Here is a 144,179-nt window from a genome sequence, read left to right as displayed (position 1 = left end):
TTTTTCTTTTTCGTCCTCGACGTCGACATGGAGGCGGAGAGGGGACGAAACCCGCGCCATTCGATGCAGGATACTCTCCTGCGGCCGACGGCACCGGTCGCAGCTGCCCGGAGCCGACGGCTCGGGAGGAGATAGACAATCCAGCAACGCCGGAATAAAACAGGAAATACATAAGGCCGCGACAACAACAACAACTTCGAGTATTATAGTATAGGATGTTACAGTTACACTCGTTTCGTAAACTGAATAGCGAGTTAACGTTAACACGGTTACAGTGCGTCAGCTCACGATGGACAGTGGAGTTAAACTTGTATTCAGCCATTTTAAGTACCACTCTTGACTTAGCTTTCGTTCATTGCTGTTCTGTCACTGTCATTTTGGTTTTATTTTGAGGAAAAAATATTACGAAAAGATGAAAAGAAAGATTGTTTGAAGCTGGAAGCAACGAAGAATTTACTGACAAAAAATAACACATGTGGGACTTGGCTCAGTTATCGTCCGTGTGAACTCGAAAACGAGTAGTGAAAGCAAGCATACAGAGAATCTCAAAAGAATTTCTAATAATGCCAGCAGGGCCATTAATCCTAAAAATACGGAAGATTCTACTCTAGAATGCAAAATTTACCTTTTGTCAGCGAGAGTCGTAATCACCTCCGTCATATTCAGATCTGAGCAGTCGATGCTGGATTGTACGCAATGCAGACATAACACGGGAAATTTCATGCGAACGATACGCAACCTCGGACAGAACGGCGCGAAACGAGAAGGTAAGCAAGACATGGGAACGATCTGTCTGAGTTACGCGCGTGCGAACACACGTAACGAAGACCGATTGTCGATTCTGTCCACCGTTCGTGCGTCCCACCAAGCGGAGCGTACCCACTGAACGCACGTAACATACTGGACAGAATTAGAAACGGAAGCTGAAGCTAGATAACTAAATGTTCTGAAAAGACAGCTATGCTTTTGGCGCGAAACCGAAAGCAGATGTCTAACTTCAGGGTAGTGTCGGCGTTTCCGTGTTAAATCGAACGACTCTGGAGTGTCTCAACCAGCAGTTACGTACGTTCGCGGCGTGGACAGAAAATTGAATTTGGTAACTTTGAATACGGATATTAAATATTTGATTTAATCTTCTGTTGAACTAGTGAAACCTAACTTGAAACTGTGGTCAGCAAAGTGTATGTAACACAAAATAACTGCACTCTGACACCTGGAAACCAAACGAAATTGAGGCCGAACGTACGTAACTGAAGTAGGACAGAACGCCGACCTTTTTGGTCCAGCTTGCTTTCCACTCTCTCAAAACTCGTGTAATCGTTCAGGGCGAACACGAAAATGATTTCTCGGTGCATTGACGATAAATTTTGAATTATAATCCATCCAGGGTGCGTATCTTCTAAGAAAATTTATTTTATACAAGTTACAATTTATGTCAATTTTTATTTCAAATTTGCACATTATCAACAATATTAAATAAAAACAAACAAACCAGCAGATCACAAAAAAATGACAAAAAGACTCAACGAGGTTGAATATTTTATTTCACCTTGCCACATTCATTCACGAAATAAACAAAAAAAGAAAATTAAAACAAATATATTCAAATGAAATTGCTCTATGTCTAGAGTGCATAAAACTACCCATTTACCGTGGAATTGCCCACATGTATGTGTAGGTCTGTTGTATCACAAAACATCCTACCATTTAAAATTGTTGCAATAAAGCCTAAAATATAGGGAGATATGGTTTTCTCATTAAACCGTAACTGAAGATGGTTTAGTCTGGAAACATTTCTATCATAACTATTGTTCACATTTTGTGTATTTAACAATACTTAACATCGATTATACAGATTCAGATTTTTACAGTGGTTGTTTCTATCCGTAACTCACATTTTAGAACTATTTTAAAGCACTAATGCTGGGTTTTTGTTTCTTCTGCAAATGGTGAATTATGCCTTTAAACATGCAGTAGATTTGCAATTTCAGTGTGTTGAATTTTGTTGTTATTGTTTGCTAATAGGTTGTGAAAAATGAAGCATGACAACTCAAAGATGGGAAAATGTTTCATCCTGATGAGAAGAAAATTCCATCTTCATATTTTAGGCACATATCTTCCAAAGACTGTGGCATTGTATTTCCTGTTTCCTTTTCATTTCAAGCTGCCCTGCTCATCATACAGCACTCTTAGTATCATTAAAAAGAAAAAAGCCTCAAGAACAACAGAAGAAACCAAATGCAAATCTCTTTCCCTCCCATTAAATATTTAGAATTTCCTTCCTGTTTTGTTAACACTTCAGCCTTTCTTTCTTGTTTTGTTTGCTTTTTAAAGTAAAACCACGTCTGGAGGATAGTTCTGACAGATAATAGGGATGTGCACGAGTATCTCCTTTTTTTATCTCAGCATAGAGTGTTTCCACCTACCCTTGATCTTTTTTTCCCTCTCTCTTTCTCTTCTCTTCTTCCGGTATCAAAGAGGGTTTCAGATTACAAAAGTTTTCATCCTGTAATCATGTTTCTTAAGACCTTTTTTAAACCATGTTTAATGGTAATAATCCATTAAAACCCCCTGAAGAGAGTCTCCAACTGATTGCAAACCACAAATTACATTTTTCTTTTTTTTTCAAACAGCTGTACCACAAATGATATGGCTCATCAATCACATGTCCAACTCTCGGTATATGTTTATTATATATATGAGAGTTTAAAATATACAAAGTTGCAAGGCCATGGCAGAAGAGAATTAGAATTGAAGCTAAGCTCCACCTTCCCAATCATATTTTAGAGAGCTTTACTCTCAGAGTTCAACATGGACGTGGCCAAAATTGTTGGCTTAACATGATATGAGAAACATACTGTAAAACAAGGAATGTTCGTGTGCATTTTAGTTTTGCGAGAACCGAGTTTCGCAAAATTAAGATGCATGCTAAAGATCTTGTCTACACTACATGCATTGAATGTAAGAGGTAACTCACAAAACTTTCATGCTGCAAAGAAGGCTGTCGGCTCCCATGCGCGAAAATTTCGTGCCGTGAAAATATTGTGTTTTACAGTAGTTGGGAAAAATGTGATTCAGCACTCCTTTCAGACTTGATGTACAGCTGAATGATGGCACGATCCTTGATGCTAATCATATTTACAAACAATATATCTTTTCTTTAAAAAAAGGTTTGAAGCCCCCCCCCCCCCCCCCCCCCCCCCACCTTGGAGTGTAAATGTGGCGACAATCTCCAGGTCTTTCTTAACACCGGACAATTCTATGCTACAGTAGTGATTCGATCTGATACAACTGGTTAGGGTTTAAGAAAATGCAGCTCATTTATTTCTGTTTAGAGTAAGAAACAATCCCCCCCCCCCCTCATAACATTTCACCTGTAGTGCTGACAGGTAAGACAGTGATATTGCAGTCTTCTCTGAATTTGCAACAAATGTGAGAAGTTTGGTTCCGTAATTTTTTTTTTCATCTGTCCCTTTGAGAGGCAGAATCTTCTCTCCTCCGGGTTCAGTACTTATATCCCCATCACAAGTGGGAGCAGTGTTTGTTGCCTCATTACCAATCAGTGTTCGTGATATGCTGTTTATCCCATTCTGTGCCAGTCAGTGTTTGTGATAACCTGTTTAAAGGGTGTGTACAGTTCTGGTTGAGGTGAGGATTTAGCTTTTAACGTTTTGAGAGATAATCAGAAACTTCTCTATGAGATGTCAAAGAGCATGCAATTCTAAGGGGTATCAAAAGTTTGTTTGATGAAAATCGGTTATGAAATGGTTGAGATATCCGAAAACAAGGTGAAGCAAAGAGATTCTAGTAAAAGGCGTGGCCTGTCGCCTTTTATTATTATCACTTTTTGGGATATCTCAGCCATTTGAAAACCAATTTTCATCAAGTAAATGTTGAATCCTTCTTAAAATTACATGCTCTTTCATATTTCATAAGAGGTTTCTCATTTTCTCACTTAGGAATGTTCAAAACATGAATCCCCACCTCAACCAGTACTGTACAGTCCCTTTAACCCATTCTATGCCAATGACTCAAATATGCATGCATTTCACACACAAACCTGTGGACATGCTATTAAAGGGGCATAGTCCAGGTAGTGTAGAGGGCGCTGTTGATGATACTGCCGATCACCGTTAGCATTGATACGAAGATTACCGAAGTTGAGCTGTCATCAAGAGTAAAGTGTGTAGGTGTTGCTAAGTAACGTTGCCTTCGTTGTCTTCTCTGCGCATCGCGCAGTCTGTAGTAATGCCAGGGTGCGTGCATATGTGCTTCTTGTTATGACATCACAAAAGAAGTTTGCTAAAGCTGTCTTCCCCCTCAGCCGAATCATGAGCCGAATTGTGATCGGACCATTGACTACAGTGAATCGGACTTCTTCGGACTCGGAGAAGTGGGCCAAAGCGTAAGCGCCAAAGAGGAGTCGATAGCTTAGGTCTCTATAGGAAACTTGCGCCGTGCGCCCACGTACACATTGGACTAAAACACCGGGACCATGCACCTTTAATGTTGCATGCAGAGGGTTAACAGTTGAAGGAATATGGAAAGCCATCCAGTAAAAATTCCTTTGTAGCCAGTCATTCTTATTAGCTTGTATGTAAAGCAGAAACTTGACCGCTCCTCCTTCCATACTGAAAAACATTCCGCAGCCCCTGGTGACGGTTTGAAAATGAATGTTTTTCTGCATTTGGTCTGATTTTCATCTGCCCCAGTGGAGATGCGAATTTGCTCCAATATTTCTTGGTGCTTGCAAGCGGGTGATGCAGTAGTACAAGATGGCCTTTCAATTGATACGTTTAGATAGAAAATATAAACAAAGGGAGCAGTTATTGAAAGACCTACAACAGCTTAGTAATACCATGTGTTTATATATAAGTTGTTGAAGCTGTCCCAGGCATAAGAGGGCATCCACAACCGTAGTGTATGTACAGTGTATGTAGTTATGAATTGCTGTCTTTGAGAACTAAATGCAACATATGATGGGTAATTTGATGAGCAAGCTGCAGATGGATTAGATGTAATACTCATTACCCCCATAAGGATGATTCAGTAAGGTGTAACAAATCTCAAGTTAATACCAGCTATTTGTAATACTCTGTTTCAGATGCAACTTTCCTCTTCTTTTTGTGGAGGGTGGGGCATGTTGTCAGAACGAAAATGGATATTGGTCAATAGCTCCTATAATGCTCTTTGATAGTATCACGAGGAATTGGTTGATCGATTGGTTGATTGATTGATTGATTGATGGATTGATTGATTGATTGATTGACTTATTAATTGATTGATTAGTGGAAAAGGAGACATATATAAATGTCACTGTGAAGGCCAAACGCCACATTGGGACATCTAAAATCGACAAATAAAACATCACAATAATTTTTATGAAATGCAAAGTAGATGACTACTTCTCTGATTAGAATAGAATTTAATGCAAATTGGCAACACTTTGATACCTTGTCATGATTCTTGTGTAAACTTTGTACGAATCCGCCATCCATGTTCAGATTCTTGCACAGTTTTGCACCTGCATATGTGCCCTTTTCGTAGATCATTTGTTTGTGTTATTTGAATTACATCACATGATATTCTTTTTAGTAATTGGATTGTTCCGGTCATACTCCTGTTGTTCAAAGACCATCATGCTTTTTGACTCTATAGTTGTGTGCAGGGAGAGCTGATAAGAGGAGTGCATCAGCACAAAGGCCCAATTTGGAGATCAGTCAATGTGATCATCATTTATAAAACAGATAAGCCCAACAAGTGCACCCACTCCTGCTGAATAATTCATTTAGTGACTTCGACCAATGGAATTGCACAATTTGCCCATCGGCCATCAGCTTGACATGCATTATGCATGAGCTTTTCCAAAAGCTCTCTGCTAGTATCGATTGTGTTGCTTGTGCTGTAGTGACCAAATGATGGTAGATAACCTTTGTAATTTAAAAGGTATTGAAGAGAAATTTGGAGCGATCTGTAAAGGCTGTGACGGGGTTTGCTCCTCTTCCTGAGGACTTGAAACTGTCTTGCGTGACAACCCCGGACAGGTGCTCGCTTCTCTTGCAATTTAATACTACAGTGCCTTGAACTAAGGCTACTATCATACCAGCGTCCTTTGTACCTCTAAACTGGGCTGCACAGAAATATGAACTTTATGCTTTCTAAAGAGAGAGAGAGAGAGAGAAAGGGAGACAGACATAAAAGGAGGTGAGAGATTTTCATGGGGACATCAGTTCTTTATTCAACATTCTTTAGCCCAACATGGCTTGGCATACATACACCTTCAATTGGACAAAGAGTGTGGTTGCAATAATTTGATCGAAATTGATGTCTTCTAATGTCTTGTCCATCTACCACATGAGCTTATTGAGCTATTGACTATTAAATTCCAATGTTCCATGTGCTACCCTTGCTAGATTTGAACTCTGCATCAATGTATGATTTCAGAATAGTACAACAATAACAACAACAGCAAAGCTTTTGTAAGTATTATTCTTACATTTTTTGAAATGCTCACTATTCTGTCATCACAAATGTTGCAGGGTTCACATGTAAAGAGGGTAGCAAATGGATTCATCTAAGACTGGAGGATTCATTAACTTTAGAGCGGATTTTTGTTAATTTTCCAACGATTTTCACAGAGCGTTTCACCCACCCTTGTGTGCATTCCCTGCATCCACTCATATGTGGTTGGAGAAACTTCCCCTTTAAAATAACGTGGACAAGTTGTGACACGCTTCCTTGGATTGCAGTTCACACGTGCATTGTCATATTCATAGCTGAATCTGTTGCACCACACCGGTATTTTTTCCGCCACATTTGTATTTTTGGGTTAAGATGACAAAGCACTGCAAACGTACAACCTCCCCCACCCCCCCATAATATTTCCTGGAAGATTTGTAATGTAATTGGTTATAGCGATGTGCAGCGTCCTTTCCAACAAGTTGTAGATGTTATTGTTAATACAAAATTTCATACTTGAAAATCCGTCCTTTCCAAGAGGTGTAATGAGGAAGAATTTGTTGTTGTTGTTTTTTAAGGTGATAATATTGCTTTTGGTGTTGACATTCTGTAACCCTTCTGAATGTGTTACAAAATATCAAGTACGGTATAGATAGACAAGAGTGGTTTTGGGGCAGTGAAAAGGGGCAGTTGTGATGTATTGTCCTCGTGAATTTAATACAAAATATCAACTATTGATGGACTGGATTGTTTATGGGGCTCTGAAAAGGGGCAATAGTACCATATTGTCCTCTACATACTTTCAAGTCCAAATGAGATGCCAAAAATAGAATTATACAAATAGTGGTCAGGTTGTTAGTTTCTCTTGTCAAGCAATATCCTGTTCAAAGGGATCATTTGGTTTTATTTTTTAGTCCATCATAAAGGTGTGATATGGATCCTGATAAAATGATTGTCTGAGAGCTATCACGGGACTGACCAGTCTTTTATTTTCACTTTTCACCGGCCGCTTGTATACTATATCTGGTTTGAACGACTACTCATCTGAGCTCAGCCTGCATTGCCCATGTGTTACAAATGCATCGCAATTCTTTGGACGTGTGGTTTGGTTAGCTTGGACGTTTGAGCTGATGCTGGCCTGGGAATCTTGCGAAAATGGCTGCCTCTGAATTTGAATCGCGCCTCCATTTCTCGAAACAAATAATGCATATTACATCATCTCAGACATTTTGAAATTATCCACCCTCTGAAATTTTGGACAGTCCCAAACTCTCTTGGCTTCACCTCATGTTTCTGACTGTTCCAAAGTTACTATGAGGTAGCTAATTCTGATTAATGCCTTGTGTGATGTGCATTCTTCATATTGTATTGCCCTCATGACTGATATAACATGGTATCATCACCTCACAAACGTACTTTGCACTATTAAGAACAAGGAAATATGTGTAGCAGCGAAGGCTACCAGGGTAGGAGCCATGTGTAAACTGTGTCTTAAGCAGTGTACAACTCATGAAACATTTGAGGGTTGTCAAGTAGCCATTGGCCTTTGCCTTTTGTGAAGTATGAGGCACAATTAATTTGACTGGAAATAGCTCCAAAAACACTGTGAAGTGGTATGATCTGGGACCACTTGTGGGTCACAGCTACTAGTAATCTTCAAATGTTGCCCTGTGTACAGGACCCGAGACACATGCTATTGTGCGAGCCGTTTTTAGGGTCAGGAAAAAGAAGAAAACAACAAGAAAGAGAGATGCGACTTCCAGCGTCGACTTTACACCACGCTTTGGAGATTTTCCAAGTCAAACAAGGCACATGGTTCATATTTGTACTTTCCAACAATTTTCCTTTCAAGAGGAAGAGAAAGACAGACCGAGAGAAAGAGAGATAGAGAGAGAAGGAAAGAGAGATGCTTCTATAAAGGAAGGAAGTCAGGATAGTGGAGTACAAAGATCAAAAGTCACAGTCATTATCAGCCGCCGAATGAACAATAGTTATCCTCTCACACCAACCATTCCCCCCCCCCCCTCTTTCCAAAGATATCCAGACGTACCTGGTGCTCTCCAGAAAGAAGGAAAAAAAAAATCAGATATCAGTGACCAAGATTCTGAAGAGGTACTATGGCAGGAATATGATCTCCAGTGCACTCTGTTTCAACTAATAGAGTATGCTCACATTTTAAAATGCAAACAATATGCCCATGCACACACAAGAATTGTAAGTTTTTGAATCGGCATGCAAAAATGGATTTTATTCGCTTCGTTTCAAGCCATTTAGATAAAGAGATCATTTGGCTGCAAGCAAACATTCTATCCCCCTGTTCAGACACAAGCCAGCTTATACCAAAACTCGATCAAGAAACGACGTTTAAAGAATCATCGTATAGCCGACAAGTCCGTTCAGATGCTAATTTCGACCATTCCTGAAAACGTCGTATAGATGTGCAGTTTCTCATTGCGCATGTTGTTATGGTCATGAGTGACAGGTATAAGGTCACCTTTCATGCGCGCTCCCATTAAGCCCCGCCCAGTTACCATTCTATGGTCGCCATACCTTCAGACGCACAGTGGACACGATGGAATGCTGATTCGTTATCGAGTTCTAGTTCGAAACGATGCTCTGACCGTCGTTTCGCTATACATCATTTCCTTATACATCGTTTCGTTAGTCAGCATTCAGACGTATAAAATCATTGTATTGCTATACCGTTCTAGTATAAATTTTGTTGCGTCTGAACACCCTGTATATCTCGAACCTGTGCATGCCTAAACAGTGACCACAACATGGCCTCGGTCACTCTTACCTGGGCTTAGTATGACAAGTTTTGACTCAATGCAGAAATGTAGTCGAAAATGTTAGATGTCTCTATTTTTAGAGCAATCTAATTATTGGTAAGATAACAAAAAAGGCAGGAATGATTTTAAAAAAGTTTACTCAGTGTCAAGTAGAGTGAGTTGTGATAGAGTCGGAAAAAATGACACTCAGACCCTTTTTACTCTTTAAGTCTCAGACATCAATATGATCAAGCATGCCCCCAGGCTGCCTGGTTTGGAGTGGGGAACTCCTCGGCTCCACACACTGTGTGATTGATACGTGCCAATATTTACGAATGTTGATCAGTGAGAACATTATAACATGTTCTCTGTATTGTACACATTGTTTTGCAAGTGCTCCCGGTGTATTGTGAGATCTATATTTTCCTTTGATTTTCTGCCCCTTTTAGACGTATACGCACAATGTATGGGTCAAGTATCCCCACTATAGTAATGCAGTAGACAATGAAAATTGTATGGTGTTCATGAATACTCAGAAAGTCTACCTTAATGTTTACATTATAATCTCATCTAAATTGCATTTGTGGTTGTGACCAATATGATACTATGTAAAAGCAGGATATTTTCATGGCATGAATTTTCGTGAATATGGAGGCGACGGCCTTTTTCGTGGCATGAAATTTTTGCAGATTGCCACTGGTTTTATAGTAGTCTTAACATATAGAAGAAATCATTAAACTTTTACATTTATGGAACATTGCCATTGTATATATTCAATTTTAATGTAACGTCTACCAGTTTTTGTTTGCTTTTTCTCTCGCTCAAAGTTGACTAGGATTTTGGAGCGGGATTGCACTTTGAAGCGAGCAGAACATGCATGAAGCATGCAAACACTTGTTGCATTGTCTAGTATCTCACTCCGCATGTTTGCGGGAACTCACGAGTGACCCTAATTGATCAAGCAGTTGAATGTGCATCATTTGCTCAAGTCATAAAATGCATTAAATGCCTTCTCCGCCAGGTTAAACATCATTATCGTTGCATCTGTTATGCTTACAACAGCAGCAACAGATGAAATCTAAAACTTGTTTAATATTGCTTCGTTCTGGTTCGTGTGATCAAAATACTTTATAAATGATAAATAATTTGTCGACCAGAAGTTCCTTTAGTCTACACTCATGACTATTTTAGAAAAGAATAGTTGCTAGGTTGGGTTTTTTTTTTTTTTTTTGGGGGGGGGGGGGGGTGGAGGCTAAGAGTTGAAGAAAAACTACAATACAAATACAAATACCATTTCACACTTACACACATACACACACATGAGTGGCTTTTCTATAAATGCAACTCAAAAAATCAGTGCTCTTCATATAAGCATGTTCACATTCAAATGATATCACTATTGTCATAACCATGTTTTTGTTTTTGTTTTTTCTATACAATGGGTGAGGCAAATGTGATTTGTCGGTAGATCTCCTTTAGACATGCAGGGTGTACTTCCTCTGCAAAAGTCAGATGAGTGTTGGAATCATACGTGAATAGGATGCAATTCCGGATGTTTTCTTGACTTCCACCACATCATTCAGGGCACGTTCACAAGTTTCAGAGCAAGCAACAGCTAAACACCGATGGGCCATTTATTAATTTTTTTTTTTTCATTTTGTCACCAAAATAAAGCAGCAGCAGCAACAACAAATAGCATTGGCAATGAAGGAATTGAAAATTGGAAGTGTACTTTCGATATCAAACCACAGAGATTGTGCCATTGAAATGTGAACCATTGACATCATCCTTTCCTCACCTGTGATGCATGTGTTCTCATGCTCAGGAAATGTGGGACCAGACCTCTAGCTGTGGCTTAAAAGGGGAATTCCAGACCAGTTAAAAGTTAGTCTAAAAAGAAAGAGTAAATTTTTCTATGAACGCACAATGACAATTTCATCAAAATCGAATGGAAATGAAGGAAGTTATGAAATTGTGAATTTGTGCTAATTTTTACAAAACACTTCTTGAACCTGTAGTCAGTATGAATATGCAAATAGTGAATTGATGAGTCATGCATACCCTTACAACTTGTTATACAGCTTCTACTTAAAATTTTGAATGTTCTATTTTTTTTATTTAAATGCAGTAATATGCCCCAGTCTCAAATCCTGATATATCTGACTTATCACTACTTTGAAGTTATTCAACCAGGAATAACATTATGTTTTACACTTTTATAGCAGGAAAAAAAGAATTTTCATCATTGTGTACATGATCAGTGGAAAATTGTGAAGCGTTGACATTGTCAGCTCACTTATTTACATATTCATATCATATTTTTAAGAACTGTTTTGAAAAATTAGCAAGTCTTTAAAATTTCATAACTTCCTTACTTTTGATTCGAATACTAGTGTGTTTGTCATAATTTACTCTCTCTTTTCAGACTAACTTTTAACTGGCCTGGACTTCCCCTTTATTTAGACTATCATGGACAAAAGTGCAAAGATCTAGAACGCAGTCCTTTGGGATTCTTGATCCAGCGTATACTTCAATCCTAAACGCAGAGTTCAAACACTTCCTTTTCGGCTCTTTGGTGGAACTAAAGAAGCATCAGGGTATATGTATCATTTATGCGGAAAACCACTTCATTTTATATGGAGGAGGAAGGTTAGCTTTAAGTGGTGATATTTGAAAGGAACAATGACCATGGGATTGATTAGAAAGAAAGTGAAAGAATTTCCTTTGAGTTTGAATAGTGCTAGGGTGAAATCCTTCCTGCAAAATCGCTGTCTTTGGTGTTATTGTCGTCCCTCTGTATGTATAACAGGAACTTCCAATTTTTATGTAAGCAAAATGTCGGGTCTTTCCCACCCGATATTGATATTCTGCTGTTAACTTGTACTCAAAATGATTAATGAAAATTTGACAATTCATTCTGTCTTGCAAGTCCTTTGTATCAGATTCAAACTGGTAAGCATCTTCAGAGACTTTGTGAGAGCCATAAATTCGCTCGTGGGCCGAGTGTCCTTTAACTTGTGTCTTCCCCTCCTCACGTTCTTCTATTGAAGCTCCATTTCTTGAGACTTGATTTTGCTCACGTCGGAGCCTGCACCTTTTTGCAGAGTACTTTGTGGTCTGTCGTGTCGTTGCTGTTGCTGTTATTTTTTCCTTTGTCTCTCTCTCTCTCTCTCTCTCTCCCTATCTCCCTTTTGGTTTCGTTCTTGCCTTCCATTTTTTTTTTCCTTGTCGTTGGAAACATGCGGGTCCACTTCCATCCCACTCCCCCTTCTAAACGGGACTCGGGGAGGTAAAGAGCGTGCAATTGCACTTGAAGAAACTATTAGAACGGTGGAGTGGAGCACACAGGTACACCACAAGCTCAAACCGTTGCAGCCAGGGAGTGGTACTTCAGACACGAGCATGCACCAGCCTGGAATATCCCTTGCTCATAATGAAGTGTGACGTGCATGATGCTGTCATCTACAAGACCACAACTCTTTTGCTGACCTCGGCATTAAAAAGGGAGGGGGGGAGGGGGTGATGAGGAAACCAAAAGGGGTGATGTTTATCATTTTGAAGGTTCATTCAAATCCAAAAATGAAGTAAGGTTCACTTTTTTTGAAACACACAAATTCTCATATCTAGAGGTTCGTTAATCTGAAAATGAAAAAGGGTTCATTAATCCAAGCATTTGTGGCGTTATTCCAATTCGTTATGCCAAAGGTTTGTGATTCCAAAAATGAAATGAGGTTTGTTCATCCAAAAATCAAAAAAAAAAAAGTTCATTATTTCAAAGTTTTATTAATCCCAACAAAAGAAATGAGGATGCAACGAATTGAAAGACTGTATTTCAACAGCAACAAGCTTGGTAATCTGTGATGATCATTTTCTCCATTTCAAGGATTTTTTTTTTTTTTTTTGAATTATTATCAAGTCTTTCCTGGTAGGAAAGAAGTGAAAAAGTGCATGGTTATTATCATTATTATTTTTTGTTTTTTTGCCTGATGGCCTGCTGGGCACATCCATCTGAAGTCATACCAATTGTTCCTGTTTGTGTGAAACTTTATCTCCCTATTGAAGAAAAAAAAAAACAGCAACAAAGACTTTTGTAAAGTCCATACCGTCTTTTCAGTCGTAAAGATCGACCTGATTACAGAACTGCCTGAGAACTAAAAGAAAAGAAGAGAAAATATAACCAAAAAAAAAGAGAGAGAAAAAGAAAACACAGAAACCCAGAAAAGTCTCGATTTCACTGAGTGGGTGTACGGTCCTCCCACATCAACCCAAATGTTTGTGGTTTCTCTTATGGCTTTTAATACCCAGAAGTAAAATGACAAGCTAGTGGGCATGTTCAAGTGACTGAAAACAAAACTACCACTCTCCCTGTCTGATGATGTCAGAACTGTGCCGGGGTGCCTGGACATCCGCCCTGGCATCAACGCACACACATCCTTTCATAGCAATACTTTCATTTGCGTTTACCTCCTGAGCGATTGTATAAACCTATATGTACATGTATATATAGGCCTATTTGTTGTGGAGTCACCCCTTTTGTGTCTCTTCTCTTCCAAGAATGTTTCATCATGAATGAAAGTTTTAGAGGATCAAGTCACAAGTACGTGCCCAAAATGACATCATTAGCCTTTGTAACGTCGCCTTGACGTCACGATGCAATTCACCATGTCTGCAGATGCGCATGCTTCGATTGCCACCATGAATTTGAGAAACATGCCTTCCGTGGTTGAAGCTATACATGAGGTTATGGAGCAATTGCATCATTCTAAACAGGCCCATGCATGACGTTGGTAGAGATTTCCCAGAAAGTGGTATATTATCTCAGAAATATATATGTAGGCCTATGTGGGTAGACCATACCTTATATTTGAGCTCATAACTCATTAGAAATGGGATATTTTAAGAAGATTGTAGTGCCTTGAAACATATTCCCCGTCAACTTTAATAAAAAAGAAAGTGATTCCGAGACTCAAAGCCAACACTCTTTGAAGTTCGACATGAATCACAAATCTAAGGCACAGAGTGGTAGCAGTTTTGTTTCTACTGGATATGAAATGAACATGGTACAAACATTAAAAAAATGTTTGTACAAAAACAGTTAAATCAGTGACTATGTAAATAACAGGAAGTGATGTTGCCATAGCATTGCAAGTCTCCTTGTGACCTGCAATAAAAACTCTGAATTTCCTTCATTTGGAAATTAAATAAAAAATGATAAAGTATCAAATTGCATAGAATTACTGTAGTGTTGCATTAAAACCTGGCAATGCATACTTTAAGAGAAAAAGGATGGTACATGCTAAGTTGATCTACAACATGGTTTTTATAGTACTTCTGTTTACAAACAGTTGGAGATTAATGAGGTGATAAAATTGTAGTCACCTTTCAATTTGCATATATATGTGGGAGTGAGCAGCAGTTAATGTTTCTAGAAAATGTCAGAAAACAAGAGAAATTCTGAAACTAATTCTACCTGTATGTCTGATTTTGATGCCTCTTCTAATGTACATTTGTTGTTTCAAGTTGATTAGTTCATTCGAAATGTATGTTTCTGAAAGGAATGCAGACAGACTCTAATACTAAATTTATGACTTTAAGAAGAAGCAAATAAATGGCTTATCATGAATCTATTTCTCCTTGAAATAAGCTTGCCACATTTTTTCTTTTACAAACATGCTTGATATTCTTTGAGTAGAGGCAAATTTTATGCCAGAGCTTTGAGAGTGCTTTGGTGTATGCCTTACTAATGCATGTCGCATATCTGTGTAGATCATCAAAATGAAAAATGCAACCATTAAAAACAAACAAACAAATAAACAAACAGAGAAATTCCTTGGTGGTCAAAGAATGAATTGTCAAAAGTCAACGTCCGTCACATTCTTCTCTGCCGAGAGAAGAAAAACTCAAAGATGATGAGGAGAAATCAGAAGTATACGATATCTTTAGGGGATGTCTGCATTCTTAATCCACTTCCTTGAGCGATAGCTATATTAGGGGATGGAGCCTATGAATGTAAATACCACATAAGCCTTTATTGAGATATATATTGTAGTTTTCATCCTTTTCTGGAATATCCTAGATTACGATGCTGTTGGCTGAGCTGCACTGCCTGGGTATTTCATTATTGCAGTGCTTTATCATGAAATCATTCATTTGCCGAATTCAACGCTCCCCTAGGTGTCCCTCTTGAATTCTCTTCACATATTAAAGGTATTATTTATCTTTTGCAAATGAAACAAAAACCCAGCTTCAGCACTTCAAAATAGTTCTAAAATGTGAGTTTAATAGGGATAGAAACAATATAATCAATGTTAACTATTGTTAAATATGCAAAATGTGAGCAATAGTTGTAATAAAATTGTTTCTAGAATAAACCGTCTACAGTAAAGGTTTATTGAGAAAAACAGTGATATCTCCTAAATATTTTAGGCTTTATTGCAAAATTTTTACACAGGATGTTTTGTGATACAACTGTCCTACACATATGTATCAAATGTGATAACTCGAACATTTTTAAAATTACTGCTCCCAATTGTAAACAGTACCTTTAAACTTTAGTATTGCCTCTTCCTCGATGATGGTTGATTTCTTTAATAGAAGCAATGTATTTTTAGATAACCCAAGTTAAAAATTTCTCTCTTGAATTGGCATTTTTATCTAATTTTGTGGAGATGTAATGAACCTAACTATTTCTATGTAATATTTCTCAAACACAAACTATGATGTAGTACAATCCTAGGGGTGCCAATTTGATAACAATATGTTAGTTTCCTTGCAGGTGCACTTTTAGTTGGTGTACTTTTTAGTTATTATTGATTTCTTGCAATGGAGGTACCCCAATTTTTTCAAGAAGTCGTTCCAGTTTTTGGAAACTTTTATGCAAGCAAACTCTAACCCTTGAAAAAAAAAAGAACACCCACCCCCCAAGAAAAAAAAACCAAACAAACAAACAAACAAGCAAACAACAACAACCAGAAAAAAACAGGAAAACTTTATAAGTTCAAATACATAGATTGATAGAAATTTGAATATACATAAAAGAAATAAGATACACAGAAAATGCATTGCAATCTCATGTAAAGAGCATGGTTTCTATTTGTTTAGGATTGTAAATCCTCTCCACCCAGACTAATTCAAATCATGTATTTTAAACTAAACATTAGCAAGGAGAGAAGAACAGCAATTGAAAAAAAAATACAAACACAAACTATTCGTTTCTCCCTTTCCAAATACAAATGCATACTGTAATTTTACATTTATATTTATTGAGAGAATTTTTCATATTATGTTGGTTTTTTTTGGTCAAGAGCCATGTCTCTACAGAGATTTCAACAAAAAAAAAATGTCCTGTGTTTGACAGCAAGACAATCCAATGATTGATGGAAATGTACAATGTACCCGTCTTCTCAACAATCTCACTGATTAATCACAAATTTCAAATAGTCGTTACAGCATACTGGGCCCTATCCTTCCTGTAGGCATCAAAACACACACAAAAAAAAGGGGGGAAGAGAAAAAAGGATGATATCCAATAGACGCAAAAGAGTCAGTCAGATGGTGATCATAAGAGAAAAGTTGTCCAAGCTAGCAAACAGATCTAATGGAGCCGTGAATCACTGCGTTAAGGCAACAATGCAACTATCTACCAATTGTTCAGCCAAGTTTAATCTTCTTGTTTCAGTAATACTTGTGACAAATAAATGAAGCAAACAGAAACAAGACGCAATCTTCTCTAATTTCAGGACAAATGTCCAATATGGATAATTGCAAAGGAGAATGACGGATGAAGTTTTTGTAAAGTTTGCATAGCTGTGAACAAGCTGACTTGTAATAATCATTCAACTTTTGTGTGGATATCTGTGGACATGACACATGTGGAGATGGTACTCCAGGGGTTAAACAGGTCGGGGTCATTGCTCAGAAGGCCCCTGGGATGTACATATTGTATGTGTGTGTGTGTGTGTGTGTGTGTGTGTGTGTGTGTGTGTGTGTGTGCGTGTGTGTGTGTGTGTGCATGTGTATGGGGATGGGGGGAGGGGGAATAGATGGGGATTTTATACATGTGTCAGATGTACCAGCATCTCTATTCCCAGAGTGGAAGTGAAAGAGTGAGACCCCTCCCCCCACCCCACCAAAGGACTGGGATGCCCTCATATAATTTTTAATACATCCCATGACAGGGATTTTGGAACCGTGCCTTCAGGGCGCTATACTCAAGTTGAGATGGAATAACAGCAGCAGCAGCAACAACAACAACAGTATTTATTCCACAAAGATAGAATTGAATCCTGCATAATTTCCCCTTTGCTGCAGATAGCTCAACTTCTCCGCGTGGTACTTAAAGGACAAGTTCACCTTCATAAACATACGGATTGAGAGAATGTAGCAATATTAGTAGAACACATCATTGAAAGTTTGAGGAAAATCAGACAATCCGTTCAAAAGTTATGAATTTTTGAAGTTTTTGTGCAGTACCCGCTGGATGAGAAGACTACTGCAGTGTATGAATAACTTAGATGTCACATGCGTACAACAATATAAGGAAAATATAAAGAGAATTTCACAAAATTCCATCTTTTGAAAAAAGTACACATTCCCCTGACTAGTAACCGATAAATGTTATGGGTAATATTATTCCCCGTGCCTTTAGAAAGAGGCAAGTCAATTGCTCTTTTATTATGCGAAAAAAGTGAAAATATGTTGAATTTTCTTTTATATTTTCTTTATACTGTTGTACGCATATGACTCACAAGCTGTAGTAGTCTCCTCATCCAGCGGTTCCAACACAAAAATTTAAAAAAATCATAACTTTTGCATCGATTGTCCAATTTTCCTCAAACTTTCACTGATGTGTTCTACTAATATTGTTGCATTTTCTCAATCCTTATGTTTATGAAGGTGAACTTGTCCTTTAAGATAGTCTTCACCCTTAAAGGGATCGTACAGTTTTGGTTGACACTTAATTTCAGATTTCTAACATTTTTTTTGGTGAGATAATGAGAAGCCTCTTACGAAATATGAAAGAGCATGTAATTCTATGAGGAATTCAACGTTTATTTGATGAAAATTGGTTTTGAAATGGCTGAGATATCCAAAAAAGAGCGATTCTAATAAAGTGTGGGACCCACACTTTATCACGATCGCTTTGTTTTACTTTGTTTTTGGATGTTTCACTCATTCCAAACCCGATTTTCACCAAATAAACTTTGAATTCCTCTTAAAATGGTATGCTCTGTACTATATCATAAGTGTTTTCTTGGTATCTCGCAAAAATGTAAAGCCCAATTCTCATCTCCACCAATACTGTACTATCCCTTTAACCCATTGAAGAATAACCCCGAGTATACTCGGGGAGGTGTTGATGGGAAATGTGTGTCATAGCAAAATCAGCCCATCCTCAACGGGTTAAAAAAATGATAATAATATCAAGTGTTCTTGGTACAAATCATTTTGTTAGAAACACAGCCGAGATGATACACGATGTATGTGTATTATAAGATAATGGTGATAAACGATAACAATCGTGGCAAGGCAAGAATACAACAGTACCATTTCCCGATGTCATTGGTGAGCAGAATATGAAACTTATCTGAATGGCGTATCCCACAAAACCTGAGCTATGTATGTGTTACATCCTGCTGTATTCCCATGAGAAAGTCGAAAAGGTGATGCATTGTACATCATCTTCTCTCCCATAACTTCTGCACAGTAAAATGTGTGCGACTCCAAGCAAAAAAAAAAAAAAATAGTAAAATGCAATTGTACCTCAGGCAAAATCTGGGGGTCAAAGGTCAAAGTTAATGTCAAATCATGACAATTTCCTGTTTGTTGAATAATCTACAGAAGTTTACTCTGGATACTTAAACAATCATTGTATGTATTTCACTTAATTACATTAATCATTGTGATATTGCGGTACTTTATGATGCACCTTGTACTTGAAATAAATTTGTCTCGTAAATTGTTAGAAACAATATGATTTGTGGAATTTATGCTCTGTATTATGTTTTATTTACAGGTTTGTATGAGGGAAATAAATTAATCGAATCAAATTGAAAGTTTATATAAATATCGTTTATCACCCAAGTGTCAAATTGCACGTAGTCGAAGCAAGGCAGACCATGTGATGTTCGATGTTACAATGACCCCTGCTATAATAAAGCATGGTATAAAACTTTATGGTTACTATTTTGAACTCGAATGCCATCATGTACATCATAGAATTTTGTATGACATAAAGGAATCTTTACAGATCAGATGATATTTTTCAAGTATTTCTATTGTCTTCGCTATCTCTGTGTTTGTGTATGTGCAATTTGTAATGTCCCATATGAATACAATCCAAAACAGCTTCCGAAACACAAAAGGTCAATGTGGAATCTCAACATTGTGTTTGTTTTCGTTGTTTTATTCATGTCAGCATTTTAATGTCAACCTGATGGACACGCTTTTAAACAACAGTATGCACACCCTGGATATTCACAGACACAACAGTACTCACATGATAGACACAACAATTTAGTTGTAAAACGTTCCATTCCATTCGTGTCGGTTCCCTTACCGAAAAGAAATAATGTAATGATGTGTGGAGAGCTTTACATTTTGTCGGTGTATTGGCATTCCAAATGTTCTGTATCATGTTGATATGTTTTTTCTCTGATTCCTTGTGTCTGTCTGACTGCTAGAAAAACCCCAAAGCCCATTTCCCTCCCCCCCCCCCGCATTACCTCACACACACACACACACACACACACTTTGTTGGGTGCCTTTTCTTTAAACGGCGAGATAGCGTTGCATTCATTTGTGAGGCTTCTGAGTGCGATGGCTTGTTTGTGCCTTAAAAAGGGTCGAGGCATTATGGGGGAGGGGCAAGAGAGGGTAGATGAGAGGGAGGGGAGAGAGAATGGGGGGATTAACAGCTTTTCGGTGTTTTCAGAGAAAGACAGCCTCAGGATGTCATGTGCTCACATATTTCAGGGGAAACGGCCATTAGACGCTGCCCGCGGCAGTTGTTTCTTGTTACCCCTGGCAACGGCGGCCCTGTCTTGGGGAGGAAGTCGTCTCTCTCTCGTCAGTCGGAAAAGAAAACGCAGTGAAACTTGGGATGAATCACGGCTCGTGACGTCATGCCTAACCTTCTTTTCGGCGCGGTTCACGTACAAAGTTTAACCCCCCTCTCGTCCCCCCCCCCCCCCCAAGCTCGAGCGAACCGAAAGCGGAAAAAATTAACTTTCGCGGACGGAGGGGCAAACAAAAAGGGAAGTTGTGGCAGATAGCTTTTGCTGTTAACGTGATCGTGGCCCAAAATGGGGTGCTGTCACTCCATTTTGCAGTACCCCCATCCTGTTTTTCTCTATGTGCATTTGTTGGGTTTTTTTTCTCCCTCGTGTGAAGGAATAAACAAGACAACAAAAGCATAAACAGTTACAACGGGGAATCTGTCTGCATGTATTTCTTGGTCGGCAAGTGTACCCCACTCGGGTGCACTAGTTGGTGGGCAAGTTTGACTGGAATGACAGCTTCTATGACAACCATTGCAGCTCCGTCCATGTGCATCATCACAAATTCTTTAGGAACAACAAGTGTTCTTGTGTCACAAAACTCACAAAAACTCACATGCATTCAATTTCTAGTAATTCTGCAAAGTATATTTATGGGGGGGGGGGTTATAAAAATGTGAAATTTGTGTTTCTGGAAGAGTAATGTTCCTGCTGAATCACATCAAGGAATTGTGGCATAATATTGAGTAGGTTGTCCCATTTTTGTGCTGTTTAGCATTGATTCTTTTTCCATATTTTTTCTTGTGAGGTGCATCATAATGCGCATGAAAGCCTTTTTAAACTCATCAACACTACAAGCACTAGCAGTTGTACTTATGTTATGTTCTCGAGAGAAAAGAAAAAAAAAAGGAGAATGTGCATATTTAAAATGAGTATGCCGGTTTTTAGGGCAATCTGATAATCCCTTCATTATGGCTGCTGTGGAGTTTTGAGTGCTTTGTTCTGTTACTCCAAAGACACTTTTCCCCCTCAATTCTAGAGCCGTAGTTTCGTAATCACTATTCTGAATCAGGGACAGTTGATCTTAATTATCTTCAGAAATCTTACCAAAAATGAAAATATCTAGACAAAAAAAAAGAAAGAAAGTAACAAATGCAGTAACAAAGGGGAATCCCATTTTCTTTGCTCCATTTTCCACTAAATAAAGAAAGTGACAACTTTTGGATTGGTTTTCTGATGCATGGTCACATTCCCCTCGAGTTCATCTTCGTAGTTCACCCATGTTCTGATAGGGCATTTTGATAAATTGTACTGGCAATATGCCACATATCAAACCCACAATAACCCCCCTCCAAAAAAAAAAAAAAAAAGAGGGAAAAGTAAAGATAAGAGTGAGTTTCATGGAATAAGTTACTTCCTTTTTCCCTGTAAGTTGAGGTTCATAACCTCTTTTTATCTAAACATAACTGACATCCCTAGAATTATGCCCCTAGAACTTGTTCAGTGTGGTATTAACAAGTCATTGACCATCAAAATCTTGACAAGGTTATGCCTGCACACTTTTGCTTATTCATTCAAACCTGGCCAAATATTTTATCAAGATGGAACACTAATTTCAGAGCACTTAGAAGGAATAAGTAAGAAGACATGATATTGATAGTTACCCCCCCCCCCATAATCTCTCTCCGAATCATTATTCCCGTGGTTGTTCGTTATTTTGATGACACCAGCTGGAGATTGAGAGGTGTGGGGCTGCTCTCCAGTTCAAGTTTTTACTGATTCAGAATCTCTCTAATGAAACCCCAAAAACTGGGGGAAAAGAAACACACTAACAAACAACAGAGTAATCATTTTGACAGTATTTGATAGGATTGAACTGTTGTGGGTTAGCAATACATTGTACCAAAGTCTGTAGTAGTCTCGTACACCCTGTCACTCTCTGCCTCAGCTCCATTAATCGGTTGACTGTGCTCTATACACTCAGTATGAACATGGTACCAGTTTTGTTGTTTGTTTGTTGTGGCTGTTTTCGGCAGATTAATCATTGACTGGACAGAGTTATAATGTATTATTCTAATTGTCATTTTTCCCTCTTTTTTTTCTCCCGTTTCCACTAGGAAGGAGTACCGCCTGAGCTACTAAAAATGCCATAGAGATGGCAGGAGCATATGGAAAGCGTTTGAACTACTACTTGTGAAACCAGTTTCTGCACGGGCCAGAGATTCCCCCCACAAGTGGTGAGTTGGAGCTTTAGTGTTAAACACCTGTTATAGAGTCTGAGGAAACTGCATTGCAGTGGATTGATGCTGCATTTTTAAAAAAGTTTTATTTGATTTGTTTTTGTTCAGGGCTGGTATTTCAAAAGATAGAATAAAAACTTTCACTTGAGTTGTATTTTGGTCATAAACCATTTTGTCATTTTTTACACATTGTGTGTTTTTACAGCATAATCAAAAGTCTCTGAATCGCAAGACTGGCATTTAAATTGGCAGCACATTTTTAAAGAATAAATTAGATTTTTTTTTTTGGGGGGGGGAGGGCAGCGGTGTTTTTTTTAGCAGGTTTGCTATACATTTAAAGGACAAGTCCACCTTCATATACACAAGGATTGAGAGAATGCAGCAATATTAATAGAACACATCAGTGAAAGTTTGAGGAAAATTGGACAATGTGTTCAAAGTTACGAATATTTTAAGTATCTGCGCAGTCACTGCTGGAAGAGAAGACTACTGCAGTGTATGATGTCACATGCGTACAACTATATAAAGAAAATAAAACGAGAATTTCACAAAACTTTACTTTTTGAATAAAGTGCACATTTCTTTGACTTGCTACTGACATATGTTAAGGGTAATATTATTCCCCCTGCCTTCTGAAAGAAAGAAGGCGAGTGTTCTTTTGTTATGCGAGAAAAATGGAAATATGTTGAATTTTCTTTATTCTTTCTTTATATCGTTGTACTCATGTGACATCACAAGCTATAGTAGTCTTTTCATCCAGCCGTGACTGAGCAGAAACTTCAAAAATTCATAACTTTTTAACGGATTGTCTGATTTTGCTCAAACTCTCACTGATGTGTTCTACTAATATTGCTGCATTCACTGAACCAACATGTCTATGAAGGTGAACTTGTCCTTTAATCAGTTCATTTAATCCATTTCCAAGGTACAAAAAAAAAGGCAGTGCTGATGAAGGAAAGCTTTCAGATAAATGTGATCATGTTGAAGTGCTAGCCTACTTGCTACAATCTCTGATTCATGGGATCTGTCAGGCTAGTTTGTCTTTCCCGTTCTACCCAGCCCCACCCCACCCCAAGCTCAAGTGCACTGGACTCAAGTCGCTGGACAAACGTAACGGCAGTGTCACCTCAAGATGCATGATTGATGAATCCCTGCTGCCCCCGTAAGTGTGATTTTTACGAAAACTTGAGACGAAGCAGACAATGGGACGATTCGACGTTTCCCACGCGCAAACCCCGCATAGTCCGAACAGAGCTGTGAAGACTGGGCATCGCTGAAGAGCTTGTAGCAGGTTAAACCGACGAAACTGGTTCACAAGAGGCGTGGAGTACCATCAAACTTGTTACAGTCGCTGGCTCTCGACAGAATTTGGGGGCTGGTGTTCCTGCATGTACCTTGGAAGTGGATATGTAATACTAGCTCCAGTACCACCATATATTCCACCTTGCCTCCTCCATCTCTTCAGCTGAGAGCTACACTTGGTGTTGCCTTACACATGTCAAAATATGCCCACTCTTTTTAACTTTCTTCTTTCTCTTTTCCTAATGTCTGTTCAGGAAAAGATCAAAAGCACGCACAGGAAAGATGGCAGCACTGTGTATATCTAATTTCATCAACACGATATTTGGTTGAGTCATTATATTGTCTTCATCATAACAACAATTATTGGGATCTTAACTTTGATTTTGACCATAACAGTAATGGTAATGTTGACGGTAAAGTGGCAGTGAAGATGATAACCGCAATAATGATGAGAGTAGAATAATGAGACACTATTAGAATGATGAGGATAGTGATGATTGAAATGGTGATATTTTAACCTTTTAGAGTGAAACCACAGTATGTACCACTGCTTTGTGGACTGTGGGCCCTGTTTTATCAAAAGATGAAATTGATTTTAAATTTCCTTACCACACAGGCTGCCATAGACTTACAGTTGAAATCAGCTTTATGATTAATTTTAACTCTTCATAAAACATCTGTTTTTTGTTTTTGTTTTGTGATGAGATGGTTTTAACGTTTCTGATGCCCTGTTCATACTATACAAAAAATGGGGGTTCTAAAGCCTCCTACAGCAGCTTCGAGTAGCTTTTTAGCCTAGTATAAGCGGACAGAATTCAGAAAAGGAGATCAGATCAGGTTCAATCAGGTCAGGTTCTGAAACCACACAGAGGGTGGTATACTGTATAGCCTTGAAGATCCTCGGCTGCAGTATAAACGCTAGGAGGTTAAAGAAGCTGCTGTTTTGCCGACTCGGAAGTTATCACTGAAGGTCATCGCCATGTAACGTAAACAAACCAGCAGTCATGACCAACCGCCGCTATTAAGTAATTACGCTGTGTACTGTACACGTATACACGCACGCACCGGCAGCACTTGATTACCTCGTTTCTGATTGGTCAGTGAGGGTCGGATTCGTCTCCGTTGCTTAGCCCAGGATTATTTTTTCGTTCTGTTTACACTCACTTGCTAGGCACCGCAATTGCGGTGCTAACCCCTGCTATTTTGCAGGGCCAGATAGTACCGTACTATCGGTGGGGCTAGCCCACTTTGGCAAAAACGAGTGTAAACAGAAAGTGGGCTAAGGATAGTCCCGTACCAACGGTGGGGCTAAGGCCCCCCCTTAGCCCCACCGTTGGTCCGGGGCTAAGCAAAAATTTACAAGTGTAAAAAGCCCTTTAGACGCCCGCACAACTTGCGCAGATTTGCAATTATGTAAGAAATCCAAAAGCCTGCGCCGCCGTGTATCTGGAGGGGAGCTTGGTTTCCATGGGAATGGAAACAGTCAGACCTGCTTGTGCGATACCAGCCCAAGCAGTAAACAGACAAGAGACCACTTTTACGAGCGGGCTTTAAAACTTCCATGATGAGACTCTGAAACCCGCTTGCAGTATAAATGGGGTATCAATGGCAAAATCTGGGAGTCGGTAAGGATGAATATTTTAGTAGTAACACAATATCATGATACCCTTTCCCTTGCCATCTGAATTCATGTAACTCTCCCCTGAAGTGGTTTAGTTTGAATGCAGAGATGTACATGTATTCAACATGCAGAGATGTAGTCAATATTACCATGCTTTCAGAGGGTTGTGTTTTCTGTTTTCTGCCTTTTTGCAATTTTACAGTCTTAAAGAGAGAAAAAAAAAAGTCAGCTTCATGAATTTTTTATTGCCAATAAGCTCTCTTTTTTTAAAATGCTATCTAGGTTCTCTGTAAAACAAACCACAGTACCCATTGTAATCAGTGTGTACATTGTACCTGGTCAGTTTGCTTTGAATAGTGATGTTTGTATCGCATCTAGTGTAATCAGCACAGCAGTGTGTATGAAACATTTTCAGCATTAATCATATTTCAAAACTTAATCTTGCTGGATTTTTAGCGAACTATGGAGGTTCAACATAGTTTTGATTTAAGAATGAATATATCCTCCTCGTGTTACACTTCCAGAACACGTTCATAATAACTGATCGACAAATTGCCCTGCAACGATGTAAATAAGCACTGAATTGATAAGTGTTTAGTAGTAGCTATGACAAAAGAAATTGTGGGCGTAAGTACTCGAGCAGGATTTGAACCTACGACCTTGTGATCTCCAGACAGGCATCTTCTCCATGAGACCTCAGAGCTTCCGCCCAACAGCAAGTGCTGGTTTTAATCCTTATAGCATGCATGCAGCAGGTACTGCATAATTATTCAAATTCATGGAAATCTTCTGTTGAGTTGGTTTTCATAATAATTTTTGTCATCTAGATTGAATATTTATCTGCAGCGATTCCTCCCACCAGAAATAATAAAGAAAGGTGTGATTTTTTCCTTTCAAATTTACATGAAGATATTGAGGTCCCATCTAAGACATCTATAAGGTTTTGGGATTTGTTTGTTTGTTTGTTTGTTTGTTTGTTTGTTTGTTTGTTTGTGTGTTTTTTGATAGAAAGAGAAGGTGAAGGGTTAACTAGTTAAGACTCATTCTTTTGTCTGAAAGAAGGCACCTTGGCAAATACGAACAAATTGCTTTGCTTTGTGGATGAAGACCCATTTATGTCTACTTTTTGCAAGTGGCCTTCTCACCTTTCTGTCCATAACAAGTCACCTATATAGAAGAATTTCAACAGGTTGCTTGCCTTCCTCATCCAATACAAGGTGCCTCTAGAGGCACGCTTTGAGAAGTTACTCTTTTGCCTTTTCATCGCAACTAAACAAGGCACCCAAGCAAGTTTCACCTTCTCACCACATGTCCAAGATGGTGGACATCTGTGTCGACGTGCCATTCATTAGAGGGCTCACACCTGTAAATAAAATGGACTGTCCCAGACCCCTTCACAAATTTGTATTTATTTTTTACAAAAACCCCAAAGGGCATGATTTTCAAAAGTGTCCCTTTGAGAGGCTTTATAACCCTTCAATGTTTAATTTCCCATATGATGTAGGGGCAAATATCATCAAAAACACATTTGTGATGTTAAAAAGTCAAATGAGAAATATGACCTCCACTATAGGGCTCACACCCGTAAATACAATGGAATGTCCCAGACCCCTTCACAAATTCGTACCAAAGATACCAAAATAAATGAAGATAAAAATTGATTAAAAATCAATGATGCAGTTTGGCCAAAAACTGAATAGCTGTAGATATTGAGTATGAATTCCTCTACAAACTGGATTTTGGTTGGAAGATGAAAGCTTTTCTGATGGAATTTGAGGGACTATATTTCATTGGGTACGTGTACGGAAAATAGGGGATTTTTTGAGTGACAAGAACTCGTAGTCTGGCTTTGCGGACCCTTGGACAGAATGCGAGCAGAAGAACCCACCCTGAAAATTTGATGGATGAAAGGGTATATCTCACTTATCCAGGTTAGTGAAGCTGAAACACCTCATTTCTCCCAGCTATTTTACAGAATTTTTTGAAATTTGAATTTTAACACACGTCTCTATGGGGAATTATTTACCCGTGTGAGCTTAGAGGGAGGGGAAATAAAAGACTGCAGCCTAGATGTAAGACTAACCCCTCCTGGCATTGGACCCAGGTTTTGATTTCCCTGAAGTATGACAAGCCATCCGTCATTCAGCTGAGAGGTCTGAGGTTTTCCTAGAAACCTCAATAACAGGCATCTCTCTGGTATCACTTGCGTTGTTTATGAGATGATGCGACTGGTCTATGGATTGCTTTCTACTCTGAGTAAGGAATAATGTTGAAGATATGTGCGATGCAATAATGACGAACGATAATAAGAAGTAATTTATTAATAGGTGATGAGGTACTGTGTTTATTCCCTAAAGTACATTAAAGATGATGCTGAAATGATGATAATGTTAAAAGTGATCATGATAATGAGTACAACAAATATTGCTGGTGCCATAATCATCATCGTCATTATTCTTTTAATAGAAAAGTGTTATTAATAGTTTCGTGCTATCATCTTACATCTCCTGGAAAGATAAAACTGATGAAATGCAGTGCCGCAGTTATAAGATGTTTAGAGTGGAAACTCGACAGCCTCAAAAAAAAAAAAAAAAAAAAAGGTAGGATACAAAATGACAGACTTAACCAATGAGAATATCAACAAAGCATATTATGCAATCCTACATTTAATATGTATTAGAGATAGAGATTGCAAAAGAAGCTCTGTGTTGGCTCAGTTTCAGAACTTGTCCAACTGAGCTGGCTGAGCTGTATGATGTTCAAATGCATGAAAAAGCATCCAAGCATGCAAAAGTTTGGGCAGTTATGCTGTTACAAATCATCAAGAAATACACATTTGTACCGTCATATGACCAAATACTACCATGCTTATAAACCATTTTCTGAATGGTTTATTCTAACACTACTGTCCGCGAGAAATGTTGACAATTGTGAGTAACCGCATTCTTTACATTGATTGTAAAGAATAGGGTCACTCGCAAATTTCCTCTTGTTTTAATTGTTAACAATTACTTTCAAACCGTTTGTCATTGTTTGTTTTATATTTGAACACAATATCAGAGACTATGTAGGGCCTTACAGCTCAGTTTGTCCAATTGGGAGCAGTGATTTAAAAAATGTATGAGGTATCCCATTTGATACAAATGTGTAGGTCAGTTGTATCACAAAACATCCTATCACATATAAAGAATTTTGCAGTAAAGCTGCAAATATAAAGGAGATGTCACTATTTTTCTTTGTAAACCATAACTGTAGATGGTTTCTTCTAGAAACAATTTTATTATAACTATTGTTCACATTTTATACGTTAACAATACTTAAAATTGATGATACTGATTTTTAGCATTTTACACTGGTTGTCTCTGTCCCTAACTCACATTTTTAGAAGAATTTTGAAGCACTAAAGCTGGGTTTTTGTTTCGTCTGCAAAGGGTAAATAATGCCTTTAAAGACCCACTAGTGTGGGGATACTGTGAGTGGTAAGACTGGCCGGGCTTGGAGATATCCAAGAAACCCAGTAACAAATAGTATACTTTTTTATCACTGATCTCTGTGTAAGTGCACACACAGCCGAAGAATCTCAACAGGAGACGACTGTTACCAGTGAACATATTCTTTGAGGCATACATTCGCTATTCGTGGTTTTGAGTGTACCCTGGTGGGTGGCATATGAAGTTCAATTGAATCAGGGCACCCATGTTTCCCCATGCCATCAAGTGGCATTCTGTTATTCCAGATATTTTTGTTGTATGGAAACATATCCTTGCTCATCTGAACTATGTATGTTTCAGTCCTAACCAAAATTGTGGAGGAGGACACACGGCAAGCTGTGACGGAAATGATCAGAATTGAAACAAAAAATGTGCGCATTGCCTCGGCGATCCTGTACTTCTTTTCTAATGGGAATCTCTGGCATGATTTCATCCACTCATTGATACTGAGGAATTCACAATCATTTTCTGAGAAGGGGATGCATTTCCAAGGAATGACGTCCAACTACCGTCTTACCAGACCAGCCATGATGTACTTGCGTAGTTTTGAGTTATCGAGTTTCAAGTTGAGTAAAAAGGATATGTGATCTTCCTTCCTTCTGTCTGCATGTGTATCTGTTTGTTTGTCTTTCGGGTTGTCCGTCTCCTTTGCTGTCAGGATTCTTTCTTCTTTTTTTTAAAGACCAATTGACATGAGATTTGATAGAGGAGTTGGACATATATTTTTTGATCAGGATAGACCCCTTAGAATTCATGGTGCCCAAGCAGATTGGTAGAGGGTCATCTTGAGTATCATAGAGATGGATGGGGCAGGATTTTGTAGCCACACCCAAGGGGTGTGGTCGGCGATGCCATACATGCACTTCTTGGTAGGCATCCCACAGACTTTGTGCCACTTGCCAGGGACACGCCCGTGAAATGGACGGGTGTCGATGGACGGGTATCATCATGCAGATGTGGAGCCCTCATGAATTGATAGGGCGTGCAGTTGTTTGAATGTTTGCGGTGATCGCAGTTACCACGGTAGCAAGTGATTAAATACTCCCCTGCTGCCGTGACAACGGGCAATGATTGTGACTTGTCGTCATCGGATGCCTTTCTGACATGGACCACAGGTGTGATCGACTGCTATGAGCTCTTCCAACTCAAATTGCTTCGCACTGAACCTTATGATGACATGCTGTCTGCCGTTCCCTCCCCCCCCCCCCCCCCCCCCCATATCACCGCTATGCTTAAAATAGCATTTCTATAAAAGTAAATGCCAAAGAATGCATAGAAACAAACAAACAGAACAGGATAATATGCGTTAATGTGTGACGAGAAGAGTTAGATGTTATGGAATGTTGTCAGTTTCACATGCTCTCCGAGAACAGTGGTATCTGTCATATATGCAAATCATTAGATGAAATGATAATGTCATGAGCTCTTAAGTCTCACGGTGGCTCGCACACAAATCTTCATTAGATTATTATTTGCGCTCTAGACTTAAGAAGAAACAAAAATAAATGTTGTGTAATGAATTGTTTTGAAGGCATTTTAACCCGTTGAGGACGGACGGATTTTGCTATATAACACACATTTCCCATAGACATCTGCCCGAGTATACTCGGGACTCATTCTGAACGGGTTAATGATTTTGTAATGATGATGCCAAGTGGAGGGGTATACCAGGATCTTCTACAATTGTACTTGCTGAATTGTAGACAAAAAGAATGAATTTATGACCCTTTTGGGTACATATCATTTTACATAGTGCAGTGATGACTTCATTGCACTGTCCAATTTACATTTACACACACCCATCCATAAACACACACACATATATATTATGCATATCATATGCAAATACTTTATGTTGAAAAAAAAAATAAAATGGACTGATTCTTCCATATAAATGATTGTTTTTTTATCTCTTTACACCAGAATCCTAATTATTTTTTCTTCAGGCATCACAAAAATGTCTTGAATTTCGGTTTTGTGTGAATGGACCTTGAGCCTGACAAAGCATACCCAGAATGAGTATACCTTGATTTGAAATTAATACCTCATGACCACAATTTGATGTAACTGATTGTGAGGAATGAGTTCGATATCAGACTTTAAGACTTAATGTGTTTTTACAAACAAGTCATTATGTTAGTTTGAAACTCTCACTGTTTCTGGTTGCGATTTCATGTGACATGATACAAATTCCATGAGCAAATCAGAAATATGTGATACCGCAGATCATGTGACCAAGTTTTAAGATGCCAAGTGCAAAACCAGTTTTCATCCTTTTACGCATACTTCCAACAGGATTTCCTCTATTGAAATTTACAAAACTGTGAAAGATGATCTTTCTTTCGATAGTCATGTGCCTCTGCTCAAATGTAATTTGTTTAAATCAGAAGAAACTTTCACTTTTTCTTTCACAATACTCCCGCTGCTAATCTGTCCCGTGTGGCATGGAAGTGAGACAATTGTGAAGTAAATTAGCAGGGTGTTTTCGGGGGATTTTTTTGTCTCAAAGAATGTGCCTTTGGATCATTTGTGACCCGCTACAACAAAAGGATCCAAAAGTTGAGGGAGGACAGTTTTCTGAAAATGGCATGACATTATTCCCTTACTCTTTGACTGTAATTTCATATATAGCACAACTCATAAAAGTACTCGGTTGCGGAGATATCGATGATTGTATTAGCGCATGTCAGATGGTTGAGGAAATCAGAGTTTCGAGAAAAACGCCTTCAAAGTTTTGCTTCCGACGCTATCATGATCAAGGGAAGGCGAGACAGTTTTCACCGCTTGACAACAGAAGGCATGCTCCTAGCGACCTCTGCGATGTTCATTCAAGCTTAGCGCCAGCGTTCTACACACGACCAATCAGTAATCAGGATGCCACGCACTGACCAATAAGATCACCCCCTCGGTGCTAGGGGTGGAGTCTAGCTCAGGCGCTAAATCCAAATCTTCGGACACGTTTCTGTTACGTTGAAAGTCGGAAAATCATGGCCCAGAAAAATGCTGATTTCTTGCCTTTCCTTCGATCATTTAGCTTCAAAATTTCAGCAGGTGATAGACAGAACATTAGACTACAAAACGATGGCAACAACAGAAATTCGATTCTTTTGACCAATTTTGATGATATGACTTCAAACTCGATTTTCTCGGCTTAGCCATCAGCGACTTTAGGATCCTTTTGTTGTAGCGGGTCACATTTGTGTCACATTTTATTTCATCGTTTTACATATGAAATTGCTTGTGGTATGAATACCACATTCTATGTATCTTCCACTCCGAGTGGGGCCGCCCACAAGAGCCTTTTGTGTGAGCGTTTCCAAAGCGTTGCAGGATTCCTGGATATATTGCAGGTCGTGACAGCCTTTGCAATGCATGGTCTTCGCTCAATATGGCCTCTTTCAAACGATGAATGTACAAGGCGTATGCAGGTGTATACGATGCCTGTATCAAATTATCTGAGCCTTGTAGTGATGCTGTACAGTATGATGTAACAAATCGCGTGGATCAAACTTTAATAGTTTGAAGATTCCAACTTCTGACCTCTCCTATTATTGGGACAGAGGTCTCTCTCTCTGGAGCCGTCCCAAGTTCGAAGTGGTGACTGTACTGTATGTTGCATATGATTGCCAGTGTGTCGTGTTGTCATCCTGCCGAGTTTATGCATTTATAACCAAAAGAAGTGTGAATCCCCCTTTCTTCTCACTAAACAAATTCTATCTATTGTCCAGAAATTTGTCTGAATAAAGGGGGGGGGGGGAGATCGAGTTGTGTTAGTGCACTGTGCAGTGTCAGAGTTCCCAGATGTGTATTTCTTTTGAAATCAAATTTGTGCAGTTCATGCTGGCAAGTCACCTGGAACGAGACTGCCGTGGATCTGTTGGGTTCGTTCATTTGTGTGGCATGATGTGATGCGTGTACCGACAGCAAGCAACAGACCTCATTTTTTTTCTTTCCATCAGTACTTAAATTGACGCCAAGTGACCTTGTAAATACACCCACAATTGTGTCTCACCCCTTCACCTGTGCGCATGAATGATTCTGATCATATAGTGGCGAGATGTGAATAAAAATGGGGAGGGGGGTAGCGATGTAGAACCCTCGACGTACTGGGTTCAGCTCCCATGAATAGCAAAAGTTTTGTCCTCAGAGTTCAAATGTGACTGACTGTCATGCCTGCAAGTGTGCCAGATGGCCGCATCATTTGAAGAAGTCGGAGAAAAAAACAACATCTTGTCTTTGTATTTAGAGCAGCTGTAAGACAATACATTCATGATCAGTTTATGCCCTCTCTGAAGGTAGTATGAAATTACACCTTGTATGCTGTGCAGTTAAACCCATTCATGTCAAATTTTAAAACCCCATAGATATTGTAGCGGACACACTAGGCTTCTGCACGCAATGGGTTAAACTCTAGATCTTAAACTGCACTTTGTTCATATTATGGCAGACGTGTCCACATGATCTCTATTTGAAACGGCGTAGTCGTCCTGACGTCTATTGTCAATGCGTAGGGATGGCATCATGATCATCGCACACCCATTTTAATCATGACACCATTGCCTTTGTATGGGACTATGCATCTCAGTGCCAGTGTCTTCAGCCCTTAATTATGTACATAAGTTTGTAAAGCTATGTCTGAGTTTGTTAGCACTTCAAGGGTTGGAACAGGAAAGGGGGGGGGGGGGGGGGTAATGCCAGAAATGAAAGGTACATCGTACCACTTTTTGGATGTTATACCATCAAAGAGGAATGACCTAAATCAGGTGATGTTTGCCAAAGTAAGGGAAATTTTAAGTGAAATGGGATAACCTATTATAAGGGAAGTTATGACCATTGGAAGGCCACCAAGCTTCTTGTAGATGAACTAGTAAGGGCCCTAAAGGCTTGTAATACGGGCTTGAAAAGTCACAGAGAGAGAGAGAGAAAAAAAAAATGATGATTGCATCATATGAAAGTGCTTTCAAAAGTTTGTCAAATTATGTCATGAACAAAAATCCAATTTGGAGGTGAAATTTCACGCTAGTGCCCTCTTGCCGAGCAGGCGTCAATGTATTCAATTTGTCTCTTCATTGCAGACATTCAAGAAATGTATGTGACAACACTGATCTATTTTGATGTAATCTTACACCAATAAGTACAATAAATTCATCATTTTAATGTTTTTATGCTCTTACAGATTGGTTGCTTATTATAACTGTATCATAATTTGTTCATTTGGTTTTTGATCAGGGCCCATTTCATAAAAAGATGTTAGGATAGCAACTCTTGCTGGAATGGCAACTTTCCATAGCAACAGCCAATCAGGAGGCTGGATTCTTGTCATTACCATGACAATTGCCATTCCAGCAAGAGTCGCTATCATATCATCTTTTTATGAAACAGGACCCTTGTGCACACTTGTAAAGTAGTACTTGTATACAACATGTTTGATGCAGGGCTCACTGTAATGCAGGCCTATGTGGCTCCAAATGGGACTACCCTGCTTTTTAAGGAAACATAATAAATAAACGATTGGATAGTGAATAGATACAATCCTACTGTGCTGACCTTATAATAGAAATTATTATATTTTGGATCAAAAATTTGTCTTCCAGTGATTTGTTAAAAGAGCTTCACGTGATTTTAGGTATTTTGAACTATTTTAGAGTGTTGGTGTGTTTGACACTCCGTGAAGTACTATTTGCAAAATGACGTCACTTTTATGACAACATTTTGCAAATAGTATATACTATTTGCAAAATGATGTCACAATCACCCTTCTTTACAATCAAGTGTACGTGGTCCGTCCACGTCCGGTCCCGAATTCTAGTGTTCAGGTTTGCAGCGGCCATACGAGCGCTTGGATACATGCGACGGGCAACTCTGGCAGTGCCACGGCTGCTACGTTTTTCAATTTCCGGTCTCTCGCACTGTTGCATATTGCAGGCGCTGCGCTGCCGCCGCAGTGCAGCTAAGCCTAACTGCGACCAGCCCCAACACGCAGTGTTGCAGTGTAACTGTGTACACGGAGCGTCCCGGGGTTAGGCTAAGCCTATAATTATTTTCACTTTTTATTCAAATTTTTGATCCAAAATATAAAACAAATATACTTTGCCTAGTTTCGAGTTTCTTGTTAAAACTATGGGCCTCGGTGATTCCAAACTAGTACTATTCACTTCGGGGCTGCGCCCCTTAGTGAATAGTACTAGTTTGGAGTCACCTCTGCCCATAGTTTTAACAAGAAACTCTCAAGGCCAAGTATATTTGTATACTATATTGTGGGTACTCACTGGTGTCAGAAGTGGAAGGAAGTATGATAATTTTGAAGGAAAGCCTGGTGTTTTGATAGAAATAGCTGGGAAATGTAATGTAGCACTTAACAAAATATCTGCAACAGGTACTTGTGTATAGAATTACAAAAGAGCTCAGGTACAGACGAGCAGGTACTTTGTATGTATATGTATATATATGTATTTATATGATATACTTTGGTGAGTCTATTTATTTTTTTATTAATTCTTTTTTTTTTTCACAAATCATGACATGCCTGACAATTTCTGGAGTGGTTGAATTCGCTATCGCGGAGTACAGCAATGGATAAGAAATGTATGTATGCACATCGCATTCCTGTCAGTATGCGAGTTAAGAGTTGTGCATGTTGTAAAATTCTTGAAGAGCACCTGACTTGTGAAATTAGCGAAAACAAAAACTCCTTGAAATATAAGGCATATTTGGTACATCTTCTTGTTTGCATCGGTATATACTGTCTGTGCTGTAAGTCTATCAGTTTTTGATAGAGAACTGAAAAACTAATTGTTGAAGTGCCACGCCACATCGCACTCAAGCTGGCTTTATAGAGGAATCCGACAACAGAGCGCTGTAACTTCATGGCGGCCATAACTGGGGGGCGTCCAAATAAAAACAAAAGCACTTTCAATGGATGAATGTAATGAGCCAGGTGCATTGCTAGACCTGTTTTAATTTTTCTTTCTGTATGTAGGTCCTATTCTCGGTGTTTGTCCATCTGTATATGTATGAGTGGCTGTGTGTGTATACATGTATATGGGTGCTTGTGAGTGTATGTCAACGTTTTCTGTGAAAATGGTTTTGCATTTCATACTTTCACTGCAAAAATCAATCATCAAAGTACTATCCCATAATTGTGAGGTAATTGAATGAGCATGCATTGATCATTAAGAGATGAATCAGTAAATTGAGGAAAAAAAAACACACACACACTCACCAAACACAGACAAAATGCAGATAGACATAAGATTTTCAGGCCAACCCGATAAATTCTTTTTTTTTTTTTTTTTTTTTTTGGCGCCATATGTACTTGTACCTTGAGCATCACCGGTACATGTCAGACATTCACCATTTACAATTACAGCAAAGCCAGCCACCTTCCATAAGCCGTTTATCAATCATTCATAGGGTATACATTTTGATTGGGTTTCTGCCATAATTGCCTCTCGGAGGTATTGTAGATGTTAAAAATTCCCTTTCTCCTCACCAACTCCAGCTATTAACAACAATGTGAAACAAAGCGAATTGGCGAGAAGCAAAGGCTTCTTCCTGTGTCCCCCCCCCCCCCCCCCACTCCACGGAAACTATCCATGCGTCAAACGGCGCACCTCGCAGCCCCCTGCCCTTCCTCGGCAGAATAGGCAAATGCCCGTTTGCAAGGTCACATGTTCCCGTCGCTAATCTGTCTAATTGTCCAGCGTGAGCGAGCCGCACCGCTGAGCAGTACTTGGCGCACGCGGGTCTGGCATGTGCGGGCTTGCTCCGAGAGGACCGGAGCGTTTATACATATATCATGCATTGCGTGGGCCTTTCAAAGAGCAGTTGTCACTCGGCTGCCGCAAACTCCGGCAGCATGTTCTCTTCATCTCCCCCTCCGTCTCATTCAGCTGCTATCCCCATACTCTCTGCCAAGGTTATTACCACATTAATGATTTATTCACCTCTGGGCGGCCATGTTTGAAATTAGACTCGTCAAAATTTACCCCTCCCTACCCCCCCCCCCCCAAAAAAATAAATGTTCAACAATGTCGCGGGGCAAATGTATGTGTTCTCACTGGCAATTTTCCATCCCTTCTGCCAATTGGTGGCTGAAAATTGGGCCATTGCAGCGTGCCTGAATCGTTTCCCTTGTTTCTGTGAATGCAGCCGTGTCATTTTTTTTCACTTTACTTTTTTTTCTTGTTGTTGAGTGTGTGTTATGTGCGCGTGTATTTGATTATTCATGAATGCATTCGAGCCCGTCGCGCCATTGTGCAGGGCAGCGTTGCAGAGGACATGATTTCGCCTTGGCTCGGATACCAAAAGTGCAATGTATGCATGCGTACATCAGTCTAGATAACACCGAGTATACTGCCTAACTTGAGTTTAGAGCAGTACGTCGTTTATCCAATGTGTCTGTATGCCTCATTGACAGTTATTTTATGCATTCGTAGGATTCTTTTCATAATGTTTGATGCCAGCTTGTTTCTGCTCTTCCTTACCCCTTCTTTCTGCTCCAGGAGTGGCCCGACAGCAAGCTTTGTGCATATCGGCCCACCAGTGGAGGCGCCTCTTTGCGACACCGCACTCGAGAGGAGCAGGTCGAAGCGCTTCTGAGGGACGTCAAGCCACGGACAGGTGATCGGAAGACGGGTCGAACCAGGACCAAGGTTTGTGCACCCGTTTTGTTTCCCTACAGCGTGGTTGAACCGATTCGAATTTTACAATTTGTTCACGCATCATTTTGATGACGAAGACTTTGTCCCTGCTCGATTTCCAGTTTTAGGCAACACTGATGAAGTGGAAATTCAGTCCTGTATTCACCAGGTTTTATCTGTGTGAATGCAATCATCTATCCCATTCTGCCTGCATACAGTATATTTTTGAAGTGTGAAGTAACAGTATCTCAATTGTGTGACATAGCCATAATGACTAGAATTTTTTTTTTGAGCGTGCCACAAATGCCACAAAATGTCATGATTTCTCCAAAGCAACCGCATATCAGCAGACCTCCCAACCATTCTGACTTTGGAGGAAAGAATCTGAATTTTGACCATTCCCAGCTTTTCTTTAAGTCAGAGTTTCCTATTTTTCTTAGTAATTTTTGCTACACACTCCAGCAGAAGCTGTTCCTTCTTTCCTACTTTTGAGCCGAATCATTTCTGTTTTTTCAGTCAGGGGGTTGAGAGATCTGTGTCAGGGTTTGTCGTAGTGTAGTTCCGGGGAGTCTGAGGCATTTGATGTTCTGACGGGGTCCACTTCTGTTGGAGATTCCCGAACGCATCAGCGTGTGAGTGCTTCTGAAAAGCTTTTGGTCTCACCCAGAAAGGTAGAACTAGCAGCGGAGAACATCACTCTAAAACTAGTGCCAGTGCGAGTGATATGGAAGCACCAGCGTCGTTGAGAGTGCGAGAATTTGAACCGGGGCAACTTCTCGTTAAACCTTCTGCAGTTTCAATTATGACAATTTTTTTAGGGACAGGCAATTCAAGCAGGGCTTGACATGAGCCTTCAAGTTCCTTTTGGTTTCAGTATTGTATGTATATTGTCGTAGACAGAGTCTTCTGGATCTAAAAGGAAAAAAAAATGCAGACAAGACAAAAACTCATCGTTAAAAGAGACAGTGGCGCCATGCCCAAGTGTCATCAGAGGGTATATGTTTTGTAATCTGTATTGTTTTGAATAGGATTATAACCATTTTTGTTTTCATCGTCGTCATAATGGCAATGGGCAAGGGTAAAATACAAATTGTAGGAGGTAAAGTAGGCGTTCATTATGTACCTTCATAATACCATTCAGGCATACAGTTGCTAAATTGTTATATCATGTACAGTACATGTATATGCCAAATATTTAGGGGATCTATTTTTGTTTTGTGTGTGTGTGTGTGTGTGTGTGTGTGTGTGTGTGTGTGTGTGTGTGTGTGTGTGTGTGTGAGAGAGAGAATCGGGACTTCCTGACAATTTCATGAGATTGTGGTGTACAGTACTGAACAGAGAAATGTATGCATGCATGACACATTAAAGGGGAAGGCTAGTAACTGATCAGTGGGAATCAGTGGAAATGCTGGGAGATGATTGTTCCCATCCTTATGGGATTTATTCAAGAGTTAATTGTATATCTATTGTTGTGTGAAAATGATTTGCTTCAGAATGGTCTCATATTCAAGTAATGTGCAGTTTAATGCTTCCAAGTTAGCGTCCCTGGTCAGTGACGGAGCATTAATCTGCACATTACTTGAATATGAGACCGTTCTGAAGCAAATCATTTTCACACAAGAATAGATATACAATGTACTCTTGAATAAATCCCATAAGGATGGGAACAATCATCTCCCAGCATTTCCACTGATTCCCACTGATCAGTTACTAGCCTTCCCCTTTGATGTTGGGATCAGAGGAAATATTTATGTGTGCTTGTACTTTTACATTCATGAATATCACTCAGCTCACGAAATTTGTGAAAATAAAAGCCTCGCAAAATGTTCAGCATATATACAACTTACACTATCTCTTTATTATTACAAAAGATGTGATAGATATGTACACACAGACCAACGTGTTTTCACCCTCTGCCTACAGTAACTGAGTACATATTTATTTATTTATTTATTTATTTTTTGCTGACAAGGCCATGTGAGACATTAACGTATTGTGATCATTTTGAATATAATTATTATTTGTAGTAGTTGTAATATTATTATTATTGCAAGTAGTATTATCAGTGTTATCATTATCATCATCATCATTATTATCACCATCAGAGACCCCAACTCTCCCGCTTGAGATTTAATTTCTCCTGCCCTGGCTCTGTGTCTCCCGCTTGAAATGATATCTTACTTATTGCCATCGTATGTTTAAAAATAGGCCTTAGATAGTACGAGAGAGCATCTAGAACCCTAGAGCTTCCAGGGCCCTGTACCCCGTGATGTGCGCTTTGCGCACATCAAGTTGGAGTCTCCCGTTTGCTAGGGGTTTCAGGCAGGAGAATCTCCAGATCAGAAGGTGCTTGGGGTTGGAGTCTCTGCACCATTCATCATCGTCATCACCATCATTACCTCCATTAAGGAAGGGGGCCATATTTTTGTTGGTGTTCGTTTGTCTGCTTGCAGAATGACTCAAAAAGTTGTGAATGGATTTCGATGAAACTTACAGGAAAAGTAGATAATGCCACAAGGAACTGATGATTAAATTTTGGTAGTGATCAGAGCATTTTAAAGAATTTTTGAAAGATTTTAAAAAAATGTTTTGACAAATAGGGTCAATGAACTTGGGAGTTCAAGCTGCGTTTACATGAATTTGATGTTTGCATACGCACATTAAAACTTGTGCTCTGCTCGGTTGAGGCGCTGCACAGCTGGAAGCTGTTGATGTACACGAAAGGCTGCTATATTGGGAAGTAGGGTTATTTTTGGCATGCGTGTTTGGGTGGAAATGAGCTGCTTGGCGGAGGGTTGTATTTCCGAGTGCTTTTGTAGTTATTACTGTATTCGTTAGCATTATTATTGCTGCTGTTTCATACCCACTCATATATCTTAGCATTTCTGTGCTATACATGCTCCCAGCAACGCTCTGTGAGATGTGTGGAAATTCACATTCTCAACCAATCAGAATTAGACTTCAAACAGTTTCTCATAACTAGTATTGCGCCACCAAAACTCGGTAAGAGTTATGTGTGTTTTATCTTGCGTCAGAATTTTCCCAGAATCAACTATTGTTTCTGTCTGTGGAAACATTTAAGACTGTTGCACTGGTATATCCCAGCAGTTGGAAATGAGCATCATATCATCAGCTTTTTTTTTTCTTTTTTTTCTTTTGCTGATTGGTTTCTCAGAAGCTTGGTTCACCCGAAATAAAACAGAACAAAGCAGAGCAAACTGTATCTCGCTTTGGTTTGGATTACTAAGAGTCCACGTATGAAGTGCCTAGTGAGAATGTGGGTGGTTTCATGGTGCGTTGGAAATTCCTCGATGGCCTAATAGGAACGAACAAGTGTGCACACCCCCACATCGGTACAGCTGTGTACGTACATCTGCGCCTACTAAGGGAAGCTTGAACGAGAAGCGCGGAAAACACTGAGACGTGATGTCCAGTAGATGGTCACTTCGGCCAGTGGTCCATTTCCAAGTGGACTTAATTGACCCTCCTCTACCTTTTCACATTGTTTGGTAAGTCAGGTTTCGCCAGCTGATGTCTTCATTTGAGTGTGTGAACGATGTTATGAACAACATTCTTTCTGTTGTGCAGTATGAGGCAGGTAAAATATTTTGGGAAAGAAGTTTTTTTACGGGCGAGATCAGACCTTGCTCATGTCAGAATGCTCTACGTGGGTGCACTAGAACAAATTCTGATCTTAGTTTGTTTTTTTCCCCTTCATTATTTGAGGAGCTCACTGTAGGTGGTAAAAATGTAACTGGATAGATAATATCATGCTAAAGTGCATTCATGATAAAAGATAAAGCAGCTCTTCAATGATAAATCAGTGTAATTATGGGATCGAGATCATACTATGTAATTGCAGCATTTCTCTTGATGACCATCATAAGGCAAAGGTTCTGATAGGTTTGACCAAACACAATGTCTTGGTAGGTGAAGTTCAGCCAAGAAGACAACGTGAATGGCAAAATGTTCACCGTCATATACTGGTACCGCAAATTAATCACCCCTAAATGGTTGAAGTACCTTTAAATGCTTATCACAAACCTGTATCTAATGTAATGTGTTCCTTTTTTTTTCTGTTGATTTATTGCTGCTAGTAGACACTTTCTATAATAGATGGAATTGTTTATAAACATTCTGAGACAGCTTTTAAAAAAAGACCTTTTAAAAGAAATCAAACTTTTTAAAAATATTCAATATTTCATCTCTAATTTGAGTGTGTATTTGTGTTAGTGTGTGTGTGTGTGTGTTTGTGTTTGTGTGTTTGTTTGTGTGTTTGTTTGTTTTTATGGTTTTGTGGTCTTTCTATGCTTTTCTAAGATGATATGAAAAGGGAAAGGAGATCCTGGTTTGCAATGTCCCATCACCAGCTTTTTGTGTGTGTGCTAAAATATGTCGTCTTCTCTGTCTCTTTATTTTAAACTGTGAGAGCATACTAGTACAATGACCTCTCAATATAGTTAAACGTTCATGTAGTGTTCCTTAACTTCAAGTTGAGCTATTAACTTCGATGATAAACTCTTGCCCCCTAAATTTTGATGAGCGTCTACACGATGAAGCTAATTATCGATGGGAAATAATCATTGATGATAAGCTCTTGCTTCTTTAAACTAAGAGCAAAATCGGGAGTCCCACTGGATGATTAAACCACAGAACCAGAAGTTTTGCAATGACCCCAAGTTGACCTGGAAGCTATACTGTATTAAAGAGGATGGGGGGTCACAGAGAGGTCAAGCTTACTTTCATGTTAGTTGATTATTGTGTCCATACAATTCTTAACTACAAATGGAGACCCCTCTCCCCACATCTCGTGGATGGAGCGTAAACCCTGAGAAATCTCGTGGTTCTTATCACCGAATGATTGTTAAGTTAGCTAACTTTTAAGTGTTTCTACACAGAACTTTAAATGAGCTTATTATTGAAGTTAGCTCAATTTGAAGTTAAATATAAACATTGTGTGAACATAATTTATATCTCCCCTCCGTTATATCCAATTAAATATCTTGACTAATGCTGGTACCGTTGAATCTTTACAACAACAAAAAAAGAATCATCGTGGAGAGGGAATAAAAAAAGATCCCAAGGGTGATCGAGTCATTACTTTGTTTACATCTTTGTACCATTGTGTTCTTTGACTCGTCTTCTTCTCTCTGACCTTTTTTTTTCTTCCAAGGAGAAACTGCCAGCCAGCAATATTTATATTTTATGTGCAGCTTCATCGGTCCTGCATATGTTTGTTTGTTTTTAAATGAATTAACAAATTTGCAGATTCATATTGTAGCTGTATACATTTCTTAGCAAGAATATACGCTCAATGAATTGAGTATCTGAATACAAAATCACAGCAGATCGAGGCAACACGTGCTTGCCTCTTTCTTGAATCTTCTCTATCATTTCTCCTGTCTATATTTCTCTCCCCCCCCCCCCCCCCCCCATCCCACCCCCATCTCTTTGGTGTGTTGTGGGGCAGTTTAGCTCAGAAATTGTTGGAAGAATGAACTGTTAGATATGTTTAAGGCAAGTTGAAGTAGAAACAGGCTGGTCAATTATTAGAATGTCAAGACCCCAGTAAAATGTCTACAAACTCATCAAATGTACCAGGTTCATCCCGTTTTGGGTCCACAAATGGCTTTGAGCTTTTTCTGATTACTTAATAACAGGCTGCTTAAATGCCTTTCATTGGTCCCTTTGCTGTTTTCCCCTTTCCCCATTTCTTAATTCAGGGAAACTGGAAATATTCTTCTCTTTGAATTTGTTTGTGGAAAAAAAAAGAAGATGAAAGCAAAGGCTGTTTTCCATGTTTGCCAGGATGGCTGATGGCGCAATGCCCTATATACACCTCAAGCTTAGTTTGAAGACTAGTCTATCTTTCTCCGAAACTTTAGGTGAGGAATCTCGAACCCCATGGTATGAGAATTGTACCTCCCAAGGTTCCCCTGCCCCAGATTTAGCCACACATGTACATGTACCATGTATATACCCATGGGATGCTTATTGGTGTCGCGAGTCTCAATTTTCTTTCTCATATAAAGCTTGTCAAGTTTCCTCCGTTGAGACGATCAATACTCACATTTTCATTTTCGTGTGATTTTGTGTGGCCCATGACCTCATGGCTACGATAGTAGTTGGGTGTCAAATCGGTTGCAACAGTTTAGAATTACAACTTAGGCAGTTTTTTTTGGCAGCATGTTTTATGGAAAACTACAAGGCTGCTTGTTATCAATAGACTGGCCATATTTCAGTAGGCCTATATTCTATGTATATATGTATGTGTTCATTATATGGATATATTTTTATAATTTTTATGGAGCTGACAGAGGAAGTAAAGTAAGAGTGAGGAAATGTGCAGGTAGCTTTGTTTCTCTGTAGTCTTGTTCCAAAGAATTACATTGGAGTTATATACAGAAGAGCAATTTGCTATTTGTTCCTTGTAAACAATCTGCCCCCCACCCCCCCCCAAAAAAAAAATGAAATATATGTGTATACATTATTGTAAAGCAAGAAATATTGGGGGCATGAGATTTTTGCGAATTGGAACCAACAGCCTTTTTCGTGGCAAAACATTTTTTGCTAATTGCCACTGGCATCCAGTGCATTATAGTGAAGACAAGAACTTCCGCATGCATTTTGATTTTGGGAATCTTGGCTCTCGCGGAATTAAAATGCACATGAAAATTTCTGGTTTTACAGTATAAGGTGTGGAGATTGCATACCACATATGAAAAGAAGTTTATGAAGAAACAAGAACAATTGCCAAAGTAGGGAATGTTGAGAATTCTGAAATTGGCATTAGCTTTTGATCTCAATATGCACCATTTACGTATGGAATTTTCAGCTGTCAACGTTTAATGGCCTTCATGTGTATAGACTGACAGGAGTGGACTGACCTGTCTTTGGGTGCGTTTATCAACTCTTTTTCTCGGCAGAAACAGGTTTTCCAAACAGCTTTCAAGGAATTTTTACGAGTTGATAAACGCAAAGCTGTTTTGAAAGCCCTTTCCGAAAGCCTTTTCGAAGGCTGCAAATTTGTGGCTTTCCAAACAGGTTTCCTAAACAGGTTTTCAGAAACCTGTTTGTAAAAGCCTTTTGCAGTTGATAAACGCAAAGCTGTTTTGAAATGGCTTTGTAGTATTGTACTGCAGTTATGGAACAATGCATATGACCATATGACCTCTTCTCCTCGGGTCGAATTGCGCAATGCAGCTGTGCAGTGACAGGCCAGTTATCGTGTTCGCGAAAAGTTGATAAACGCAACTATTTTGGAAGCCGTTTCTAAAGGGCTTTGGAAACGGCTTTTGAAAGCCGTTTAAACAGGGGAAAGTTGATAAACGCAGCCTTTAATTGATCGTCTGAAGACGTGCATTAGGCGTGTCTTCATCAGCCCGGAGTTCAAACTAGCGAGATATTTTGCGGTCTGGGAAAATAGCCCAATATGGCGAATGTGCATCTTCATCAGCTCGAAACAGCCCGCTTGGGGAAATTAGCCCGAAATTTGACATATGGGTACTTTGCATCACTCTTATAATAGTTCAAAAGTGGACCTCCCTGTGCAAATCTCCCGTATCACCGTATGTACGATACACAACAGACTGGTATGGACACGTGTTTTAGCGCGCTACAATGTAGTTCACGAATTAGCGCGCTAGTTCACAAACTAGCCCGAGATTTGGGGGGGAGGGAATTTTCCCGATCAAATAGTGCGCTATTTGCGTCTTCACCATACAAATAGCGCACTATTTTGACATCGGGCTAGTTTCGTAACCGCAAAATAGTGCGCTATTTTGAAAGTTTGGGCTGGTGAAGACACGCCTATTGAGATCGAAAGTTTGACACCTATTTCGGATGAAGTACCAATACAGAGGAGCTTCTACTCTAATACAGTACTCTCCACTTAATCAGGTACTCCTTCAACTTACAAACTAAAAAGCAGTTCCAGGTGCGTGTTATATTTACCTGATATTCGGGTAGGCATGCTGGATAAACAGGTAGGAATTTTCCAGATTAACCTGATCTATTTCCATAGTTTCCAGTAGAAAGCCTTTAGAATTTGTGTAAATTTAAGTTTTGAAGAAACTCCATATAGACTCTAACCTTTCTTCAGGCCGTTAATTGAAAACTATTGCATGGTCGCCATGAAACACAGAGGAATGCAGCAGAATTCGTTGCAGCATTTGGCTGCATAAAATTATGTATAATACCGTTATAAGAATCTAGTTTCATATGACAGAGAGGAGCATGCATGTGGCTTGATGAGGACTCGGGGCTGCATGCAGATTGTTTGAAAAATTATGTTGCAGACACTGACTAAGGTTGTTGTGTGACTTGAGATGAACTGTGGCCGAAAGTGGCATATCGTGCTGTGTGTCCGATACAGGAGAGGTATGTGATTAGTATGGGGTATCTGCATTGTGAATGAATTAGCATGCTTTCTAGTTAATCACTTAATAATCAGGCAAGAAATGCTCTGCCAAACACTACCCGGCTAAGCGGAAACTACTGTAACGAGTATCTCTGAGCTGGGGAAAACCAGCAGTGTGAATGGCAACCAGTAAAAGATGGCAATCTCCTTTCCAATGAAGGAAATTTTACTGGTTGAGCATTGTTGTGTCACAATAGGCCCCTGCTCATCTGTGGGAAGTATTAATTGGCTATCATGAAAGTTGTAATGCTTGACCTTTCCATTCGGACTGCAGTGAAAAAACTGCCTTGTTACGGCACATGATGAGTGAAAATGCAAGTTTATGTCACGGCAGTGCATTGCTGTATCTGTACACCCACAGTATAACAACAGCTTTGCAGGCTTGCAACATGTTTCTTTTTTAGCCGCTGAGACTAGGCCAAGCATTGAATTGTAGTGGCATGACTAAAAATCATGAGTTTTTTTTTTTGGGGGGGGGGAGTATGTCCTCGTAGCCAAGTGTCGCAGCAAAAGTGAAGTCAGCAAATATCTTTTCTGTCTCTGATCTATCATGGATGTTGTTGGGGGTGTTTGGCGTACTGGAGATACCTGAGTAGTGCAGTTTTGTGAGGTTTTTATTTTTCGCAAATTTCATGAGTCAAATGCCATTTGCAGATTTAAAAACACACAAAAATATTGACTCCGATCCTGACATGAATGTGATGCGCATGCATGTATTTTACTGTTCAGTACTGTACAGTGGACTCTCGTTATAACGAAGTGCTTGGGACCGGCAGTTTTCTTTCGTTGTATCGAAATTTCGTTATAACCAAACAAATAAACAATAAAGAACACAGAGTTGATAACATTGGGGTCTAAATTCTTTATACTTTGTTGTAACCGGATTTTCGCTATAGCTGTGTTCATTATAACGGGAGTGCACTGTACTCCATGATTGTGAATGGAAGTTTTGCAAAACCATTGGGAAGTTCAGATTCGCAAAAAAAAAAAAAAATGATAATAATAAAAATGAATATACTTGCTAAATATATGGTGTATGCAGTATAGTTGCTGAGCAGCTGTCATCATGTTGAAGTTTCTTTATCCTGCAATTTTCCACTGTCGATATGAACAGCTGTATATTTCATCTTTCTCTTGTGTCTGAAGGCATATTTTGATTGTGACAGTTGTTTTTTTGTTAATGCAAAGTAATTGATACGATTGAAATTGATTAACACTTAGACCTTGCTGTTGTGACAAATTTAAAATTCTCCTGCAAGGATAAAGGACGTCCCTGCGTGGTCATTGATTAAAGGTTCAAGTCCACGGCAGAAGGGATCATGTGGTTTTTGTTTCGTTTTTTTTTTTTTTTCAGACTTGTGCATCCGCATTTATAAAATGAATTAAAAATTAAAATGTTTATATGTGTCCAGTGGTGCAGTAAATATTTTAGAGAACAATGGCCAAAATGAAACTTGTAGCTGCACAGCACCATGAATGAAAGTAACATAAAAACTGAAATTATGTTCAAAGCCTTTTGATAAACACGAGTTTGAAACAATCCTCTAACTTGAGAACAAACAACTTCCTGAAACATACGCAGGATGGGACCTTTGGAACATATCTTCTGTCCAGAAGACAAACCTGTTGCTCACTGTTTGATTGTCTTTTCCTTGTACATGTTTGATTGTCTTTTCCTTGTACAGCATAATGTACCTTGTTGATACCATTTGCCGACTGCTGCGAGTCACCCTGGACGAACTATAAGGGGGTCAGCATCATTCACTAATTTTTCTCATGTGGGTGGGTAGTTGGACCACTTCACCGGGTTAAACACCCTGCTCTTTGGATGAATGAACGAAGTGGGTTCTTTTTCATGTGTGAATTGTGAGTAATTCACACATGGAACCTCCATGTCCTACTATGGGAGGGACAGAGTGTTTTGCCTTTTTTCAGAGTTAGTATGTTTATACACAGCGTTGCTCAGCTAGCTAGACTCGGAGAATCGAATTGGGGTCATTTGGATTTCGGAGGCAGACGTCCACTGAGCCAAATAACCGCCCTGCTGCTGAGTGTGAAGGGGATGGTGGGGGGGGGGGGGGGAGAGGAGGCAAGGGAAGCATCCCACTGGAACCAGGGGCTGTGGGAGCGGTCTGGAAGTGTCATCCAAAGATGGCATAAATCAGAGCTGACAGGAGAATAAACCCTGGCCCATTTTGGGTTACCGAGTAACCAGAGACTCTCTCTCGGGTCTCCGCCACGGCTAATGTGGCACCCTTGTTTCTCGGAATTTAAACAATTCCAGGTTTCATTGGATGAATATCTCCCGCCCTCGCCCGAATTCGAGAATTTAATTCACAGCCCCACCCTCCCTCCCCCCCCCCCACAACTTTCCTCGTCATTTATATGTTCCATCTTGTCTGTTAAGAGTGATGGAAGGATCAAGAAAAAGAGGGGAAGGTCTCAAAGCTCTCCTGAATGATTCCGTAGCTGGCAAAGGCTGAACGTTAAGGCAGAAGTCAAAGCCATAATGTGGTTCATGCAATGTAGACAGACATCTGCATAATGGTGTGCAAGGTGTGTTGAAAAAAGAAAAGAAAAACAGATTGATTGGGGAATAAAGGTAAAACAAGCAAGTGCACCAAGTGGCTGGTCAATATTTCCCTGTATCTATTTCTGATACTTTTAGGAATGGGGCCATTATATTCCTTTACTGTGTACATTTGAAATTTAGCAAAAACTTTGTGGATACGATGTAGAGGATACCACCATCTGAGGGGGTTGTAGTATTAAAGGACAAGTTCACCTTCATAAACATAAGGATTGAGAAAATGTAGCAATATTAGTAGAACACATCATTGAAAGTTTGAGGAAAATCAGACAATCCGTTCAAAAGTTATGAATTTTGTTATGAAGTTTTTGTGCAGTACCCGCTGGATGAGAAGACTACTGCAGTGTATGAATAACTTAGATGTCACATGCGTACAACAATATAAGGAAAATATAAAGAGAATTTCACAAAATTCCATCTTTTGAAAAAAGTACACATTCCCCTGACTCGTTACCGACAAATGTTATGGGTAATATTATTCCCCCTGCCTTTAGAAAGAGGCAAGTCAAGTGCTCTTTTCTATTATGCGAAAAAAAGTGAAAATATGTTGAATTTTCTTTTACATTTTCTTTATACTGTTGTACGCATATGACTCACAAGCTGTAGTAGTCTCCTCATCCAGCGGTTCCAACACAAAAATTTAAAAAATTCATAACTTTTGAAGGGATTGCCTGATTTTCCTCAAACTTTCACTGATGTGTTCTACTAATATTGTTGCATTTTCTCAATCCTTATGTTTATGAAGGTGAACTTGTCCTTTAATTTGATGCATTTGTTAATATTTGCAGGGTATGTGATCGATGAGATGAAAAAAGTACAAGGTTTGCATAGTAAATACTGCATACATGTCTGTTTTTTTTTGCTTGTTTGTTTGTTTCACAGTGTTAGTAATGAGAAAGTTGATCTTGCGACTGATTGACAAATTGCCCTACATCGGCGTAAAGCATGAAATTGAGTGCTGTCATTTACTCTGATGTAGGGCAGTTTCTCAATCAGTTGCAATAATAATGATAATAATAATAATACAGGGTACTTATAATGCGCCAATTCCACATTGCTAACATGCTCAATAAAACAACTTGACACAAGAATTTTAATTAATTTCCATGAAGTTACCTTTTTTTTTAGATACATGTAGTTACGGGGTTTTATAAAACTGTGTGTGGGCTTGAAAAATGGGAAGTCAGGGTATCGTGGAATTGCTTCATTTATCGACTCCCAAGCTTTGGAGTAGCCAGCACTGTGGTTTGTTGCATATCATTAATTCTTGTGGCACCTGGCAGTTCCGAGATGACATTCTGTAAATGATTAGAAAGAAAGCTTGCCAATTCCTGGATTGACAGAATGCTGGCCCAGGCACACCGTAGGCGGTAGGCAGAGTTCTTTGAAAATGGCATTAGAACTATGTATTATATAATCATAGAGTTATGCAATTGCAAGTTGCCTAGAAAGTCCAGAGATGGCAAAGTGGCACCTGCTTGCCTGCACATCATGCAAGTGTGTGTGAACTGACTCTGCCCAGTGGTGTCTCTGGATGATTTCGTTTGTCTTTACGTTTCTTCTCCACGATTGGGCACTTGTTAATTTAGGGTTCACGGTCTCGTTCTGTGCACTACGTGTTTGGCAGCGGATCCAGTTGCTAGGAAACCGTGCAGTGGCGTGGCGAGATGTGCCCGGCGTCAAGTAGTCATCGGAATTACGGCAGAAGACGGGGCATGCAGTCGCATCCAGAGGAGAATCATTGGAGTACTATTTTGTCACATGCGCAAACTCACAATGCGAGGGCGATGAGAGGAGATTCTGGTTGACAACTCAATACGGCTTTTAATCGCTGTCAATGCATATTTGAGCCCAAGCTGTGTCTGCCCAACATCCGATGGTTCCTCAAGCATGAAATTGAGTGCCATCGTGAAATATTAAGCGGCGGACGCCATGTGCTCGAATTTCAGCGTGATGTCACGGGTGAATGCCCACCCTTTCTTTCAGTTGAACCATTACATTTGGATGACATCATGATGCTGCATGCCAAATTAGTGGATTTTTATGACAGGTCTGCTTTTGTAATATCACCCTGTAAATTTGTGTGAAAAGAAAAGAAAACAAAATATACAAAACAGAAAGCCAAATAATTTTCAATGTGCATTTGATAGACCACTGCCATGGTGATATAAACGGCAAGAGCAACAATTGTATGATCTTGGTCCTATGCATTCAAAATCATGTTAGTTCATGGGCATTCACCTTCTAATGGTAAGATGAACTTTTTGCTGTGAAGGTCATTGGTACCTCTGTGGTGTAGAGTTGATTTGTAGATTGATTTTTGAAAGAAATTGATCGATGGAAAATTGTTGAATCCGTGTTACTTTTTCTCCTATTTTCATTGATTATTTGCTCATTATAATATTTTTTTCGAATCCATTTTCATTAATTATCCTGTGCACAGGACAGCAGAAATAGTTCCAGACAAGAGGTCTGTCGTGGAGAGCTCTCTAGAAGTTCCTGGCCTCACCTCTTTTTTACCATGATGGTCAAACCGGTCAAGAAGAGGGCCATACAGGAGTGGAAGCTTACTGAGGCAGAGCAGGTCAGTGGTTCCCCCTCCCCCTTCCCACCCCATGTTGTCCACTCAACTCTGCCCAAGTGACCATCACTGAAGCAAAAGCTCCTCTTGGTCAAAATCCCAGAAGGCAAAATTTCTGTCAAAGTCAAAGTAACTTTTCAGACCATATTAAGTAAATTTGAAACTTGTAACTTTGATTGCATCATGAAAGTTTCATATTGCATGAATTCAAGCATATTCCCCATTCCAATTTGATTCAACCCCAGCAAAGTTGGCTGTGTTTGTATAGTAATTACAGCAACATGTGGACTAAATTTGCAATGATGTATCTCATTGATAAAGTGCAAGTGCACAGATGGTGTGGAAGGTCTGAAGGCAGTAGACTACCTGATCCAATTCTTTTGGAAGGTCAGCTGTACATAGATCAGTTTCTGTAGGATGGACCTTTCAATTGGAATAGTTCTTATCGAAATCAAAACATCATGTTCCTTCCCTGCTTAAAGGCCCATTCACACGCAAGATTTATCATTTACTGGATTGCCTGGTACTTTGCAAAAATTGATTTAGTGTTCCAACTTTTAAATAGCACATGAGCAAAAGACAAAAACAAAATCTAAATGTAATTTGGTCACAAGCAAAATGCTTTTGATATCCAAGCTATGCATGCCTGGTTTAAGACATTAACCAGAGCATGATCTCTGGCACCCTATAACACCTGTGCAGACCTAGTGTAGCGAGTGGCATCATGGGGTTAAAATAAAATTCCATTTTTTTTTTTTGATGTGGACACCGCATGAGGCACATTTTTGCAAGGGTTTACCAAAGATGGACTGATGTTTGCATCTTGATATGATTAATGAAAGTTAACCATTTGTGTGCGCGTGTGCCCACACACAACAATTAATGTTTTTTCGTGTTGCATTGCACAACATATAAAAAAAAAAAATGTTTGTTTCAAGTGTGTGTGAATGGTACTTAAAGAATAGAAACCTTTCATGTTCTCAAATCAACAGTTGTGAGTGGAAGGTTGTAGTGAGTAATGATGAAGTTTTCAATTTATTGATCTTGTGCCCCTTCAGCCAAAAGAGAAGGTTCCAGAGCCCCCCTCCAAGAAGTCCATGGTGAATCATGTGGAGAAGATGCCTCGCGTTACCGTTGGCAACATCCTCACGCAGACGTCATTCATGCAGCACTTCCCCATCCCGCCGCCAGGAGTTGTGATCCCGGAGCACCGGGGCGGTAACCCCATCCGCAACCACTACGTGGAGCCCATGTACATCCGTCCCCAGACCATCAACGGCCCCACCCACCCCCAACAGCAGGTCATGATGCGGCCCGACCTCCAGGGCCTGATCGCCACCGACATCGGTCTCCCGGGGCGTGGCGCCAAGCGCCCACAGGTGCCCCAGGACATGGCGGCGGTGGAAGCCAAGGCGAGTCGCAAGCGCCGCAAACCTGCGGGCGGTAGCAGCGCGGTCGGTCCGGGCCCCGCTACCGGTGGGACCACCGAGCTGGTGATGAGCTCCTTCGTGGACGGCAGCGTCAACGGCAGCGTCCACATCAACGAGAAAACGCCGGCCATCCAGCCCATCATTCTGGACTTTGAGGTGCCCCTCCCGGCCATCTCACCCACCCAGGAGAAGATCTCTTCCCTTGACCAGTTGAATGGTCCCAGCAGCAGGAGGTCAAGCCTGGACCTAGGGGCACCCCATCGGGCGGAAGGAGGAGACAGGAGGCTTGCTCCAGATCACGGCCAACATGCTCAGGTCAGTATGAGCACATGTATTTTAATTCTATCCCTTCCTTTCTCAGTAGGATGTACAACTCCATCCTTGCTTTCTTACCATCGTGGGAATGAAAACTGGAAGCACCAACTAGCTGACCCTTTGGCTGTCCACAGTTACAGAAAGAATGCAATGAAAAACCCCACCTCAACAAGACCAGGCTAGAATTTATCCCGGCTAAGGTTGTATTGACGAGGATAAGTCATGACACAGTCTATTTTACTTTGGAAATCTCGAAAGAAACTGGGGATACATATGAGTAATAATAGGAAATCCAGCAATGCATCCAAGTTTGTTCCAACGGTAAAATAAGTGCTGGGAGCTCTTGTGTTCTTTTTCTGGATTGTTTTTAAATTCACAGATTTTTACTTTGACTTTTTTTTTTAATTTTTACCACCGCCGAGGGTTATGTTTTCATTGGCGTGTGTTTGTTGGTTTGTTTGTTTGTTCATGTGCAAAATAACTCAAAAAGTTATAAACAGATTTAGTTGAAACTTACCGGAAAGGTTGAGAATGGCACAGGGAACAGATGGTTAAATTTTGGTAGTGATCGGAGAATTTTTATGGATTTTATGAAGGATTTTTCATCTTTTCGCAGATAGGGTCAATGAACTTGAGATTCAAGCTGCGCGTATTTGAGGTTTGCATGCGTGCTCTAAAACGCGTGCTCTACTCGACGTAGCTGGAAACTGATGACGTAAACAAAAGACTTCTCAAGATACTAGTATTGGATTGGGAAAATTGGGCGATTTTCAGTATGGCGGAGGTCTGCGCTCTACGAGTGCTTTCTAGTTTTGTTTTGTTTTGCAATGGTGGGGTAATATTATATATTATTTTCCCTATAGTGTTTTTATCTATTCATTTTTTTTTTCTTAAGTTTTTCTCACTGGCATGAATGATTTTCGGTTAAGGAAATTTGGAAGATCAGGCAGAGACAACAAATTCACAATCCTTTTCATGTCAAATGGTATGTTCCCCCACTATTTTTTTTTTCTTTTTTTCGCTAGACTGTGCTGTTTTTGTCCCAGACCAATCATCTTCAGCATCATTGCACACAAAAGCAGATAATGCACACACACACACACACACACGCACACACACACACAACACAATAACAATAATAACAACAGTTATAGCAAAGGGAAGGTTGAGTCTGCCATTCGTGGTGCTGTACAGCGACACGTGGGTGGAAAAAGGCTTTCAACAACATAGCTCTTGCGGTTATCCCAATGACAACCTCTTTTGTGGAAACAAGATTCCCCCCCCCCCCCACAAAGCCCCCTCCCCCTTTCAAAGAACAAAAGAAAACAACAACAACAACCTTTACAGGTCAAAGACACTGCCATTTCCTTTTTTGGAAGAATACCACAAACAAACCATTATTCATGGTCCCCCCCCCCCCCCCCCCCCGAAAGAAGATTTGAACTGCCACCTCCTTTTTGGAAGAATACCACAGAAAGAAGATGAGCACAACAAAACAAAGGATTGATCAAAAACTAAAGGTGCCCCTTTCTATCATGGAAGAATAGCCATGACCTTGATCAATGCCAATGAAGAGTTGATGGAAATTATTGCTGATCTTTCGGCTGTTAAAAGAAAATTCCTCTCTATTGTGCAATAGGTTTTCATATTGAGTTTTGATTTGGATCGCCTATGCTACATGTATACATGTGGATCATGCCAAAATATATCTCGTATCTCGTTGTACTGCCCCTGCCCACATTATGGCCCATATAGGATTTTAAGATGCCATACAAAATCTCCACTCTTCTTTCTATAGTTTTTATGTCTTTTGTCCCAAATGGTACCAGGGGCATGTTAATTTCTACACAAGCATTCGCATGTTAATTTCTACACAAGCATTTAGTGTTGGGGCTGTCCTGAAGATAAAGGAAAAAAACAAAGCAGAACAAAACAAAACACCATTAACGTGGACTAATCTTTGTGGATATTTGAGACATATTACAGCTTGATTAAAACTGAAGTCTGTCTAAAACTACCTGCCCCTTAATAATTGAATTCAGTTCAATTCCATATATTGTCACAATGTAAAATTTGGTAAAGTCTGCAACGTTGCTAATGTGACGGTGGAACACAAACTATCAAGTATGTACACGAGTAGGCAAATCGTGTGAATATGCTTTGAAAGACTGAAGAGATTTATAGCCAAGCAGGTGGAGTCACTGGCTGCTTCTCGAGTGTAGTGGTTTGCATGCACAGAGACCATTTCAGTGGCATGCATTTCTGAGAACCGGGTTGTGTTGTTGTTCATTGTTGACATTGGTATTATTGCTGTTATTTTTATCTTTATTATCCTTGTTGTTACTAAAACGTAAACATTCACAAGCAGTCGAATATCCTTGATTACTATTTAAATCTGTGACGATCCTCACAAAGCTCAAACAAGGTCACTTGTTTTTCAATAAGATTGGGAAAAGGAGGGGGGAGACGTACTACAGGTAGAAACAAGTGTATAACCTATGGAGTCTGGAAGCTGTAGACTAATTACAGTAATGGGACCTCCTACTCCAAGTGACTGATTCTGTATGGGATACTTAGACATAGAGGAACTATACAGCATATGCATGGTAATAGTAAAGGGGAGGGTGAGGGAGTGTGTGTGTGTGTGCATGTGTGGAGGTGGTGGTGTGGTAGTGGGGAGATTCATTCATTGAGAGAACAATGGTACATTAGCTAAATTGGGTTTTTTGCATTGACACCATGATCTAATCATGAAAACCATGTTGTAGTACCTCTAGAGAAGGAAGGAAATTGTGTGTGTGTGTGTGTGTGTGTGTGTGTGTGTGTGTGTGTGTGTGTGCTATTTGTGGGTAGTCAGCACAGTACCTGAAGATGTAATGTGTCTTTGTGTGCATGTTTTTGTGTGTGCATGTGTGCGTGTATGTGTGTGTGTGTGTGCTTAGGTAACTTTCTGAAAAAAAATATATCTGAGGGGGTCTGAGTTTGAAAATCATCTGATCGTCATAACATAAATCGTACATCAAAGTTAATACTTTCTTGCAGTCCTGAATGGACAGTTGTAAATTGCTAAATATACATCCTAACCTTCCACCAAGTTGCAATGACCTAAAATGTGAAAGGGTCAATGCACTTTCAAGCGAAGATCAAATTTCCTTAAACATTGCTACAGTTCAAATTGCTGGTCAAATTTTGTTTTCTTTTCCTCACAGCAAGGGAATTGGAGACACTTAAAGAAGTTCAAATGTGAGTCTCCACCTTGGTTTATTTGCTTTGTAGATACATATGATATTTACACCAAGTCTCCAATTGCATATTAAAGGAAGCATTCAACACTTCAACCAAATCGATGGATTCGGCTAACTCTCGCAATCCATGTTGTTTGCGTTGGATGCGGATCTTTCTTCTATCATTTATTTTTTTGCTAGTAAAAGAGCAAAGTCCTTCTGGTATATACATCGTAGCTCCGTAATAGATGAGGCTGCAGCCTTGATTTACCCCGTCGGCGGAGATTGGACGGAGGGACGCAACCCCCTCGGCCTTGGTTGGTTCCTTGACTTGCTTTTTCCCAGGCACAAGGTCTTTCAGAATGGTGCTTGTGGCGATGTTTGTGAAAGCATTCCCACACACACACACACAAAAGTAGCAACAGATATCCTCATCTTTAATTCAAGTGCACTGCTAAGTACTGGAATAATTGGCATCAGAACAGGAATTATTTAGAGACCCCTTTTTTCTTTGTATGCCGTTGTCGTTCAAATTTTGTGTTTTTACTTGTAAAGAGATTTTGTATGGTCACATGAGCACATACCATAGCATTTGTGTGTGTGTGTTTCTGTATGTTATATGTATGTATAATCATCATTACTATGATTTATATTTCAACAGGAAATAGGCTGAAGTTTATTTATATTTCATGTGACCACATGTCCATGCCCTGGTGGTGTAGTGAGGCTGTCCACATTTTGTTTGAATGCGATGGGATAGAAACGTCACCTTCGCAGTTCGAGATCAATCCAATTCAATATCAAAAGTATGACCTCGTGCCATGCATATAGATGACAGTGAAGCTATGGAACATGTGTAGTGCAGGTGTGGACCCGTGCAAAATGAGAGTATAGCTGTTGACATTAAAAACGTAGCGTCCTTGACGCATTTGCCAGAAAGAAAGGGGAAATACACTTACTTTTAACCTGCTACCGTAAGACAGGGTGGTTCGTCTACAGAATCGAGGCGTGTCACATCTGGTTCTACCAAAGAAATGTTTAACTCTTTATGTGCCATGGTGGAAACCCCCTGTGTGCCACTTTATTCCGAGACACGAAGGTAGTCATGCTTTGAGAAAGAATTTTGTTTTTCTAATTTGTATAACCTCTACAAATTTCTGTTAGGATGGGCATAATAGTAGGCAAAGCTAATGAGGAATGCAAACTTTGTTTCGATATAAATTATATGACGAATCTATTTTCAATTTCTCTTTCGAATGACCAGTTGCTACATTACTGTAAAGGTATGACTTTTGCACATAAAACCGTGACAGAAACTTAGAATGTACGAGCAAATCTAGTTGGGAACACCGCTTGATAGTCGATCACCACATAAAATGCAAGCCGTATATGAGAGGAACAAAAGCACGAAAAACACTTTCATTGTGCCGCGGGATTAGCAGTGATTAGCGATTTATCGATCGGTTTTGGCGGCTTTGTTTGTTGAGCAGAATATGCGAAGTTGGCACGCCGTCGACAGAGCCGGACGTGCGAACGTGGCACATAAAGAGTTAAAGGGGAAATCTGGGACAAATAAAATGCATTTTTGAAAAGAAAAGGTTACATTTTACAAGTACAGCAGTGAAAGTTTGATCATAATCAGATGGAAATAAAGGAAGTTTTGAAATTTTATGGTGAAGTTTAGGCTCGAAGTTTAGGCTAATTTGCGTAAACACTTCTTGAACAATCAATGTGAATATGCAAAAAGTGAATAGATGTTGTGATCCCCTCACAATTTGCAGTACAGTTTATACATAAAACCATTAAAATTTCCAGTTTTTTGATCAAACGTGATACCACTAGTCTCAAATCCAATACATCTGACTGATCATATTTTTTAAGTTATTCAGTCAGGAATAACATCATGTTTCATACTTTCAAACCAGAAAACAGAATTTTTGCCATTATTTTTTTAGTACACAATCAGTGGAAAATTGTGAGGTGATGACACCATCAGCTCACTCATTTATATTTTCATAATCATCAACTGTTTTAGACCTATTGTAAAAAAATTAGCGAATCTTTGAAATTTCATACCTTCCCTACATTTCAAGCAATTTTGATCAAAATTTCACTGTTGTGCGTATCATATTTTACTTTTTCTTTTCAACCTCACTTTTAACCAGTCTTGAATTCCCCTTTGATGAATAATTTGATGGGGTGGATGGGACAATGTTGAGTTGGGTGTAAAAAAAAAAAAACAAGGGAAAAACTTGATACTGTCTTAATAGTAAAGAGATACAAATCGTGTATGAGATTGTCTTGCTTAAAGGTCCAGTTTACCTTTGGGAGCAGTGATTTAAAGAATGTTAAGATATCACATTTGATACGTATGGGGAGTTCTGTTGTGTCACAAAACATCCAACCATATAAGATTTTCGCAATAAAGGCTAAAATATAAGGAGATATAAGTATTTTTAACAATAAACCATAACTGTAGACGGTTTAGTCTGGAAACATTTTTATTATAACTATTGTTTACATTTTGTACAATTAACAATACTTAACTTCGATTTTACTGATTGAAATTTTTACAGTGGTTGTTTCTATCCCTAACTCACATTTCAGAAATATTTTAAAGCACTAATGCTGGGTTTTTGTTTCATCTGCAAATGGTAAATTATGCCTTTAAAGCTTGAGGAGATAGCAGATGGGAGGTGGATGAAGAAGAAACACAAGAGTGCCAAGGGTCTTTGTGTGTTTGTGTGTGTTTTTTAGGTCTGTGTTCTTCAGAAGACAACATTTTATCACCTCAGCACCTCTGAATTTCACTGCATCTTATTAAAGTAGAGAAAGATTAGAAGGAACTAATGAAATTCATTCAAGCTTTACAAACAGAAAAAGAAAAAATCCACTTGAAGATGCACTTTAAGGACCAACTTTGCAAATTAGAGGCTTTTGGTAATGTTGCAACAGAAATACGTAATGGTATATTCACGACCAAGAAAGGGGCTAAAATGAAAGAAAAACTTTGTCTCATGAAATACAAAGAATGGAAAATAAAACTTGTAATAAATAGGGATCCAGCATCAAACTACTAAAGTGTTGTTTCAGGGGCTTTTGTTGTTAGAAATATATTGTTGTGGCTTAATCAGTGATGTGTGATGTTTCAGTCAGTGTTGACTTTTTGCGTGTCAAAAAACTGATTGTGAAAGATGCAGTGCTTTCACAGCATGTACCACTTCAGTGGGAGTGTATTGTAGATGTAGTGGATGATTGCATTGGAAAATGAAAGAGAGAGAGGGAGATCGAGAATAGATGAAGTAAATACAAACACAAAAATCCCCTCAGGGTAGTTTGCAGGCTCAAAAGGATGGTTTTTCCCTGGGTAATCAATTAGAGCGTATTTCCTGTTCTTTGCAATCTTTGCAGTCCGGAATGTACGCTACAAGGACCTGATTTGTGTTGGTTTGTTGGTGGTTTTGTTGGTTGTTTAATAAAGGGGAAATCCAGTCCACAAATAAGCTAGTCTGATAAAAAAGAGTAAAATCTTACAAATACAAAGAAAAAAATTTTCTGAAATTGGATGAAAAATAAGGAAGTTACAAAATTTTGAAGTTTTGCTCATTTTTGCAAAACAGTTCTTGTACAGTGGATATGAATATGCATATTCATATTGACCGTTCAAGAACTGTTTCCTGAAAAATTAGCGAAACTTCAAAATGTCATAACTTCATTATTTTTCACCCGATTTCAATCAAAATTTTACCATTGAACTCGTAATATTTTACTCTTTCTTATCAGACTAACTTATATTTGGACTGGATTTCCCCTTTGATTTTTCCAGGGAAACCGACCATCCATGGAGCAATGACAGAACACTCTAATGTATGCACTGCAGATACTTTATTTCCTCTACTTAACTGTTGTTGTTTGTGGTTTTTGTTGTACAGGCACTGTCACCGGTCCATTCGCCTGGAGGCGGACGAGATGACGATCCTCGCCAGCAGGCAGACCCAAGGCAGCTGGCCCGCAGTGACCCCCGCCACCCCCAGAAGAACTCTCTGTTCAAGAAGCCGGACATCAATCACTACAAGTCCAGCCTGCAGACACTGGGCACCCGCTGCTTCATTTGCCAAAATGCGATCATCCCCAACCCGAAGGACTACCCTGTGGCGCCAAGCGGACTGGTCATCTGCACCAAGTGCCGGAAGCTGGCCATGTCGGGGAGTCCAGTGGCCAAAGGCCCACCACCCAAGATCCACATCCCGGGCAAGGGTAATCAGTCCCGTTCGCAGCCGCAGCAGAGGATACCACGCTCGCCGGTGGCCAAGTCCCCCGCGGCAAGTCTAACACTACCGAGGTCACCGCTTCCGCGGTCCCAGACATCGCGCTCCCCCGCACCAGGGTCTCCCCTGCCTCAATCCTCACCAGGTTCCCCTGCGAATACACTATCGGCCCCAAATTCACCGGCATCTACCTCTGGTCTGTCTGTTCCTGGTTCTCCTCGCTTGTCAGCCCCAAGCTCACCCCGGTATTCTGCGCCAAGCTCACCGAGGAACTCTGCCCCTAGCTCCCCGGTGTCCAGGCCCCAAGGATCTCCTCAACCGAGAAATCCTGGGGGAATGCTTGCAGCAGCAAGGTCTCCACATCTACTAAACTGTGGATCAATTTCTCAACCACCGTCACCCCGTCCAATGGAGCCCAGCAGTGTACGCCGTCACAGTATTAGTGGAACGCACATTGACGTCAACTATGGAGGACCTGCATCTAAGGCATCCCCTACAGGCAGCATTGGCGCAGTGGCAAGCCCTCGATCAGTTGCCACAGGAGATTCGCCGGCCTCCATGGAGAGTCTCCAGCTGCCTCCTGGACGTGAGGGAGACGATGCGACTATTCGTGCCCTACTACAGCTGGGCCGCTTGAGGGCAGTAGACAGCGAACGCAGGTCGGCCTTACAGGGCGCTGAGAATAGGATTGGTGATCGCGGTGATGTAGGTTTCCCAAAATCGCTCGCAGACATGTCGAAGCTTGATCAGGCTCAACTGTTGGAACTGCGCCACAAGTTGGCCTACGCAGGTCTCCCCAGCCGGTGCTCACAGGCATCGCCGCAGAACTGTTCACAGAATGGCGAGATGACGCTCAGACATGGCAAGCATCAAATACCTCAGCTTTCAGGAATCCCTCCCCTATCCAAATCTTGCAGTCCTCACAGTGGTAACATGAACACTCTGCTTAAGCCAGTGTACCACCATGGCAGCAGCTCTCAAACGTTAAGATCAGAAGGTGTTGTTGGGAGTGCCCTGCCCATCACTGCTCTGTCCTCTGCAACAGAAGACGCTCCTTTGAAGATTAGCCGGGTGACACGAGCACCGCAGGAACGTGATCCCGGGCGCCCCCACTCTCCCATGGACGCCCAAAGTCGCTACCGCACAGGCCTGGAGTCGCTGAGTCGAATCGGCCTCCAGTGCAACGGTCCGAAGCCGTCTTCAGAAAGCAAGGCCGACAAGACCAGTAAGTACTCGAAGCGAGAAGGCAGCATGCAGCCGGAGATGTACCGCGGGCAGTACACGATGTTCCAGTGCCACTGCTCGGGGAGTGAGATGTTCTTCATCAAGTGTACCGACTGTGACTTCATCTGCAACAGCATCTTTGGCATGGAACTCCACATAGCTGCCCAGAGGCATGCAGAGAGCCGGGTGCCTCCGCCAAGAGAGGTTGACTACCCAGGAAGTGAGGAGCATTCAGGGAAGGAAAGCATAGCGGACAGCGAAGGCTCCCACTCGTCGTTTGACACGCAGTCGGCGGACACAGAAGTCGAAGGCTCAACAGGCGGTTCCCCGCTAAGGAATATACAGGAGGTGAGTAAATGCCTGTATTATTGCGCGTCTAGCGCAACTGCTCTAACCATGCAGAGCTTGTGCACAATTCCTCCTGTGATCAAAGGAATTTGATGCTCAAAGCAATGTACTCTTCATCCTTTGTAGAAAAATACACTGTAACTCTGTGAGACAATCCTCACCAATTCCACTCTCTACAAAGCATCACGTTTGAGCTTGCATGACTTTCATTTCATGCCTGCTCTATTTTAGAATCAATTTTTTATAGCTGTCTGCAGAATTTGTTCCACTGTCGATCGGGCACAGCATGGAGGCGTTGCACGCGGTCAATAGTGGGCCCATTCATCTGTACAGTGTAACCCACATAATGCCATAGACAACTGAAATAACTGTTTATCATACGTGATCCCGTCACTCCCTTGAATGTAGTCCATGAACCATGACACTAAAAGTGTGTGTAGAATGTATTGCAGTACTCAGAAAGCAGTACTCTTCTTCTTCTTGGACTAATATCTAGTGTACATGTTCTTGGATAAATCATGTTGAGTATGTTAGAAAAAGTGCAGCCAAAAATTATTTTAGAAAAAGAATTTTAAAAATCATTTTTATTTTTGATTGGTGTGTTTACAAAAGTATGCAGTTTTATACTGCTCAAAAAGGAGTAAGAAATTGAGGAAGGGGAAAAATATGATTGTGGAGGTAGCTTGCAGTGTGCTGAAAGTACGGTGACACATGGAACTTAGGAACCTCAAAGCATCCAGATTTTTTATACTATCAGGTGCTGCCTGTGCATATACTGTGAAACCAGAAATATTTACAGCGTGAAATTGTTGCGAATTCGAGCCGATGGCCCATTTTACGGCATGACATTTTCACAAATTGCCACTGGCATTCAATTCATATAGTGTAGACAAGAACTTTTGCGTTCATTCTAATTTCTCGCATCTTGGCTCCTCACAAAATTTGCAAAATTTCTGGTTTACTGTATGTAAGAAAGGTTATTTTTTATAACAGTATATAATGTTATGTTCTTTTGGGAAATGCACTTTTACCTGAATGAGGTATATAGTTAAAATATCATGGTACAATTGCTGAATGGTATTGTAAAGTTTTCTTTGTTTTTCTGTACAATTCTGGTCATTTTCACAGCCGTCATCAAGAGTATACAGCCCTGTGCCTGGTCCTCAGTATGAGCCTCGTCCTCAGTATGAGCCTCGTCGAGAGCAGCCAGGCCGCCCCAGAGCAGTCCCTGGTGTGGTCGACTTGGGTTCCACCGTCCCTCACGTCAACATCCCTCGCTACCTGGCCCCCGGCCTGGGACTGGGGCCACAGCTGAAGGTGCAGGAGCCCTACAGTCCACTGGATCTCAGCGGGAAGCGACCCTCGGAGGTACCCCAGGGTCACCACGGACACTCCAAGCAGCACATGGGGAAGGAGCGAAGGGGCGGTCATGAGCCCAACAGTCCGTTGGACCTCTCGGGCTACAAGCATATTGAATCTCAGGCAAGTCAATTTGTCTCCAGCCAGCGGCTGGGTTCTGTGGGCAGTGTGATCGAGAAGCCGGTGTCAACTTCAACCGTACCTGGCCTGGCCCTGACACGCCCCAGTCCCCAGATCCAGGCTGGGATGCCACCGATGCCCGTCCCAGGGATGATGATCACCGGTGCCCCGCCCACCTCGGGCGGACAGCAACACCCCTACCCAATCCCCACCATGATTGCGGTGCAGCCCTCCAGCGTAGCCGGGCTCTACCCACTGTCCACCCTATCGGGCGGGGTGCCCCTTCTTGCGCCCATGCAGTTCCACTCGGCGTCTGCTCCCCCGAGTCCAAGCCACTCGCAGAACGTGGAGTCCCGCTCCCAGCGCCGGAGTTCCTTCTCGCTTGCGCCGCAAGGGTACCGAACGTCAAAGAGCGCAAGTCCTACACCTCTGTCACAGGAGCCCTCACGCCCAGCGATGCTGCTGACGGTCCCCCCACCAACATCCCGTCCGCCTCCAGTAGTCTCGGTTCCCAGTTCCAGCACACAGGTCCTGAACTACCAGGGTGGCACCATCACCATCCAGTCCTCTAGCACCTCCAGCCTGTCCCCCGCTCACCAGAAGACCGTCACCCTCGAGTCGCAGTTCACGCCCCACAAGGCCCAGACACCACCCCCTTACCGCTCCTCCCCCCACCCATCCACTCCCGGCTCTCCTGCGAGGAGTCAATCAAGCACCCCAGCAGCTCAGCACATCAAGATGGAACCTCAAAGCGAGGGTGAACAGGAGTCCGCCTCTGCGCAGGGCAGGAAGTCGACGGACTCTTGCACGCCAGAAACTGCCAAGGAGGATGGGGAGAGCAGAGAGGAGGAAAGACCGACGGAGCACCCATCGCCAGAAAAAGAAGCCGAGAGCGGGTCACCCCACGCACAGAGTGAATCCTCCAGTCCTGTACCCGCAGTCCAGATCAAGGTTGAACCGGAGACATGACACGGTGCATTCACGCGTTAGCTTGTACAGAGAGAAACCGATGGCATCCCTTTTGCTGCACCAGGGTGGAGCAGGACCAGCCGTCAGCACCTGGTAGTTCATCCGTGAAGCTTGCTATCCTTAATCATGCTGCAGTGTTGTGCATCGTATGTGCTGCAATGTTTAGGGAAGTTTTTTTTTTTTTTTTCCAACCTCAATATCGCAACTAGTGATATTGCAACAAGGTATAGTTCACAATTGCCTGACCGAAATCAAAATCATCTGTTCTTTTTTCTGTAAGCTCAGTGTACATTAGCATTATGAAAGATTGAAAATGTGTAAACATGCCATAAAGATCTGGAGCTGTTAGTTATATGGTCAAATCATGTACTCATTAATCTCTGACTCAAGTTCCAATAATGTTTGTGTTTGTGTATATGTTGTGCACATACACTCATGTGAAAATCTTATGGGGTTACCACTGGCATTCAGTAACTTATGTTTGGATGTTAATGCGTAAGAACTCTCCTAGCTGCGCAGTACACATAGATTATTCATGTAGGATTTGATACATGATACTCGACTGGATTGATTGATAGCTCTCATTTCAAAGGGATAAAGTGTTTGATTGCGAAGTATCAGAAAACTTGTTCTGTGCCAGATGTCATATGTTTTTGAGAGGTTTTCCTTTTTTGGGGGGAGGAGATGAAATGGTTGGGTTTGAGGGGCTTTTTTGTTGTTTTTTCTTTTGTATGATTGACGTTTACATTTACTATGCAACCCATGTGGCACACATTCTGACATTTTAATCGAGGATAAACAAAAACTATGTATGGCTATGGAATGACAAAAACTTTGCTTTGTTCCATTTGGAAACAAACTAAACAACAGCAACCCATTCCTCCTGGAAGAACCTTTGTATTTCACGCGCAGCTATCTGAGCATGTCCTTTCTACACTTGTGGGACACAGAGTAAATTTTGCCAGAGTATCACATTCGAAGATATCCCAGCCGTACAGTATCCATCCTTCTCAAATGCATTTCCCGCTCTATATTCAGTAGTCAGATTTTAAGATGATGATGCGAAGATTTGGACAAGTAAGTCATCTTTGTGTTTGCACATTAAAATGTGCGTATTTTCAAAATCATGACAATGCAGCAATAAATCAATTTTGTCTCATTTTCTCCTTCTTCTTCCGCTCTCCCTCTAGCAGTATCTATTTTGGAGGTTTCTTCTTCTTCTTTTTTTCATTTTCCCTGGTATACCAGATGCAGGGGTTTTTGTTGAATTATTAAAGATGGTACTGCATACTCAAGGAGGACTTAGTGTTTGTTAGATGCCACCTAAAGAAATTTTTTTTAAAGCTCCATTTCTTTCATTTTACCGTTCCATCAAGTTTTGATTACCCTTTAAGTCAACAAACAAGTGAAGAAATACAAAAAAAAAAAAAGACAGCAACTTCACATTGAAGAAGGCGGTCTATTTTTGGTTTGGTCTTCGGTGGTTTCAAAAAAATACGTAAACTGGTTCTCATCCAGCAAATTGTAACTTTGCAGACATCCTTCAACGATATGCACCATCCTCTCCTCCCCTGTTTGTGAAAACAAATATCTAAATATCTTTCACAATTTAGCTCATAGAGGCTAGATGTTCGAGTAGATGCACACCTTCATTGCTCCAATTTTCCGTTCTCTCGCTATGTGGGGTTTCCAACAATCTCCCTGTAATGTACATGTAATGTCTGCCGTTGCGTTCCCACGTGTTACGAAGAGTGATGCTTTGTTTTTGGCTTTTTAAAGACGCCCACTGTCTGCACTCGGTTTTACAAGATACAAAATGATGCCCTCTGTCCACTGGTGGTTTAGCATTGTGTGGCATTATGTTCTTTTAACATATTGTACATGCTGTATAGTATACATTCTCGATGAAAAAAGAAAGAGTGTGACTGTTCCACCAAGGAGTGTGTACATCTGTTATACCTCGTCTGTTCCATGCTGCAAAGCTCATATTTTTTGTTGTTGATCTAAATATGCTATTTTGAGAAGAAACAAGTAAAAGGTTCGAAATGATTGTGAATACAGTACACTTCTTTTTTTTTTTTAAGAAAAGAGGAAAATGAAAATACAGAGATGAATATTTTTGGTGATTTTTGAAAGCTGCCTGTCATTGCCTTATCACTTATTTTTTCTGTCCTTTTTGTGTTTTCAGGGCTCTCTCTGTATATATGTGTGATAGGAAAATAGAAGTCATGTTTCGTTGTGATATATAAATACCGATATATATATATTCATGAGGTATGTACTGGTACGCACACTGTGCAAGTGTATATGTAAATGACAAAACAAAAATGTGCGGAGGAGCTCCTTCTCCACCAATCAGTGATTTCTTTTGGAAGCATTGTGATGTCATTGACAATGTTTCCATGGAAACTGCAAATAGTGCGAAGAACAAAGAAAAAGGGAGTAATCGCAGCCTGAGGCATGTGTGACATTTTTTCTCGGAGATTACACTTTTCAGGGCCCATGTAACATCAGTTGACGTCCGTTACCACGACGACTTTGCAGCAATCACAAAAGCTGATCGGCTGGTTTTTATTGCAATCAATAAGGTTCCAATTGGAGTACGAGCGGCGAAACAGTGACGTTCAAGCCAGAGAATGGAATTTCAACAATTTCGTGTAAAGAGCCACCACATTAGTAAGGAATGTGGTGAGGTTTCATATTCCAATATCATTGTTTAACAACGATGACTATGCTGCCCCCCGCCCCTCTGTTTCTACAATTGTAAGGATCTCTGAGCATGTTCCTTCAAGATTTTCAAAGTGATAACATTCATTCAATCCAAAGACCAGCATAGAGTTATTTTAAACAGTAGTTACACGTAGTTTTCATCAACTGACTGGTCCTTGTAGGGATCGTAACTCATATAGACCCTTATGTGCTTTTATAAAGTTTCAAGAGAAAAGAGAGGAAAATGTTCTTTTTCTCTTCACACTGTGGCAGATATGTGAACAGTTGCTGCATTCATTTTATCCTCACTCATATGCCAAAACATGATCAAACAAGAGAGCGTTTGCAAGAGAAGTTTGTAAGATACTTCCTCTTTATCAGGGATTTTTTTTTTCCCCGTAGCTTGCCCCCGTGGAATGGATGGAGACTACACGTAAGTCTTGCCCGCAGGGTTTGCCGGTCAAAATTGGAACAGGGCGAGTACTCTTATAGGTGCCATTACTATTGTATTGCTGCATCGTGAAGCTGCATAATTATTTTTTTTTTCCCCCAGATATACTCATAAACTGCATTCTTGAGATATGGTGATGACATGTTGTTGTTGTTGTTTGTTGTTTATGAAATCTGTAGCAGCTGGGAACAAGTACATGTTTTGCCAAATTGATTCAAATGATTCTTTTTTTTTTTGTCAGATTTGGAAAAAAAAAATCAGCGCTTTATGAGAGATTATTTTGACTGTTCATAATCACAATGAAGGGATCATGCGGGTCCGCTGTATCGGCTCTAACGGTGCATCTTCTGAAAATGTGCATAATGTATTTTTCTTCATGCTAACCATCCGTGTCTTCGATTCTGATTGTGTCAATCCTCTGGAAGGCAGGCGAGAGAAGTTCTCAACCTTTTGTGTGCTTTGAGTGGTGATTGGCACAGAGAAAAAAAAACCCTCTTAGTTTTTTACATACTGTCCTTGCTGGCACAGAAAGGGTTAAAATTGCTGTAAACCATTCTGTGGCAAAAACAAGCACATTTAATCCAATACATACTACATGTATGTCTCTCTATATATTTCTCTCACACCATATATTTCTCTTTTGTAGATGTTCATCATGTATTACAACTCCTTGAAACATAGCTTGATATGCTGCTGCAGTTTGTAGAACATTGCAACTTGACGTTCATGTAGCTCTCGCATTGCACAGGAAGCTTATTTGACAATTTAATTTTTTTTTATTCTTTGTTTTCATGATATTCCTGTATTTTTTTAGGGTGATATTTCAGTTATTTGTAGTGAAGGGGAGGATAGTAGATACTACAAAAGTGGATATTTTCTCATATTTTCCTCAGGAGTAATTTTTTCACGCTCGGCCGAGTAAGATGAATTTCACATTTATTTAATTCCGTAAAATGGAGACTTTACGCAGTGGTACATATATAGCATGCACAAATATTTACATGCTTCTATTCCCACGCTAGCTTCTGGTAGCGGAAAATGCACGAAAATTTCTGCACCACGAAAATTGTAAGGCCTTCTAATTCCGAAGCTGCCGGAATCACCCTGACTCTGTAGGATGTCCTCTGAAAACTCTGCTATCCCTTGAATACCTGGATAAGAGAATATTGAAAATCTTCCTGATGTGGGGATCAATTCTGTTCGTACCCAATCTTGTCGCATGTTACACTGGAGTAGTATGTCTCCTGACCGTCCCCTTCAGAGTCTGCCTACTTGTTGTAGTGTTGATGCCTGCACGTTGGCAGCCCTGTCATTTTTGTCGCTTTTCGATAATGAAGACATCCAAGTGTGATGCGATGAGTGACCGAGCAAGAGCTCTATTATTGCGGGAATGTTCAAAATGAAATGCTGTTTTTTCCATCAAAAATATGCCTTTATACAGCCCTTGGAATATTGCAGTGCTTTTTGCCCGGTTGCCCATCCCCTCACACAGTCTGGAGTAGGGAAAAATCAAAAACAAAAAACAAGAGTCGGGTTGTTATACTGCTAGAGAGAGAGACCATGGTGGAATGTAGGTTTATGTTTGGTGTCGATACTGTGACTTGTGTTAGTGTTTGATGTCGATACTGTAACTTGCCTTTTGGGTAACTCTGCTCCTACTGGTGGTTACTGCCACGTTGCTTCCCCCTTACAGTCTCAACCATGGGGGAAAGTAATGCTGTTTTTGTGTAGTGTATAACATCATTGTCACCCCCCCCCCCCCTTTCTATGGTTAGTAAGGCATGTTGAAATAGCATACATTGTCTTTCGTCAAACGTTTGAGAGAGCATACATCGTCTTTAGCCAAATATCGATTTGGGCTGTTCAGAGTGATACAAGGTAACCGAATAGGCGTCTTCAGGAACTCTAGTGTATACCAGTGTATTGCCGTTCAACATGTGGCAACATGTATTAATTTGGGAGTTCTCATTGGTGTATACTCAGTGTAAACTTTATAGGTGTGTACTACAATTGTAGTTTGTGTAAACTCTTTACACCTGCCTTTAATGGTATAAACCCCTCCAATAGATACAGTAACACAGCGGAAACTCCCATTTTGTATTAATCACAACACAAGGTGTCAATTGCATATCGACAGGGCAGTGTGTAATGCATTTGTGTACAAGAGAATGTTGCGAACTGTAGATATTGTCAAGTATTTACGCCCACTCGGTGAGATCATCTGCAATGTCAGTTGAGGTTCAGAAAGCGTGGTGAACAAAGAATTTGTACAGACAGCTGAAAAAAGGTAACGATCAAACTGTTCAGAAACTTTGGTGTATGATAAACTGTATGATATGTAATATTCATACACTGTGCTGCGACAGATAATAATGTTGATATTCAACGCGGAATATGTATTATAGAATTCATTTCTATGCAAGTAGGTATGAAAAGCAAGTACAAACTCTATTTTTGTTTTCCTTGGTACTCCATTTTCCAGTGTTTCACTGCGCTGACACGTGAATTTCCATCGTTTGAAGGCCAGTATAAATTTGTGTTCTGTTGTTTGTATTTTCTCTTTCTTTGTGTTATCAGAACTTCCATGTTGTACGTCAGTTGTATATAATTCATTGCCGTATGCCATTGGCAGTGTTTTTTGGTTGTTATTGTTTTTGAGGGTTGTTTTAGAGGGGTTTTTGTTCGGGGGGGGGGGGGGATAAATAGTAATGTGGACTGTGCTATGCAGGCATCCAAGATGTTTAGAAAGAACAGTAACCGCTTCAAAGAAGAGAATCTATTTCACCCAGTTTTCCTAAAAATTATTCTTTTCTGAAAGACAATCATGTGGGGATAGTGGAATTACATTGCCCCCCCCCCCAAAAAAAAAAGTATATACATAAATAGATTAATTTTTTCATGATTGGATCTTCAATGAAGCTTTCAGAAAGCTTTTTTTTTTTTTGGGGGGGGGGGGGTAGTGTCTAAAACCTAAAGAGAGAAATTGGTGTAATTATGCCGATGCAAATTGTTCTGTTAAGGCCGTGGGGGTAAAATGTATATGCTGAACATGAGCAAATTCTCTCTTGTGTCTGAAATCTGAAGTAAGATGTGAGCATATTTCCACAATTCTTTTGTGTGCTCATATGCATAGTCATTTCTCCAAACTCAATACACCACGTTAACTTCCAGTGGATATATCGAGTCTACTGTCTTGTCGATGAATACGGCCATACAGATATGGATATAATGGACTGTCGATATGCGTGGAATGCGGTTGTACATATCATTTTTTGTTTGTTTTTCCCTTCGAGAAAAAAAAAAATTGGGTAAAAATGGTTTGTTAGTTGCCTATGGCATTGATGTTTGTGTAGACCAGTTATCGCCAATTGATGTTTTGATCATGCCTTCTTATGATCACGGATGCTTGTGTTTTGTCATCAAGTGTTTTTATTTGATTTCAGCAGTTTTACTCGTAGAATTATCCCCAAGTCACGAGGATCCAGAGCTTTTAATCAATCACTTGCAGGATTCTGGGTATCCCAAGGTATAACCCAGTACTGAAATTAGAAATTTTGAGTTAAAATGTGTTCAGATTATGTTAATGTGAAGTGAAAAAAAAATGTGCCAAGCACAGTTTTTACAATATATTATGTTTATTTTTCAGCCACTTTTTTTTTTTACTTTTACTTTTTTTGGGGTGACCGAGTCATTCGGAGAATTGTTTTATTTTTAACTTAGTGATGTAGCCTTCTGATGGAATTAGGTCATATAATTTTTTATTGTGATTTTGATTTCTTTAAACAATTGTACAAGGTCATATCTAATTCACCAACTCAGTGCAAATATTTTGACATCGGCATGATGTTATGTATCTAATTCCAGTGGATTAGTAGAAGGGTCTGTGTAGATAAAGATATACAGTAGATATCTTTGGGAAATATGTAGGAAGCTATGAAATATGCAACAACAACAACAACAAAATCAGAATAGTGAAATACAACCTTCACACAGTGCATACACGAACTGAAATATAATGTAAATGTGTTATTCAGTTGTATTTTAGTCAATTTTACGGTTTTAATTTCATGTTTCGTGTCCCATTTCATGTATATTCCCTCATCACTCCCTGGAAGGTATCGAGGCATGGAAAGATATTGAGACCAATGTTTTGTGAGACACAAATTTGTCAGTCTTTTAACGAAAGAAAGTCTGTGATTTGACGAAAATTAAGAAAACCAATCAGTTCCGATCTTTATGCTCAATTAATAAGTCTCTAATGCTCTTTCTCTTTTTTCTATTTCTCTCTCAATCACTGGAAGTCATTCAAGATTTTTGTTTTCTGTATAAACACTTAGAGTGTGAACTATAAAAAAAAATCATAAAAAATAATCATAAACACAATTATATGATATATATCTCTCTCTGTCTCTCATGATAAATGACTGCTAGTAGGGCAACTGAAAAAAAAAAATAATGTGACAAGAATTTTCCTGTATGTGTCACTGAGTTTTTTAAATCACCAGTTTCTCTTTGGAGACAAAAAAAAATGCCTACAGTGTAAATATGTGTGAAGTGTTTGAAAACTGCGTTGCTTCTGGTATCAATGGCAGAAGAAAGAAAAAAAAAAGCGGAAGAGAACAGAAATGTATCTTGTGGCATTCCATTCTGTGTTATAGAGTACTACTAGTTGAATCATGCATGTGACAGTTTTTAATTGTGCCTTATGTATCATATATATATCATATCTGTATACATGAGGTATATCTTTTGTAAATAGGGGAATATATATGAATATATAAATATAAATATATATTATATCGAAATTCCTGTGCATATGATTAAAACTGACCAAATAATTGAATCAAAGATCATGTGTCTGAAGTGTGTTGATATATGAGGTTTCTGTGAAAGAGCCGGGAGCATGTGGATTCATGGCTGGCCTGATTTATTTGCTGCTCACCGGGGTGTATGTGAATACCACAAATAGCACCGGTTATACAACACCTAATTAGAATGTAGCTCTTCGATTGGTCGATTGCCCATCACGTGATATTTAGTTAAACGTTCCATCTCACGCTGTGGCTGTCAGCTGTGCACTTTTGTTTGAGCAAAAATGGATAGCGCATGGCTGACGTCACCATTTCCAATTGACTCCTGTGTTAAACTCATGATTGACTTGAAGTATTTGTTCCATCGCATGGCTCTAATGTCGCAATAAACAAACATTTGGCGCGCACACTCAACAATGCAAGCGCATACTTTTGTCACCCATTTTTGTTCACAACTTCAACCGATTGGCTTTGCGTATGTACATACGTACACGGTGACTGTGACTTGTACTGCTACTCATTTGTCTTTCACAGAAAACGGTTGCTGTTTCTGTGCTAAATTCAAGATCTGTGTAGACCACATGTGTTGACGTTCGAGGTGTTGTATAAAACAGATAGTGCATGATCTTTACACGTACAATGGAATAAGATTTCGCACTCGGTGAAAGATGAGGCGCGCTATTCAACTCGGCTTCGCCCTACTGAATAGAGCGCCTCTATCTTTCACCTCGTGTGAAATCTTGTAAATGTACCATCGCACTCGTTACCATTCACTATTTGTATATCAGCAAATATGTGCATCAAAGCGCACGCTCATCAGTACTGGTGGACTTCAGTTGAGATTCTTTGGCTGTGTGTATAGGCTGCGTTCACATAGAAGTATACTATTCAGGTATTCGGGGCTCGTTTTCGAGGGCACGCGAATAGCTTGAATCGAACGATAGGATTTCCTAACGTCGGTTCACATAAGAGGGCACTATTCGAAAGTACCGAATAGCTGCGAATAGTATAGCATAGTTGGAATCGAGCTTGTTCGATTTTCTTGCAGCGTATACCGTCTCTCGTTTATGAAATAATGACAATTTTGGTCTGGATTTGCCCTTTAGCAAAAATAAGCATGTAGACTGAGTGACATTCTGATGCAGTTTAGAAATTGTTAATAAGATTTGCTGGGATGTAGGAGGAAGAAATCCTCACTGCATGGGATGGAGATTTGACGGTGCGGGTGATGGTGTACTGAGTGCCCGAATAGCGAATAGGGAATAGCGAATACCGTATACTTCTATGTGAACGCAGCCTTATTTACACAGAGATTAGTGATAAAAACTGTGCACAATATGTTGCAGAGATTCTCGAAGTCATCCGAGCCGGGCCAGCCTTCCTGCTCCATGGTACCCCCATGCTACCAGGCTCCCATTTCATAAAAGACATTAGGATAGCACCTCCTGCTGGAATGGCAACTTCCCATAGCAACAGCCAATCAGGAAGCTGGATTCTTGTCGTTACCATGACAATTGCCAGTCCAGCTAGAGTTGTCATCCTATCAACTTTTTATGAAATGGTGCCCAGGTCTTTAGCTTGGCTCTATCTACTTTTGTTAGGAATAGCATGTAAACCTGATGAGGGGGCCTGTTGGCCTCTCCCACCCCCCCCCCCTTGCACACACACACACACACACACACGCACACACACACACACACACACACACACACATGGCAGGGGGGGGGGGGAAGGAACCAGTTGAATGATAACAACCTCATGTAGGCGGCCCTAAGTAACCAGCAAAAGTATGTAAAATGATTCTAAACAGCCACCTCATGTGGCACAAATTAATGAATGAATGTTTGAATAAATAACTGAGAATAAATTGCAGGATTAATGGGAGAATGAATGAATGAATCAATCAATCAATCAATCAATCAATCAATGCATGAATAAGTGAGTGAGTAAATGAATGTATGAATGAGTTAATTAGTGCATGAATGGAGGATTGGAGGAATAAATGGCAAATGAATGAATGGAAAATGAATGACTGAATTAATAAATGAATGAGAGAATGATTAGATACACGATATTGTTTAAATTAGTAATTCTTAGGGTTGTGGAGTTGTTTGTTTTGCAGCTAATCAAAAAAAAAAAAAAAAGTACATAGTACCTGCTGCTGTTAGGGATCAGCTCCAAGACTGGCTATTGAATGAAAGATTGGAATAGTCTAACATGATCGATGCCTGTCTGCGATTTGGTTCGGGGAAAATTATCACACATGAGTCGCAATGCATTTGTATGATTATGAAGTACACATAAACACATTCCATAAATATTCAGTTCAAGTTCAATTTATTCCCAAACTCAAGGAATCCTTCATTTTTCCTTACAGAGATTTAACACAGAAGTGCAAATATATACAGACATTGCCACGCAAAGTTAAATTTACACATGAATTTCAGTTACAGCCTGGTTGCATTGGTATCAATCACATAAATCATTGATACATGATGTTAGCTCCGTTTGTCATATTAACCTTTGTGTATTTGTTGTGTATTAATATGTGTCTGTGTGTATATGTGTATTTGCGTGTGTGTGGGTGTGTGTGTGTGTGTGTCTGCACACACAGACAGTACAATTAGACACAGATACACATTTACTTAAAATGCAGCATTTGATGTAGGTGTGCTAGTACCGAACAATAGACGTTGAAGTCCCGAGTCTGTGAGCATTGTGAAATATCGCCATCTCTCGATCGCACATGTCCAGTGCAAACTGGCGAACAACGATTTACAGCCAATTACAAGGAGAAGAAACAAGCTACAGTATGCCTTTGCTTTGTTTTATGTTTTTTTTTCTCTCTCTCTCTTTAACTTATTTTCTTGTTTCTCTTTTACAAGGAGAAAAGATAAGGAACAAAGGAAATGATAGCGACAAAGAGAGGGAGAGGGGGAGGGGAGGGAGTTTGAGAGGAAAAGTGAGAGAGAAATACGTAGAAGGCATTATTGTACTCCAGAATACATGAGACAGTACAATATCAATATTCAGCTAATTGAGATGAGTATGGTGATCACCTAGGTTTGTAATGACACAATGCATTCACAAGTACAACCATGTGACATGGAGACATGACGTATATTGCATCCGAATATCTTTCATTTTATTCACAGCGTAATTCGCTTCAAACTTTCCGATTCTGATTCCAGTCTGTGTAGCACGATAATTTATTACAGCATACAACTCTATACAATCTTTTACACTAGAAGTTACCGTCCATGGTACTAAGAAACCATGCAGTAAAATTGCAGCAATCGCATTTCAGGCACTTTCCGAAAATTTGTGCATAGATCAAGAAAACGTCGCTAAGACACTGTCCGTGACACTTCGTGGAACCTGCCTTAAAAAGGAAAGGCGCGTTCACACTCGTGATTCTCATGACACTTATCGGAGAGTCCTCGTGTAGAAGCAAGTCATGGTATACCAATAGACTAAATGCGGAAATAGCGCCCTCCGTTTAGCGATTCCTCTCTTCTCAAACAAACATTAGTGGAATGTTAACCATAGTTATGAATGCCATAATCATATAGATAATAACAGACCGAAGAGAAAATATATAGCCAAGATTTTAAAAGCTGCTGAAGGTGTCTCCTTTCTTATGCTTCACATAAATGTTAGTCAAAGCGCTGCAAGAACATATACCTTTAATTTGTCACAAGAAGAAAAGACTGTCTTCGAAAACTTTAAAGGATATGTAATTGATTTTGACTAACTTTAATAGCAGGGATTGTATCGTGTTCGTTGAGTTGAGATGGGAATTCAGGGTTTAACTTTTTGCGAGATAATAAGAAACTACTTATATGAAATATCAAAGAGCATGATATTCTAAGATTAATCTAAAGCTTATTTGATTAAAATTGGCTTTGGAATGGCTGAGATATCCACAAACACAGTAAAACATGGACCCTAAGGGTCCATGGTGAAACAAAGTGGTCCCAATAAAAGGTGGGCCCCACCTTTTATTAGGAACTCTCTTTTTTTTGTATTCTCTTTTTTTTTAATATCTAGGCCAATTCAAAACCGGTTTTCATTAATAAACTTTGAATTTACCGTAGAATGCTCTTTAATAGTCCATTGATTATAAGTGGTTTCTAATTATCTTTCTTTATGTCTTTATAAAAAATAAAGTAAAATAAAACCAGAATCCCTCTCTCTCAACGAAAAACTATATCATCACCTTAACTAGATTTTCAATCACATTCAGATTATTGCAGATAATCGTGTTTTCTTTAATAACATTGCATGAAAAAATTTATTTCGCTAAAATCGCTCGCTGTATCGTTTTGGGATCGTTTGCCATCACTGAAACTCGAAAATACTCTCCAATATTGAAAAACATAACAACATTTCTACAACAGTTTCATCATTTAAAAAAAAAAGTGTTCCACCATCACCGGTCATTTTTATCTAACCACCCACTGACGATCGACTAATGTGATTGCACTTTTTGCTGTGACAAAGGTTTTCTCTGGAAACATAATCTGCGTACTGATAGCACAGGTATAATCATAATAGTTATCATCATCATCATCATCATGATAATCATTAATATCTTCCTCCTCCTCCTCCTCCTCCTCCTCTTCATCATCACCATCCATCATCATAATAATTGATAATCATAATTATTATCATGATGATGATCTGTATACTAATAAAGATGACAATAGTTTTCAAATTAATGACATTCTTCCGTCGAGATGTTTTTTTTTTCATTGCAACTGATGGACAAATTGCCCTACATCGACGTAAATAAGCGCTGAATTGATCAGTGTTTTAGTAGTAGCCATGATAAAAAAAAAAAAATCATGGGCGTACATACTCGAGCAGGATTCGAACCTGCGACCTCCTGATCACCGGACAGGTAAACAATAGTTTATCTTCTTCATTGCTGCCAATGCTCTAGCAGGGGGCCCTGTTTTGCCAGGTATCTTTTTTTTTACACCTGGGTATATAATAGAGAAGGGCATCGTGGGTGAAAACACGTAGGCACTTGACAATAATTATTCGAATTGTGGACCTCTGATTGCCTCTACTAACATTTACATCATGCACATTTCTTTCACATCAAAATCCCAGGAATATTCCCTTGGCGACGGTAACCCATGACAACAACACCAGTGCTTGTCGAAGACTTTCCCGACCCGCGCCCCAACCTAGCAGCAATGTATATCATTATATGCACCATGCAACATTATTATCAGTTAGAACCCCCCTCCCCCCCCCCAAAAAAAAAAGTTCCATTGTATGCAACCAATGAAAGAATTCTTGTCGCCCAGGTTGACAGGATGGAAACTTGCATAAAACCATTATGATACCTCATGAAACTCATATAATCATTTATATTATTTTGACTCACTGTGAGGTCTCCAGGATAAACCATTAATACATTTCAAACTCATCTACCGACATATTGGTTGATATTTGTTGTTGTTCATCTTACAACGGTGGTCAGCAATAATAACTTGCTGTTGTGTTTCTTTTGTAGTTTGTCACTTTCATCCATTGAAGTTCATTCAAAGTTCTTCCAAACTTTGCTTGCGTCCGTTGTTGATGCTCCGGGCTGTACCACAGTCAACCAAAAGAAGACCCATACAAATCGATTGTCCAGGAAGTAGTCTCGTGCGATCATGAATCAAATTCTCTGTTAGTAACAGAGTTTTCTCGCTGGAATGTAGGGCCTATAACAGCTGTATGACAGGCAACGAGACACAGCCCTGTCGCTGTACCGAACTCGCGTGCTTTGCACGGCGTCTGGTCAACAGGACAGGAGAAATTATGTGGAAATAAGCGGTTTTATTCTCTCTCCCAAAGAGGCGATGATCGTCACACATATTAGCTGAATATGGGCTATCCAGCCATCTTCTCAGATGGAAATGAACAAACAAAAACAAAACAAAACGCACACGCCACATGCACACACATAAACTTGCACATAGATACACAAACACACACAAGCACTTTTTTTATGTGCTCTGATCTGTACATTCATACATGCACATAAATACACACACAATATGACGCATGATCTCACGCAAACGCACAGAAACACACCAAAAAATCTGGGCTAACACGCATAATTCTGACCCTACAAAAATTCAGCTCGGACACCACGTCGTCTTGGAGCGAAAAGAGTTCCGGCCGCGCCGCGCGTATTTTTTCAATTGCGCCCTCGCGCGCCGATCCATGAAGGTGTAGATCATGGGATCCAACAAAGAGTTGGCGAAGGCGAGCCACATCGTCGTGACGCCGAACCAGTGACCCTCCCCTACTGGGATGAAATTGAGATGGACTAGCATGTACGGCATCCAGCAAAATATGAGCGCCATGACAAGAACAGCTCCTGGAAGGTAAGAAGAGAGGAGTGGGAAAAAGATAGCAAATCAAAAACAAATCATGGTGCGAAAAATCACATGAGGCATGTTATACCGAAGGTTCGTTAATCCGAAAATTGAAATAAGACCGGTAATAATAATAATAAGAATAATAATAATCATGACGATGATGATGATAATAATAATGATAATAATAAATAACAATAACAATAATGATTAGGTCTTATTTATCCAGGGTAGCCTCTTCAGTGTTGCCACTGCTCTACCAGAGGGCCCTGCCATTATTATTACCCCAGCGTTGCCAGGTACCCATCTGTACACCTGGGTCGAGAGGGACATAGTGGGTAAAAACATCTTGTCGTAAGCGCTGGGCGGGAATCGAACTTGGTAATACTAAAAGTTGGTTAATGCCAACATTCTTTTGATTTTCATATCAACGAACCTCATTTCATTTTCGAATGAACGACTCTTTGGAATAGAATCATTATTACGCCGACTTCAGGTTAGACGACCAGGAACTCCAAACGGGGTTCTCTCTCCCTTTCTCTCTCTCTCTCTCTCTCTCTCTCTCACTCCCTCTAGGTTACTTCAGTTCTACCACTTGTTTAAGCCTGACATGTCCTCCAGTTTATCAGCCTAAAGGGGACTAGAAACAGGGTATCTCTCTACCTCCCCTCCCCCACCATCTTTTAGTTCATCTGTAAACATCTGTGCAGTAGGATATCGAGAAAGAATGGAAGTGAAAATTATGATGTGATTTACTTTTCGGGAGCCTAAGTAATACAAGCTGTACTTTTGATTTAGGCTATCCCACTTTGGTTAATTCTTATGTCTACTATTTATTCATCATTTGTTGCAAATGGATATGGTATCAAATATGTGTTATAATGATTTTTTTTAACGTCAAAACGACAGATTGTTGTGGCATATTCATTGTAACTCAATTATGTTTGTTACTTATTCTTGGGAACACAAAGTGGAAATAAATTAAGATCAAAATCAACAGAAAAGAACGATCAAAATGAATAGTTTTACACTAACCGACTGCTGCCACCCTTGTCTCAACTTTCCACTGCTTTATTTGGGCGCTGAAGCTGTGTTGTCGAGATACTTTCCCCTTTTTCCTCTTAGTCGTACTTTCGTCGTCATTCGCCTTCTTCGACGCCATGGAGTACGCTCCCGTCGTGTGCTCCCTGCTGATGCTCGACGGACCGTTCGCGTCGCTCTCGACGGCCTCGGCAGGGACGTTGGACTGCCGCTGTATCGCCGAGTTCGACAATCCAGTCGGACGATCATCTCCGTTCACGGCAGCCCGCCTCGTCCGCTTGAGACGCAAGCCGACTTTCCTTAGGTAGAAGACGATAGCGATGTAAAACAATATTAGGCCCGGTGTCAGCGCGACCAGGGTGAACATCCCAAAGGCGTTGAAGAGCGGATCGCTCCAGGAAGGGGAACAGTGAAAGGTGCTGGCGTGGTAGCGATACATCGACGTCGCCCCCGTCAACGGCATCAGCCCCAACAGCAGCGACGATGACCAGGAGAAGGCGATGAAGACGAACACTCGTCGCTTCGAGGGCGGGAACCGCTGGGAGAGGACGACAGCCAGGAACCGCTCGACGCAAATCGCGAGGATGGACATTGGCACAACGATTGTAAAGAGGAGGGTGAGAAAACCGTTTGCCTGTACAAAGAAAAAGAAGCAGATGTCGGGGCTTTTTTTGGTTAGGTTTGTCGATTTTGCTTCCTTATTTCAAGAGGTCATTTCTGCACTTTCTGTTTGCATACCAATAGGGCCTACTTGATATATTACAATAAGATATTGAATTAAAGCTCAAAAACGGCAGTAAAGTAAGAAATGACAAACAATTATAGCTCATATATAACAAAGATATATAAAAATAGACTTTAGATGATCATGCATTACGAGGTAACATAATTATATAGATATCGGTATACATAACAGCTACAAAATGCAGATGGCCACCATGATACACAATGCTTGAAGAAATGACCAGTCTCATGCGATCTACAGTGACATAGAAATGATAGAGAGTGATACTTAGTGTACCAAAGTGAATGTGGTGCTATTGCGTGTACGTGCTAGTGAGGATGCACTCAGGCATAAAAAAGTACCCAACAAAGTATACACTATATCAAAATGTATGACCAGTAGTAGTCTCGTAAAGTCAATCAAATTATATTGCGACATAATACGTTTTGGTTAGCTCAAATGACAATACTAAGAGGCAAAAGGATGTCCTCTTCGTGTCTCACACCAGAAAGGACGCTGTCACCAACGGAGCAACCACCCCCCCCCCCCCCCCCCCCCTCCACTACCAGCATGACCAGCGCAAATGGAGCCGGTGAAACGGCTACGATCATGGTAGCGGACGGTGATGATGGTACAGATGTAATGAGAAAGGTGATGGTGTTTTAATTCAATTCAATTCAATTCAGTTTAAACTTTATTTTTTACTGTTTTTATGATGGCGATGGGACAATATTGATGACGCACGTGTTAACTATTACGACGATGAAAATATGAGGATACAAATCAAAGTAACAAAAGAAGGCGCAAATTAGCAGCAAAATCTGAGGGTATGAATAGCATTGGTAAAGTAAACTTGATATGGCATGCGTGCAAGTATTGTTATGGTTTAGTCATTTCCAGCCATCAAGAGGTGGTAGAAAATATCTAGAAATGGTGCCTCATCCTCCTCATCAACTTCAAGAGCATGGATAGCATTACAGGGTAAGTGGTTGCACTGGTGATGCCAATATCAAAATTAACCCATTACACACGAGGAATCCAGCTGGTCCAATATATACAAAGTATACCGAGCTCTCTGAATATCGCATTGAACGGGATGAGATAGAAATCATATTCCGAACCCATGTTCAAACTGACTTTTAGGAAATAGAGCGAAAGAAAAAAAAAAGAAACCAACAATCTAGATTGGCAATATGAGACAGATGTGGAATTTCAAAGTTTCATATGACTGTGTTCACGATGTAACGATACTAGTAGCAACTATATTATCAAACTAAAACATGGTGATACTACTATTCTCCTCACGAGTTGACTCATACGAAAAGTACAATTCAGTATTCACGAAATTTGCCTGTTTCAAATAAAATACAAGAGAGGAAATCGGCCATCTTGCAATAATGGGGTTTGTAGTAATATGAAAACTTGATATTGACAAACAAGGTTTCTATGGCACCTTCATGCATAATTCAAAGAGAGAATAATTGTGAGGCGCTTTGCATACCCGTACATTATACCACCTGACCTCCATTGCGCAAAATGGTAACCACAGCATGACGTCACTCTTTCGTGAAAATAATGTGACACTTGAAAATCCCACATCTTTCTTATCCCGCATGTTATATGTCCAACTTTCATGACATCTCAACCTTTCGGTCTTCTTCCGAGGTTACGTTGATTTGTCAAGCCAACGTAAACATGGAATGATTCTCTAATTATTGACTATTAGTCAGGGAGCTAGCGACCACTCAATTTACCCCATCAAGCCCAAAAGGTTTGACCCCTCAAAGGTGTTGGGACCACATTCCTCATTAACAAAATGCACGTCAGCCTGGTCCCGGAAGGCGGATTCGGCCCCCAGGGACCCCCCCGAAAAGGGCCTTTGGAGGGTGTAGTTTACCCCTTGGAGCCCACGAACCAGACTTGGTCTAAAAGAATGTCCTATGGGTGTACATCATAAAAATATAAAAACTGACAAAATATCTGGTCGGGAAAGGGGTTGCCAGACCGCTAGTTTGTATGCACAAACCCTTGTTGGTCTGCGTCAAGACTACACTTTCCCATAGGCCCTGTACTGTAGCGTCTCTCAACAGTCCGAGGGACAGTGCCAGTTGAGTGCATGTAGTAGTCTTGGCGCAGACTCTGTTACTCCCAACAAGGGTTTGTACCCGCAAACTACCTGGCATACTCTGGGACCCAGGGTAGTTTGCAGGCAGAAATTGACCAGCACAATAGAACACACACACACCCACACACCCACGCACACACACACACACACACACACACACACACACATGCACACACGCTCGCACATTTCTCTATGTAAATACATACCAGTACACAAAACATGTCACATAGGTTCTACAGCCATGATACCTAGCACACCGTCAGACATATAAGAAGTTTATACCTTTTGATTATTTAAATGGATGCTATCAATGGACATTTCAGCAGGAACACTAAAGAGAATTTAAAATTTGTGTGAAATTGTATCATGTGTCACTGGCCACACAGGCTGCTTATCCTATACAGTGTATGGTCTGTATCCATATGTATGTATATGCCACAAATAGTTTTTCAAAAAATGCTGAAACAAGCTTTTTGTTGTCTACCATACAGTATGATGCATGACTTGATGTGTAATTGCCAGGGTTAATGGCAACTACTGGTAAATCATAAGCATGAACTACATTGTAATTGTATATACCGGTACTATAATTATGACAACCTGAAATGTGGGTGTTTTTTTTTTTCTTTTTTGTTCTTTCATTTTTTTTTTTGGGGGGGGGGGGTAGACAAAGTATCTCATAAATGAGGAGTTGACAAGAGCGCTGATATAAAAGAGAACACAAAGAACAGTCATGGAGATGCTCTCGGCATGCATGCTATAGTTAAAGAAAAGAAGTGAAGCTAGCATTTCATTCAGTTGGTAATTTGTCATTTCAACTTTGTGTGTATAATGTCCAGGGCTAATAGTAATCATAAGCTGTGTTTGCATGACATGTGACACCACAGGTTGAGTTTTGTTTGTGTGGGGCTGGGGAACTGAAGATAATGTGTCTCCAGAAATAAGGAGTTGACAAAAGTGTTGATGTAAAGAGAACACAAGATCAAGTTCACACCCTCGGCCTGCATGCTACCATAATAATAGTCAATGTTTCAACTTGTCTACTGGCCAGGGTCAATGGCAGTCTTTGCAGTATGTGACACCATAACTTGAGTTTTCTTTGTGTGGGGCCGGGAACTAAAGTTAAAGTATCTTCAGAAACAAGAAGTTGACAAAAGTGCTGAAATAATCATTCTATTGTGAACCTTGTTATTTGATGTTTCAAGGAAGTTCAGCAATACATGTACACAGTTTATGTAGAACACCATAATTATGTTCATTACTCTTATAGATATTATTATGCAGATATTTGTCCACAACAATTTAGATGACATGCACTACTGAGTGATGTGAGCATGGATGGATATAATTTCTGCTTTTTTATACATAAAGAGTGATTTTTATCAGCAAAAAACTAAAAAAGTTATAATTTTGAGGTTTTCAAAGAATCATGTAAGGATTGAGACTTGATATTTACACTTTAAATGCAAAAAAAGTGAGAAAGTTGTATCTGTCATTCTGTTATCAACATTAACTTTATTAGTTACAATGTTCATTGCTCTGATGATAATATCGTTTACTTCAATGTGTTATACAATGTATTTAGTGCTTCTGTGGTTGGCCTGAAACTGAAAGTGTACTCACAATGAAAGGTTTATTTCAGCATTTTCTGAAAAGCTCCATTTGTGTCTCATAAGGTGAATGCATAATAAAGGATAGGTAGACGGTGGGGCCAGCAAAACATGATACAATTTCACACAAATTTTAAATTCTCTCTAGTGTTCCTGCTGAAATGTCCATTGATAGCATCCATTTAAATAATCAAAAGGTATGAACTTCCTATAGGTCTGACATCACCATGGCCGTAGAACTTATGTGACATGTTTTGTGTACTGTATTTACATAGAGGAACGTGTGAGCGCATGTGCGTGCGTGTGTGTGTGTGTGTGTGTTTGTGTGTATGTGTGTGGGTGTGTGTGTGTGGATGTGTGTGTTCTAATGTGTCTGGTCAATTTCTGCCTGCAAACTACCCTGGGTCCCAGGGTATACCAGATAGTTTGCGGGTACAAACCCTTGTTGGGAGTAACAGAGTCTGCGCCAAGACTACCTCATGCACTCAACTGGCATTGTCCCTGCGACTGTTGGGAGACGCTACAGTACAGGACCTATGGGAAAGTGTAGTCTTGACGCAGACCAACAAGGGTTTGTGCATACAAACTAGCGGTCTGGCAACCCCTTTCCCGACCAGATATTTTGTCAGTTTTTATATTTTTATGATGTATACCCATAGGACATTCTTTTAGACCAAGTTTGGTTTGTGGGCTCCATGGGGTAAATTACACCCGCCAAGGGCCCTTTTCGGGGGGTCCCTGGGGGCCGAACCCGCCTTCCGGGACCAGGCTGACGCGCATTTTGTTAATGAGGAAGGTGGTCCCAACAACTCTGAGCGGTCAAACCTTTTGGGCTTGATGGGGTAAATTGAGTGGTCGCTAGCTCCCTGACCATATGTGATGACTAATTAATTTCTGCTTGTAGAATTCCAAAAACAGTCAAATCTGCCTCAGCGGCCATCTGCCGTCTTCGACTTCTAAAAACAATTCCCCAAGAGAAAAGCCATGTTTAAGACACTGTCTATAACGGCCACCTGTCTATAAGGGCCATCTTTTCGTCTCCCTTGGGTAGCGGCTATAGAACAGGTTTGACTGTTATGTACACTTCCAATAAGTAGACTGTGTGAGTAATGAATCGTACGTTCACTTATACAGTCAAACAGCAGAGTACTTTAGTGCATTCGATTTTCTTTGTTTCCTTTTTGAGGATATTTCGGGAACAAAAGCGACGGAGACAGCAAAACGATTCCAAAGTGCTTTCGATGGGTTCTCTGCATTCTGTTATTCTTGTCCCGAGTTGACGAATCTCGGCATAGATGTTTACATTTCTCATAATTCCATGTTTTGCTCTATCACTTATCTTGTCGTATTTTCGTCGATGCGGTTCGGCAAAGCATAACAAAACAAACCGAAATAAAAGACGGCAAAACTAGAAGAAAAACAAAGCAAAACAAACAAGAAAGGGCATAAGTGCTTTTTGGAAATGATAACAAAAAAAAAATGTTTCACACAATGCGAACCGCATTAGTAATCGAGAGATAATATAGCGAGAAGAGTAACGCATCATCCTATTTCACCACTTTCGCTAGATAACAACACCTCTTGTATTTAACACAATACATGGTTTTGATGTTTATCTCTCACGCTAGTGGTCTTTTATGCTGGTACAAGCTCTATGGCTCACTGATCAGTTTCTGAACATGCGCCGTCACAGATAGATTTGATTACTACTAAAGTTTCCCCAACATATCATGTTATCCAATCATGTACGAAAGTGATGCGTGCAGCGACTTGCACGAAAGTCCACGACACATTCGATGAAAACTTGAGGAAAACAAAACAAAACAAAATCAGACAATTAGTTGAAGAGATCTGAAACTTACAAAAGTTTTGTTTACTTTAAATCTTTGCTGCATTTCTTTCAAGGTTTATAAATAACTTTGTTATCAAGGCAAAACTATGATGACAACTGTTACGTTAATCATGTTAGTAGTCCGTTACTTGGAATGTCGATCATGGCACTTCTAGATCATTCAAACTGAAATTTCGTTCTGGGAAGGGGTAGTTTCGAAAGTTTGACAGCAAGACAAGGGGGAGGGTGGGGTGTAGGGGATGGGGGAGCTGACCAAAGTTTTTGTGTTCTTAGCGTACTACTAACTTTGCACGCGGCACCTCGAGAGCGGAGAAAGCACCCTCTGTCGAAGACTGAGGCCAGCGAGAAAGGCATGGTGAAGAGGGATATGCCAAGGTCCGCAACGTTCAGGTTGAGGATGAGCAGGTTGTGGGCGTGGCTTCTTAAACTGCGCGTGCGCAGAGTGATGCAGATGGCCACAGAATTGGCCAGTGCGGCGCCGACCATGAAGATGATAAGACTGTATAAGTAATAAAAAACAACAACAAAAGGAATACATTAATCAAACAAAGCGACCAGTCACATTAGAACATCAATGGACATGATGGGTGTGTTTATAGAGCAGAAACTCTGCGCCACTTGAAGATCAATGTTTTTGTTATTATTGCTCGACCCTGAAGTACGGGGAATTCCGCAATATACATGAAAGGAAGTGAATGTTGAAGAACGAATAAGATTTCATGTAACATGACCAATGACATGCCGTCTTGTACTATTCTAATAAAAAAACTTGAAGTATACGTTCAGCGCATCTATAATGTTAAAAAAGTGCACTCGAGATCATATTATTAATGCATTTTCCTCGATCTCTATTGATTTCATTCTCAAATCATCCACAAAGAAACAATGCATTCTGGATACAAAGCAAAATCAACATCATTGTATTTTTTTTTTAAATATTGACTGCAATATTGCAATATTTACCACAATCCCGCACTTTAACTTCGACACTGATAGTAAATCAATCGAAGTCAAACTAACTAAACAATATACCATCGAAACAATACTTATTATAAATTGCATTATCGGTACATTCCACTCCACTTGAGTATTTTGACACATGAGACCATAGTCCCCTTGATTGTGGATGCGTAAACATAACTCACATTACACTTGTAAGAGAACATAATACGTACGAGAATACATTAAACAACTCAAGAATAAAATCTCTCATAAAAGTCCTCTCAACCCCCTCCCAAGCGAAACAAATCTTGATCAATCCTATCTTTAAAGAAATCACAACATAATTATAATTCTTCCGTATACTTATCATTATCCTCTCCTCCAAATCAAATCCAAGAACATCATATCATGGACTGTAGCCCCCCCCCCCCCAACCCATTCCCCAACACACACTTAGAGCTGCCAAAAGAAAAGAAAAATGACCCCCACATATTAAAGGACAAGTTCACCTTCATATACATTAGGATTAAGAGAATGCAGCAATATTAGTAGAACACATCAGTGAAAATTTGAGGAAAATCAGACGATCCGTTCTAAAGTTATGAATATTTTAAGTATCTGCGCAGTCACTGCTGGATGAGAAGACTACTACAGTGTATGATGTCACATGCGTACAACTATACAAGGAAAATAAAAAGAGAATTTTACAAAACTTTACTTTTTGAATAAAGTGCACATTTCTTCGACTTGCTACTGAAGTATGTTAAGGGTGATATTATTCCCCCTGCCTTCTGAAAGAGAGAAGTCGAGTGTACTTTTGCTATGCGAGAAAAATGGAAATATGTTGAATATTCTTTATTCGATATGTTGTGGTTCACTCAGCAAACTTCCAGGCTTACACGTTGTTGCAATAAAGAGATGTAGGACGAGCGTTTACCATAAAAGACCTTTGTAGCTTCCTTTATTCTCTCTTGCATATGACGTACAATACTCGATGCAATGCAACGCAATGCAGTACAGTGAGGTATGATATCGTAAAACGGGAACGTGCGGTGGTATGCGGTACATGGTACGATATGCAGTAGCAGTAGTAGCTGTAGATACTGTAGCTAGTTGTAGTATATGCAGTAGTAAAATTCAACAACTGTGTCTGTTACACCTGAAATAATGACCAAACACACATAATATAAACACAGTTAACTCAACTTTCTGTTATGTGTACAAGTTATGCCAATCAATACAACTGTATGTGCATTCACCTTTCCCTGAATGCTATAACAAATACACTTGAAGTGTATCTTTCAACTTCTGTTAAATTTTGGCACCAAATTCCTTCACATGTGCATGTGCCACCAAAGGAAAAAAGATTCACACATTCATGTTCATGCACATGTCTAAACTATCTTGCAAATCATGATATAATCTACATCAGCTGTTGCTGTTATATCTTTGTGTTATATTGTCCAAAGGTATCAATGAAATATCTTTTTACTCATACAGGGTTTTGTTCTTTGTTTTTACATAAACAGTCCTTGCTCATCATCAATACATCACTGGTTAGAAATCTGTTGCATCCAACATACATGTATTATCCAACCTTTACCAATAGGTAAACCAGTTGCAAGTTTAACATGTGAATGATTCTTTGACTGCATCTCACAGGACTGCCTAACTACCATAAATCAGCCACTCGAGGAGTTTGTTCATGTGAAACAGGCTGAAATAATAAACTGTGCCACTACTTTGTTTAATTATTCCCAATATAAACGTCTGCAATGACATTATACAGTATATGTGATTATTACCAAAGAGCGCCTAATTTGAGACTATGCAAAAGGCGTATCACCTTATATTTACCCCAAAATATCACTCCGCCTCTTTTATTGGCGTGAACCGGTTACCAAGGAACACCAAGCCAGCTAATTACTAATAAAATAGTTCCTGAACAGACCGAATTCACATTATTTTTACTGCAACTGCGAATTCACCTCAAACACAATTATCAATCCTTACAATTGTTTTTCAAACAATCAATAACACTCCATATCGCTTTCTCAAACCCCAATCAGACACCAAATGTCTTTTAAACTTGCACTAGTTACAGCACGCTCAAGGGCCGTGAATCAAACTTTCAATAGGCAAGTGCACACAATGTCAATGTCATGAACGATCGAAGCTAAGAATGCTAACTGATCGAGCAAACCACAAATCTAACAATCACCCTTTGCACTATCAAATTGATCCACAAGGGTCACAAAACTATAGATTTTCAGGTCTAACAATCCCACCTTCTTAACTGGCATAAATCTTACAAAAAGACACTCGGTTCTGGAAGTTGCGAATGAGTGCTTCATCTCGAATACTCGCTGTGTGGTGATGCATCATAAAACACGCCAGACGCACGCTAGTCTCTTCACCAGCCGTGCTTAACTATCCAACAAATTATATGAAGCACAGTTAACACTGTATCAAGAAGTGTACAAATGGCAAGATATGGGTATAAACTTATAAGAATTGCTTCCAGTCAGCAATATCTCAAACACGCCTTGCCTTTGGAGAGGCAATAAAAATAAGTGTACAAATGTATGCCACCTTCATTATTAACATGTCATGTCATGACATTCCAAGACCCCTTGAAAGTGACGGGATGTCACTTCAATTCTGAACTTACATAACACCTTCAAAAGCCTTAACACGAGGCAACATTAAGCTATCTCAACGCAACCTATATTGAAGATGCAGTCTAATTAGCTCACTGGTAAGAGTCCGCTAACAAGCAGAATATTGATGACCGTCCATAACAGTCTATTCATGAGTATACAGTTCAAAGGTTCAAATAACCGAAACAAGAATAAACCTGTTTCAATGTCAAGTTCACAGTTCACGGGTGCTCAAACTGAAACAATGTTCCATATGAAGCTCAAGGTTTATAAGTGTTAAAACAACTGAAACAAATGTAAACTGTTCCATATCAGGCTCACACTTTATGAGTGTTCAGATATCAGAGCGTTCATCTCTTTTAAGCAAATCCACCAGTTTTATCACAGGCCTAGTAGCACGAGTACCGTCTGCGAACTTCACTTCAACTACTCTAACAAAGCCGTCTTCACCAGGATGCACACTCACGACCTCAGCCATCTTCCAAGAGCCTCGCTTCTTGTCCTCCCCGATGACGAGGACGATGTCTTTCTCCTGGACATTGTCCCCAGACTGCTGCCATTTCTGCCTTGGGACCAGCTTGCGGGTGCATTCAATCCACCTACGCCAGAACCCGTCAACCATGGTGTTGCACAGCTCCCGACGTTTCCTCAGGTCTCCCTTATACTCCTCACAAGGGATGTCAGGACAGCTCAGGTCTCCCCTGCCGATCAGGAAGTGATTAGGTGTCAGAGGAGGATGATCGAGTGGCGACGACGACATCGCAGTCAGAGGACGGCTGTTGATCAGCCCCGAGATCTGGCTGAACACCGTCTCCCATTCCACGAAGGTCAGTCTATCTGCCTTGACGAGGTGCCTCATCGCTTTCTTCACCTCCTGCACCATGCGTTCAACTGCTCCTTGGTGATGGGGACCTCCTGGTGGTCCGAATTTCCACTGCATCTTATATCGCAGACAGTGGTTCCTGACTTGGCTTTGATCAACTTTCAAATTTAGTTCGTTGATCTTGTTGTCTGCTCCTCGGAAGCAAGTAGCGTTGTCACTGATCATGATGGCAGGTGCCCCTCTGATACTGACGAACCGTTCTAAAGCCTGCAGGAACGCCTGAGTGGAGAGGTCCTGCACTACGGTGAGATGGACGGCTCTGGTCACAGCACATGTGAACAGTGCACAGTAGCCCTTCGCTGTAGTGTTCCTGTTCACCTTTACATTAACTGGACCCAGGTAGTCCACGAGGGTAGTCTTGAATGGTGGAGAACACGGAGTCACCCGAAACTCTGGTAGATCAGCCATTCTCTGTTGGACCGGCTTTCCTCTGTATCTCCTGCATGTCACACAGCTACGTACGACCTGTCGTGCAAGTGCCATATCCCCTATAACCCAGTACTTCTTGCGGACTTCATATGCTGTCCGCAAATGGCCTCCATGGAGGGCAAGCATGTGACCGTATCTCACAAGAAGAGAGCTGATAGTGCACTTCTTTGGGAGAAGATATGGGTGACGAAAGATCATAAGAAAGGGGTGCCTTACCGAGACGTCCACCAACTCGATAAGCTCCATCTTCATCGAGGAATGGGTCAAGCTTCTGGATGTTTGCATCTTGGAAGTTGATACCCCTCTGAGCTTGCTTGACCCAGTACAGTTCTGCTTCCTTCATCAGCTTCGGGGAGGGCCATTGTGATATCTGCTCTCTAAGCTGCTTTAGCCACTGCTTCTTGGGAAGTTCCTTGACGGAGAGTACCCGGGCTGTGACCATCTGCAGTCTAGACCACTTTGAGAACTTCGAAACGTCCAATATTGCTGCACTCTCAGAAGTAGTCTTGGACATCATCGATAGGGTCTTGGCGTTTCGAGAGTGGAACCTCTTCCGTTCTGGGTCTCCGGGTTTAACAGGGACATTCTCAGGAGTCCTGGGCCAGGATTCAGGGGGTAATCGCAGGTACATCGGTCCGTCTATGACTTTCATCATATCCAAAGCAGTACCACCCCTAGACACTATGTCTATGACATTCTGGTCAGTTGGCACATATGAAACATCAGTGAAGGGGTCAAAGTCAGCAGTGATTTCTCCTACTCGGCAAGAGACGTATGAACGAAAGGACTTTGACTGCCCACGAAGCCAGCTGATGGCGGTCAAGCTATCTGTCCATATCCTGGAGTACGTGATGTCAAACCGCAGGGCATTCTTAAGTGTTGTCATCAATCGAGCAAGCAACAGGATAGCCTGGAGTTCCTTCCGTGGCATGCTCATCTGCTTCAAGGGTGTAAGTCTAGATCTCGCTGCAATGAAGGATAGCTGTCCTCCACCGCTCTCCGCATCTGACCAGCGTAACCATACGCCCATGCCCATGGCATCCTCTGAGGCGTCACTTGCACCATGAAGAGAAACCTCCGGTAGTGGCCGCTTGCCCTTGTAGCTGTCTGGGATTAAGCAGCGTGGTACCTCGATGTTCACCGCTTCTTCTAGATCCCTACTGATACCCTTCAGCATGGAGCACAGTTCTGGCCTGTCACTGAGGGGGTATCCCAATCTATGTTCATCTGCCAGAGCTTCTGTAGCATAATCCTCGGACGTACAAGCACCCCTGCAAGAAGACCGAAGACATCGTAAAATGAAGCTGTATAGGCCAGTATCTTGCGCTTCGTCGGAACAGGTTCAGTGAGTGGTGTCACTGGCTTGACACTCAAAGCATCAGTAGAGAGATTCCATCTCGTTCCTAAGACGACAGAGGTTTCATTACTCTCCTCAGCATCACACACCTCCTTGCAATTGGACTGCCATTTTCTTAGGTTAAACTTCCCTTTATCCAGGGTCTTAACCAGTCTCGACTTCAGATCGAGTGCTTCGTTGACGTCCATCACTGATTCGCTGAGGTCATCCATGTAGAATTGCTTGACAACAACTCTCTGAAGTTGATCATCATCAGGAGCATGCTCATGAACTACATGCCTTAGTTTAACTATTGCTGCAGCAGGGGAAGGCTTGTCGCCGAAAGTGACGGTGGTCAGCTCATAGACTTGTATCGGGTGATGTGGTCTCTCTCTGAACACGAAGCGATGAAAGCGTGCATCATCCGGGGAAATCTTGATTGCCTGGAACATTTTGGAAATGTCTGCAACCATTCCAACCTCCTTCTCCTGGAACCGCAAGGCAACTTCAAAGAGACCAGCATTGGTGTTTTCCCCTTTAATCAGGCAATCATTCAAGGAACGTCCTTGGTACTTAGCCTTTCCATCATAGACTACTCGAACAGGCGTCGTCTTTGATTCCTTCAGAACAGCGAAATGTGGGAGGAACCACATTTTCCGGTTCGCTTCTTTGTCTCGTCTGAGCTCCTCTTGCGTCACAAGCCTGGAGACACCTCTCTCTAACTGGTCCCTCATTTGTCTGCAATAGACTTCCCATTCTTCTGGACGATTGCGGAATTGATTTTCCAGACTCTTCTGCCGCTTGACTGCATAATCGTAGTTATCAGGAAGTCCATCAGAAGGTCGTTTCCAAGGTAGTCCTACCTCATAAGAGCCATCAGATCGCTGCTTTACGCTCTCCTGCATGGAATCAGTGGCACTCTTCTCCTCATCAGAGAGACACCTGCACCTCCTTGGTTCCAGTCCAGCAACCTCCAGCCCAAGGTACTCTTCAAGGGAGCCTGAAGCTGCTACGTTGATGTAGTTGACGTGTGGTACTGTGTTGGCTGATGGACCACCTTGAATAAACCAACCAAGCGGGCAGCGAACAGCAAGCGGGTCATCCGAGCTTCTGCCTCTGATGAACTGTTCCCATACCATGAGATGAGAATTGTCTACGCCAAGTAGCAGATCGATGACTGGAGATGGAGCTGGATCAATCTCAACATCTCTCAAGTGATCGAACATCTGAAGGTGATCCTGCAATATGACGGGTGTATCTCCGCAGGGCTCTTCTATCTCAGTAACTGTTACAGGGTAGGAAAGAGTTTGGTTCATGTCCTCTATTTCACAGTCCAACACCCTTAGCTTCTGCTTGATATGACCGCCCCCAGCTAGACTGAGATCATGGTCCTGGAAGATGTCGTTTTCCATCCTTGGGAAGATTCCCGTCCTTACCAATGTTGCCTGGCTTCCACAGTCCAGCAGGATACGTACTAGTTGTCGTTTGTTTCCACGTCTGATGTATCCCATAACTGTCGGTAAAGTAGCTTGCAATTTTCCAGTGGGCGTGGTTGACAAGGACTTCATGGCATTGTTAGACTGTGCTGCCCTGGTGTTGCTTGTCTGATTCATTTGGTTGACCGAAGTGTCTTGTTCCCTCTCATTACCGTAAACCTTTGGGCAGATGGAGGCAAAATGATCTTCACTCCCACAGGTGCGGATCCGGCATGGTGCTACGAACTGACACTGTCGGTGGTCATGAGGAGGCTTGCCAGCTCTGCAGTTATTGTGACCGCAACGACTGCAAATGTTGTTCTGCTTCATGATCTGATGCTTCTCCTGTAGTGTCAGACCACGAAACTTCACGCACGTCTTCAGGTAGTGCGTGTTTGACTCCTTATGCAATGCACATTTGGGAACATCTGGACGTGAATCCTTTCCTTGCTTTCGTGCTGAATCAAAGGAGACTGCATGAGAAGATCTAGACATCTTATCAATTCTCTGTGTTGTTGGAGGATCTATGTGGGAAGGCTTGGCCTTGTCTAGTAGAAGAAGTTGACTATACAGCCACTTCACCAGGCCAGTGAGTGTGTCAGGTGTTCCATCATCTCTTACACTCTTGAAGAAGGCAACTCTATGTTCCTCCGGGAGTTTCTGTCGTATGTTGCTCAACATGATCCGGCTGTTTAGCTCCCCTGATAATCCAACTGTCTCTGCTTGAGTTTCAAACATCTGGAGTGTCTGGATGAATCGCCTCATGGCTGACAGATTGACCTTCCCTTTGAACTCATAAGGTTTCAAGTCATTGAGATCCTTCAGCAGGCTATCAACAACCTTGTCTTCATCTCCGTAGTACTCATCCAGCACCTGCCATGCACGTTGGACATTAACGCAACCTCTGATCATATTGCGTTCTCTGCTGTTTATCATTGCTTCTGTAAGCTGATAAAAGCATTCTATCTCCGTCAGACCGCTTGTACAGTGCACAAATAATTCCTTGAAGCGCTTGTAATCCTTCAAGTCTCCATTGAAAGTTGGGAACTTTAACCGTGCCATCTTTGGAGCAACTGATACTGACTGAGTTGTCATCCGAAATGGTGAGGCTACAGTTTGGCTAGGCATCGGCGTCGAGATTCCTGGGCTCACAGGCATTGAAGGACCTGGCGACGCGATGTGCGTTGGAGCTGCTGCTAAGTCCACATTGCTTGAGGATTGGGAGAGGCGATCAATGGCACGTCTCGCCTGGACAAGAACCTTCACGTATTCCTTTTCGCACTCAGCCATCCAGTTCTCCTCCTCCTCAAATTGTGGTTCAGTTTCAGTGGTGTCAATCAACTCCGAATGCTTCTCTTCAACGCGGCGAAATTGTTCATCTGCCTTTCTGACATACTCCTTCAATGTTTCAAGATCGCTGGCATCACTTTCGACCAAGCCACGAATCGTTGCGAGGGTACGCGTCAGCTTTCCCTTTAAGTTTCTCCTCGAGAGCTTCAATTTGGCCGTGTCTGTCATAGTGCTGTTTGGCTGCTGCTCTTGAAGGGTAGATCGTGTTAATTGCAGAAGAACGATGACAAATCTTACAACAGTTGTTGAAGATATGTTGTGGTTCACTCAGCAAACTTCCAGGCTTACACGTTGTTGCAATAAAGAGATGTAGGACGAGCGTTTACCATAAAAGACCTTTGTAGCTTCCTTTATTCTCTCTTGCATATGACGTACAATACTCGATGCAATGCAACGCAATGCAGTACAGTGAGGTATGATATCGTAAAACGGGAACGTGCGGTGGTATGCGGTACATGGTACGATATGCAGTAGCAGTAGTAGCTGTAGATACTGTAGCTAGTTGTAGTATACGCAGTAGTAAAATTCAACAACTGTGTCTGTTACACCTGAAATAATGACCAAACACACATAATATAAACACAGTTAACTCAACTTTCTGTTATGTGTACAAGTTATGCCAATCAATACAACTGTATGTGCATTCACCTTTCCCTGAATGCTATAACAAATACACTTGAAGTGTATCTTTCAACTTCTGTTAAATTTTGGCACCAAATTCCTTCACATGTGCATGTGCCACCAAAGGAAAAAAGATTCACACATTCATGTTCATGCACATGTCTAAACTATCTTGCAAATCATGATATAATCTACATCAGCTGTTGCTGTTATATCTTTGTGTTATATTGTCCAAAGGTATCAATGAAATATCTTTTTACTCATACAGGGTTTTGTTCTTTGTTTTTACATAAACAGTCCTTGCTCATCATCAATACATCACTGGTTAGAAATCTGTTGCATCCAACATACATGTATTATCCAACCTTTACCAATAGGTAAACCAGTTGCAAGTTTAACATGTGAATGATTCTTTGATTGCATCTCACAGGACTGCCTAACTACCATAAATCAGCCACTCGAGGAGTTTGTTCATGTGAAACAGGCTGAAATAATAAACTGTGCCACTACTTTGTTTAATTATTCCCAATATAAACGTCTGCAATGACATTATACAGTATATGTGATTATTACCAAAGAGCGCCTAATTTGAGACTATGCAAAAGGCGTATCACCTTATATTTACCCCAAAATATCACTCCGCCTCTTTTATTGGCGTGAACCGGTTACCAAGGAACACCAAGCCAGCTAATTACTAATAAAATAGTTCCTGAACAGACCGAATTCACATTATTTTTACTGCAACTGCGAATTCACCTCAAACACAATTATCAATCCTTACAATTGTTTTTCAAACAATCAATAACACTCCATATCGCTTTCTCAAACCCCAATCAGACACCAAATGTCTTTTAAACTTGCACTAGTTACAGCACGCTCAAGGGCCGTGAATCAAACTTTCAATAGGCAAGTGCACACAATGTCAATGTCATGAACGATCGAAGCTAAGAATGCTAACTGATCGAGCAAACCACAAATCTAACAATCACCCTTTGCACTATCAAATTGATCCACAAGGGTCACAAAACTATAGATTTTCAGGTCTAACAATCCCACCTTCTTAACTGGCATAAATCTTACAAAAAGACACTCGGTTCTGGAAGTTGCGAATGAGTGCTTCATCTCGAATACTCGCTGTGTGGTGATGCATCATAAAACACGCCAGACGCACGCTAGTCTCTTCACCAGCCGTGCTTAACTATCCAACAAATTATATGAAGCACAGTTAACACTGTATCAAGAAGTGTACAAATGGCAAGATATGGGTATAAACTTATAAGAATTGCTTCCAGTCAGCAATATCTCAAACACGCCTTGCCTTTGGAGAGGCAATAAAAATAAGTGTACAAATGTATGCCACCTTCATTATTAACATGTCATGTCATGACACTTTCTTTATATCGTTGTACTCATGTGACATCACAAGCTTACTTAGTCTTTTCATCCAGCCGTGACTGAGCACAAACTTCAAAAATTCGTAACTTTTGAACAGGTTGTCCGATTTTCCTCAAACTCTCACTGATGCGTTCTACAAAGCCTGTACTAATATTGCTGCATTCACTCAACCCACATGTCTATGAAGGTGAACTTGTCCTTTAAAGATCAGAAAAAAAAACCCCAACAACACTGCCTTTACAAAAACTCACGATGCCTACAGCGGGTTTCGCGAATAGAATAGGTCCCTCAAAGCAATGATTATGCTGACCGATTGATTTGCACTATATACATGATTATATGATATACAGTGTGATATAACTGTTTTGTTTATCTTGTGTTTTACGTCACGATTGTGCTTTATCAGGTTCTATCATCCGCTGCAAATGAATTTTGAAACTCTAATGCGAATGACTTTCAGTGATATATACATCTTTTCCCTTTTCACAAAAAAGTATTTATACACATTTCAGACATTTTACATTTTTGTAATCAGATATTGTATTGTATCCACACACACACACACACACACACACACACACACATATATATATATATATATATATATATATATATATAACACACACACATATATATATATATATATATATATATATACAATAAAAAGAAAATATCGATACATCCGGTTCCAAAGCGGGCTATAAACAAAAATATTGTCTATTTGTCTTGGAGGTGAATCCCCTAAAGGAATTCTTATTTCAAAACTTTGTGGCACGCGATGTTCCTTGAACTGTTAAAAATAACGCGTTAAAATAACTGTGATGTATGTCTGCTGCGATCAAATTACGACAACTCACGACAGCCTTGAACTTCGAGTTGTACTATTTTGGGGTTTTTTGGTGATATCAAGGATCATGGATCTTTCCAAGACTTATAAGACACAAGCTGCTGGGATATTGACATCATGTCTCGTGTACCGTGCACCGCGGCGTTCCACTCACGAAAAGCGGTGTGCTCACCGACGCTTCACGCCGACAAGATAGGGCTGCGATACGGTTTAAGCCCGATGGGCACGGTGCTAATGGCACCTCCGTATGCACTGGAGCCGGAATCAAGAAGTCTAATTATTCCACACAATGTTACTCTGATAGACTGAGTGGATTGAGACGAACGGAATTGCAAAACTTCCACGAACGAAAACAAGTTGTAAAATTTCAAGGTTTTACAAGTTTTCACCAAATATAAAGTGATATTAGTAGTCACCATAATTGGAACTAAGCTATGGGGACTCGCGACCGATGTAAACATTTTATGATTATTCTCTTGGTTCTGTGGTTTGTGCACAAATGTTTGGTTGACGTTTCGAGCTGATGATTCAGGGATCAAAACTCTTTCCCCAACAACTCACAATAGGTGTGAGTTATTGGTCACGACGAAATGGAAATCGAATTCAGAAAGTTTTCGTTTTTCATATCTTATCAATTACAGAAATTAAGTGAAGATTCGTGTATGGGCCAATGAGAGAATTGTGGTTGCTTAACAATTGCCACTGTTTCCATGGAAACATAGGAAGCTTTGAAACTCCACATGCGTTTTTCTCCCACATCGCTGTTCGTGTGATATTATAGTCTCCTTTTATTGGCGCCAACGCGCAATTGAATTCAAGTTGTGTGAAAAATAATGCGCTTCACTGGTTTTCGTATTTGGTATGCTCGGTACTTCAAATCGACTGGTTCCCGCACTTCTTCGATTTTCAATCAGTCTTCACCATCAACAACCAGACAGCTTGCTAAAACAACGATCAATGAGTGCAAACTGGATGTTAAGCGCTGATAGGTTATTCGTATGATGAGGAATAAATCATGTGAATTGTACGCAGCAGAGATAAACTATTGTACGTCCCGAAGGAAGTAACAGCCATATGGCGTTGCATACATTATTACAGCTGACATATTGGACAGCCCATCACTTGGTTTAGCTCAGGGGGTAAGTATCCCTTGATATGAACACTCTAGTAAACTGGTCCATTCTGTAGTGATTATTCATTAAGGCTTCATCTTATACCAAAGAGGTGCCGCTCGCCTAGTACCTCCTTGCTTCTACCAACTTTAACCTGGGTATGCTCGAGATTGTGCCGCTCGATCGGGCCCTCCGTAGAACGTCTCGTTTTTCCAGCATTATATCTCAGTTCTCAAAAAGTCTGCACTGGCTGTCAGTGTCCAGAAGTTGAAAACCCTGCTCCACACATGGAAAGCGGCACATTTCTTGGCGCCACAATACTTGCAAAATTTTGCCTCAGAATTACGTTCTTGGCAGAAATCTCAGTCCAACTCAACTGTTGGAGACAAAGGCTTAAATATACTTCTGCAGCCTCATCTCTTTAGACTGCTCTTCCACTGAGGATCCAATCAGCAGAATTCATTAAAACATTAGAATGAATCTGGAGTCATATATGTTCGCATCTTGTTTTGGTGAAATATCTGGTTAGATTTGTTTTGATATATTTCTATCTCTCCCTTCTCCTTTTCAATTTAATTTTCTACAACTGTATGTAACTCGCTCTATTATTATATCCCTCTGCGCCTCAGAATGGCGCATTACAAATGATGTGTTTAATCATTATCATCAAAGTGATTTCGGCAGGCGAAGTAACAAATGTTGAAGCGTGCCGCTACCTTGCAATTATAGTATCCATCAGTGTACAGTGATATCAAAAGAGAGAGAGAGAAGGAAGGTAATCCAACTTTGGAGGGCTGCTATTCCTTAATTGTCAGCTATGGAGAGTGCAGTTTCTTTTTTATGAGGGAAAGAGGAACTCTTCCTCTTTCCATTGATACCTAATTTTGTTGACAAATGTCATGCATGACTGAGCACATGAACTTTTATGACAACAATGCCAAAGTGCACTTTTTCCAAGTTTGAGTGTTATCGTGAAGGAACAATGAATGTCTCACTGAACGGATGAGAGCAGTCTATGAAAGTGGTCAAATTAACAGGCCAGCCTGCGTGACTTCAGGTTTGTGTTTAGGGTTTCCTCTAACCCTTTATGGTCCATAACTTTCAACATGGCCATGTTATCGATAACCTGGTCACTCCCACAAAAGGTTAACCCATTATCCGTTTTTCTCCCTTCATATTCAATACATGGTTTGTCGCTATATGTATGAGCTATGTGTTGAATATGAACAGAGAAAAATGGACCCGGCCGTGGGGGTTGGCTTTTGTGGGAACCACCAAGTTTTCTGACAGGTGGCCGTGTTACAGGTTATGGACCATAAAATGTTAGAAGAAACCCTGAACACAAACCTAATCACAAACCTGCATTCGTAAAGGTTGACTTGTGTGTTTGGCCTTTTTCATTGACAGATCTCATCCATGCATCGAGCGAGATGTTGATTGTTCCTTCATGTGACACTCAAACTTGGAAAAAGTGCAATTTGTCATTGTTGTTTTAAAGTTCATGTGCTCAGTCATGCATGACATTTGTCAACATAATTAGCTACCAATGGAAAGAGGAAGAGTTTCTCTTTCCGTACAACCAACATTGAGCTCTCCAGAGCTGACAATTATGAAATGGTAGCCCTCCATAGTTGGATTATCTTCTTCTTCTTTTTTTGTGATACGCACTGTGGTGTACAGCTCTCCTACCAAGACCGAAGGAACTTCAGTGTGTTTGACTGAAGTTACTACGCAGGGACTATATTTTCTTTGATCGTGCACAGCACGGATATCCGCGTCCGACATTCAACGCTACAATAGCAAAAACCCGAGACCACCACGTCACACTCACAGTCCTGGGAAATGTCGATTGCTTTTTCTTCCTTCGCGTGGGAATATGATTAATGACACTTCAGAACGCGTTACTTTCATTTCTTACAGCGCTGCAGCTGCGTAGAAAGCAGTTGAGCATTTTACTTCAGACAGTATTGTACAATTCAATTCATTTCAAATGAATTTATTGGGAATTTTCTGCATTGAATTTATATTACAGATGAAATACAGTCATTTCTTTTTATTTTCAAGACAATAAAACATACAATATGTACATCCGAACATAGTTGAGATATACGTGTACAGATTGAAGAAAAGAATAAGAGAACACGTCAATTGGGAACCACTCTGGATATAGTGAATAATGATCTGACTGAATTATGGCGCCTATATTGGGAGTGTGAATGCAGAAGACTGTCGTCAAATAAGTATATAACTTGAAGATACGACAGCCTTAAAAGAGAGGGGGAAAAAAGAAAATGGGCAAAACATACATCATGTATACTTATCGAAAAGAAAAGAAAAGATAAGAAAAAACAACAACCCAGAGTCATTCTGGCATCACATTGCGACAAGAAAAATTGTATAGACACTATATACAGAGAATGAGGTGAGTGAGGTGATTGCTGGTGCAAGTAAATGGGCCCAGCAGGCGCGCGGTACTAGGTGCCTTTTAAGATAACAAAACTTAACTATGTTTATTGAATAGTTTGATGTAAGGAGACTGTACAGGTATAAACACTATCTACAACAACGATAAAATATTTGTGCTTTTTTTTTCTCTCCGCGTTACTGCTTTTGTTATTCCTCTTATTATCTTAATTCGGCAGAATCCACCCATTATGGGACAGTCTAATCACTCAATATCAAAACAGTACTTAAGGGAAACTCAAAACCCAAAGAGAAATGTGGATTGAGTGAAAGCACCAACATTAGTAAAACACATTAGTGAAAGTTTGAGAAAAATCGGACAATCGATGCAAAAGTTATGAATTTTGTAAGTTTTGGTGTTGGAACCCCTTTCAACTTTCAACTTTCAACTTTATTTTCAACTTTCAACTTTCAACTCTCAACTTTCAACTTTCAACTTTCAACTCTCAACCCCTGGATGAGGAGACTACTTAAGTTTATGACATATGTGTGGACAACAATTATAAAAAAAAAATATAAAGAAAATTCATAATGCTTTCACTTTTCTAGCATAATGAAAGAGCACTTGACTAACCGCTTTCAGAAAGCAGGGGGAATATCACAACCCTTAACATATGTCAGTATCAATTGATGGAATATGTAATTTTCATGAAAAATGAATTTTTGTGGAATTCCCTTTATATTTTCTTTATATTGTTGTCCATAATGACATCATAACTTCTAATAGTCTCCTCATCCAGCGGTTCCAACACCAAAACTTTAAAGATTCATAACTTTTGCATCGATCGTCCGATTTTCCTCAAACTTTCACTAATGTGTTCTACTAATGTTGCTACTTTCATTCAATTTACACTTCTCTTTTGGTTTGTGTTTAAATGCGGGGGGGGGGGGATAAATATTATCCATAGAGTCATAAACCGTTGCCAACAAGGGGAAATATCCTGTGATTGCGTTTGAATATCACTTCTACAAAAACTGCTCCTTCTATGTAGGCCCTACTAAGTAGACCTTCCATTACTGCGATGTTACTAATTCCTTATAGCGAAAACTATAACATCTACTATTGCACTACTGCGACTGCTTATTTTTTCTCCCAGTTTTTGTGTCGTGTCCTATTACTTTCACTTTCACAGCTTGCTGCTTTACTTTTGAGCTTTCTGAACACCACAATAAACACGAGGAATTATATCGCAATTTATCATGGACGACTTTTATTAACCCTTCCTCGGATCGAAGTACAATAATTAAAAAATGATGTGTCAAATGTCAGGGGAAAACAGATGAGTCCCTTATAGCCTGCGATGTATAGATATTCGCAAAGACAATAATGAAAATAATTAAATGATGATGATATCTATACGACACTGCAATGACATCTATACGACAACCACCCACACAATGTGTTGCTAAGGCAATGCAACGCCAGAACGATGGATAAATCCGGTTTCCTTTTATAATAATAATGATAATAATAATAGTAATAATAGTAATAATAATAATAATAATAATCATGATAATAATAATAGTAATAGTAATGATAATGATATAATAATAATAATAATAATAATAATAGTAACAATAACGATAAATAATAAAGATAATAAAAGAATTATAATAAAAATAATGACATTAATGAGTTCTTAATATCTGTACGCCAAAATAACAGTGTTTACAGTGTCTTGTTCATGGATGTACAAATGTGCAGAGATAATAATAATAATAAGGTCTTATTTATCCAGGGTAGCCTCTTCAGTGTTGCCACTGCTCTATTAGAGGGCCCTGCCATTTATAATTACCCCAGCGTTCCCAGGTATCCACTTATACACCTGGGTTGAGAGAGACCTGGTGGGTAAAGTTAACTTGTCCAAGGACGTAGGCACTTTGTGGGAATCGAACTCGGGTCCTCCGATTGGGAGTCGGGAGTCGTATGCTACAGCGCCCCTTCCGCTTTGTACCTTCAATATACGTTAAATATATTTTATCTCTTCTTTGCCATCTGTCGTCTCTTCAAGCTATCTGCTTATTTTACCGACACCCTTAATTCTGTATTCCTATCCCACCAATAAATGATTCTATAACATAATTCAATCAGATCACCGTTTGTTCCTCTTTTCCGAGTAACTCTAAATTTACTTCCTTCACATTTCCATTCTGTTATCAGACTATTGTACATGCGATTCCAATTATTTTTTAATGTACTGATTGTGCGTCTTTTTTGCAATCAAAAAACGAAAAAAAAAAACCCGACTGTACTGTACACGGTATTTCATTTGAGATAATATGTAATGGAGAAAACTCTGAATAAATTTTGATTTGACACCTGGCAACACTGGGGTAATAATAATGGCATGCAGAACCCTCTGGTAGAGCAATGGTAACACTGAAGAGGCTACCCTGGATAAATATAAGATCTTATTATTATTTTTTGTTATTATTATTATTATTATTATCGTCATCATCATTATTATTTTAGTTGAAAGTTGTATCAATTTGGGATTGTACAGCCGCGTGGCTAATAAATTGTTCACTGGATGAACTTTCACCTATAAGACTACTCACAATAAGTGTCCGGCGTTAGAAGAAACTAAAAATGAAACACGAAAAAGTGAAACAATGCAACAGTGAAACATCTCTCTTTATCGGCTTGCTGCATGGGAAGATCAGTAGGACACTACAGACAAAACAGATGTTGACGGAAGTTTTGTTATTCATTTTTGATAAGGGAAACATATCATTGGGTACATTACATTTCTACTGCTATCATTTAATTGTAACCTTTGTTAAAGTTTCGTTGTTGTTGTTGTTGGTGGTGGTGGTGGTGGTGGTGGTTTTTCTCCTAGCACATAATGAATGAATTACGTTTTCCTCGCTTAACTTGTGCCGGGCTGACTTTTTATTTCGCTTCATTTCATTTCATTTCATTTCATTTTCAACAAAGAATAGAAGTGTTCAAAACATATAGTGATTGCAATGAGAAATAGGAATGTTTTCAAAATAACAAATAACAAATCACAATGAACGAGGGTGTTGATGATGACATAGCAGCTTCACATTAGCAATGCATGATTGGATGCTCAAAGTGGCAGAAAAAAAGAAGAAGGCATGCTTTAAAAAAATTACACAGGTGAAGTTGTTAAGCAAGTGGTATTGTAAACGTTGCTACATTTTACTGGAATAATATGTGTGAGCCTCCTCTATATCATCATCCTTGTTCAGTGTAATTCGTTTTGTTTGTTTGTTTTTTTCTTGGGGGGGGGGGGAGGTATTGGATTATCCGGTCAACGACCACAATAAATTCTACAAATCTATACCATGGCACTATCGATTTACGTATTACCTGATGCAAAATTATGAAAATCGTCTGACATGCCCCTTTAATTTGTAAACCACACTCCGCTTCCTTGTTCTGCTTTTCCCCATAACCATAATGGGTCTATAATATCGTTCTTTTTACCTCCACCACGAGACTATGTCCCCCCCCCCCCCCCCCCGGCGTTGGTTGGTATATTTTGTTTTCTTGTCAGTTTGTCAGTCTGTATTTGTTTATGTCTGTCCGTTTGGAAAATAACTCAATAAATCATATGAGAGAATTTGAATGAAATTTGCAGCTGAAGTTGATAGTATATGATTAAATTTTGGTACTGATCCGGATCACCGTCTGGATGTAACATAACTTAGTATTTTTCGGTATGTATGCATATCTTTATTAGTTTGTTGACTATCGTTTATATTTTGTACTCTGTAATGTATATATGCTTATGATAGAATTCCTGATTTACTTTGTGTTATGTTTGTTGGAAGAAAAATGAGAATGAAATAAATGAATTGAATTGAATTGAATTGAATTGATATAAGACTATAATATAGGATAGAAATCACATCGTGGGTTTGCATGAGCTGCTTAGCGTTGGTCTGCGGTGTCCGAGTACTTTTACAGTTTTCAAATGTATTTGTTAACAAGCTCAAACAAACAGTTAACAGTGCAATGTTTCATGGGTGAAGAAGTCATGCTGTATCGGAAAAGATAACAAAGAAGAAGAAAAGGAAAAATGGAAAAGAAAAAGAGAGAAAAACAAAACAAAAAAGGGAAATGTTCATGAAATAAAGAACTACATAAGTTGGGCATTACCAAGGCAATCTATCAAATACAAGCAAGAATATTGTTCTTACATCTCGATTTCATGCCCGTTTCATTTATTCATTTATCTGCTTTGAGTTAAACATGCGTTTCTGCAAACATTTTCCTGGACGAACTTTACAAAGAAGCATATTAGCAAGTCAATAGCATCTGGATGCTTACCTGCATGGCAAATGCAGAGCGAAAAAGAGTAAAACCGGTAAATCTGTCTAGATCATGTAGACTGATAAATGAAAATCTGTTGACTTGTTTGTTCATAGAACGCAATGACATGGTTTTGTTCTCTACTAAAATCTTATAATTTAGATTCCTCGTGTTTACACACACGTCTCAGTCGCTTTCATTATCTGGATTTGCTGCTGAGAGTGACAGCCAACACCTGAAGGACGCACAAATTTAGACATTTCGGTTAGACATGATACATTTACCACGAAGACAATTGAAACCGAGAATACAGATGCTTGTTGAACGCATTATGCGATTTTTTCAGAAATCTTTGGGTGTTTTTCTCCCGTTAAAAAGACACTACGCTAAATTGACATTGTACATAGAGATGTTTCAAAGTTTTATAGTTTTGTTCTTACGAGAATAGGCCTTTTCGCTTCTCGCTAAAAATTTGATAGGGAAGAGTTTGGAGCAACAATCATGATGGAGCAAACTGAAAGAGACTCATTTCACCGTCAATTTTGCATTATTAGAGTTCATTTTGTTTCTAAATATACGACGACAAAGTTGATTGACTTACATTCGTACCCAGCCACTGTTTGCATTGGTTTTCCAAGAACGTTTGAAACGCGGAAGAACGAAAATGTAAACTGTGTAGGCGTGGTTTTTTTTTTTTTTTTTTGGACATTTAGTATAAAGAATAGGAAGATGGTTTGGTCCTTTACTTATGCCAGCCTCGATGAGACTTACTGAAACGATCCCTACTTTCCTCGTTTGGGTCCCCAAACCAATCAAAATATATGGCATTCATCAACGAATCAAATTTCCCTTTGTACATGTCTGTCCTTTGATGTAGTCGTATCGGATTCCGGCGTAACAGTCTGCAAATGTCTTTACAATACGGAAAGCCTCGATATAAATAAATCGAGTTTTTGTGAGAATGCATTTTGCACATGCACTACATATACACTGGGCAGATAAAACAATGACCCGTGAGTTACACATGAGTCTGCATTCAATGTATAATTATTCCATATAATAACTGTATAACGGATGTTGGGGGGGGGGGGAAGGGAGGGAATGTATTCTTATAAAGAGAACTTCCTTTTTAAAACTAACATACTCGCTGTTTAGCCCATATACATTGTCCCGTCCCATCATGTCATGGAAAGCGAAAATGAAAAACCATGACGTTCATTACAGGGGGTATACGTTGCAAGTATACATTACAGGTGTGAAAATTTATATACCTTTTTGATTAGTTAGACGTATGTAGGAACACGAGGTTAGATCCCGTATGAAGCATAATGATCATAGCGATGCATAGCATTAGCATTGTCACATTTGTGATTATGATAATATTGTGAACGAGCGTACATACACATCCATTTTACGCCATTTTTACAACATTTGAATATGTTATTTTTAACAACTTCCTGTGAGTATATATATAGTTAAACGAAACAGTGCGTTCTCCGATGCAGTTCATTTCCCCTTCCAGTACAGTACCCAGCGCTAACTATAATGTTTTCCAGGCGGAAGAGGAAGAATTTGTAAGGAAATTAAACTACTTTTCGGTACATTCGACAAATTTGTGGCAATGTTTCAATTTCACTTTCGATTCGTCTGATTTCTCCACTTGTGCGAATTAAATCATCATGAACAAAATAACAACGTTATCATTAAATTTATTTTAATATAGTGTACGTGAAGGGTATTTAAAAAAAAACAAATAAAATTACAAGCATAAAAGAACATACACTATATCGCTCATTATCATTGGTTGAGTTCAGTAACTTTACTGCATTGTTTAATGATAACGTAATTCTTGATGTTCAAAACAACTTAATGGGTGCACAATAACTTCCAGAAGACATTACGCAACCTGAAAAAATCCCAATAGATCAACAATGCACAAACACTCAACAAAATGCACAGCAAAATGAACAAAAGGAACATGATTTTGTTCGGAAAATCAATGGACGAAGTGTTTTATCATGTGATAAAGAAAGTTCTCATTTTGCTTCTTCTCTAGGAAACACGAATTATTGATATCTGTGGAACTAAAAAAGTTGATATTACGATTAACAAATGCTAAATAGATGGTCACTGCACGCATAATAATCTGCCAAACGATCTGAAAAGTACGATGTTCTCCATCTGGTAGAGTTATAACTTGTTGGCTTCAACATAGTTTGTGCTTGTGACCCATGTAATGGTTATCACAATGGTGTGTTAAATCATTTCAAACTTTATGGTTAAAATGCATCTGTGCAATGCTTTATAGTGAATGTGAATATTTGGAGACGAGGAAGAAAAAGAAGAACATAAAGAAGAAGAGGAAGAAGAAGAAGAAGAGGAAGAAGATGATGATGATAATGATGATGATGATGATGATGATGATGATGATGGAGATGATGAAAAAGTAGAAAAGAAATCAGTAAGTCCACAGTCGATCAGTTTCCCGAAACATCTCGACCCCTGCCCGTACTTCTTCTCAACAAAGCCTCGTAAATATACAGACTACGTAACTTGATAACGGTGTTACCCGCTTCCCCCAAACATTGCACGTATTGCAAGTAACATAAATCATAATCTCCTATCAGTTGATATCTTGTTTCACTTTTTTTTTATCGTAGTGTATTCCTGATACATAATACTTGCCTGCAAATTGTCTGCATATCATCATTATGTCATAAACATATTCACTGGTCAAGAGAATGTGTGTTTTCTATGACGAAGAAAACAGTATGAGAAGCTTCAAGCTCCTTGATAAAAGCGGCGTAGTTTGGTAAATTCGTCAATGAAGAAATTGAAACTCATGGCGGATTAAGCTCGTTTATTGACCTTACATAGATTATCTCTGAAAAAAAATGGTGAGTTGTTCAGAGAGCTCGGTCATCTGTGTGAAGTTTGTATACGTAAAACTTTGGGAGGTCAGGTTAATCCCTTGTGTGCTTTGAGTACAGAGGGAACAAAAACAAACAAAACAAAACAAAACAAAACAAAACAAACTTTCTGTCAGATAGGTTAAATCTTGCATACATTCATGGCATTGATTCCACATACCGGAATTTGATATTAACACGAAGAGCAGTATAGCCAAACACCGTGAGAAATAACCGCTTTTTTTCCAACAGTTCAAATCTTCGTTTTAATTCGACTTGATTTTCCCCTGTTAGACGCTACCTTTGATTTCTGTTCGTTGAAACATGACCAACATGTACATAAATCATTTTGATGCATGGCTTGATGAATACATAGTGTAGACCTACTTATAGCCGCATATTACCGCCCCCAAAAGGAATATCGCAGATTTAAAGTCTATTTCTGCATTCTATTCAAATAGGGAATTTACCCAAATGGGGGATTTTTGAAAAGGTGCCAAGAAAAACCAGGTGACCCGGCCGGCTTTCTTGTTACTGGCATTGTCATTATGATTATCAAGGTAAAAAGCACTAAAACGACAACATCGTTGTCTGCCACTATCAATATTGCCCTAATCTTCACCATCATCAATATCATCATCATTATCATCATTGCTGTCGTTGAAAAAGGAAAACGGCTCACCATCACTACTTCGAGAATTGAGAGGATGATAAGCATAAAGCGGAAGGACATAAAAGAGAAATAAAGCACGATTTTTTTTTAAATTGTCAAAGGGGAATGGAACAAAAAGGAAGTTCAAAAGCATGATTAATATGATCATAAGTTATTTTCTTTATGGTTTAGCAAATGTCTACATTCGATGATGATGATGCGGCGGGGGGGGGGGGGGGGGGGGGGGCTCCAACTCCCGAGGTCCAGCCTCACTCGAAGTAAACCGAGAGGGACTTACCTTGATGCTTCGACCGCCACAATCGCCGGGCTGGTCGCATCCTGCGTTCCGTTGCAGATCATGGCCAACGGCCTCGGCATCCGCAAAGCCGCAAATCGCGCAGAGAGTTTAGTCTGTTTAAAAAGTCGATGACATCCCTTTGTTTTTAAATACCAAGAGTAATAGAAGTGTGTTCTAGCTGGAATTTGTAGCTTTCCTTTTTTGCCTTGCGATGAACCAAGCACTCAGATCTGATGCAAGAAAAAATTCCAGTGAAAGTTACGTAGCACAAAGGATCGTTGAGGTGTTAAGTATGTTAACACAGTATACAAAGATGATTCCAGTATATACGCTCCGCCAATTTTTATGTATCGCAGATGCGAAAGTGTGTAACCGGGACAGAAATGCGGGCATGCGGGTATGTGTGAGTATGTGAAGTATATGTGTGTACTTAAACCGTGTATTGTTTTTGCTTAACACCTAAAGCAGGCGATAGGTCAAACGCGTCCGTATATGCAGGAATAATGGATATCGCATTAGTATAGTTGTATAGAAAACCCAGTCACCTTTTTTTTAATGAGTACTCTGTATGATTATGGGGGGGGGGATGACAGAGTGTTGAAGAGGAAGAGAAGGGGAAAGGAAAAGGATAGATAGAAAGAGAGAAAGGTAAGGGAAGAGAGAGAGAGGGAGAGTGAGTCGCGTGTATCTATCTGTGTCGAGGTATGGAGTTCTTTAAATTTGATTTCTTTGAATATGCATACGGTATATTAATATTAATGTATATGGTCCATTTGTCACAATATCCCCTGAAAGAAAAAAAAACTGAATCCGTTGACAACTTTTAGCTGTGGAGAGCTTTTTGGTTTTCGTTTGTTTGTTTTGTTGTTATTGCTTTTTTCCTTTTTATGTCACTCCAATGAAATTTGCCTTTCTGGAGACCACAATGAATTATGAATTAGATCAAGAGAGCATGAAAGAAGGGTAAGACGCCCTGGGCATTCATTCATTCATTCATTCATTCATTCATTCATCCATCCATCCATTCATTCATTCATTCATATATTCATTCATTCATTTATTTATTCATTCATTTATCCATTCATTCGATCATTCATGCATTCATTCATGTATTCAATTCGTTCATTCATGCATTCATTCATTCATCCATTGATTAATTAATTCATTCATTCATTCATATGCATTCATCCATTTATCTTTTTATTTATTCATTCATTCACTCATTCATGCATTCATTTATTCATTGATTCATCCATTCATTCATTTATTCATGCATTCATCCATTCATTCGTTCATTCATGCATTCATTAAGTCATTAATTAATTGATAAATAAATGAATAAATTCATTCATTCATTCATTCATTCATTCACTCATTCATCCATTCATTCATATGCATTCATTCATTCATTTATTCATTCATTCATTCATTTTCTATTTTGGTTGCCAGACGGCTATTGCATGGCTAACACAAGCGTCAAAATAGTGGTATATTCTTGTAACATAGTATATCATAATGATCAGTATTGGTTCAAACATAATCATGTCATTGCCATGAACTGGCTTTAGTTCAGGGTTTAAAGTGCCGCGGTGCGTGACGCGGGCTAAAATTTCAGGATCAAGTTCCTTCTTTCTCATTCGGTGTTTACAATAACACAGATGGAGCTCGTGATCTTCTTCACGGAGAGTAACATATAATAGCAGTAAAAAAATAACCTACACAATTACAATCTCTCTGCAAAAAACAAACAAACAAACAAACAAGAAGAAGAACAACAACAACAAAGAACAAACAAACATAAAAAACGCCCATTTTTAGTTCAATGACATCTATTTTCGGCAAATACTATTATACATGTGTTGAAATAAACAATGAGAGCAATTTGAACATGCTGCAGGCACATGTCTATAAAAGTATAAAACTTGCGAAGAGAGTGCCCTTAAACATATATATTAATGAATATGATGTGAAATGACATACGATATCAAAATAAATGGAGACACAAGACATAATGGTACGTGTAGGTACAAAGACAGAGACAGAGGGTGCACGTCTTCGTCTCTGTCTCGGGGTCATCCCACTAGACCGACACCCACGAGTCATACAGCCCATGAGTTATACAGCTCACGAGTCATACAGCCCATTGGTCTGACACTAAGCTAGCAAGGCCCACGAGACCGACACATTAAGCCCCGTGTTGTATCTGTCGAACTCGAGGTGGGCTGTTTTTATCTAGTGTCGAACTCATGGGCTTTATTTGACTAGTGTTGAACTCATGGACTGTATGACTCGTGAGCTGTATGACTCATGGACCTGTTTTCGATGTCGAACTCGTGGGCTGTATGACTCGTGGGTGTCGGTCTCGTGGGATGACCCCGAAACAGAGACGAAGACAGACAGACAGACACAAAGACAGAAACAGACAGAGATAAACACAGGGATAGTTGGGGAAAGTAATCGACACGGGGTCATCCCACAAGACCGACACCCATGAGTCATACAGCCCACGATTTCTACAGCCCACGAGTTCGACACGAGGCAAATAAAGCCCATGAGACCGACACTAGGTAAAAACAGCCCACGAGTTCGACAGATACAACACGGGGTTTGATGTGTCGGTCTCGTGGGCCTTGTTTGCTTAGTGTCGAACTCATGAGCTCTATGACTCGTGGGTTGTATAACTCGTAGGCTGTATGACTCGTGGGTGTTGGTCTCGTGACGTGCACCCATCAACACACCTCCAAGCAGTGATTATACCCCTCAGGTTGTGTCACCTGATCATGCGACGCGACAAGCCCTTTAAAAAGTCGCAACACGAATGATATATATTTTTAGTCTTCATCACTTTCCCTTCTAAGAAAGTTTTAATGAGACACGAATTACTTGTTTTCACACTTTCACTCTCGGATAAACATGTTTATAACAATATACTCAAAGGGTATCTCCCCCGTACAGATACATTATTAAAGACAAAATCGAAACTTAATGCTTCTGAGCTGACGACATGCTATTGTTTAGAAGAAGTTTCATGATCGATTATCTTTTTACTTTATTTTCCACTCTGTTCTATGCCCCTCGTTGTTAAGGTATACGGCAAGAAACAAAATATTCTTTCATTGTTTGGTATTTCCATATCCAAATGATGCAAAATTGTATTATATTTATTATATTTAATCAAAATGGCAAAGGATTCATCAAAGTTTGATATAACATAAATAATTATAAGTTGCAAGTGTTTCAGAAAAAAGTATGTCTGTTCAGACACCTGTTTTCTAGATATGAAGAGTTTGTTTGCAAAAAGCGATAAGTCCATATTTGTCAAATGGAGATATTTGCCATTAAAGGTCAAGAAAAATAGAGAAAATAATAAGAAAATTTTTGCTTCTTTTGACCATAGCTTTAAAAATGTACCTTTATATGTAGTGACCAATATATCATTTAAAAGGTATTATTTTGTACTTTATGACAGAGACCATACTTCAAAATCTTCAAAAATGGACTTATCGGTTTTTGCAAACAAACTCTTCATATGTATCATATGATGGTCTGAGTCAAGGAATTTTACTGTCTGTTTTTCAAAGTATTTTATTTGAAATGTTATGATGTATTACGTGTTCTGATGAATATTGTGTTTAATGTAGAATATTAAGTATCCCAGTGGGGGGGGGGGGGAAATGGACATGAATGATAGAGAATTGCGTGTTGATCTCAAAGTTTGTTTGTTGTTGTTTTTTAAATAAACAGGGAAATTGCTGATTGCAAATTAGAAGAGGTTATGAATTCATCTTTTTCACAACTCTGGTTTATACACAAAGTTTGTTTTTTTTTTTTTTAGCGTAATGTATTTGATCGATGATCTAACAACTACAATCACGTTCCTCACAAAACTAATAATGGGTACGTTATTCCCACGTGGTCAAATTTCTAATGATAATAATCCTCCCCCCTCCCCCCCCCCAAAAAAAGAGAGAAAACAACAACAAACAAAAAGAAATATGAAGGTGTTGTGTCAAGGCTAATTTAAGAGTTTTAAAGGGGAGAAAAAGAAGGGACGATAGCTTGGCCTTATTTGACTTGCAGATTGAGCATGGTTGTAACTGCTGTATTATTATTGTTTTGTGAAAACACACGAAGCTTCGAGGTGTCCTTGTCTCTGTGTAATACAGCTTCGACGATTTTGCATGCTTCATTTTAAGTTATTTGATATAGAGGCTATACTCGAACATGAACTGCACGTGAACCTTCTACTTTATCGTCGAGTTTCGAAAGTGTGAGAACGTTAGTCGCATTTATGGTTTTTCTATTGATACTTGAAAACTCAAACACGCGGTGTCATCGCTATCCATGAGACAAACATGATTATAATAGTTTTAAAGTACAACGTTTTTAATCTTTTTCTCTTGATCTCTGTCGATTTCGTTTTCAAATCATACATAAATAAACAGTCCGCTCTGGATATAATCAGATAATGTAAAACACAGAAATACAGTTGAAGACAAAACCCAACATCATTTTGTAATATCTACTGCCATAATCTCTCACTTCAACATGAAGTCAAATGAACCAAATAATACTTATTATTCTACTCGACTATGATATGCATTATATTCTAAATGTACTATAAACATGTTTTGAATCTTTTCCAATGTAGAAAATCATCAGAGAACCAATTTCGACTATAGCACTTAATTATGCTAACTATTGATTCTCCCTTTAACAACGTTATGCTAAACAATCAAGGTAAATATGTTTAAATTATGATTATGTATGTATGTGTCCATACCTGTACATAAATCTTTGTTTATTGTATGCGTATACATGTATATCTATATACGTATGCTCATGCAAAAAAAAATAAAACAATAAGAATAAACCATACATTGTATGTATTCATATTCTCATGTAAATGTTTTGTCCTTAATAAACTAAACTCAAACTCAAACTCATATTCCACTTGAATATATTGACTATGAGGCAATATTTCACTTGAATGTGCAAACATACAAATTTTACCAGTACGATATGCTTGAAACGACACACACACACACACACAACTTCCCCTCCTTAGATTACTTCATTTTTACAGGAAGCGAAAGAACAATTAGTATAATTATGATTATTGTAATTGTATCTAACAAGAATGACCAACCAAGAGGATGTCAAGATACATCAACTCAACAGCAAAGTTCTTCACAACTGATATCTACACCTATGCTTATCTGTCCACCGCCATTAACAAAAGTCGATGTTAGTTTTGTCTTTCCAAGTGTGGGTTTACACCTTATGATGTGTATATGTACAGTAGTGTGTGTGCGAACGTGTGTGTGCATGTGTATGCGTGAGTTTCTGTCTATCTGAGTTCGTTTACTAGCGTTGCAGCTATTCTAAAGTATGAAATATCCAGGTGTGGTTGCTTTCATTAGGAAAAGACAAAGGAGAGACTAGAGCGGTTGTCATGACGACTAAAAGTGTCAGGTAGATCCGTTACGCGCTTGATAGGGCATTTTAGCGGATACCATTGAACATAAAGCGATCATGCAAAATCACGTGTGTCGAAAAGAAGGAGAAAAGTTCGACGCGTTAATCAGCTACTAGCCAGTAAACTTTGACAGATTGCTCTGTTTATTATTTCGTCTACCTCCATTTCCTACAGTAAGCATGTGAAACATAGCTTACTACAGTTCGGGCAGTCCCTAGGATTATGGTTATGACGTCAGTTCAGTTGTGCGCAATCAATTTGTGCATTCCTTTTTCAATACAGTAGAATTTATCAAATTGTCATAATTGCATGTTGTTTCTACGCATCAATACACATTATGGAGTAGAGTCGTATAGGACATAAATGAAATAACAAACTGAAGATACGCAATACGATAGCTGTAAAGAACACTTCGAACATTGAGAAAATGATATATATATATATATATATATATATATATATATATATATATGTTTGTGCGTGTGTGTGTGTGTGTGTGTTTGTATGAGTAATAGTACAGATTTCACCTCGTAAATGTAAACTGATATATTATTTACCTCGTGAAACGTTTTAGACTGATGTACTATTCATTAAGTTTTTCACAAATTACTTCCACACGTTGAAAATCCCATATATATAGAGAATGAAGATTAAACAATAATATCAAAGTCAAAAAGATACACTGAAATCAGTCTGTCATTTGTAATAATATTTTCAAGATAAAGTGCGGAAGTAACACCAAACTAATCCTCAAACAATATTTGTGGATTGTGTTTGTAAATATTCTCACTGTCCTAGGTTTCTCCGTCTCTATGTCCACCATTGTTTGGTAGGGGTATCTCGAATGTGAATTGCAATTTAATCTTCATTAGCATTGGATTTCGGAAGTGTAAGAACGTCAGCCGGATCGGTTTTCAGTTGATAATTAAACACCCAATTCAAGATATCATTGCTATGACATAATTTCAAGTGACGTAAAGAATGTATATACATTTACTGGGTAGTCGGCATAAGCACTCATCAAGTGTTTATGATGAATGAATAATTATGTCAAACATGTCAAACGCAACTAAAACCATATGAACGGAAAAAAATTCTTATCATACCTGCAAGAAACCCTAACCAAAAAATAATACCTTGAAAAAAGTTGCAGATAATAAAGTGAAATTGAAATTGAAACCCTGGCATAAAACCACATCATTATCTTTGCAAGTTTGTATGTCCTCAGAGTTCCCTCTCTTATTTGTTTGGTCAATAAAAACTTACCTTATCCCCTATACTTCCTCGTCATTGCCTTGTAATTTCCTAGATGACAACACGAAAACTAAATTGACTTGTATGTATGTAGGTTTTATTAGCAACCAAACTGCAACATTAACCACAAGATTCATCCAGACAAGAATGAATGTGCAAATAAGAAAATAACGACTTCATGCAAACAAAACAACTATGTCATGTTTTCCTCCCCCCCCCTTGTTTCTTCCTGTACAGAATCTCCTCAACGAGTATCTGCAGTAGCATGGCTATACAAGTAGCCGAATGGCTTTTGACATTTTATAGCACATGTAGATAAATAGATGAATGAATAGATCCATTACAAAGAGGTTAAAAACATTTTTCCCCGTGGTCCTTTGCTTTTCATAGATATATCTTTTCTCAAGAGGCTCTTGCTTCCTTGATGTATTAATGATTCTTTAATTTGCAACGCATTTTAGAAAATTAGACCTATAGTTTTCATTTCCCCCTCAAATTTACAGATTTGTGATTGTTCTTTCCTCAGTGGTTTTGTACAGATTTACTGACATGGACCAATTCTACCTAATATCTTTCTTCAGTATAAGATCTGCAGTACAATTCAGAGGTGCCGATTTTCCAATGACGATGTGGTATATAGCATCTGCAGCTAAATGCCATTTGGATTGTATAGTTTAAACGGTCGGTTCACTGATTAACGACTACTTTCACCAACGACATCCTGCGCATGCACTCTCGGTAGTGGTGGGATGCGAGTGAAGTGGTCGAGGCGGAAATCGCGTCGTAATTTTCATAGCAAGAATGAAAACGTTGCCTCAAACGTCACAAAGGAAATGAGGTTGATGGGAGTTCTAATTGTTTTACAAAGGCTCTCTTAATCACCCATAAAATCTGTGAACAAAGACGGAGCACATCCAGACTGTACGAAGTTTTCTTTTTTAGAAGAGGACACGTGCTTGATTATATTTTGTGCTTTTCAGAAGAGACTTATTATTGATAAACTAAATCATCGTAAGGAGAGTTTCAATCTTCTTGCCATCAGGTCACCGAAGGTCACGAAGAGACAAAACGCAGCATCGGACTGACCAATCTGCGTCCAACCTAAAAACATGTATAGGATTTGTAAGGTAGATCCCATGTTGAATGTATACGTCAAAAGTGTTGATGCCGCAGTATACGTAAAAAGTACTAATACAATTTTGCATGGTATCATTTGAAGCAGTGGAAGCAACACGTGTACACATACAAACTCTTTGACCAAATGGCTCGGACCTTAAAGGGGACTTCTAGACCAGGTAAAAGATAGTCTGAAAAGAAAAAGCAAAATTCCATATTGTGGCGACTTTCCTATTATATTACAACAGTGAAAAAAAAAAAATTGGCCAAAATCGGAAGAAGATTATATAGGGATGTTATGACAGTGTGAACTTTTGATAATTTTTGCGCAACACTTCTTGAACGGTTATAAGAATATGCAAATACCTGAGATGATGATAAAAATTTGATTTTCTAGTATAAAGGTGTACAAAATAATGTTATTCTTGACTTATTAACTTAAAAAGATCGATCAGTCATATAACAGGACTTGAGTCTGAAGTATCATTGCGTTTAAACAAAAAAGAAGAAATGTCAAGATTCTGTATACAAGCTAGAATAATGACAAGATGTGAGGTGATGACATCATCAAGTCATTCATTTGCATATTCATATTGACTGTTTTTGTGAAAATTAGCGAGACTTCAAAATTTTATGACTTCATTAAGTTTTATTCTATTTTGATCAAATATTCACTGTATCTGCTTATAGAATTTAACTTTTTCTTTTTAGACTAACTTTCAACTGGTCCTAAATTTAAGTCCCTCTTTTTCCCCCCACATTGGCCTCATGAACATTGGTGCAAATATCTGTTTGGTCATTTAGGTTGGTTAACATAAAGCTCTTCTTCGCCCTTTTTATGTTTGTTTGTTTGTTTGTTTTTTCTCCTCGCAGGATCGCAGAAAACTCCCAAAACAGATATTTTATCAAACTTGACATACATGTACTCTGGTAGGAAAGTTTTTGATCATTATTATAGCACAGTGTTATTCTTAATTTCGTGTGGTTTTTCTTCCCCATCTTGAAATAGATTGAATTGATACATTTCAGTCTCGGGGCATTTCTATCTTTAGATGAAATTCTACAAACTTTGTCTTGAGTCTTTCGCTGGAAAAAAAAGGTCTCAAATCCCCTTTCATTAAATAAACACAACAAACATATATATATATATATATATATATATATATATATATATATGTGTGTGTGTGTGTGTGTGTGTGTGTGTGTGTAGTTACGTGGGACTACGAGTCTCTTTTTCTTTTCCTTTTATGACTCATCTGTATGAATGAAGGGATTTGTTGTTGTTGTTGTTGTTGTTTGTAGTTGTCGCTTTTTTTAACAAGAAGAAAAAACCTCAGTCACCTCGTCAAATTTGCAATTACGATTGTGACACATAATTATAACTGTTGTGAGAAAATATGTGAACTTGAATGTTCCACAACTCCCTTTCCTTATACATGGCTTTGATAAATTGTAGAAAGTTTTGTTTATCGCTTCTGCACAATAGTTCGTCAGACATAGATTATTTGTTCCTTTTTTTCTTGTAATTTCTTGATCTTTTTTTTCTTTTTCCGTTTTATATGATTTGCTTATTGTTATGCTAATATGTTATGCTATGAATTATACATACTATACATAAATGTAAAAAATCTGAAGACTAGATAAAACAAACACTATAAACATGGGTATATATGGATATGTTGGACTGCGTGTCTGATTGTTTCCATGCACGTTAGGGGCAGTTGTCAATATTCGACATTTATCTTGTATAAACATGCATATAATTAGGGTAACCTACCTCTTTAATCAATAAACATCCGTCTTCATAAGTACTGAGACAAAATTCTCAGCAAAGTTATTTCCTTTTGTGGCACGGAGAACAAATCAAAATATCCCCTTTCTTTGAACGCTAAATAAGTACTCCAACCATGCAGGGAGCGGTTTCAAAATTTTGTTTTGAGTCCAAATAACATCTGAGTTTTGCCTGCTTTCCCCAGTTTCCTATACTTTTCCTGCTAACTGCTTGATGATGAAGTGCCAGTATAATGTGATGTCGAATTTGTTTTTCTTCCTTTTCTTCCAGATCCCATGATGCCTTGCGAGTAAGGGGAAACTTCCGCTTTGTCCTACTCACGGTTGTTTGTGTGGAGAGTGAGTAGAACGTGGGAACACAGGCGTTCAAGAGACTCGTCAAAAATACACTATAATGACGAAACATGGGCTCCAGACATCGTTGTCGTAGAGGTGTCTAGTTTCGCTTTTTCCATAACAACCTCATTGCCGATTGTAAAAACCACCAGCTAATAATCACCAATGCATAAAGCAATCCTTAAGCTCTTGATAGACAATAAATCAAAACTTGCGAAATGCAACTGTCGAGACCTGTACGTTGCAGATTTGTCACAGTAAACACACATACACACTCAAAACCACACACACGCGCGCGCGCACACACACACACTTACCTGGTATTGAACTGGATTTTATTCAGTACAATAATTTACAGACTTATTGCAGTATTTGATTATTATGTTCTTTATATCTAAGACAAACAAAGGGAAAGATTGATCATTTTGTTTCGCAAAATGATACAAGCAAAGAAAAAATAATATTACAATGTCGATATTGTAAAACTGAATTCAATTCAATTACACTATTTCCATCCAACAAACAGTAATACATAATACAAAATATACACTTAGACAAATTTGTCGTATAACATTAATTTCATGAAAGAAGTACAAGCCATAAAGTATAATACAAAATGTAAGTACAAATGAATAATGAGAGAAACTATCCATATTGTACCGTATGTCCCCCCCCCCAAAAAAAAAAAAAAAATACAACGGTACCCTCCGCAATGATACCTTTCAAAATAGTGAATCAATGCAAATACAAATTCAGGGTATGAAATTATAACTCATTGCCCACATCTTACAGAAAACCCCATTCGATTTGCTTCAGTGGTCAACGAGAAATGAGGAATTTTGTAGAGGATGTCAGGAATCTCTTCCCTCCAAGTTCTGTCTATATATTGTATTCACACACAAAAGCATCGAAGTGCCAAACTTGGAAGAATCAGACTTATGACATGCTTTACAGCATTCAACATTTCTTTGGGACCGCTTAATCAAATTGAATGTTTTTTGGGTTTTTTTTTTTCAAAATAGAGCTAAGATGTTATATTTTAAGACCCTGAAGTAGCATTTAGACAGTTTAATCATATTGGGTGTTATCAATGCGAAAATTTGATCGTAATTTTTTTTTTTTGACATATACTGCACAATGATGACAAACAGTAAACAGGGGACCTATAGAGCGATGGAAAAGAAGCTTGTAACATGTGGATCACTCGAAAATCAATATGACAATGACATTTATATACAAAATTTATCTATGTAGGCCCTATACAGTTTTGCATCTGATAACTGATATAATATACGATGCAGGTTGTGTAAAACCATGTTAATAGACATTACCTGTTTTAAAATACAATTAAAAGATACACCCTTATAACATGAGATCAATGTTCGAGGCACAGTCACTGATTGTGGGTACGAGGAAAATACGACAAAAATAACAATGCACACAAACACACACAGTAGGTCACGCGAAAAAAAAATGTAGCACATGAACAAAAACGCGATATTATATTAAGAACAAAGAACACCAAATGAAATTACAACACAACGAAAAACAAGGAAAAAATGAAGGAGCAGAGAAGAAAAAAAGACAAGAAAGCAACCAAAAACTTTACATGTATATCAGTCGACTTTGCATTTACTGTAGAAGATCACACACAGATCGGCCAAAAAAAAAATAGTCAGGAAGGTGAATGACTTTATTTCGTATTTGTAGTAACATATCTATTAAATAATTCGAACAATTAAACAAAGTCAACACCAAAATCCCCAAGCATGATACGGTATTATCACAAAGGTTTATACCTAATAAATTTTGATCGATTTCAAATCTAATTAAACAATATGATTATGTATAATGCATGCTTTGTATTTTGTTTCACTCTTTGTTGGATGGAAAACAGTAACAAAAAATGCAACTTTCAGTTAAAGAATCAAATCACCAGAGAGACACTGACAATATCATTTCTTTTGTTAAACAGTAAAACATATTCCTAACTACCAAGACCAGAACAAAACTCCAAAAGCGGAATCCTTTCTGCAGCGCAGCCAAATCTTTAAAGAACAATTCTGTCAGAAATAACTCAATCAAAACATAAAAGATAAACATTCTACCAGCAATTTTCCACATTTCATAAAAGATAGGATTAGAAATATGGAAGTTTTAAAATGTCAGCGATTTGCTACTTTCTTTTTGACGAGTTCTTAAACAGTGAGTATACAAGTGAGGTACTGCTGATGATGTCATTCTTTCACATATTTCCATTAATCGTGTAAAAATAATAAAAAAAGATCCGATGAAAGTTACTTCTTCGGTTAAAGAAGTGTGAAACATAGTGTTACACCTGGCTGAATAACTTTAAAATATTGATGGCTCTGATAAATTATGATATTAGACTGGATTATAATTGCATCAAAGAAAAAAAAAAAAAGAAACCCTGAAAATTTTAAAATCTTGCGCACAAACCATAATGGCGAGTTGTAATATCAACAGCTCATTCATTTGTATACTCATATTGAGTACTCAAGGACTTTCTGTGAAAATTAGTGAAATTTTATGATTTCATAACGTGTTCTTATCAAACATTACTCTTTCACTTCAAAGTTAAGTTTATTGGTCTGGCATTGACCTTTAAAATGCAATCCCACACCATAATGAATTTGGCTTTGATGAAAGAGTAGGATTAAAGTACACAAAGGAGTATAAATAGAAGCTATCAAAACATATAATCTCAAATGAGAAAATGATGATATTCCATAAACTTCCTTTAAGCTTCAAGAAAAGGGGATGTCAGTAAAACAATACTCCTATCAAAATTAACTTAATGAAGGCTCGCGGAACAAATATTGAAATTATTATCATGATTGATAGTATCTCTTTATACCAAACGGTACAAAAGTGCAAGAGTAATTTCCTGATAATCATATACTACTTTAAAATGTACATACATTTTAAAGATAACTTTTTCTAAATAAATCTGATTCTTTTTTTAAGTTGCACTTTCATTCTTTCTAGAAACATTCCTTTTCAACGTGTTGACTACATTTACTGTGTTCGCACTTGTCATTTTCAATAAATCTTATATATATATATATATATATATATACATCTGTACATGTATATGTATAATTTTGTCATTCATTTTCCGCACGTTTTTCCATCTTATTTTTCCGTCCTGTTTCGTATACGTATAGATCACGTTTCTGTATTTTGTTGTGTGTTTAATGCACGGGCTTTCTATTTTTGTTTTCCAGCTGGAATCGGGCTTTTTCCACGTGGAAAATAATAAGTACCATAGATTAAACTCTGCAATCTCAGAGAGATCGGGGGAGGATGAAGCTCGTATGGCTTGAAGAGAACTCAGAAAGCAACGAATATCATTCACCGTTGATAGCGAATGACATAATATAAACTTGCATGTATAGGAAAACTAATACGTGCACGCTTACAACCGAGCTTTGAAGTAATGTGTTTACTATACGATGAATTTTTCTGTTACAGCAGGGAGGTGGCCACCTCCCTGGTTACAGTTATAACATGCCATTTAGCAATTCATCTCCAAGCAAAGGAATGAACAATACATGTATATAGTAACCTTTGTGTCGTAGCAAGCCTTTTGTGTTGACAAAAGAATAAAGCATAGAGAGAAAAAAAAAAGGACAAAAGATGGAAAAGTGCTGGTTGGCTTGTAGTAAGTGAAAGTGCGGTTGCACTTTCACTTCAGAGTTCGCGTGCGTGTGCCGTTGGGGGAATGGTACCGTATCAGTACCGGTGTAGCCGGACTGTGACACCGGTACGGCCAAGTCGTAGCTGTGTGTATACAGTGAATCCTGTCCTAGCGGTCACCTGTTTATTGTACAGCCACTACCCCCCCCCCCCCCCCCCCCCGAAAAGCCTTATTAAAAAGACAGAGCAGTGGTTTGGCTTTGTTTGTGCAGCGGGTCTGCTTCCAAATCAACATTGATTTGATGACCTGGGTTCGATTCCCGAGTCCGGCTTAGCAATGTTGTGTGTAATCACGTACCGTCCCATCTGGTAAGATACAAAATGCCCTGTCCCTCGGATAGGACATTAACTGGAGGTCCCATGTGTGAGTTTAGACACAACCTAAGCACGTAAAAGATCCCACTTCACTCCTTCATATCGTACGTAAAGAGCAGGATTTTAATCACAGATGGAATGGTCCACACTACCTACACAAGATCATATCTTCGTGATAGACTTGCATAGCCCTTTGAAGTTTAATGAAGAAAGAGGAGAAGAAGAAGAAGAAGACTGTTTACAGCGGCTACCTACCTGTCTACAACGGCCACTTTTCTTCGTCTCCTTTGGATGGATACAGATTTGACTTTACCTGTGCGTGCACGTTCGCGAGGTCTGAAGGTATGGAAAATGATTTCACTCATGCGTGTTGTACCAGGTTAACAGCAGGTATTACAGGTATTGTAATGTTCCCCAAGGATAAAAGAGTTGGTTTTCAAATAAGAAATAGAAATCTACAAGTGGATTTAAGAAGTAAGAAATAAAACAACCCAAACAAACTTAAGGAAAGATATTGCCAATTCATTTTCTCAGTCACACATTGCAAGTTGAACTTGGATTCATATCAAGAGGATATCAATGAATGATTTACGCTTGCGTTTGATGGACAGATAATTAGACTATTGTCCGTCCTTTTCCATTCTTTAGTTCAAGGAAAGCGAACAAAGTGTTGATGATGGTATAATAATTTACCAGGAAGGTGAAATCCCTTCCACTGTGCTGGATAGACACTTGAGGTTGTGGGCGTATTAAGTAGTTTCTATGTAGGAACCTACCTATTGACGAACAAAAAAAAAAAAAAAAATCACAACCTTATGAAGCGTCTTGAAATATGATCAGCCACGAGAAGAAGGCTGTGACGTATCTTACTCTGAACAATACCTGCATGAAAGATATCGCATGTCAGACCACGTCGGGCTCGAGGCAGGACAAATACCTTTCTCTGCATGCAATTTCCTGGAAAGTGCCGATACTTTCTTCAGGGGGATGTTCGCTTGACCGCGTTCAAGTTGCCGTAAATCAAAGAAACACACCAGTAAAAGCTCTAAACACAAAAACCCTCGCACAAAACAAAATTGGTATAGATGTTTCGTGTTGATCATTCACACGTAAAGTATAGGGATACCAGACCAGGAGATTTTGTCATTGTCCGTCCCATAACTTTCCACTCGTTTTTGTGGATATAATGTCAAAAAATAATATTCTCTTTTGGTTATATTATGATTCAATAGTTATCGACATCTACGCCATGTCACGCGGTCTTCATTGCCAAGTCGTTTCAGGCTGACTATAATATATGTATATATATATACTGTATCCACTGTAAAAACATCGGTGTTAGATTTAACACCACGGGTGTTAAATCTAACACCGATCAAACTTCAATAAAGGACCACACCCACAGGTGTTAAAAATGCACTGTGATGGTGTTGAAAAGTGTTCACCTGACACTTCGTGGTGTTAATTTGACACTGTACCTGGTGTTATTTTGACACTGTACTGGTGTTAATTCAAAAATGACACCACATGGTGTTGATTTGATATTTGTTGGTGTTAATATCAATGGTTTAATACCCGTCCAGCTTCAATAAGAGACCACCAGCTGGTGTTACTTTGGTGTAAATTTATTTTCACATTTTTTCAAAAATCTAGTATCTTAATGTAAAATTCTTGATCGTCTTGTTTAAATAAGAAATCAACAAGAAGTGCAGTTACTAAAAAACTCTTCAAAAAACAGTTTAAAATTTGGAAATGACACCCGGAGGTGTTAATTTAACACCATAAATGAGCACCGAAAATTTAACACCAGCTCGGTGTTCACTATTTAACACCGGACTTTTTGCAGTGTATATATATATATATATATATATATAACTTTATAATCTAGTTCTGAGCCTTCCTTGCATATATCTCGCTTCAAAGGGCTTCTAGAAACAGGTTTCTGGAAACCTGTTTCGGAAACCTGTTTCGGAAAGCACAAATTTGCGGTTTTCAAAAAGGCTTTCCGAACCCAATAATCAAAACAGCTTTGCGTTTATATCATCTCGTAAAAATTCCCTGAAAGCCGTTTGGAAAACCTGTTTCTGCCGAGAAAGAGAGTTGATAAACGCACCCATAGATATACAGTGTATCACATGTTCCTGCTTCGGGAATGAGAATGACTTCATGAGAAACGAATACGATAGCTCCATTTTTTCTGCCATCCTTTAATCAGAAATCACCCGCCAGTTGCATGTGGACACATGATGCCTTCGCGCGAATTACAGCGGGCTACTTCATTAAGACAAAAAAAAAAAAAAAAAAAAAAATCAAGAGATTTTGATGTTTTCTTTTTTTTTACTTGAGTCATCGTCTCGAGATTTGTTTCCACGCTGTCACGCAAGCATGACGTAAAAGGAGGACGTACTGCTCATCGACAATAAAATCTCATGGGGAAAAAAAGCAGCAACTTCCAGACAAATCCTGAAGCTGATATTTGATATCGAAGCCGCATGTGCTAAATTCAGTTCAAACTACGCTCACCTAGCTGTCTCAATTAAAACTTGAAGTACATGATTATGTAGTATTAATGTTATTGTCTATTGAAGCTGTTTTGTAATAGTGTGTGTTTTTGGTCTTCTGTAGTATAGAATCCGGTATATGTCACGCAAACGCATGGAATCGAACTTGTAAACGCCGTTCACGTGAGCAGTTATTTAAAACAGCATGGTCATGCTTAAATCGCAGTTTTAATTTCTCAATAGATCATGCATGGAATGCCCTCCCCCCCCCCAAAAAAAAACCCAACAACAACAACCAAAACACAACTTAGCGTGCACTGTAAAGAGGATTCATGCAAATGCATAAACAACGACTCTCTTGCAGTGGGCTTACTTTTATTTGTGGTATCAACATCCCCAAAGTGATTACCATTATTTGTAGTACATGAAAGAGCTCAAACTTTAACAATGCCATTTTTTTTTCGATTACTAACGCTCATTTCTGTACTAAGAAATGTATCGAAATCGCTTTCCCATAATCAAAGTTGTGCAACTGTCTCTTATTCGTCCAATTCTCGTTTTTTCCTGTAGTATATATTTGTAATAGTTGGTATCATTTTATCATTACTGCCAGCGATTTCATTCGTTTGCGAAACTATTTTAATGTGCTTGACTTAATTCATGCGTTCACTTTTGATTTTGTATCTAGATCACACTGTTTTCTCTCCTTTTTTTGCATTTTTTTTTCATGTGAATGATTATCTATGGTCTTAAAATATATCGGACCTCTTCGAAAGCGATTATTCTAATCATATTCTAAACATCCAACCACCGCGCAGAGTCCCAAGAATAAGCAGATCTCTGGACCAGCCAACCGAGATCGAGAAGTACATATACATGAACAACAACATGGCAAGGTTTAATGCGCAGTGCGACCCAATAAAAAGGAAACTTGATTTATAGGAGATCATGTGTTCGCATCCGTTGATAAATAGTTCGGAACATATTTGACGGTCGTTGTATTCATTAGCTATTCGTAGAGATACGCTGGAGCAGATTATTTTATTTTGGACGTGTCCATTTTTTTCTCTGCGAATCTCTATGTGAATCTGGTTTTGTATCAATTTACGAATTTATGTACAGGTAAAAATACATGCATGCGTAATCAAAATACAAACATATTTACCTTGATTCGTTATAAAAAGCGCTGTTAAAGGTGAACCAAAAGTTAGCACAAGTGCTAGTAGAGGAAGGTTCTCCAATGATTTTTTTTTTTTTACATTGGGGAAAAATCAGAACGTGCATGTAATATAAAAACTATATCTAGTTTATTTCGTTGCTACAATATCCAGTGAAATATATATTGGTGCTTCAATGAAATATGTTTCCTACAGAAAGAAAGAACTTATTCGACCATGACTTTGTGATTTGCTTACTAAACTTACTTAGTTATGCTTACATATATCTTGTCGACGAAGCCTTTTACTTTCACATGCATAACTCTCTGTGGATTGTACGGGACAAAGCTGATTCCCGTAGATGATAGTCTAAGCCTCGTTTTACGTTGAATTTATCGATGCTGCATACAACATCTTTCTGAAAGACAGTTTGGCGGAGATTAAAGTTTCTTGTTGAATTTGTGTCTTTGTGCGGGTGTATGCTAGCAATAGCAATCCAGCTCGTCACCTTTGCAGCGATATTTGAGAAGATTGAGTATCGGCCATCAAAAAAGTTACGTCATAACTGTCGATGAACTGAGGGGTTGTCCTCAATAAAAGTATTAGGCTTCAGATTGATATGAGTCTTTGGACAAAGGGGTTGATATCCCTTTGAGGCTAGGTCTAAGATCTTTCCTCCCTCAACACGGCGGGGAGGGGCAGGAAATGTAAGAATCTAATTAATTCACATGGGTTCCGATTCATTCACCAACGCATATACTATTCAAAGTGTAAAAACAAAACGCATGAGGTTTTCTTACAGTCACGGGCGTCAGCACGATCAATTAGAACATTGTCTACATGATATGAAAGGAGAAAAAAAGATGAATCTTCGCTTCGCGCCGTCGAAAGGTTAAAACGTCTGCGTGGCTGCTAATAAAGGGGAAGTAACGGTCAAGGAACTATTACGTCATAGTCGGTACCACGGTTGACAGGTAGACAGCTTTAAACGAGGAGACGTTTAAAATGAATCACCGCGTCTTTCGCGCTTTGCGCGCGGCGCCCGTTTGAAATCTGGCTTTGATTGCTTTTGCCCATAGGTAGCATCGTTTACTCGTGCTATTTCGAGCATGACACGGCATTCTGCGTCTGTTCTGAAAAAGAAAATTATTTCGTCCTAGATTAGAGAAGATTACTTAGTACCCCTGGGGCACGCGCGTACTGGTAGATTGCGGGTCATTAATGAAATGACGTCGACTTCGCTTTGTGCGCGCGCGCCGAACCGACACTTTTTTTTTTTACTGATTTGTTGACGTTTTGCGTGAACCCTTTGAAAAATGATCCCCAAATCCAATGCGTGTCGACCTCCGTGCACCCTGTGCTTGCTACTACCATAACTAATTGATCTTCCCGGACAATCTCCGCACTTTATCTTGAGATACAGTAGAGTGTTGACATCCCAAACTCATCCGAGCTCACCTCCAGAAGAAGAGTGAATCCATCGTATGTATAGTAGATAAAACTTACTGGTATTCGCCAAGGTTTTCGGACGTGAACTTTCACATATAAACTCCTCTAAACGACCGCTGCCCGTCTTTTGTGAAGGCAAGGATACACAGGGAAGGGAGTTAAAGGAGAAATGGGCAGAATGTTTCCCTCTTCCCTGGTGCAACTTTGACTGTTACGAGGTAAGTCGGTATAGCCTACTGTCATATCGGTCATTCATTTCAGCTGTTACTTAAAACAATATGGATTTTTACACAAAGAAAAAGGTCTGATCGGTAGCATGACTTGACCAGCGCTCATGTTTATAGGGAAAGAAAACATGAAACAGTGTGATATTTGTTTTATAAGTGTCATTTCACTCTTCATAGATTTAGTTCTACCCTGGAGAGCCGGATGCATGAGTGTGTTTGGTACCGGAACTTACCCGACAGGCGGCAGCTCTATGGTTTCGGCAGTTTTTTTACCATCCTTTTTATTGTGATTTTATCGGTTTAGGTTATGATTGAAATGATACTATGGCCAGTATGATCGTTGTCACTTATGTCATCATAGTCGCGTGTATAAAAGTTTTCCATTATTTACTTTTTCCAACTTCTTAATCACTCGATATCATGCCCTTTGTTCTTAATGTATATGTATTTGTAAAAATGCATACTTCGTACATGTTAAAATCTATATGTATTACCTTTTCTTTCATTTATAATAACGTATATATATATATATACACACACACATATATATATGTACATTGTTGTCAGCAAGTTGATTCATAAACTTGATTTTTTTTTGTGATTAAATGGTGAACTCCAGTGAAAATGGCTTGTGATCAACTTTGAAGACTGATGTCCGAGATTGAATAAAATCTCTAAAGCCTTTAAAATGAATATTCTTACATTTCTTTTGTTATGCTAATGAAATGAAACTGAAAACGTTAATAATTTTTGATATAGCCATGCAAGGTATGAAGCTGATGCCTGAGTGCCACTGCAAATTTATTGTTTCATTAGAAATTGGCATAATTAAAAAAAAGCGGGGTATATGAATAATTTTGCGAACAACTGCATATGTATATTCATTCGTTCCTAATCATGATCGCTTTATTTAAACCTCAACGAATTAGAGTAATAAAAAAATCCCCCCCCCCCCCCCCGCCCTCCCGCTTTCGGGCCACCGAAACTTTTCTGACCACAACCAATGCTTAGAGATCCGCATGTAAAGGAGACTGTGTGTACCGTTGATATCCAAAGTTATCACGCACTTTCTTCTTTCTATCAACTCACTGGTTTATATGAAATTTTGATTAGTAAGAAAAAAAAAAAGGCTGCCGCCCCCTCCCTCAAACGAAAAAAAAAATGCAAGCCGACTAAACACGGATCTTCATTCAGTGCACTATTAGCTTCACTGAGCTAGTTTTGACCACCAAGCAAAGAGTTCGTGCAAGCTGTTCATTTGTATCAAAGGCTTTGATGATTACACGAAATGAATTAAAGACAAATTAAATCATATAAATAACAGATAACTTAATCAATTGTTCAATTGGTTTGTATGCTCACTTCGTTTAGTTCGGCTGTTGTCAGTTTTGCACTCAAAAGGAAGTAATCCGCAGACAAACGTCTTTAGGATGAATTTAGTAATAACAAGTATAACAATAAAAACAGATCAGACGGTTATCCGATTGATTGACATGCAATAAAAGAGACCTTGATGTCATCATTCGATTGATGAAATGCTACCGTGAAGTTGTTTTTACTGCAACTGATTGACAAATTGACTTATTTACGTCGATGTAGGGCAATTTGTCAGTCAGTTGCAAACTGTCATAATGTTCGAACTTTTTTCCCCTCGGTATTCAATGTGTTAAGTGGACGGGGGGGGGGGGGGGGTGGGTGGAGGATGTGTCAGATGTAGAAGGTGATTAACCTTTAGTTTAAAGAGAAAAGGTAACACTCAAGACCGAGTCAGCGTATCAACCTTGAAAGTGTCTCGGAAGACAATTAAAAAGTTGTCTGTGATGAGACATAACGAGACACAATGCATGCACACACTTCAGTCGAGAGTCCAAAGAAGGGAGAAAAACCGGGAAAACATCTTTCACAATTCACGGACAAGGAGGGAATTGATCTTACTGCCAAAAGGGCTTAAATACAACATCCTCACACAACACTGAAGCCGATTCTCACGCGATATGACGGAATTTATGGCAAGAAGCCATTAATAAGAAAATAATGAGCTTCATTGATATGAGAACCACAAAATAGTTAGGCTCTTTGCGTAATGCAGTCACGCTATAGGCCTACGCGTAAAATAAACTTCACCCATTTCCGGAAAGATTCTAAAAATCCCCGTAGAGTTTATACATGCACGCCTGGCCTTGTTCCAAAATTCTTACAAGAAATTTCCATTTAATGGAAATGGCTTATTAATTTGAATAAGAGACTTTAAATATGATTTTTTTCTTTCATTTTAACAATAAGCCATTCCATTTAGTAATAATGGCTTACTGTGTATATGAAAAAAAGATCATATTGTTTGCACTGCCATTTGCCTGCCGCCACAACTATTTCCATTGAAAATTGTTATCATTTGTTATTTTCATTTTTATAATTTTTATTGATATAAATGATATCACCTCTGTCGTCATCGTAAAAAAAAAAAGATAAGCATCGCAATTAATAGCTATTAGCAATGTTACTATTATGATTATTTACTGTGTATAAAATATAACATCACAAATATAGGTGATCAGCATCATTTGCACCATAAACACTGTCATTATCACCATAATGTGATTTCTCAGGAGTAGCATCCTCACATCTGAGGTAAGATCTAAAAACTTATCAACAGGTTTGCATGAAAAGTCACCTGAACAAGTATTGCCATCTTAAGGCCTCCTCGAAAACAAAAAGTGTGGACTTGATACCTTCTTCCACTAATTCCCGTAATGAATAGGGGACGTTTCAAACTCGTCCTCAGAATTCGTCGAAGCTCAGACCTTTGTTTCGCGCAGAAGCGGGCGATTCGAGGGTCGCTTTGTTGACAGCACTGGGCCTTGAGGGGGAGTAAAATATTACCTCCATCCAAATTACTCCATCCCCCTTTAATAAACTCTCATTACGGTGATTGCCTCATCATTTTGCCCCGTTTTTTATTTTTGTTTGACCATGTCTCGAAATATCATGCAAGGTGTCTGGTTTTTCGTAGCATTGAAACCGTGAAGATGGATATTTTTTGTATCCTTTTGGCGAAGAGAACAATATATGTTTCTTTCGCCGAACGCTCATTACATATTTTCAGGATCCTGTTGTAGCTTTGGAGTGTGCTGCTTCAAGTAAATGTTGTATATGCATAAGCTTTTTAGAAAAGTAAATTTCCGCAGTACCCACTCCTCCCACCCCTTCCTTGCCTAACATTATAGTAGCACTAAGTACAGGCAATTGTACAACTGTACAGTTTGTGTACTTTTTTGTCAGGATCTGTGCAAGTAAGGTGGTGTTGCATCACACACACACATACACACATACACACACATTTATATATATATATATATATATATATATATAAATATAAATTTTCTCCAAAAGGCGCTTAATCCATCATTTTCAGTGGATTTAGCGCCTTTTGCTGTAAGCTTTCATGATATATAATATATATATATATATATATATTCATACATATACATACGTACATACATGTATAGATTCCCAATTGTTTATGCATCGCTATTTATGGATTTTGATTTGCTGCGCAGCTTAGAACCAAGGCATTTCAAATGCCACTTTTATACAATACATGTCATCCAACTAGATATTTCCTAATACTCGAGTAGCCGGAATACATTTTGTGTTTATCTGCCTTTCAATTTTATCGAACAAGTCTCGGGCAAACTTCCCGTTGTTAGGAACTTCTCTTGTTTCTAAGATATTATGGTTGAAATTATAATATAGTAGAAAACAGTCCTACTTTCAACATCTCACATCATTACAGAGGCTGCATCACTGCGATTTCTTGAGATCGACGTCGAGTCTCAAAAGGATGCTGTGAGCGATGACAATGGGGTTGGATGGCATGACGTCGACGAATTCACTGTCGAGCGAAAATGCATCGGGAACGACCACCGGGAACGGAACCCAGACTTTGCCTGAGGTGTGGCTAATTCTCGCTGAGGGTGTGAGGTGAGAAAAACAAAGTTAATGCTTTCCAACATCCCCTTACTCAGTGGAGGAGGGGTGGGGTTGTTTGTTATTCCGAAGGTTCATTAATCTGTAAATGAAAGAGGGGTAGTTTTTCCGAAGGTTCATTTAATCCGTAAATGAAATAAGGTTAATCATTCCGAAGCCTGATTAACCCGAATCCCCCTAATTCCGTGTACCTAAACGTTAATCCGAACATAGCGGCTCGTCAATCCTATATAACATTGTGGCTTTATTCCGGAGGTTCGTTATTCCATAAGGTTCGTTATTCCAAAGGTTCGTTGATCAGAAAATGAGATAAGATTCGTTTTTTCCGAAGGTTCCCTAATTCAAAAATGAATATAATTTTGTTGTTCCTCAAATGAAATAAGGTTAGACAATCCGAAAATGAAAAGAGGTGCGTACGTACTCAACGAACTTTCGGAAGTACGAACCTTCGGAAGTACGAACCTTATTTCGTTTTTGGATTAATGATTCTTCGAGATAACGAATCTTTGGAATAACGAACCATCGGAATAACGTCACAAATGTTTAGAATAACAAACCCTTTTTCATTTTCGAATTAACGAACCTCTGTGTATAGGAAATTTGTATATTTCGGAATAACCAACCTTCGGAAAAACGAACTGTAGTTGAAAACAAATGTGAGAGATGTTTCTTCAAGAAAATTAGAGTGCACTGCGAATACGCTTCGGAGTTTAAATTCTTGCGATATATTGCTGAATACCACCCCCCCCCCCACGAAAAACAACAACATACATTCAAAAGAAATTATAGTTCTTTTAAATGCAAAATGAGGTTGTTTCTGGAGAATAATGAAAGACTAATCTTAGCTTTATTCAGGTTAACTTTGTCAGCGTATTATCATTCCCTTGGCAATGGTCAAAGTAATGAACAACAACATTATGTAAAATTTAGCTTGATGTGTTTGTGACTTTAACATATCATTATACGTTATTTTAGTCCTTAGCTGGCGTCTTGCACAATGCAGCCATTGACTTCTAAGACGATATCTCAGCTTTAGCCATTAGCCGCAATCTGCAGCGAATGTTTCCCAGAGCTCATAAATGCTTGTACGCGTATTTTGAATCTTGCTTTTATTTTTATTGCCCGTCTGCGGTATTATGTAACTGATTAATCATGCGGTAAGTTAGGCCGTATATTAATGTACCACAGTTCCTTCCCTTATATTGGTCGCTATAAAAGCTAATTAACGTCTTGCGATTAATTTCTCTAAGGTATTTTGTTACTTTTTTTTTTTGCGAAATTGGCTGTTACCCAAGGTTAAACTAGGGGCGGGATGGCTATTTATTTTTTTTATTTCATCCCAGGATGTTGAATGCTAAGCGACGGTCTCTCAAATAGCATTTTAAGTAGTAAACGGTACAGTCAAGTCATTATGAGTCATATCAACTTAATAGAGATGCATGTACAGGCGGTCCGAAATTATGTTAACACTATTTATCTCTGGAACACAGTCGATTGTATCATCGATAAAGCACAGGGAACAAAAGATTTATATGATGTTGTTGTTGTTGCTGCTGCTGTTGTTGTTGCCGATGGCTGCAAATGGCAAAAATCACCACCCGATCCGGCACCGAAAGCGTTTTCGAAATGTCGTATAAATAAATATTTGACTTTGCTTCACAACCAGACATTGTTTCATTTTGGGGGAATAAATGACCAGGAAATAAGCTTAAAGGGACGGTATAGTATTATTTGAGGTGAGGATTCAGACTGTAACGTTTTGCAAGATACTTAAAAATCCACTTTATGGAATGTTAAGGAGCATACAATTCTAAGAAGTATTCAAAGTTCATTTGATGAAAATTGGTTTTGAAATGGCTGAGATATCCAAAAACAAAGTAAAAGGAATCGATTCTAATAAAGGGTAGGTCCCATCTAGAATAGGTTTGTTTTGGATATTCAAGCCATTTCAAAACCAATTTTCATCAAATAAACATCGAATTCCTTTTAGAATTATATGCTCTTTCATATTTCATAAGACGTTTCTCATTATCTAAAAAAAAATCATCATCTAAAATCGTTGGAAACCTGTAGTCCCATCTCAACCGAAACTGCACCATCCCTTTCAACGATTTGTTCACAGGGCAGCAAAATAAAAACAACAATAAAAACAGAAACAAACAAAATCAAGTAATAAAGAACTAAATAAATAAACATCCGTGACCTCCCACCCCCGCAAGGTATACCTTTGGAAATCGGGCTATAATTATAGTTTACTTACACATTCACTTGACATTTAAAAAAGAAGAGGCCTATACGAATCCGAATGTACCATTATCATCATAAGTTCTATGGGAGGTAATGTTGCTAGATTATACCTAGCTCCGTCAGTTATTTTCTCGGTTACAAAACGACTGATATTTTGTACCTATGTGTATTGATTGAGTGGTATAAAGTCTTCCCGCGGTGCACCATGTATTCTTTCTTGGGTATGTATTGTAGGCCTATGTGGCGCTGAAAAAGGCCTACCCACTCCCTACATACCCAAGTAAAGGGGCATTCCAGATGATTTTCATAAATTTTACATCATGTAGTACGTAAATCAACAGATCCGTATATAGATTTGTAGAATTTATTGTGGTTCTTGAGCAGAGAAACAATACTTTGAAACACCTTAAACAAATTACACTGAACAAGGATGATGACATAGAGGCTCACATATTTCAGAAATGTACCAGTGTAATTCCATTACAATTCTGCTTGTTTGCGAGTTCACCTGTGTATAATCTATGCATGCCGTCTTCTTTTGTTCCGCTTCCTTGAGCCCTAACTCATGCATTTCTATGGTGACCCTGCCATGTTATCATCCTTGTTTATGGCAATTGAATATACATTTCGAAAATATTCTTATTCTTCATCCTAATTATCTTAAATTCCGAAACTCTGTCCTCAGTATAACTAATTTATAGTCGTTCAAATGTAAAAATCTGAAAACCGTCCGGAAGTCTCCTTTAAGAAAGAATATGTGGGGCACCGTGAAGTCTTCCACCACTCAACGTTCTACCTCCACGGAAATTGCTGGAAATGAATGTCATTGAGCTGAAGTGATCTGAACTGATGAAATTGAAGCATGCGACGTTCAATAATGTGCGACAACATGAGCAGAAATACCTTCGAGAGTATAATTAGTACGCCTCCCATTGCAAATATTGGAGCCTTCAATGCAAGACAGCCTAAAGCTTAAATAGCGATAAAATAGTCATGAAAATTATAGACTTGTATTCATTGCACGATTGATTGCACTAATTAAACGATTACAGCTTCTTCAGTGTTCACAACACCTAACGCCTTCCACGTGAGTGTTGCATGTCATGTGGTTATGAATACAGTGCTGTACTCAGAAAAGCTGAGGCTGCCAAAAAAAAAAAAGAAAAAGAAAAATTTAAACAGATTGATCATATAGAAACTATGGTTAGTGTAGTTGCGTGTCAACTTTGTAATCTAACCCGTCTCGCGCTCTCATTTTCTCTTTCTCTCTCGCTCTCTCTCTCTTTCCTCTCAATCTTCAAAGAATTTAACATTTCGAGTGAGGGGCTTTGTGCCCAGAACTACCGTTGGTAAAGGAAGATAGAATATTAATTTGCATGTGAAATCATAACGGACGTACATCGATACAGAATACGAACGACTTTGACCCCGTCACATGAGCATGTCAGATCATGACACGTGACCGATCTATGTTGTTATTGTTCCCTCTGTGTTTGCAAACAGTTTGACCATCATCATGGCGACGTCGCTGATCGCCAACATCATTGCCATAGCAACCATTCTGCGCCTGCGCGTACTGAGGAGCATCCCGCACCACCTTTTGGTGCTCAATCTCAGCGTTGCCGATTTAGGGATCACGCTGACCAGCATGCCGTTTGCCCTCTACTCCATCTTCGACGGCGGAGAGCTACTTTTAACGAACCCCATGCTCTGCAAGGTAAAGAAAGTTTCACTGTCATACGGAGTAAAACCACACAGTTTTCTCTCCACCTCTTATTTTGAGGCGTTACCATGGTAACGGAGGATGCGGCCCTGGACCTTCACAGGTGATCCTTCCCAGCGCGAGCATGCTTAGTATTAAACTAAGGATGTCGCTCTTGATCAAGGGTGCTTAGATAGGTACCCGGTAAGCTGATGAGGTTAATGATAATGAGAGGGCTCCCTTTCAGGGTAGTGATAACACTGAACATGCTGCCTTCGGTATGGTGTACTATGAGTCAAATACTAGTAGTAATCGTTGCATCATATATCTTTGAGATATAAAAGTTCTCAGCGTAATCACTGTTATGATTATTTCTAAATCATCATCATTATCAATCACAGTCGATTGATTATTATGATAGATAATTGGTCGAATTGTCTTTGTCATTAGGATTGATCATAATTATTTGTGATTATCAGGAAGAATTAATCACATTTCATTACTTGGTCTTAGCTGTTGTCTCTAATTTGATTTTCATGTATCCTGTCCTGATCAAGACCATGATAATGATAATCAATATGGCATAATGAAAATAACACTAAATGAAGAATTTCAAAGTCCGATGAACCCTTTCCTTTTTCTTGTTGTTTCTCACAGTGTAATACAACTTGCGGTATAACTTTTTGCTTTATCAAAGTAATAGTGTGCAGAAATTATCATTCAAAGTACATCGGAACTTTTTCGATTTTTGTCTTCCTGATTGTCAGAGGATAAGCATCGCGAATAATTTAGAAATAGTATATATTATGTGTTAAAGTGAAAAGTACTGGAATTGTGTTGTCCTAAAATATAAACAGTGATTGTAAAAAGAACTTATTTGCTGATGATTTACATGTAAAATCCTCGTAACTTTGGGATAACGATAGGGATTTCCCTTTTCCATATATCGTTTATCGTTTATAGTCTCCTTGAATGTCCTTAAAACACACAAGCACACACACTTGCACATACACACACACAAATATGGCCACGCTATTGCTGGGTTACGTCAACAACAACAAAAAGGGGCTTGTTGAATTAAGATATCGCATCATATTACGGGACGTTAAATGGGCTAATCAGCAGGAAAGAAGATTTGGACGGTTTCCTTCCCGCGTGCCACAAGAGATGTCCCCTCCCCCGCCAGTCCTTTGAGTCTGTACAGAAGTCTCCCAATTTACCTCCATGGTCATATATATATATAATATATATACATATATATATATATATATATATACATATACATATATATATATATACATATACATATATATACATATACATATATATATACATATACATATATATATACACATATATATATATACATAATATACATATACATATACATATACATATACATATACATATGTTTCTGTGTGTGGTTGTGTGTGTGTGTGTGGGGGGGGGGGGGGGGGCGTGAATGTGTGTATGTTTAATCACGTACATCGCCTTAAATTTTTATCACGATATTGGAGCCTGATATGTACCGGTATATGACTTGTTTTTATATCTTGTGTCAAAAACATTTTTTTTTTCAAATCGTGATCTTGTAATCTCCATGCCAAAATTTCTTTAGAGAAAGAGAACATCTTAAAGAAAAACAACCACAACGTGTGTTCATTTCGTGTTTGTTGGAAATCTTGAAATTTCCACTTTTTTATTCAAACGCAACTATGCCATAGTCTGAAATCCTAACATAACTAACTGATCATTGATTAGATGTTATTCAGCCAGGAATAACATTCTCTTTTATACATAGAATTGTAGCAGATTTGATTTTTTTAATGTCAGTTTTTGTACACGATCAATGAAAAATTTCAATTTCAATTTCCATTTATTTCAGCAACTTTTTTCAAGAATACAATATACAAACGAAAAATCAACAATAAGAATACAGAGATTTGAGCAAAATATTATTTTCAAAGAAAAAAAAAAGGATATCACAAATATTCAAAGAAATCTTTTGAATAAAAGACACAATATATTATCATTGCATTTTCTCTTTCATAACATACTATTAGCTGAAAACTGTTGCAGAAGCCGTCAGAATAAAACATACATTGTACATTTATTATGCTTGATGAGATGACAGCCCGTTTCTCATAACAAAATAACTTGAAAAAGTTATTGGGTGGTGACATCATAAGCTCTCTCATTAGCATATATATATATATATATATATATATCTGCTGTTAAAGAACTTTTTTTTAAAAATTGGCGAAACTTGTCAATTCATGCACTCATAACTTTCTTCAAATTCTTCTCCGTTTTTGACCGAATCTTTGCCGTTATGCCTATAGAATTTGTTTTTAGAGTTATTTTGACTGGACCTGAGTTGCCCTCTTGCAGTAATATGGAGAGTAGGCCTAGTATTCACGTATGCACTAGTCAGTCTTTTTTTTTCTACATGACAGCATAGCATGATGTTACGCGAATTTTGACATGAAAATGTGAGCCGGAAGTAAATCGTCTGGGTCAAGCACTTCCGGACCATCTTCTCCCGTGAGGACAGAGGAATTAAGTTGTCATGTAGTGCAGCAATTAATTCTGACAACTTGCCCGAAGGCTACACATAAGTTCGTCGTGTCACCGCTCGCCCCTTTCGTACTGAAATCGCCCTCTATCTAAGGCAATACCCAGAGTAAAGGAAGAATTTAAAGATATACAAAGAGTGGACTTGAAAGTTTTGAGATATTTTGTGTTTAGTAGATTCAAAGAGGGGGCCTTCACAGCAATAAGATATGATTGCCACGGGGTCTTCTTTCACAGTATTAAGTAAAGGCTGGAGAATGATTTATAAGACGAATAATTAACCTGCTCTTCAGAATGATTGCTCCTTGTGGTCAAAACCAGCACGAAGTGCAGTCTTCCTGCCCCCAAGTAGTTCAAAAGTAAAGGGGATGACCACTTTCACCCATTATACACGATCAGTGACTTTCCAAAGTCATTTGCGTGCGCGTGTGTGGGTGTTGTGCATGATTGTGTGCGTGTGTGCGTGTGCGTAAGTTTATATATAATATATACATATATATATATATATATATATATATATATATAAAGATCTCCATTTATATCTGTTAAGTGTACTAATGACAGGTAATATTATGTTTTGTACATATATTTTGTTATTATGTTTGAATATTTGTCCATTCCGGGGCCCCGTTTCATAAAACTTGTTATTAGTAACAAGTTACTATAGCTGTTATACGCCGCTGAAATCCTTGCATCTGATTGGGAGCAAATTTGTCATAGAAAATGTGGCAGTTGTTACTGATAACAGGTTTTCTAAAACGGGACCCTGATCATTCAAGTAAAATGATTCAAATATACTCTTTGATAGGATGTTATAGTTTGAAACCATTCAAGTGGAATGTAAAGCAATGAATGAAATAGAAATGAAATTTTAAAAATGAGGGAAAACGTGTTGATCTATAAACGCAAGTTACTCATCATGGATAACGCCATTTAGGATCCTCGAAGGCTGCAACCCGCACAACATCAACTCATCAACATCGCGCACACATGGCAACAAACGAATAAAAAAAACACCATTAAAAACTCCGACAAAAGGGAGAAAGAAGTTCATGATGGCTTGAAAAAGAATATCATAGACAGAAGGAAGGAACGACGCACGGGGTCAAGTCGATAGCATTTATTATAGTTAGCTTACATTGGGTATTACAATCATGAGGAACCATAAGGGGGTATCTGTGTGATACCCTCCTGGTGGAACCAACCAGTTCCTCTATCGTTAAGACTCCGGAAGATGACGGGTACTTCCACCAGGTCGGACTAATAAAGCCTCTCTTTCCCCTATTAAATTGTCACTATCTTATGGCCTACTAATCAGCTCCTATATACTATAACCACGAAGGCACCAACCATCAGCTAGCTATTTAAGGGGAGATTTTCATACGGAAATTGGGGGCAGTGCCTGGAGATAGCTAATGCCTTATATAATTACGTCTGATGTCGTGATATTCCCTCTGTCTTTCTTAATTCAGTTTTGATCTGTTTTGCAAGGGTGAAAGGGGGTGGGTAAAGCTGGCTCAAACCAGCCGGTTTGTGGGTGAGTTTTGAGACCCCTTATGCAATGATGTGTGGTATTGACAACAACTATTACTACTATTATACAGAAACGCATAGTCATGTTCTAAAATCACTATTATTTTGAGCATAACCGCGTTAATTATCAATTATTCTCCTGTCAAATAAATCAAACCAGGCTATTCATAATCTCCCCTCTTGTATGTTGCGCTTATTTTGCTCATTTGTATGTGTGTGTGTGTGTGTGTGTGTGTGAAATCCAAGAGGACAGATTTAGTTTTGTTATGTGAAAACGGCAGCCACCTCATCGAGTATGATTATTATGTTTATTTTGAGGGCCCCTGCGAGTTTCAATTGTGGTATGATGGAGACAATGAAATTACCTACTGTGTCTTGGATTTGAAAGATTCGTCGAATGTTTGTAAGATTCAATATTTTATAGTAAAAAGTAAAAGTTTACCAAAATCTTTATATTATTGGTATAATTTTGATTATGTATTGTGTTCTTGAAAAAGAAAAGAAAATGCATGAATACAATTAGATTGAAAACTTGACATTGAAATTGACGAGGACAATTGTAGAGAATAAAAGGAATTCCTCTCTAGAATCTCCCAGGCAAAGAAAGGTAAACGATGACTCGACAGACGTATGGTGTAGAGCACGTCTGAGAACATAAAGGGGGGGGGGGGTAGTGACTAGTGAGGATGGGGCTGAGGGATTTAAGGGAGGGTTAGGGTAAGGAGATTCCGTATGAACAGAGGGCCTCTTCCCTAATCATAAATGAAATGTTGTTATAATCCGTAAATACTCTATAAAATACAGTAGGGCCTACATTCAACTAAACATTAGCCTTACCTGACATAGCTGTGACCCGAAGTGAAGCTATCTGTTGCTTTTAATGTGTTGTCAAGTTGGTGGTTTGAATCCAGAATAAAGCAAAGAGCGCGAGAGAAGGGGGGGGGGGCAGGGAGATATGAACAAGAGGAAACACATGCAAACCTCATTCAAGAAATCACCATCGAACATTGCAGAGAGCCAGCAACTTCATCATTACATGAAGAGGAAAGACCTCGTACAGACACCAAGAATGACCTCAATAGTGACGGTCAAATGACTGACACAGACACGTGACGAAACTGAGACAACGAGATATGGATATGAACATCAATGTTAAACACCTTTGAGAGAGAGAGAGAGAGAGGGGGGGAGGGAGTGAGTTGAGTTTTCACAAGGAATACGTGTGTCTAGGTTGACGTGCAACACACTGAGAGTGTAATGGGCGTAAACTGAAACTTTAATTAAAGCACCCTACAAATATGTGTTTGAACAATGAAATTATGGCAAGGCTCTGGGACTTGGTCCAAGTTGTAGTGTGTTGCTTGCGGTGACACAACATTTGCTCCTGCGAATATTGCTCCAGTCACATTTGTCTCCGAGGATTTATGGTTTGGGTTGTGATAGGGTTTTAGGTTTGGTTTGATATCAATATTAGCATTATGGTTAAGGTCATGTTTGTAGGTAGAATTTATGTTTGGCTTAGCATGCAGATGTTTCAAAGGAGCAATTTATTGTCACCGGAGCAAATGTCATGGAACAGTAGCTTGCATACAGTGTTTGCTCGTGTTCTCGTTTTATCATGCAGATGAATGGATTCTTCGCGGTTCTCTTCACTTTCACCAACTTTCCCACCGTCCTGTCCATCGCCTTCGACCGCTTTCTGATCGTTGTCTACTCCGGCCGCTTCCCGCCCAACCGCTTCCGCATCATTGTCATGGTAACAGTCTCGTGGTGCAGCGCCCTCGCCTTCGCTCTGCTGCCCTCGGCGGATGTCCTCTCCGAGTTCGCCTATTCGCCGGACACGTGGCACTGCTCTCCTCGCTGGGATCATGACATTTTCCGCAACGCCTGCGTAGTGTTCATCTTCGGTTTGGCTGTTCCCATGGTGGCTGTTTGCTATGCTGCCATTGTCTATTTCATCTGGACCAAGCAGAAACTCCTCCGCTCTTACAGCATGCGCGAGAGCGCCCCTCCGCCGCCACCGCTGCATCGCAAGGGCCGCAGAAGACCGTCGCGCGGTTTGAAAACCACATCAGTTACCCCTGGCAACGCGTCACACTTGACGACGTCATCAAGCCGTCTAGACTTACCGCGTCTACCGGAGATGCAGGGTTCAGACTTGCCAAACGGTTACGACAGCCCAGCCGAACAGCGTCGCGGTTGTCTCCCGCGCGGAACGTCACCGAGCGAGAAACATCGACACAGCTCGAACGATTTGGCAAATGGAGAATACTACGGCAAGCGACATCCGTATGAACCCGACGTTCAGTGCGAAGTCGACGGATCGCTGAGCGGTTCCTGCTCGGGGATTCCCCGGAAAGTATCCGCCACAAGCTGGGAAGACTGTGACGCAGCGACTGGTGAGCAAGACTACAAGACGAGAGAAGTTAGGCAGTTCCAGCTCTCAGCCGACAAAAGAGTCGCCTTAATGGGTGAGAATGACCACCAGCCTTACAAAATATTCATCCTATATTTTACAAAAGTTTCGATCAATTTTCAGCGAATAAAGAAGCAACGTTGTAGCCCTGACTCCGTATCGCTGTTTCAAATCAAACTCGTCGAAACTCTCGTATGCACACCCTAAACATATACTTCTTCTTGCACTTAATACATTGTGAACATAGTATACACTTTATACTAGTGTAAAAAAATAGTCTTCAGGAGCATGGAAAACACAACAACATGAAAATGAAAGTGTTGGTCTGGGGCACACATTCAAATAGCCCTCCTGAAACACAAGGAAGCGTGTCTCTGTTAGACGTTCTCTCCGCTGCTACGTGCTACTTCTCATTTCTTCTCAACTCAGCGCTGGGAGCTAATTTGCATCTGATATATATGTACTTGATGTCAAGAAGTATTCAATGCAGAAGATGTCAACTGCACAGATTTATAGTCAATCGTATATAGACATATCTTCATTAGGCCAAGTTATTCTTAATAATCAATGTGGGAACGAAAATGATAATATACAGACGGAGTCATTATTGGAATTTCGATGGGTTTATTTTTCGAAAAAATTAGTCAA

General features: G+C 39.4%; 3 protein-coding genes across 3 annotated transcripts in view; 2 read left to right on the top strand and 1 right to left on the bottom strand.

Moving 5' to 3' along the window:
• The first annotated feature begins 50,979 nt into the window (after nt 1-50,979).
• Nucleotides 50,980-64,370, top strand: LOC139710961 (uncharacterized). The gene is made up of 4 exons (XM_071622880.1): nt 50,980-51,116; nt 52,172-52,858; nt 60,015-61,922; nt 63,051-64,370. Exons 1-4 carry the CDS (start codon nt 51,054-51,056, stop codon nt 64,368-64,370), a joined length of 3,978 nt encoding a protein of 1,325 aa, XP_071478981.1. The 5' UTR covers nt 50,980-51,053.
• A 14,108-nt stretch (nt 64,371-78,478) lies between these two features.
• Nucleotides 78,479-95,316, bottom strand: LOC139710959 (uncharacterized). Its single transcript, XM_071622879.1, has 6 exons — nt 92,351-95,316; nt 91,220-92,258; nt 90,092-91,152; nt 86,359-86,572; nt 79,757-80,396; nt 78,479-78,723 (listed from the first exon to the last, which is right to left on the bottom strand). Exons 1-6 carry the CDS (start codon nt 95,314-95,316, stop codon nt 78,479-78,481), a joined length of 6,165 nt encoding a protein of 2,054 aa, XP_071478980.1.
• A 37,615-nt stretch (nt 95,317-132,931) lies between these two features.
• The window catches only part of LOC139710958 (alpha-2Db adrenergic receptor-like), an 11,569-nt gene continuing 321 nt past the window's right edge, over nt 132,932-144,179 (top strand). Inside the window, exons 1-3 of the mRNA XM_071622878.1 lie at nt 132,932-133,053; nt 136,810-137,023; nt 142,740-143,586. Of these exons, the coding sequence (XP_071478979.1) occupies nt 132,932-133,053; nt 136,810-137,023; nt 142,740-143,586 (1,183 nt within the window). The remainder of the gene's footprint in view (nt 133,054-136,809; nt 137,024-142,739; nt 143,587-144,179) is intronic.

Source organism: Diadema antillarum, unplaced genomic scaffold (genome assembly GCF_040938485.1).
Source record: "Diadema antillarum isolate AM-2024a unplaced genomic scaffold, OU_Dant_1.0 seq00001593_RagTag, whole genome shotgun sequence".
In the NCBI taxonomy this organism is placed as follows: domain Eukaryota; kingdom Metazoa; phylum Echinodermata; class Echinoidea; order Diadematoida; family Diadematidae; genus Diadema; species Diadema antillarum.
The sequence above is the reverse complement of the archived record's forward strand: the minus strand, read 5'-3'. Positions and strand labels throughout refer to the sequence as shown.

Excerpts from the sequence above, each read along its gene's own strand:
- LOC139710959 (XM_071622879.1), bottom strand. The coding sequence starts at position 95,316 with ATGACAGACACGGCCAAATTGAAGCTCTCGAGGAGAAACTTAAAGGGA. Across the intron at positions 80,397-86,358 it reads CTCGAGGTGCCGCGTGCAAA|GCAAACGGTTTTCTCACCCT; the intron begins GTTAGTAGTACG and ends TTCTTTGTACAG. Across the intron at positions 78,724-79,756 it reads GACAAGGGTGGCAGCAGTCG|GAGCTGTTCTTGTCATGGCG; the intron begins GTTAGTGTAAAA and ends CTTACCTTCCAG.
- LOC139710961 (XM_071622880.1), top strand. The coding sequence starts at position 51,054 with ATGATGGTCAAACCGGTCAAGAAGAGGGCCATACAGGAGTGGAAGCTT. Across the intron at positions 51,117-52,171 it reads AGCTTACTGAGGCAGAGCAG|CCAAAAGAGAAGGTTCCAGA; the intron begins GTCAGTGGTTCC and ends GTGCCCCTTCAG. Across the intron at positions 61,923-63,050 it reads CGCTAAGGAATATACAGGAG|CCGTCATCAAGAGTATACAG; the intron begins GTGAGTAAATGC and ends TCATTTTCACAG.